Source organism: Empidonax traillii, unplaced genomic scaffold (assembly GCF_003031625.1).
Source record: "Empidonax traillii isolate 1590-97213 ecotype Southwest subspecies unplaced genomic scaffold, ASM303162v1 scaffold730:size536693, whole genome shotgun sequence".
Lineage (NCBI taxonomy): Eukaryota > Metazoa > Chordata > Aves > Passeriformes > Tyrannidae > Empidonax > Empidonax traillii.
In genome coordinates, this window is record NW_020955923.1 from 83176 (window position 1) to 227354 (window position 144179).

The following is a 144179-nucleotide window of genomic DNA, read 5'->3' on the forward strand; positions in this document are numbered from 1 at the left end:
TCTCTATTTACTTCCAAGAAGCTTCCAACCCAACATTGCATAACATTTTCTTCACATAAAACAATGAGAGCGTATGTTGGCCTGTAAAAGACTGTATGGCCTCAAGAAATAAATACCTCTTACAGATACCCAGCACAAAACCTCTTTGTTGGAGCAGTTTTGCCAGAGAAGTTGCACGGAGGCTCAGTCCAATAAGGAGTAGCTCTCTTGATGATGAAAGATTTAAATTGTCTCTGAAAGATTTAAATTGTCTCAGGAAGATTTCGAAAGAATTCACATATCAGGCCAGTGAGGCAAGATAGACATGGGCAGTTTCTGTGGTTTGAGAGTACAAGTGCAGTGCTGGCTGTGCAGTGAAAGCGCAGAAATGGGGTTGGGATTGCAATCTTGCTAACAAAATCAAACTATCCCAAGGGAAATGCTCTTTGCTCACTCTGCACAGACTAGCTTCGAAGCTGGTGTGCCAATGTAATCATCCTATCTTTCCTCCTGAATAACACGACACAAAATTCATTGCCAAAGTGGTTGTAATGTGTTTTTCTTAAACCATGAAAAATGGAAGAAATTGTGGTATGTAGGTGAAAAGAAGGAAAAAAAAAAAAAAAGAAGCAGCATTTTGATTTCTTACAGAATTTTCACTTATCAATTAACATTTGAAGGCGAAAACCTCATTTGACTTTCCAGGAATTCATACAGTCTTGATTTTTTTTTTTTTTTTTGGTATGCGTAGGGACTTGTGACCAGTGTCAGCACACATCACTGTGTCCAAAAAACAGCCTGTTGCTGTTGCAGTCTCTGTAAAGAATTTTTTACTATTGTTAGTAGCTTAACATCTGAAATTAGATTCCTTCTGGACAATGCATAGAAATAAAGACAGCCAGATGGGCTCCATCTGGCCAAATATAGATGTTTACATCTAAATTGGTCTTTATAAACTCTCTCTGTATCCAATGGAAAGAAAAAAGGACACTTCTAGAGTTTGATTTATCTCAGGTTAAATGTGATATCTAGAACTAGTCAGATGAATAGCCATCCTCATTGTTCCTATTTCTCCCCTTATTTCAAAGGGAGTTTAGTAAAACATCCACACTGTAGACACCAAAGTAGAAATTTCAAGGAGGTGAGTCCTACCTGTCTTACAACAACAAAAAAAATGTATTGTCTTTAGCAGTTGTTACAGTTCCAGAATATATCTGTCTATAACTCTTAAATAGACTAGAATCAAAAACGTAAAAGGAAGGAGAAAAGAGGTTGTTTCAATACTTATGTGTTGAACTGGTTTACATTTGGCTGTGTATGAAAACTAACACACTTAAATTCATTGTACCTTCAGGTAGCAAAAATCAAGCATGAAGCTACATTTTGTCATATGATTGCTATTGATGCAACCCTGTTGATATCCCAAAGGGTGAAAAGGAGTAAAAATCAGTACAGAAGTACCCTTGAAAGTGTCATAGTAAAGGATATACTTCATAATGCATGTCTCCCCTCCCTCTCTTTCTGTTAATGATTATTGGCGTAGCATGCTTTGTATGGGAAAAACAGTTGGTGGTGATTCTTCTTTCCTCCAGATTTAGATACAGGCCTCTTACTGATTGTTGTTGACCAAGGCCAGTAATTCTCTGTCAACAATTTTAATGAGGAGCAGGAAAAAGGAAGATTTTTTGGATCCTTTTTTTTCCCAAATGGATGACCCCAAAATAATACAATGTAACTTTGTTCAAAATCTTTCATTAGACCAAGTTGCTCAAAGCCTCATTCAACCTGGCCTTAAGCACTTCCAGGGATGGGCTACCCACAGCTTTTCTGGGCAACCTGTTCCATGGCCTCACCACCCTCTGAGTAAGAAATTGTTTCCTAACATCTGATCTAAATCTCTCCTTCTGATTTAAAATCATTCACCCTTGCCCATTCCCTATCTGTACATGTAAAGAGTCAGTCTCCCTTTTTCTTATAAGCCCTCTTTAAGTACTGAAAAGCCCCCAAGATAGGAGATTCTAAGAAGTTTATTTATAAAGTCTATGGTCTCCTTGCTTTAGCAGTCACAGCCTGTCCACAGAATTAATATGTAAAGTGATAACAAGGATGGAAGTCTGGAAATCTTATGCCCATGTTTCCAAGATACTCAAACAGTAGTAGGAGATGTAGCAGCAAAAGGAAGCATAAGAACACCATGGTCTGTGTTGTGTGTGCTTTGGGTGAAATCTCTTTTCTCTCCCACAAACCCTGGCTGTGGTCCAGCTAATCATTTCTCTCCTGTTGATCACAAGTTTTTCTCATGAAACCATACTTCCTAAAAATGAAGAAGAGACCAAGGATTTGGTACTTTTGAAGCCAGAAAGAGAGATGAGGGCTGACCTGAAATTAGGTTGTCTTTGAGAAAGAGAGGATCCAGAGACTGAGATAGGCTCAACAGTTTGATGATCATCCAACTATCAAATCTCTAAAATACTGTGGCACCTGGGATTATCTGGGGACAATCTTCACCAGATACACACTTCCTCATCTCTGGGGTATCATGAGATATATTCAGGTCACTGAACATAACTCCTTAACTAGGGGAATGACCTACTGACCCTCCTATAGCCTCTGCAGATCATTGCCTCCTTGAGGAAAAGATCTGGGATTTAGTGTGAGAAGGGTGAAAAAGCATTAAGATTTCCTACAAAATAGAAATACAAGTGAATTAAGTTTTTTCACAGAGAAATCAGATAGGACTTTTCTTATATATATAAAAAAAGAAGAGCCTGTGGTCTGTTATTTCTAATTTATTCTTTTGTTGTATAAAAGACAGACTTCATATGATTTAAAGAAAGGGGATGATCACAGATGTCTTGTTAGAGAGGTTCAGAAGCATTATTGGAAGAGCACACCACAAAAGAATGGCCATGTGACATCAGAGGACACGACAAAGTTCTTTTTGTACTTGGAATTCTCCACAGTAGCACACTGAAAAATGTTAATAGAGTGATCTTGTGGGAAGTCATTACTATTGCTGGTTATATTACTACTACTTGCCCAGGGTTGCCTCATAACATGTTCATAACACATTTTATTTTGGATGGTCAGAAAACCTGGGAGCTGTCTCAAATATTATATATATATATATATATATATATATATATATATATATATATATATATATATATATATATATACAACAATCTTGACTCCTGACAGTTCACAGTTTCAGAGTAGTAACATATAAAGAACAGGGAGAGGGATGAAAATCATACCACAAACATACAGGATAAAATTATTTATTTTTATCATTGCACTGAAGTAATTCTTGACTCCTGAAGCAGACTAACAGGCTGGATGAGCTGCTGGTATTTTTTGTTTCCAAACAGTCTAAGAAGATGAAGCATAAAAGGCGAGGAACTCAAACATTATTTAAGAAAATGACAGGAATATTTTTTGAAGTCTTCCAATTCCCTTTTCATATCTGATTTGAAGGTAAGAAAAAAGATAGTCTCAACAGAAAATTATATTCTATAAGGTGAGACACCATATTTACAGCATTATGTTGTGAACACCTTACACTTATAACTATAGAGAAAATAAATGTTTAGTTAGCAGCTGGAAGCCAGCAATTACCATAGCACCTGCCCACACTGTAATTGGAAACTGAGTTCAATGCTCTTGACTTCTGGTCCTACCATGAGCCATCCCACTTGAGCTGCTCCCTAATTGCTGCATGAGTGCTTGTCAAGTGTCCTGCAGGTCACTGGCATCCATGGAGATCTAACCTACACAGGAAAAAAGTGATGACAATTTGTATGTAACAATTTCATCCCAGCATGGCCTCATCATTCAAAATTGTTTTAATGTGAAGCAACTTCATTTAAGGGACTTGGATTTGAAGTTTAGATTTACTCCACTCTAAAGATTTTTTCTAGTTACATGATTCAGAGGCAGATGGATAGCCTGATTGCAAACTTCTTACTTAGACTTTTCTCCTGGGATTTGGTTCAGGCTCATTTCTCATTTTCATATAAGTTTGACTGTCAGTTTTTTATTTTTATTAAACTGGACTGATATAACCAAGACAAAATAATGAAAACATTATTCATTGTAAATTAAATTTATAATGCAAAAGTGTCTGTGCTAATTAAAAAAAAAATTTTTTTCAAAGATGGACTGCAGACACAAATTTCAAACCCCATTTTATTGCTGGAAATATTTTCTTTTCAATGGAAGTGATGACATAACTTAAGATGGCAACATCCTGAATTAAACATTGTAATAAATACCTAAAAATGGCTATTAAGGAAGGAAAAGGACTTGGTGTTCATATTACACCATGTAGTCTTTTGTCCCTTAATCTCAGCTCTATCCAATCTTGAAAGATTTATATTTTGTTAAATCTATAAGGAAAAAGGACATTCTTCTCCCAAGCAAGGTCAGTCAAATCCACTCCAGTTAGTGATCAGTGGATTAAAAAATGTCACTGAACTCCGCATAACTTTACTGCTGCCAGGACATTTCAGTTACAGACCTCAACACTGTGAATATTGGAGTGGACAGTTGGTCTTCTCTTCTGCTTGATGAAGGCATATCCCTTTTTAACAGGGAGCCTGCTTTCAGAAACCTGATAAAGAAATATAAATACTACTATGTATAGAAATACAAATGCACACATATGTAGTTGGATATTTCCAAAGCACTAGAATATTATCTCCTCAAAATGTTAGCAAATAGCTAGGTTAGAAACAGATAAAGAGCCTTGATCCAGCTCCATTCAAACGAAAGTTTTTCCTCTGACTTCTAGGGGAATAAATCACACTACTGGAGTGGGTGGTCCCTCAGTTTTGCACAGTGGACTGAATCATCCCCAGATCCTAATTCACCATGTGCTGTGGTTTGAATTCACTACCGCTTTCGAATTTCAGGTTTGGCTGAGCTGTGCAGAGGAGGAGAGCAACAAAGGATGGGTTCTTTACTGACTGATGCTTTTATCTTCACAAGTTGGCTCCTGGCACAATTTAGAATGTCCTAAGATGCTAGAATATAAAAATTATGAGCAGAAGGAAACACTCTTCAAGGGCAACACAGGCAGCTGGAAATCACTGAAATGATGTAGTAGTTACCCACACCCATTGCTTGGCCATTTAGTCATCTTTGATGGCTTTTTAACAGCTCAAGACAACCCCAAGCATCTCCTTAGCTGGCCTCTAGACTCACTAGAAAATTACAAGGGGACTGGAAAACTGAGCTGAGTTGTCTGCCTACTGTAATGGTGCTTGATTTTTTATTCATATCTCTGCTCAAGACCAATAATATTTTGAGGAACTGTTTATCACTGATGGTCCAAAAGAAAAACTATAGGAAGTGACAGTATCCTTCAGGTGCACATAGAAATTTCTTTTCCTTTTGGTGTTTCAGCACAGGTTAACATCTGTCCTTTGCAGGCCAAGCTGGCTAAGGTGTGCTGAAATCAAGGAGCTATAAAAATTTACATAAGTTGAAAACTGAATCCAGTCTTTATTACCTGTTTGCTGTAGAGTAACTGTATAACTTGTGTGTGAAAATATATTAAAGGAGTAAGATCTTTGTCCAGATCCAAAAGGGTAATAAACTGCCAAGACACCTCTGAATTCCTGGAGCAATATTGGTTTGCACCTGTTTCAGACCCTCATATATATATTACTTCAAAAATTGTGTCCAAACATCTGCATACAGTTAGGCTCCACAGAAGAAATTTCAAGGTAAGATTAAACACACTGCACATTTAGAAATATTACCTGTCAACAAATTATCCTAATTCTTATGCCTAAACATGACACTTGTTTCTCTGCCTTTCCCAACAGTAAATTCCAGGATTTGATTGGTAGTATTATATTTTACAAATAAATTAAAAAAAAAATATATTGCTCTGAATTTACTTCCCTTTCATTGAGTGCCTTTTTCTTGCATGATATGTTTGTCCAAAATGCAATGTATAGTTGCATCAAACAATTTTGCTATATCCCTCATAATTCTTCTCCCATGCATTCTGTTCTCTCTCACCTTTTGCAATCTGGTTTACACAAGCCCTGCACAGTTGCAGCTGTGTCCAGGTTTGCTGCACTCAGGAACTGGGCTGGTTTGCTGCACAGCAGGACTTGGCTGCCCCATGTGCACAGGATGGACCAAGTGCATGAAAGGTTTCCCGATCTTTCATGAGCTGCCAAACACTACCTTGTCTGACACACCCCAATCTTTCCAAGGCTGGAAGACAGCCTAGATTTATTCTAAGGTGGGTATTTGAGGTATAAACAGCTGTTGGCATCTGTAGCTTGAGCTTTTCATGCAAGAGACATAGACTTCCTTTTACTATGATTTGGCAGACATTTATTTGATGCAACGTCCTTGCAACTAGCATCTTGTAGGGGGGGGGAAAAATAAAGCACATGGAAAATTACATCATTAGTTAACATTTGGAACACGTCATGCCAGGCTTACTTTTTTGGTCCATACTCCTCCCTCTTTCTTTTTTTTTTTTTTTTTCACTTTTGACCCTACATTTGAACTCCACACCCACTCCATCCCTAAGAACCAGCTACTTCATATTGCTTGGTGTTCCTGACATTTCTTTTACAGCAATGGGAATTTGAGCTCTCTGTATTTCTCACTATTAAGAGTGTTTTGCCAAAGCTGGTAAATAATTATTGACATGGTGAATATATTCAAGCAATGATGTTTTTATTACTTCTTTGTCTTCCTTGGTGTTTCATAATCATTAGAAAATTGCTGTGAAGTCTGGGACATCAAACTCTGGAAGTACAATGTCATTTTGATTAATTATTATTTTATTTTTCAATGGTTTATGATTATATTCCACATTAAAATCTAACAAAAGCTCCAATATTGTGAATCACAGTAATGTCTCACACTTCTGCAAACCATTTGAAATCTGGTCTGATATTTGAAAATCTTTCTTTTTTCATTATACCAGCTCTCAGTGTACCATAGGAAAGAATTTGGTAGCCCTAGTACTTTCTACAAATAAGAAGCACCAGAGCTGTTGTCATAATTCTTCCTCTACAAATAATGCCAGAAGTCACCATGATGAGCTTAATCGCTGTCTCTTGTAGAGCCCAAAGAATGCTCTGTGGAGAAATGTGTCAATTAGGAATTTTTCAAAAAAAACCCCCAACAACAAAACCAAACCAAACCAAACCAAAGCCAACACCAAAAACCAAATCAAACCAAACCAAACCAAACCAAAACAAACTTGCAGGGCTTTTCATCTACTTCAGGTCCAGAAGTTATCACTGGGTCCCAGTCAGTGGATATGTCCATGTTTCAGGTGGAAATGCATGTAAAGAAGAATCCACTTAAACACCAAAACTTGGAAAATCTTGCCATTTTTATCTCATCAGAAGAAACTCAGATTCAGGATATGAGTGTTCTCACAATTTCAACTCAGGCAGCCTTTGTGTCATGCAGAAATGTGACAAGTCCTAGGTATTAAACTGTGTTTGCATATTTTGCTTACAGTGGAAACTCAAAATGGGAAAATATTTTTATGATGTATTTATACAGTGTGCAGTGGATGTGTGGAAAATAACAGTTTTGTAGTGCTAATTAAAATGTGAACACTTCTGAATTAAACTGAGGTTTTCTGGTTTGGTTTTCTTGAGAAACAGCTCTGGTCTCTGCAAGTTTTGTCCTCTGTAATTTAAAACACAGTTCAGAACATCATCATAACAGAAGATGGCAAACCCTACTCTAACATTAGTTATTGAGAAGTTGACATCTATCAGTTTGACACTGAGATCTCTCTTAAGGGTGTGGAGACGAATGGCATCTCCCCAGCCAATTCAGCACACCTCTCCTAAGCACATCTGAGGATAGGGTGAATTTCTTGCTGAAAGACCTCTCTCCCTGTTAGGTTGTGCTTGCAGGCTACCCAGAGAGCTTCAGTTGACACCTCCCTACCAATCATCTCCTCCACTGACAAACTTAGTGCTCACATCAATTTCTAAGGTGCTACTTTACTGTTTTTGACAGTCTAAAATCCCAGTTAGAGCTGTAGCAGTGTGTACTGTACCTCAGCAAATCAAAGTAAGTAGCAGAGTTTCTCCTTGACAATGTTTTGGAAATCTCTATCGAGTTTAAGATTTTGTTTGTTTATTTTTTCTTTTGTGTTCCTCTTTTCCACATCCCCTCCCCCACTCTACCAAAAACCACCTTCTCTCCTCTTTCTCCTGGGGGGTAGAGAGGAAACAAAAGAAATCCCTTATCTTCAATTTCTTTTCTTTCTCCTTGGAAAATATGAACAAAATAGTAGTAGTTCAGTTAACAATGAAGTCATTACACTGGGCTTTATTATTATTTAAAATCCTTAAAAAGCTAACATTTTTTTTCCATAAAATTAAAAACAAGCAAACAAACAAACAAAAAAAACCAAAAACAAAACCAACAAAAACCAACCAAAACAAAACCAAAAAACTTAAGAACTTTTGGAGACTTTTTTTTTGTTTGTTTTTCACTATCAGCTATTCAGTCCCTAGTAGCGATAAATTTTTACCAGAAAAATTTTTTTCCAAAATCCATGCTGAAAGGTCTTGGGTAGGACCAGATTTTTTTATGAAATAGTCATGCTTCAGTTCAAATTCCACTTGGTCCTAGTTATCCTGAGGATGTTGCAGAAATTTTCCAGTGTTATGACGAATCTGACTTGAATGGTGTGACAACATTTTCCCCCGAGAAACCAAACCAATATCCTATTCTCTTTTAAAACCAGTAACTTACATGACAGACAAACTCTATTGTGTCTATTGAGCTATATTATATGTTTAAAAGAAGAAAAAATGATGAAAAGTGAATAAACTGACCCTGAAAAGTAGATAAGTGACCACTGCAGAAGGACAAGAGATGATATTTTGCCCAAGAATGATCTTCTGGTTTGATTTCAAAAAAATTCATGAAGCTCAAGTATGTTTGCTTTCTCTGAACATAATAAAGTTCTTTCTTACAATATTTATTATGAGATTTATACAGAGTCCAGACTCCTTTTCTGAACCATATTAAGCTTTCAGTAACAGTGCCTTTGAAAAAATAATAAACTATTATGTACAAGTTTCGGTCAGTTTTAAATTGTTTTCTATAACTCTGAGTTATTGTCTGTCAGCCGCTAACACAAACTACCTTTTAAACTGATTTTTTCCTATTTCCTTTCTTTCAATCACCTTGACCCAAAATGAATTAATTTCTAACTTCTTCCTTATAATTCTAGTAGTTTGGATTATCTTTAACAAGAGGTAAACTCTAAAGATGTAAAGAACAAAACACACATAGTGGAAGATTGTTATTACTTTTAGTGTTGACAAAATGAATGGCACGAATGTTACTTAATGTCTCAGTCCTCTGTGGAGCTAAATGCTCTAAACTCCCATTCAGTTTAATAGTTATGGTAGATTAAAGCATGAGGAGTTTTAACTTTAGTGAGTAATAAGCAGGTGGATGTTGTGGTCAGTGGAGACTTTCCCTTCTTCTCCTGAGTGAGTCCTTAGTTACACATCTGCTTCCCCTTCCTCTAATCTCCAATTCACTTTAAGGGTAGCTGAGGATTTTCATCACAAAGCTGAAAATGTTTATGTCATGAAATCTTAGCTCTAGCTTCTGAGTTACCAGTCACTGGGGACTGAAGCTTATGGCTGTTATTTTATTGACCTTAGGAGAAAACAGTGGGATTGTAATGACAAGACCAGATTAGTAGGAGGTAGCTAAAATTCTGTCTTTTGCAGATGAAAGCCGATGATGACAACCATAATCTGTGCATCTCAAGCTACCACTACCTCTGCAGCTGATGCAGAATTTCACAGAGATTTTAATCTGGTGTGTTTACCATCTTTAGTTTGAAACTTTCTATGGAGAAAGATCACTTCCAATAAATTTTTAATACTTGGACAACAATGGGAATTTTAAAAGTACTTTTGAAACTATTGTATTTAAATATTTCAAAATGGAAAATATCAATTTTTTTCAGTTTCACAAAACTTTTGTTTCATAATTTCAGCTGCTATTACATCATAATTACAATGAACTCTTTAGAGATTACTGGAACAATAAAATCTTTCCACAGATCGGATAGTACATTCTGAATATTGTTTTCAGTTGTGCTTTTTCACCCTAATTCCCCAAAGGACAGTTTTCAATATCTGTGGTTTCCTGATTAGTTGTATCCTTTTTCAAGTTGGTTTCTAAAAGGTGGTTAGATTCTAAGATTCAGATTTGGTTTTGGTTATTCAGCTTGGAAAATTTCTAGTAGAAAACAATTCTTTCCTGTTGTTTTGCCTGTCATCAGGTTTTTTTGAGAGCTCCATTCTTGGACAAAAAGCTAATTATTTCTATAAAACCATGTCTTACTTCTTGACATCTAGGATTCTTCCTGGATATTAAGAACACAGCCATGGTTTTGAATTAAATGCCACTGGCTTTCATTAACTTGAACTCCCCATGTCAGGATGAAGATGCAGAGTAAAGAAACCATTCTACTCAGACAGGCAGTGGTTTGCTCTGAATTCTCTAAGACTTCCTCAATATGAGACTTGTTCAATCCTTGCTCTTGGGTAAGATATTTTCCTCTTTTTTGTGTCTGGGGAAATTAGTCTGGCTGAAAAATGATTTTAAGCAAAGATTTGGTAGAATTTCTGAAATTCTTCCAGACAGTATAGCTGATATTTTTCCATGTTATGCCACTTTTCCTTCCTCACCAAGCTGCACTCCCATAATACAGTGCTCTCAGCACTAAGCACCCCAAACAGCCCTGGCCCAAGCAACTTCATCACAGCAGAAATGAATGAGAGAAAACAGCCTCAAATTGCACCAAGGGAGGTTTAGTTTGGATACTAGGAAAAATTTCTTCATGGAAAGGGTTGTCAGGCATTGGAACAGGCTCCCTAGAGAAGTGATTGAGTCACCATCCCTGGAGGTGTTTAAAAGATGTGTAGTTGGTTTAGTGGGGAACTTGACAGTGTTAGTTTTACAGTTGAGTTGGTGGTCTTAAGGGTCCTTTTGAACCTAAATGATTCTGTGTTTCTATGTGGTCAGGCAGGTTACTGTTGTGGTACCTTCCAACTGAAATTATTCTACTCTTTTCAATTCAATTCAGTTCAATTCTTAGCCAATATCCTATAAACCTTTGATGTTCAATGCAGAAATGAGAGTACACTTGGTCTCCCTTTTCCTCTGCTCCTGGCTTATGACAAGTAGATTCCGTCCCTCCTAGTAGATAAAGACCTTGGTCTGACTTTATACAAGTTTTTCTCATCTCCCATCCAGAATTCAGTAATGTGGTATACTTGGGCCCTAAGCCATCTGTCTTAGGAATCTACAACTAAATGTAGCAGCAAAACCCAACAACACAAGCTTTGTAGCTATCCCAGAATGTCCTTCTTCTCCACTGGCTTTCTCTAAGAAGTTAAAAAAAAAAAAAAAGTTGAAGGTCTTTCTCCTTTCCTGTAAGATGATTGATGGCATCGACTCAGGATAGCTAAGGGAAAAATAGACCATGGTCCAGAGATCCAAATTAATGAGTCCATGCAAGTGCAGAGGAGGACTTTGTGGACTCACCAGTTTTCATCTGGAAGCAGTATAGCTGCATGTACTTGGCGCCATGCCCAAGCTAATATACCCTGCCCTTTGTGTGTGAACGTGACTATTCTGCTTCCAGGCCTGATTTGGCAGTTTATCCAGAACCACCCTTCTGGTTCTGGGGTTAACGCAGGAGGAGCGGATCTGTCTGCAGCTGGCAGTGTGGACAGGCTTTCAAAGAATCTCTCTGGCACCACGGTGGGAACCTGGGAAGCAAAATCCCCTCCCCAGGCGCAGCAAGGCTTTCTACCCAGAAGGTAACACTTGTCGGTGCAGAGGAGAAAACATTCCTTTCAAGAGGTTGGTCCAAGTTTCTGGAATTAATTCTCACAGGAAAAGAAACATTAAAAAAAAAACCCCAACAACTTGTGTTGTCCTGCCTATCACATGCAGTTCATCCGACCCACTTTTCTGCTAGATACATTTATCACTCAGCTCTCCCACTCCTCCCCAAAACTGTTACCCAAATGCAATGATATGTATAGAGTATCTTCTCACACTGCAGGAAGATAAACTGCATATGACAGCTATTAGTTGCATGACATCATGCTCTTTAGAAAGGCACTGGGATATTAAGAGGTATAAGATTCTCCCTAGAACTGAATGGAATAGAAAGTGCCTGTATTTTTGTGTGATACTTTAGGACACATAAAAATTGAATTTGCTAGGTCTGTTCCCTGCCAGACCAATCTGAACACACTAATTCTTCAGCTAAAACTGTTGATGCATTAGTCCATACTCTGACTTAGTGGTTAGAGATTACATTTACTTATGCCTTATACCTTGCTGAGCAGGCCATGATAAACAAACAATAAACAACAACTGCAAACAAATACTGATTTTTGCTTGGGAAGCATCTTTTTCACAGTTTCAACATTGTTAATGCATTTTACAGCAGGCTGCTGACTACATAGGAGTAGCATTCTGGTGTTAAAAATACTTGAGGCTGCCCTACTATTTCTTACTCATTATCGGTCCTCTTAGCCAGATCAAGCTTCCCTGGAGGAATACAGAAATGGGAGCTTTGCCTGAGGTGAGGTCTTCAGAGCTATTCTTGTTGATCACATTTTTGGCAGACGGAGGAAACCTGGGTGAAAGTTCAAGGAGAAGGAAAAGTTTTATTTCAAATTTGGAGCCTGAATAAGCTGAGCCAGTAGAGAACAAAATTGAATTAAAAAGCAAAAACTAAAGAGGTTCCTTTGACTTCATATGCACTGTGAGGTTTGGGTAACTTAAATACAGAACTATACCTCAGCCAGGTGTATTTGACAGATTTGTTAAGTTCGTAAAATATTTGATGAAACTGGGCTGAATTTCATATCCATAATGAAACATGGAAGCAGGTGAGTTCCATGTGTTTTGGAGATCTTCTCGTAAATAGTTTGCATTACTCTAATAGTGACAAATTTAGCAAACTACCTTACCAGATGTTTGCAGAAAAAAAAGATGTAATATGAGGACCAGATAGAAAGTCTGAACCCAGAGCTGACTGCCGTGCATTTCTGATCTGAACTGAAAGAGTTGCACAAGGCTGTGCCTAAGCTGAACTCACAGAATATGGTGGATGATTCTCTCAGTAAAGAAGTCCAGTTTCAGAAAGAAAGAAAGAAAGAAAGAAAAGAAAGAGAAAGAAAGAAAGAAAGAAAGAAAGAAAGAAAGAAAGAAAGAAAGAAAGAAAGAAAGAAAGAAAGAAAGAAAGAAAGAAAGAAAGAAAGAAAGAAAGAAAGAAAGAAAGAAAGAAAGAAAGAAAGAAAGAAAAAAGAAAAGAAAGAAAGAAAGAAAAGAAAGAGAATGTGAGGTTCTAAGTATTTTTGCAGAATTAACAACTAGAGTCATAAAGGGTCACAGTGAAAGCAGTTATAAAGCAGGTACCTTTCCTGAGACTGTTTAAATATCTGAGTCTCAAATGGCTCACAGCAGCTGACTATCTGAGCCATGACTTTGATATTTTAATTAACAGCATTTTGTGTTGCAACTAGTTTTACCAGAAGAGAATTGGTGATTCAAAAAGACACAGTAAGATGCTTTATACTTCACAAACCTTAGAGTTCATGGTTAGTATTGGGTATGTCGTCCTCATTATGATTAATAGGTTTTAATGTGTGATATGGGTAAAAGCCAAATCTCCTATTTATGTATTTATAGAGATATTGGAAAAAATATTCCTAGAAGGAATTTTTGATTAATGTCTTTTGAATTTTCACTGCAAATAGGAATGCAAAAAAAACCCTCGCTGAAACAAAACAAAACAAAACAAAACAAAAGCACCTTTGGGTGAAAAGTGAGCGTTTCTATCCAAAAACTCCTTCATGCTTCTGAGACCTAAGTCATATTATTTGCATGACTCTCAGTTTCCTAACCAGATAATATCTCATGTGACAAACCATAATGCTTTATTTTGATGAACTGACAAAGTAAATTATGGAAATATCTAGGTGTGATTTAAAAAGATGATGACACTTCTCTGAAGTGGTGGTTTTGTATGTCTATAAATATCAATATCCATAAGCATAGGCATTTCCAGTATAAATAAAATTTGGTTTCAGACACTATGGTTGCAGTTCATTTCAGCAAATTTAAGTACTTACTATGGTACAAATGAAATCATTCTGATCCCCTTCTATAGTCAATGGAGAGACTGGACATCTCCAGGGGTCAGTTCCAGTAATATACTGACTTTGAAGTGTTATTCTTCTGTCACTGAGGCATAACATTGGATGAGGTAAGTCAGTAAGTCATGATCTTTCAGTATGATTGCAAAATCAAACTACCTCTATAGAAGCCTTCCCCCCCCCAACTCAGTATTTAGGGTTTCAGTACTAAAAATTTTGAAGCTAGACACTGACAGCTACTTTACAGATGAAAAATATACATATTTTTTCAAAATCTGTCATTGGACCATCAGTAAACAGAATAGGAAATAAATTTATTTATTACATTATTTAACACAAAGAATTTACCAAGAACTACTTCAACATTGCTGCTAGCTCAGAACAAGGACCTAATCCAGTTCAAGGTTAATGTAGAAACTACACACAAATGCTGTATATTCAAAACAGAGTCTTTGGGAAGAATAGGCTCCTATGACAAAATATACTGTGTTTTTATTGTGACAAACTCACACTCCCCTTGCCTACATTTATTTTATAAGCAAAGTAACTTGCAGGAGCAGATAAAAATTGAGATGAATTCATGATTTCCAGGAAGAAAAGCAGCAAAGTCATCTCAAACAGAATGTAGTTAACTTCAATTGCCTGAAGTAGCACATCCTCTTTACTACTAGTCGTAGCTCTGTATTATCTGATGGAAGAAGCAGTGTTCCATGGTGGAAATGCTTTGTATACTAGTTGGCACACTTATTACTGGGCATCAACTGCTGTTCTTCTGCTGCTGGGCAACAACATCTTGCCATAAAAAATGCTGGTCTATGTCAATAATTTTCCCATGAAATGTTTCTTGAATTCACTATAAGAAACTTTCCATAACTCATGGACAAGGTATAGAGTAAGACATAATTCATGACTACCCTTTATGGACAACAAAAATATATCTGCCCTTTTATGAAATCACTATTCAATGCAGATTTCATCTTTTTTTTAGGTATTGTTCACTGGAATTCTGATATTCTTGTGATTCACTTCACATTGAATCCATAACCCTGAGTCACAACTAAAATATTTGCAAAAAGAATGTGAACAGCCTGCAGCAGCATATTTTGAATAAATAGCAACCTTATGCAAAGAGCCAGATTCTTCTACTCTTATTTGCACTTGTGACTTTCCAGAAAAAATCCTACTGGTAGCCATACAGTTACTCCAGATTTACCCCAACCCTACCCAGCAGAGTTTAGCCCATTAGTATAAATTAATGGCTAAATTATACTTATTTAGAGTGAAAATGGGCCAAGACCTACCTGACCAACTCCTATAAAAATTTCTAGTAACCTTAAAAGTAACTTTGCCTGATTAAGGCAGGATTTGATTTTATATCCATTTTCTGGAGAGTAGTTTTTTCTGAGCTGGTCACCTTTTTGTTGCATTAGCAATTTTGAAATTATAGTTATGAGAAAAACCTTCTAATTTTGTAGGAAATGCATTTACATGGCAACAAAATTGCTGATGCATTATAATTTTGCAGAATATTAACCACAAAAGAATTGTGTTCTGGTATTAAAAATAATTTGAAACTGTTCGTCCTATTTGTTGGTCATTATCAGTATTCATTGCCAGTTCCTCATTCCTCAAAAAATTTAAATCCTACCTTGGGAAAATGAGGTAGGGAATATGTGCAATGGCTGATGACATCATCTGTAAGTAATGACTGTAAATCTTGAGTGAATTTGTAAGTACAAATGTGCAGCCTGGAAGGTGCCAGATTTCACGCCTGCACACTTAGAGCTTGCAAATTCATCACAAGAAGAACTTGGGAACATCATTTTCAGCCAATATGTGCTCAACTACACCTTGATGAAGCCAGAATGGAAAAAAATGTAATCTCTACTAGAAAAAAAAAAGAAAAAAAAGGTAACATTTCATAGAATAATAATTTATATTTTATTTCAGATTATTTAGTTACTTCAGATGCATAATATATGCCTTCATCTAAGTGACAGGTTATCATTTTGGAGACATTTTAGAAATTAGCCTTATGATATAGCAGCAAGGTTTCTTGCACGCCGAATGCCGTGTGAGTGTTAACAAAGCACTAATGCCATTTGGATGGGATAAGATCAGCTAGTGTGTCCAAACCTCTTAAAAGTACATTCTAAACTATTAGATTGCCAATTAACATCGAGGTGGAAAATTCTTGTCTTTCTGTTGGCATAGAAAGGGTCTAAGCTGCTTTTTCTTTTTTTTTCCTTATAACTTTCAAAAAAGTAAGAGAAAATTTGAACTTCACCTTAAAAAGTTTGTATTTCTTAGGTATGTATTTAAAGAGATGCTCCTTAAATAACTTGAACATTGTGTCAAAACAACGTCATCTGGGAGAAAATTGGTGGAAAACTTGGTTTAAAGGGGTTGGATGGTTCAAGGAATTGGTAATGAAATCCTTAGATTTTACTAATATATTTTCTTCTGATTCTTGTCCAACTTTGCTCACAGACACTAAGTGTTTCTACTGGAGACCAGCCCAAACAGCAAAGGCTCAGGTCCATTTCTGAGTCCCTCACTAAGCACAGTGAAGTTTTGGATTTAGGAAGAAAGGGGACATTTATCTCAGATTACTGTTCTCTGAAACCTCTCAAGTTTCATATATGGAAAGAGTCGCTGACATCAGTGACAGTGCTGTTCCCAGTGAACAGGTGCTCATCTCCCCACCACTGTTCAACAAATAAACTACAATTTCAATGCTTTCTGAATGCTCAGTTTTCACAAAGTACTTCAAAGGGCATGGAGGTTTCTAAATTTCTACTGACCCTTTAGTCCCTGACTTGCTTGTGGACCAATGAGGTTGTATATAAACTCTTGTGGAGTTGTAACCAGTCTGTATTACTGTAGCACTCTTTCCCTGCTTTGTGGCATCACCAAGAGGTTTCCATATTTACATGAGAAACTCTCACTGTTTGAGATCAGACTTGGGCTGTAAAACGCAAGTCAAGTTCTCTGTCTCAACTAAGATTTTGTTCAGAGCTCAGACTCAGCAACCAGTACTTAGGTTCTGGAAGCCCAGGCCTTGCTACATCAAGAGTCACTAGGTTTTGAAAAAAAAAATCTCTTTGGAGGAAGTTACAGATTCACAGTCTCTTCCTGAACCTGCTACTCAAGGGCATTAAAATTTTTTTCTTGCCTTTTCCCTCTTTCTGCTCCTGAAGGGAGGTGAAAGAATCACCATATGTGAGTTGTCCTTGTGTCCAAGTTGCTGCTCAGCTGAATAGCAGACCCCCAAACAGACCAAGAAAACATCTGGCTTTTCTCTTAATGAGTTATCTGATCTGACACAACACCAAAGCACTTGTGCCCTCACAAGAGAACTGTAAGTGGACTGCCATTTTCTGACCATAATTTGGTTTTGGATATTTATATTAAACTGAATATAATTATCCACTTCAACCAGACAGAGGGAGTGTGGAAATAATTTCTCTGTATTTGCCTGCTGTTATCACCAGAGCTTGTTCTTGCATGTCCATGAAGGTTCTCAGGATGAAGGAATACATTTCCAACTAAATCCATCTCTCTTTTTCCCACTCCTGTTTTTTATGTTATAAATGAAGGATACAGAATATAGTCTTAGAATTTAAAGGAAATATTATTTTAAAAAGGAGTTCAGACATGTTTCCCCAGTTACAATCACATAATCTTTCTATGTGATTTCTAAGTGGACTGCAATAAACACTGATAGGAAGTTAATGGAGTGGACAAATATGTACTTTGTGACTAATAATTATATTATTTTCTGTTGAAAAGAATACACAAGATATACATTCCTTGACATATTGAATTGTACAGCCACATTACCACCACCTTTAAACTTCAGGGACTGCAAATGAACAATTCCCTGTTGTCATGGCTTGTGAGGAACAAAGTGACAACTACTCCAGGCTCTTGGTGGAAGTAGGTCTGACTTTGTTTAACGTGACTCACCTCATATATGGGGAGGATAGAACTTGTTAGAACAAGGGGTTTAACATTCCACTAAAGGAGAGTAAAGGAGGGGACAATCTATATTAGAAAAAGCATGGGAGGGGTTATAGAATATGTAACGTAAAGAGGGGTGGAACGCAACCAAATAAGGTAACTCTACACTGTGACAGGAACTGACCAATAAGAAAGAGGGAATAAAACATGAGGGGAATCAATAGGTAAAATAACTACAAATATGGGGGAACAAGATAGGGAACATATATTATAGTTAAAACATTAAAAATTCTGAGGTAATGGTAAGAGTCCAATGAATCCATGTCACACGAAGCTTTCTTCCATCCTACTTTCATTTAATTCTCTTGCAGTTTCTTTCTTCAGCATTCAAACTTCGTCTTGTCATTCACAACTCCCACACTCTGTCAAAGTATAACTCATATTTTAAGGAGTTTATTTTTTACTGTATGTGCACAAATAATAGCACAGAGAATACAGCAGCATTGTGAATGAGTGATTTTAGGTTGATGAAATAAAAATGTTCTACAGAAACTCAAACTAAATTATTCAGCTCAATTAGACAACTGATCTGCTCCAATTTCTATCTACTCAAACTTATAAAGTATCAAGTATTCCACTATACATATATATATATATATAATGCATATTTAATTTTAATGTGCAATTTTATTTTCTAGAACATAATTGCTCAGAGCTATGGTCTGTCCAATGCTGTGCTGGTCTGTGTTATAGAAGGTCCTGGTTTTGGTACAGAACTTTGAAAATCTACTCTTGGAACAAGTAGAAGAGAGCACATACACAAATAAATTAATTCTGACAATGGATGTCAGGAACAAACCAAAAAGGAATAAACACATTTATTTTGAAATTTAAATGAATATTTTCAACAATTATAAATAAAGTAATTAACTTCTTATACCACATCTTGTGCAACAAACAGTCAAACTCCATGAATACTGGGTTATGGAAATTCATCCTAAGAACTATGCCACATTGTTTTAGTCATTCCATTATATTTTATGTCTTTGTGTTGGCCTTCCTCCCACTGTTAGTAATCTGGATCCAGTGTATAATCTCCAGGGAACTATGAGTTTGTTTGGAGGGAACTAGTTTTTCCTCACATGTGGACTCTAACTGTTAAAACTCCAAACAATCCCTCACAGCACTTGTGAGTCTGAGCTAAAAAAGAGCAGTAATGTCTCTTCTCAAGGGAAGAAGGTATTTCAGCTGAATGAACAGAAACTGATACTGCACAAGCAGCTTGAGGTAAGAGCATTCCAGTTCTGCCTCGTTCCAGAAGAATATTATCACGAAAATGAAGAGGCAGAAAGCTGAGTTACATCACCTCATCAGCACTATCATTCACTGACTAATTTTTCCAAAGTGTAGAACACTATTTTTAGCTGTTTTCAGAAATATGTGACAGCTGCCATGTTTCCTATTATCCTTGCTATTGACCTCATAGACCATCAATAATATTTTCCTTAGGGATAACCCTGAGTCCTGCACAGCGAGGAACCCTCTCTATCAATTGCTATAAATTATTAAATAAGGATAAACCCATGATCAACAGTTGTACAGCACAGGAAATGAGACAGAAGTAATTAGGAAAAAATAAATACTAATGTGAAGCCTTGGGTTAATTGTCATCCAAATTTAGGTGTGGGAAGTCCCACCAGCGTACCTGGGGAAGAGTCTCACTGGGCTCATAGAACTCAGTTTCCTTAGGTTATTTTTTACCAAATAATTTTGCAATGATATTCTTTTTTAAAGTGTTGCCAAAAGTACTATTTTTATTTTATTACTTTTTTTAACTGAAAGTTCATGCAGACCTGTTTAATTGACCCTTAAATCTGCTGTCTCACATAATTATTTCCACTAAAGCAGAAGTTACACTTAAATATGTTCTTTGCTAAAATATTTTAATTTTCACATATGATGGGTTTAAGAGAAATTGAAACATTTCTATTTCTCACAAAATTGAAATATGTTTTGCCTGAAAATTTTAATTATGAGAAAAATACTGTTTTTCTCCACCATATGAATGTCTATGCAAGCATGTAGCTGTGAGAGAAATTACTACCTTCTGTTTATGTAACTAAACCCCTACCTTCTATTTATGTAACTAAACCTCTATTTTCATTGACTTACACTGAAGAAGAATTGAACTACATCTTCTCTGTACTAACACCATTTAGTAACTCAGATTATAAAATAAAAATAAAAAAATAATAAAATATTTTAACTGATGCATTTAAATGTAATTTTCTGCACTCACATTTAAGTACTTCTGCAGGTTTGTGCATTCGGAACATTATGCTGGAAAGAGTTTGCATAGATTTTCCACTGCTCACTTGCAGCCACCAGCAGCCTGCACACACAGAATAAAAAAACATTTTAGGTTGGAAAGGACAATATCATATTTCAGAATTCCTTGTTGTATTTGCCACTTATTCCACTGAGAATACATATGTGGTCTACCAAGGTAAAAGATGCTAAATTGCTACACATTACTACAATTCCAATGTAAAATATTCTAAATACAATTCCAGAGGGAAGAAAGAATAGTTCTCATCTCTCTTTTACATGGATTAATATATCCAATAAACCTTTTCCCCCCCTCATATTTCATTGAGCAGATTTACAGCACAGAGTGGTTCTAGCTAGCTGTTGGGCATTGCTGGCTGATGGTCGCATCACGGGACTCTCTAACCATAGAGTTTGGTTTGCATGTTAGTGAGGTAGGGATTCAGCCAGCCAAGCTTTGAGATCACTGGAGCTATAGAAGGACTGAATTATTTACCCTCAGTCTCACTTGGAGGGATTTCAGTCAACCTGACAGTTTTGGACGATGTATCTGGGCTCAGACTGTGGTGCTGAGCTCCCACAAACATGCAATGCCTAACCCCTCTGAGAATTGGATCTTTAGACTGTAATGGTACAAAATCAATCACAGCAAAAAATTAATCAGTTATCAAAATGTATGGGAAGGGATTTTCATAAGAACTTTTGTGGGGCACCCAACTTCTGTTGCTTACAGGACCACAGCATGCATGTCAGTATGCTAGCTCACCCGTATGACTTGCTGGTCAAACAGACGTGTCATCTGAAATTTTTGACAAATGTTAATTTTGTCCATCTATACTGTTTTATACAAAGCAAATTACTTAGTAGAGATCTATTAATTGTAATGAAATTATAATGCCAGAGAGTGCCTGTCTTAAGACATTGACTTGAGATGGGTGGAGAAAGGACTTGTATGTAAATTCAACCTAGTATTTTAACCACCATGGTTCCATAGCTGTGACTAACTCAGGCAAAGAAGGCAAGCCTTAGAACAGTATGACCACCTCAGGAACTCAGATTACTTGGAAAGAACTTATGAAAACAAGATGTCTTATTGTGAGGAAATCTATTGATTCAGGGTACTCCTGGACAGCATAAGCTCTTGTAAAGGTACCATAAATGTACAAGAAAAAGGAGATCAGCACACTCCCACACTCCTGCCATTGAAAGATGTTCCAACAAAATAGGATGCTGATCTAGAACCATTCTGTTTTCCCTCTGAAAAGTCAAAGTTTTATCTTATTTCCATACCAGAATGACTTGCATTTAAGACTTAAAAAATGCAGTATCAGTAACAAGATTCAGATGACACATTACAAAATAAAGTTTGGAATCTCAAGTGAGAGTTGCCTAATGAAAATTAAATGCCTTCTGGCTGTATCTTAGCCCAAGCTCCTGCAGATTCAATGGAGCAAAATAGATGTTTTAGTACAATTCGTCTTAGACATTTTAGGCACTGACTTTAGGATAAACTGAGTTGCACTTTAGCAGGGTCTATTTCTCCCCGCTGACTATAAAGGGCCTAAAGTGATAAGCTCAGATGTACATGTCTAGACTGGAGATGTTTATAGTTAGGTGATTGAATCCCATTTGTTCAATCTACTACAGTTAGCAAAGTACAAAATTTATTTACCCCACATGTCATTGTTTTAGTGAGACTGGATAAAGCCAAGCCTTGTATTATTTTTTGATCTATCTGCTTATGGACATTGTAGGAGACAAATGCTTCAGGAGATGGACCCTAGGTCTGAACCAAAAAGGGTTGATATTGTGTTTCTCTGGTACTAATCTCAACATTGCAAACATTATAAAATGTGAAAGGAAGGAAAAAAATAACTTAAACTTTGAAATGTTACAAAGTGATCATCAAAAGAAAGGATTCTAGACTTAGAGTTAGAGAAAAGACAGGCTTATGAGATAAGGAAAAGCTAAACAATTTAGACTGAGCTTCTTTTGACACAGTTCAAATATTTCTGGTAGGTTACACAAAGCTGACCTACTGTGTACTACATAAAGCATGAAGTTTAAAAGGTATGAGGAAAATGCAGTTAAAGAAGCTCATAAATGAGATTGACCCTACCAAAGATTTGCAAAACACACTAGAACTATAAAAAAGTAGCTTTTAGAAATGTAGTATTTCTAGTTATTATCTTCAGTTGCCTGCCATAGCAGAAGGGATTATGATGTCCTTAATGAGGGGGTGTACCAAGTGTTTATGAAATTTAATTTGAATTTGGATCAAGTCCAACACTTAGGTGACTGAATTTTTATATTATTGTAAGCTACAATGAAAGAGGAAACAACGACAAATAGAATCATTTTATATGATATTATAAGTAGTTTATAGCACATTAAGTGATCATGTAAATGTCACAGGTAGCTCATATTGTCATAAGAAGGTATAACCTATCTTTTAGTGTGTCTGAGGCAAGAAGGATGGAAAAGTTTATATTTTGTTCACGAACTGGGCAGAGTCTTTATTGAAACACTGACAACTCTTGTGCACTGACATCTCTGGATCTGTGCTATGAAATTTTGTGTGACCCAGTAAGCCACATTAGGTTCTGTAGCAAGGCCTGGGAAATACGAAAGGACTGTTGTTTCTGAAAACAGAAAAATGCTGTAAATTTTTTTTGTTCTGTTAAACAGAACAAACACATTTTTAAACCTTCCTGTAAAATGTTACTGCACAAATATTTTCACAAGTAACCCACATGCCAGTTTTACATGGCTCACTCTTTCTTTTGAAGACAGGAAAACAGACAAAGCTCTATCTTAGAATCCATTTAAGGGCTTTGGAGTGAAGAAAAAGTCTGTATCCCCATGTGGAATAATTTCCATTTAGAAAAAAAAGCAAGAGCATAGACAGAGGCTGTAGCATGCCCATTAGCACAAATCTCACTGGCAAAAATCTCTCCTGGAATTAAAATCAAGATCATCCATCCTTTTTGGGTGTTGTAGTCCATCTCATTTCTGCCTGCCACATTTGGAAAGCAATTTGAAGCAAAAGTTCTTCCACTACTACAATATTCTTTTCTCTAATGAGCTGTCTCTGTTTTGTGCCAGTAACAGCTCTGCTCTGTGGTCAGCTAACATACTATTCATAGCTACTATATGTCCCTCCTGGGATCCATTTCTATATTCCCAGTCCTTCTACTGCCAAAGAGTTTTAGATGGACAAGGAACACTAGATATGTCCCTGTTCCTAAAAGTACCCTGATAGTCAGCCTAAGCGGTGCATCTGGGCTTTATGAACAAATATAAAATATAGATTGAGGAACCTGTAAGTAAAAAGGAGATAAAATCCAGTACAGAGCTTTTTAAAATACTAACTATTCCTCCACAGCATAGATATCCAAATGCTTTAACTTACTTTATGGTGGAGGCAGAAATATTCAGTGTACCAGCTGAGTGAAACATAAAAGCAAAAAAAGTGGTAAAAACATGAGTTTTACTCAATGTAGACTTACTTTTACTTAAATAAAAATATTCTAAGGATTTATATTTATAATTTTAAATTATAATTAGAAAACTGTATAAAAATCATATCACAGTATAATTTAGACACTTACCAAATCAAAGTAGTAAAATGGCAGCCTGATGATTTCCCATGTCTCTCCCAATCTTTCATAACATGGTCTAAGGTTCACCCAATCCTGTCAGGCAAACAGCTTCTGCAGCATGAAACTAGAAAGTCATAAATTAAGCCCATTTTATACAAACCAATGCTTTTTAGCCCTATATCTGTTTATTGTTTTGACTGCTATTCTTAAAACTATGAAATTTTTTTGCAAGAAATAATTTATTAAAGTTAATTTGTCAATGATATCTAAAGCATTGAAGTTGTCAAAGCCACTACTGGCTGCATTGTGTAGTCTGCATACAAACATCTGCACTTTATTGAGAGGTAAACTGAGCACTTGAGTTTGCAGAAAATTTAACATTTATGTTCCATTTGCAAACAGAATGGGGTCACCTTTGACTGACGCATGGGTTTGGTTTTCTCTAAAGCAGTCTTGTTACTTGAAGCTCAAACAGACCAAACTGGTGAGTGGTGAGAGACAAGGATATTTTGGCATTCAAATATACATAAATTGAAATAAAGATAAGAACCCTGTTCCTTCAGCTTCTGAAACAAAACCCAAAGTAAAGGAGAGGTACCAGTGAGTAAGGTATATCCAGGAAATAAAAGTGAACCCTTATTTTTAGTAATTCAAAGGCTGGCTATGCTTTCTATTGGGAAGCTTTGCAGATTTCTAATCCTCTCTACAGGCTCAGTTCTTTAGATATTTCTCCAAGTTAGGCAGCATTAACTGTTCGCCTTTCCCCCATTTGGATCTGATAGCTGAGTGTTAATCTGTAACAAATTCCTATATTGTAGAAAGTTGACATGATTATTTCATAAATCATAGAGATAGAGCTAAAAAAGGCAACAAACCCCACGAACTATCTCCTAGAGATTTAGAAGTAGGTGACCCCTTTTCTCTGCAGATCAGTTGGGTGGGTGCCAGCACACACTGTAGGTCATGGATCTGCTCTGTCTCCTGAGGTAAGAACAGTGCTCGGGAAAAAAAAATAAGTTTTATGGAAAAAAAAAAGGTAGCAAGCAGAAGAGCAGCTTGCAGTCTGCTCATGACTGAGGATGGTATCAGTACTGAACATTATACCAATAATTCATTAAAAGCAAGGAAGTTAAACACCATTCTGTGTCTGAATTAATCAGCCAAAATAGAAAACAAAACTGGCAGGACACTGGAAGTTTGTGTGCCAGTTTATGGGGCCTCCCTAAACCAACACCAAGAGAACACAGCTAACAATTTTGCTGATTAAAACAGTAATAACTGTTCGGATTTTACATATTTAGCAGCTGAAGCTACTAGTGTGGGATCTGGCCTGCAAAACCAAATATGAAGTTAATTAAATATCTAACAAATGTTTGTGAAGCTACAGAAAGAGAAGCATTCAGTTTTTAATTTCCTTTATTATGTCCCCACCCCATGAATCCCCCCCAGGCCCATTTCCTTTTCTTGTTCAAGTTGCACAGCAACTTTCCCAAGAAACTTAAGAGTTGAGTTTTCAATGGAACTTAAGAGATTTGATCGCTCACTTGAAGCTCAGTTTCAGTGAGATTTGAACAATTCACTTAACACATTTCTTCTTACCTAAACCAATGACTGATTAAAGATATGAAGTAGCTGATAACACAAAAAATGCACAGAAACTATAACTATTAAAGAAAAATAAAAGGAAGAAGAAGAAAATATTTACTATCACACTTCAGATCTTTCTTTCCTTCTCACAAAACAAAAGCCAAAACTGGTTGCAGTTTTTGTCCAATCTTGACCAGACCTCTGAATGCACTTGTCCCAGGGACATAGAGCAGCCTGTTTTCATTAATGAAGCCACTCTTGAGATACCCCTGGGTAATCAGATGAATGCCTGGTTATAATTATGGGCTTGAAGCTGGGATGATTTCTTTATGTAGCAAGAAAGGGTAACCGTGGCAATGAAATCACTGACTGTGACAAGGGTTACGAGTGCAGGTAGTTTTTGAGAGTCTCCACCAGGTTCATACTAACTAGGTTAAAGCTGTCAGGGATATGTCAGCTCCAGCCTCTGCTATGCAGCTCATAGTATGCTTTAATATTAGCAGATGATGCTGTAGAAACATGGAGAATGACCCCTTAATGTATTTCTCAAGGTTGTTCTTAAGGACAATGAAACAGGAAAAAATTACAGCCTTGAAGCATTGTGGTACTATTAGCATCTTCTAATTCAGTCTCCTGTGCAATACAGGAATCCAAACACTCATTGTTTTCTGGATCTGTTCTTTTAAAATGTTCTTTTAAACTCACGAGTGTCTCCCTAGGAAAGAAGAGTCATTTTCCATGTATACTTTATAGACATCTTATCTACTATACCATTTTAAAGTAGTGAGTACATGTATATTTCAATCTCGTTTCCCTCTATTTCTGGTTTCACAGGACGTCTCTTGGTTTTTTAAACACGTGTCGACTCTTTTCAGAACAAATAAGGAGAATAAAACCTGGAGTCAAGTTGTAGCATCAAATGAATATCAACAGAGCTGATGTGAAAAGGAGTTTGTGATTCTCAGACCTGAATTGTAGTGGCAGTAGTGCCACTATAAAATGGTCTGATGAAATGATTAAATGAAGTACATTTTGAAGAGTTCTTTTCTTAACTACAGTGATTTGATAGCCTAAATTGTTTCATTTCATTTAACTAATTTAAAGGATTTTTGCAAGCACTGAGTGCTGGTATCTGAATTAGTTTTCTGGAAACTAGTGATCTTGGGGAATATTCCTGGAAATCATATCCTTCAATCCCAGCTTGCACTAGACTACATTTTAAAGAGAGATGGAAAAGTAAAATCTATAAATGGAAGAACAAAGTTCAAACTCAAAATGGGAGACTGGTTCATTACTTTGATGGTGAAAAACAGGTGTATAACTTTATCCATCAGTGGCCATTCTATAATAGACACATAAACAACTGCATAACACAGGAGGATGGGAATTCTTAGATAGAATGATTAACTCTGACAACACATCATAAAGTATTCTGAAGAATTAGTCAGCTCAAAAAATATACCTTGTAAAAAGCAGCATTTTAAAAAACTTTTTTGGAAATAAAACAAACCGAAACAAAACAGCCAGTTAGGAACAAAGGAGTATGCTGGAAAATCCTCTTATTTCTGAAGGTGGCTTGAGTCTGTTTCAAAGCTGCAGAGACATATGTAAAGGGTCAGTCATGTCCCTTTTTTCTTTCCTTAGTACATAATGTCTCCCTCACCAAAAAGTACTTTATCACCCAGATCAAAAGCTAAACTGCAAGGAGACAGTGCTGCTTTCTGTACCACAGATCCTTACTCCATGTTTAGATTAGAATGAAAAATCCAGAGAGGTCTATCTGATTCCTTTACTATAGTGTCCTTTCAAGTGCAGTAAAATTCAATGAACAAGAAGGGAAGATAGGACATGATATTTGGTTTCCCGTATTTCATTGTTATTTGAAGAAAGATCCCACCTTCCAGGGACACAAAGGCAGCAAGGTTTCCCTGAGTTGCCCTCCAGGAGTTAATAAACACTTTGGCCACAATCAGGACCCTTCTGCAGGAGACCCTGTGCAGGCATGTAGTAAAGACAGCAAATCCCAAAACCATAACTCAGAGGAATCATATTCTAAATAGACCAGAAAATGTGTTGGAGGCCTCAAAAAAGAACAGGTCAGCAAAAAAACCCACAAATAAAATCTGGGTTTGTTGGCTCCCAGGACCCTCTGTGCTGCTATTAGCACCAAGTGCATTGCTTTGGTCTATCCCTTCCCAAATGAGTCAGCCAGCTGAAAAAAGCATGAAGGACAGGAAGAAAATAGCCTAGAAACAGGTCTGGTACAAATTAACTCTTTATATAAAACTATTTCATTTACTACTTCATTGAAGTGAACAGGCTAGAGACTACGTAGTGGTTCTGGAGCTAAACAGAGTGGCACTAACTAAAACAACACTTATTTAAAGCAAACAGACATCAAATTCTTGCCTGCCGTAGGTCCTGAGTGCTCATGAGTTGCCCCTGCCTGAATGAGGCACCAATGGCTTTCAGCAGAGCCTGGTGACGTCCGTCCCTCCATAGGGTTGGACACGTGCCGTCCTGTTGGATGTACACTGTGTTCTGTGGACACACTAACTCTGTGTTCTCAGTGCTTACATGTGACTCAGAAGGAAAGTATTGATAGTGGATATGGCAGCAGATTGCACATGGCATTGAACTTTACACGTTAGGCTCGCTGGGACATATTGCCACCTATTGTTTTTGGTCTTGATTGCATTGCTTTCTTAAAAAACTCATTGGGCTTGCTTGCATTTTAACAGTATTCCAGATAGAAAGTTTACCAGATGAAAATCTGCTTTTTTTTTATTGCAGTTAAATAATCAGATGATTTTCAAGAAGTTATGTGTCTTCATCTTCGATGTTTCTTTAGAAATGTGACTGTAATATTCAAATTTTGCACAGACCTGTAGAGATAAGCTTCTGTCAAATTTCATAGTATCTTCCCTCTTTAAGTTCTAGACTGTTTTGTATGTTTTATCTTTCATATGTAAAGCCTCCCAGTTAGTTAGGAAACTATATGAAAATATATGTTTGTATTTCTTTTAGAAATAATCAGAATCTGTCATATTAAACTGTTGGGTACTTTTTTGCTCTAGAGAAAAAATTAAAAATGTCTTTCTAGTAGGTATAAGCATTTGTTTTTCTTTTGGGCATTTTACTGCAATACAGATCCCCAGCAGCCAAAACTGTCATGACTTTATCTTGATTTTTCTGAATTTCTTTAGTCAGAAATAAGCTGACAATATGTTTGACTATCTAAATTATTTAGTTTAAAAATTTGCCAATATTAAATGAAAGCCATTCAAAAAGGAAATTAACTAAAAATTTCCTGGAATTTAAATGACCTTTTATGAATATGAAATACAAAAATCTAACAATTTTATTCTCAAACAAGATCAAAAAAGCACTTTTTCACAGCATTTTTCTCTGTTATTGAAAAACTTAGTTATATTTTCTGACTTAATGATCTACTTTCACTGATCCTTGTTGCATGACTAGTTGTAGTTATTCAGCTGCATCTGTCTTAAAGTGCCTTGAAGACTCAAATACAGCTACTGATACAGCAATATCAGGGTATGAAAAATCCAAATTAAAAATCCTTAGATACAACCTGGAAGCTTCTGGATAAACAGGAATGTTACCCCCAGGGTATTTCCTATCAGTTATTCAAACCACTGTCCCAGTCTTTATGAGTGGCATTTTGCTTTGTACAGTTCCCAAAGAAGGGGATATGATATCAGGACTTCATCAAGACATGGAACAGAGGCTATCAGAGGAAAATGTGGCAGCTAGTTGCACATGCCTTTCCAGCAGAGCAGCCTGTTTTGTGTCACCATGAAGCCAAGCTGTGGTACACTGATACTGAGAAAGACTGGAAGTCCTGAGGGTCACCACAGAACATATGCTCTGTGAAATGGCCCACATTTCTTCTGGGAAGATTTAAAAAAAAAAAATCCCAAAACAACAACAACAACAAAACTCTATGTGGAGAAAGAGACAGAAAAAGACCAAACAACTGTCCACTGTGTTCTTGACAAAAGCACCAAGTGCAGTTACAGCCATAGCCAAGCACAACAGAGCTAGGACACATAAGTTCAGGAATATACAGGGCTTTGTCAGAGATGACTGAACAAATTAGATCCGAGCACTAGGCAGAGGCCAAATGGTATTTATCATCTCAGCATTTAATTTCATCTTGACGTTACTCAAAATCCTGTTCAAGCTCATTTATTCTCATTACTGGCATTGTAGTTCATCATCTAATAGATTCATTATTTCAACCTGTAGTAATTTTCTTTCAAAGGCAGTTGTTCCTGAGCTCTGTTCATTACCAGGTTGAAGAAAACTGTTATGTGATTTTAGAATTATTTACAAATGAATTTCAGAAACTTACATTAAATTAATAGAGAAGTCAAGATTTTAAGCTTTATATAGAAGAAAGATGTTAAACAATGGAATTATACTGCTTGAGGAAAACAAATGGGAAAGAAATTTAGCTTAAAATAATGCCAGTCACCAATCAACTTTTTGTAGATCCAGAGAATCAGTGAGTGCTTTAGCTCCTAGGCTTTTCAGATCATGTCTTTCTGGAAAGAGTGCATTAGTTAAACTAAAAAACTTAAAGTTATAATTTAGTTATATAGCAAGGTTAGAATAGCTACTTGAATGGTTTCTCTGCCCTAAACTTTTCAAAACAGAAATAGCATCCCATAAAAGGATGGTTTTCTTCATTTTTTTCATATTTATCTCAGAACACTTTGAAAGAGTAACATTATAGTGGCTGAAGTCAGAGGCAATAAACTTGTATGACTTCATATCACCTGGGAATGGCATTCAGCCATTTTCCTACAGCCTTCCATGATAAATATTCTAAGTTTTTTGATTTTTTTTTTTTAAAGTTGCAAATGGGTGGATACTTTGGTGATTTTTTTATATAAAAATATAAATAAATATAGACTTAAATTTAATTCAAATGAAACTTAAACCTCATTAGACTTGTGATTTCATGTTTATAGGAACACTATGTGGAAAATTTATAGTTTACCAGGCTTTACAGAGAATAATATCGATTTTACTGGTTTTTTTTGGTCAAAGATCAGCAGTTGGTAGGAAATTTCCTTGATATTCTCTGATGCTGATTATTTAGTTTGTATCATGCCAACACTGATCAGTTCTGCTATAGAACATGGATCTTTATTCCCCATCATCCAACGTAATCTACATGGAAAAAAGTCAATCATTAAGTAAGTAAATAAATGGAAACAAATAAATTTCCTACTAGCTGCTGAATTGTCTTAGAGAAGACTAAATTTCAATGAAGTATATATTTGAATGTGTAAAGTTTTTTTTTTTTCTTCTTCTTTGACTGCCTAATAGGATAATGTAACCTGGAAAGTACCTTGGGACGTCATGGCACTTGCTCACACCAGGGTCAGCTATGAGATAAGACCAGGTTGCTCAGGGCTTTATCCAGCCAGCTCTTGAAACCCTCCAGTGATGGAGCCTACACTACCTCTCTGGGCAACCTGTTTCTGACCTAACTAAGATTAAAGGAAATGTGACTGGTTTTACATATCTTGACTTATTGAGAAAATAAAATAAAAATAAGTTGATTTATTGTGGTGGGTTTTACGTGAAATAAATCAGTTTCCATTTCCAACTGATAAAAAAAGTCAGGGCTAAATTGGTCAAACTCCATAGAAGGACTAGGACTAATTTTCTCCTACCCAGTAGCAGAAGTTTACAGAATACAACCAAGATTTCTGGAGCTGCCTCAATTCTCTAATTTTCTTCAGGACATCAGAAGCCATCTCTTACTTTTTCCAGAAAAATACCTTATCTTATACAGCTACAGGCCATGGGTGGGAGGAAGACATGTTGTTCTGAGGCTGGAAGTGGGTGGGTTTGAACCAAAGTCATCAGCAAGCAGCTGGGTGTATTAATTCCTAAATAAACATCACTGAGGCTGAAATCACTCATAATAGAGCTAGACCACTTTGTGCATTCAAATGAACATTAAGAGAGAGAACAGGAGTGAGAAAGTGACGTTTTCGTCCAGCAATTAGCCATAACCCAGGAAGTGTTGATCTGTGCTCTGGGACACGTGTTATTATTCTCCGTGAGATAGAACTATCTTATCACCACTGGACATCTCATAATGTCCAACAGATTGCCATTTTGGCAGTGTTTTAGATGGTATTATAGTATTATTAAAATTTCCAGGTGAAGGGAATTGAAACAAGGTATTTTGTGACCAGGCCAAAATGTTTTGTCTCTAAGATTCTGGATAAAAAAGTGACATCTTATTCTCCACTGACACCTTTACACTTAAGCACACATATGTATGATAGAATTTACAGCTTTCGATGAGGTCGTAACAAACTTTTAACTAGAAATTCTGCATTTGTCTGGTCTGAACCATTTCCCACTCTCTTCACAAACACTTGGCCTTGGCTTATCCTTGGTATACTCCCTATCAAATCTACTGTCGGATTTTTTCAGTCAACTTCCACCATCACTTCACTAATGGTGCCAGTTCTTATCATCATCTCACAGGCGCCTCTGCACCCTCTCCCACTTCCCCTTGTGCTTGGGAAGAAATTCTGATCTATATTTTCAGTCAGACTACTGTTGTTTTCCTACTCTTAAAACCTGCTTCTGGTGAGATACCAGCATTTTGGGTATTAATGTCTACCAAGATTATACATTATTTAATTGTACCTTGTACATCAGGACTCTAATGCTGTTTAGGATTTACTATACGTTCCTGAATGGAATTAATAATTAGTACTATATATTAAGATTGAGAAAGGTGGATCCCTGTTTATCCCTGGAATTATATATCACAGCTAAGCTAAAGGACTATTTAAGACCAAAACTCTCCAGAAGTTGCTTGCCCAGGGAAGAATAACTTATGGAAACATCACAAAATTTTGAAATATTGATCTAATTTAAATGAAAGTGAAGCACTGAAAAATTATATTTTTCTACAGGCCTGACTTTCTAATTCTTTAAGGTTAGAGCTATTGGGACTGAAGGGTTTGGGAATAGGATGTGGAAGCAAAGCCAGAAAACCCTTAGATCCTGTTCCACAACAGATAAATCCAATTGATATTAAAAAGGAGGTTCTTGCAGGATCAAAACTGTGCTTGTTAATCTAGATTGAAAAGTGCAGTGCAAATGGAAGAATGAATTGCAGAGAAGCAATACAGCAAGCGAGCCTGGCCTCAATCATTTAGGAACCTCGAGTCATGCAAAACTCAATATTTTTTGTCAAAAAAACCCCAAAACCAAACCAAACAAACAAATAAAAAACAAACAAACAAACAAAAACAACCAAAACCACTAAGCCATCTGTTTTCTTAGCCATTAAGTTAGACTGGTGTCACATTTTACCATTTCTTCACAATCTTGACATGTCTTTCCTTCCCTCTCCCTCTTAAATTGAAACACCTTCTCACAACTCCAGGAGCTGGACCTCAAAGAGGAAAATGAAAAATAACAAACAATCAAGATCCAGGAAATCTTATGGAAACAAAACAGTCATCTCCTCAACAAGTGAGAATGACACCTAACAAGATGATCACATGCTTGCTCTTTTTCAGGGTAGGATTTTCTGCCTTATTCATCTCCAGTTCTCAGCTGCTTTAGAGGTGATGTCTTTTGCTCTGAAACAATGAACATTAATAAGGAAGGCCAGCAGGGAAAGCTCAGATTTTCTTGGGCCTTCTTTACCCCCTCTTGCTTTTATCACTACTAAGCAACTGGAGATTTGGCAAAAGCTGAGGTTTACTGTATGAATGGCTCAAATGACCTCTGGTGATAGAAAATGCTTAAGATTTAGTTTCTCTATGTCAGATCAAAGAATAAACAACAGTGGTTATGCAAAGACTAAAGTCAGTTTAAAGTAAGTTTTAAAATATGTCTTCAATATGGTTTTGTTCTTTAGCAAATATTTTAAAATATTTATACAAAATACTGGTATCTGGTCTGCAAGAAAACTGCTAAACATCGTAGATTGAGGCAGTCTATGGCACAAACATGCTAATCGTAGTATGACAAACTTCTTGAGAAAGTTGTTTCTACTACTTTTATAATTATTTTAATTTGAGACAGGATTTTACCAAACAGTGAAAGTAAATGATTCTTATTTACTCCATTTTAGCGTTTCTGATTTTATGAAACACAAAAAGTGACTTGTTTCTGAGGCATAAATCCCCTTACTTCTAACTGAATGAAAGTTTTGGTTGTTTTCCAAGGGAGGAAAAAAGACAGGTGCCTTTCTTTTTAGAGATTTGTGGAAACATTGATAGACTTCAATAGAAAACACAGTATTGTATAGTATCCTCTCAATAGTGTCTTTATCAGAGCAATCATCACATAAAACCCCTCTGGAACATGATTAAGCTATATTTTAAATATCTGATTGTTCAGATATTTCAAGCAATTTTGAAACAGAAACTTAACATATTTCTGTAGAAAACTTGATTCCAGTTCTTTAAAAGCTACAGAGTCATTTCATCAGGCAACTATTCATCTTATAGAGTATAAAATGTCTTCACTTACAAATATATTGTAGGAAAGTAGATTAAAACTATCTGTGCCTCTTTTCCCTCAAAGCCACGAAGAACATTGAAGATTCAATTCATTCTGCCTTTTAACCAGTCTTGGTCCTTTGACATACAAAAACAGGCAACTTCTGTCATAACATAGTGGCATGTTAAAATAAAAGAGCCCACCAGCTGCCTGGCTGTGAAACAGTCCCACAGGTTGCTCCAGACCTGGCCCAGAAATTACTTTATTAGAACCATCCAAGCAAATGTGCCAGCTCATTTTCTAACTGCTGGAAAATTTAATTCCAGAACTTGTATGTGGGTGTTGCAGCTGTCCAGCTTGCCTTTAGAGTGGCCAGATTTAGAGTCATCAGAGGAATAAAACAAGAGACATCACATGTATTCCACACCACACTGAACCCTCTAGAGGCAACCAAGATGATACTGTTATGTTTAGTTATCAATGATTTCATACATGTTTATTTCAACACTTTGTGTCATCAGACATGGATTTCAGTACTCGTTCCTGAAGAGACCATAATAATGGAACTTACCAGAATATTAATGCTTCATCTCCGCAGAGTGCACACAGCTGAAAAGTAGTGGAGGTTTTCTGACACCACCTCTGGTAGCCACGTATCACAGAATTAACTGCAGTGAGGACCAGAGCTCAAAAGTTGAGATGTGGATCCAGACCTAACAACGTTCTTTGATCCAGCCTGTCTAAATTGCAAGTTCCCCAATAACATTGCATTGTCAGCAGCATTTCTCCAAAGCTCAGAGCAGCTCCAATGTCAGGACTGAGTTCTGTCCCGTTTCCCTTCAGTCACAGTTTATGGATCATTGTTTTAAACCTTGGTGTACATTTATGATACTATATAAATAATAACAGTGACACAATAAACTGCAAAAATATGTTGTTAATAACGTTATTGTGAGTCAAGGATAAAATATAAAAACTGGGCTAAAACTGCAGTATTCTTATCCAGATTGATATTCTGCACTTTTTCAGTGGTTTTCATTGTCCACATGGACAAAACAAATGGACAAATTAACTATTGGCTTGCTATCTCATCCAAGCATGTGTCATCTTGAAAAATGCAAGAAAAAATACAAAGAGGAGAAAATTGTCTACAATATTTAGCATTTGCAAGTCAGCATGCACTGTTTGAAATCTGTGATTTGTGGCCAAACACTTTAACAGTAATGACCACAGTCATCAGATATAGACATTATCCCCCCAGAAAAGTTTCAAATGTTTGTAATTTGTTTTTCAAGATTACATAACTGTTATAAAATATGCAAGAGAAGGATCAGTGTCTAGATATTTTGTCCTTGCAAGTACATGTGTTTAATCAGTTCTCAGGAAATTGTTTCATTACATAATATCAGTAATTTTTTTAAAAAGGTGTTATCATAAATTACAGATAGCTGTTTTAATTTCTCAGGACAACTTGAATCATATCAAATCCCTCTTAAACCTGATTTTACTTAATTTTAGTAAATAGTTTCTGTTTCTGTTTGGTAAGGTTCCAATGTTGACACCTGGTGCAGCTTTGGCTTCCAGTCCTTTCCAGATTTGCTGAGATGCTGTTGTGTGGTGTTTGTGTGGTTTTGTTTAGCTGTTTTTCACTGGCATAACTCATTTGTGCCACTTATCCCAAGCAGTATGTCTGCATTCAGGTGGGAGGGCAGTGCCCTTAGCAAAATCAATTAATTAAATTGGAGGTGTCTGCAATGAGATCCACATGAGGTTTTTCTGCCAAAACCAAGTCTCCCTGACAGAACTTGCAGAGGTGTATGGAGCTGTGATTTCCAAAGCTAAGTAATGAGTATGTGTTATTCCAATTTTCTGTAAGAAAGTAGATATCTCCAAAGATGGATAAATATTGAATTTATGATAACATGAGCCAAAATTACACTCACTTTTCCCTATTTGTGCCATGGTATCAAATACAGAATATAACTTAAGAGTTCTCTGAATAACGTGCAGAGAAATCCTTGATAAATGAGTTTCTACACATTTAGAATAGTTGCAATATATTAAATATTGAACAATTTAAAATTATTACTTTCAATTTAATTTTATTCAGCACGCTCTGGATGTTATTAAAGTACATATGACACATTGTGTTATATTAACATTTCATAACTGTGATCTAATATGCATAGCAACCCCAGGTTTGAGAAATGAGCTACACGGAAAGAAGGGATAATTCACATGTTATTGCCTACTGGTGGCTATTTTTTCACCGCTGGGGACAACATTGCAAACTACAAACTCCAAACACTCTCTGCCAAACACTTTTCCCATCATTCAGTTTACTTTCCGTTCCCTCTCAGGAAATACCTCCTGAAATGATGGAAGGATGTTGCTATTTGATTCTATATGGTACTCATGGAAATTTTTTCAGGAGTGAATCAAATTCCTCCTTCTTGTCCTTGTGTTTCCTACATCCTCTGTCCTTGGCCTTTTTCTAACCAATACAGTTGCTGCTGTTGAAGAACTGAAATATTTCTTCTTAATTAACAATGTTTGCTGGTGGTGATCAAGCTGTCCTTCCTTTGGATGGGCACCCAGACAGAATTAGCTGCCCTCTCTCCTCAATTTTTAGGACTTCTAGTATTTTTATATTTTCTCTGAGGAACTTTTTTCTCTCTATACCTTTGAACTACTCATTAGGATCTCTAGAATAGCTCTCAAGACCATGCAAACCTCTCAGCCAGATGAAGAGCTGGCAGTCAATTTAGATAAATTAAATTTTTAATTGTATTTTCATTTCCATCCTTCACATTCACACCTTAACACTCAGGCACTTTTGGGCACAGATCCTGATGTACTTAAACAAGTATGTGTTTAAGTTATTTTGCATTTATTTTTATTCTTGCACTACCTCTCTGCTTCATTTTTTCCACTATCTTAGTGGCTAAAAATGTTTCATTCTCCATACCATATGTATCACCGGCTAAATGTTTTTGTATTATTTGTATTTGAACCTGATGTTACACAGAAAACAGACACAAAGTACCTCAGGACATATGCTAGGAAACAGGTATAACATCCTTTGATGTGGCATGAAGCACAAAAAGGAGATATTCACTTTAGTGTTAGGAACACTAGGTTGAAATCGTCCTCACAGACATAAGCCTATTTCTATGTGGCCTATTTCTATGTCACTTAAAGCATTTTTGTTCCATTGTGTAGCCATGCACTTCAGTTACTTCTCAATTTACATTGATGGAAGACAAAAGACATTTGGGCTTTCATAGAATCATAGAATCATAGAATAGATTGGGTTGGAAAAGACCTCCAAGATCATCAAGTCCAACCCCTGATCCAACTCCAGTTAGTATATCATGGCACTAAGGGTCACATCCAATCTCTTTTTAAAAACCTCCAGGGATAGTGAATCCACCACCTCTCTGGGTAGGCCATTCCAATGCCTGAAAAACTTTAAAACTGTATTTGATCCCATTTTTTTATGAAATGAAACCAGAGATTTCTTTGCTGTTTAATTTTGTAGAATAATAAAATCATTCACGTTGGAAAGGACCTCCTGAGGTTCCCAGTTCAGTGTCCTACTCAAAGCAGGGTTGGATGTGAGGTCAGGTGTCTCAGAACTTTTCACAGATGTATCTAGAAAACCTACAAGAATGGAACCTGCACAGCTTCTCTGGGTTCTGACTCCAATGCCGGACCATCCTCATATTGGAAATGCTGGGGTTTTTTAATACTAATCAAAAACTAACAAGTTTCAGTTTATGGCCATTATCTTTCATCCTCCCACCACACACTTTAGTGAGGTGCCTGATCCTTGTGTAGGTCTGGGTAGGCTGCTCTTTTGGATCCTCAAAGTAATTTCTTCTCCAAAAGGAGCAGCCCCAGTTCCCTCAGCTTCTCTCCTAAGTCATGTACTCCAGCCCTGACCACCTTGGTGGCTCTCCTCTGTACTCTCACAAATTTATTGATATCTTTTAAGCTGGGGAGGCACAAAACTGGATGCGGTATTCCAGATGTGGTCTAATGAGTGCCAAATAAGAGAATAATCGTTTCCCTCAACCTTTTGGCTATGCTGCTGTTGATACAGCCCAGTATGCTGCTAGCCTTCATCACTGCCAGGGTGCATTAAGCAAGTTCCACTAAGAAGCTTTATGGATTTACATCCCACTGAGTTGCATACACAAAATTGCTCTATAGAGGGGTCTAGCTCTCCTCATTCATTACATGGGGAGCCTAAAGGTATTAGCACTTTTTGTCTAAAGCTAGCTCATATGAATTAGTCTTACAGGCTTGATATAATAAGTATACTGTGAAACTTTTTCAGATATGATTTATAAAGTTTAAGAACCACCTTTAAATTGTTGTATACTACAAAATAGTCACTAAAGCAACAAAACAATATGCTAGCTGGGAATAAAATTTGAATAAGTGTAATTTCAGAACAAACCAAGGAAGAAGAAAACCCCAGCTCAAGCTGAAAAAATGGAAAAAGGACACATATAGTAAATAAGTCTTCATAGTTAAACTGAATTCTTACTAAATAAAAGGTCATAAAAAAATACTCTGGTGAAAGAGAAGACGAAGAAGGAAGCAAAGACACTGTCTTTATGAAGGGAAACAAACTCAGACAATGAAGCAGCTAGGTTATTTTAAAATTACTCCGAGATGAGGCTTTTTATTTCTATGCTTCTGTAGATGTTTCAAAGTCTGCTATGAAGAACAGAACCTTTTTTTTTTTGGTTAAAAAAAAATATCCATTTGTTTCTATTATAAACTTGCCTTGGATGTAAAATTATTTGGGGATAATTTCGAAAGCATGAAGAATAAAACTTTAGGACACCAGTTCAGACAAAACGGATGTTTCAGGCAAGCCCATTTTGATGTCCACAGCACAAGGAAAGCTTGAGGAATCTTAACTTTCACCTCATGTACCCTACAAATGTGACAGAACAATCAGTAAAAGGGTCCTCTTTGGAAGTATTGTCCCATGTTCTTGGAAGAGCAGAAATTATTGAGACAATTCACAATTTGAGGAAACCCCTTTCTTGTTACTTGTTTATTCTGCAGAATGCTAAACATTTATTTTGAATTCTCCTTCATGTCTCCCCTCTCTGTAGGTCTAAACAGAAGCCTACTGATGCCAGAAATATTCCTGTTGTTTTCAGTGGATTGAGAACAAACTTTTCCTAATTGTATTAGGGGCCTGGTTTGTTAGAGAAATTATTTATTAGTCTGCTAATAAATAGAATATTGCATGCACCTTTTTGTCGCAAACATAAATGAGTTGGGAGAATTATTTTGATTTGGCTTGATTTGGAACAGAAAATATTTCAAGGCAGAGTGCTCTTTCTCTTTGAAGTTATTCTCCATTTTTCTTGCAACGAGCCAGTTTGCCTAACGATTACCTAAGTACATTTGATGGCTGGGTTCTGTTATTTTCATAAATGTTTTGAAGAAACGTGATGTTATGTAGTAGTGATGTGCTGTCCAGTTCAAGCCGATTGTGACAGGAGAAACTCCATATGGATTTTCTTCTTTAACAACTACTAGAAATGAATTTTCTATGTAATTCTTTCTCCAGTTTAAAGTTTCAGAACTCTGATGATGATAGGTAGCAGCAGTGATGTTAATTCAAATGCTTTCTTAAGAAAAATAGCACTGCAGATGAGACTGAAGAGAGAAGGAGGAGCTGGGTTTTCATCTTTCATGTCTATATTTGGTTGGCTGGCTTTAATTAACACGTTAAACTTTGTAATGCCTTTATGTCTTCATTTTTAAAATAAGGATAATAATGAGCTCTTCGTCATATCTACAAAGATCTCGGAAGATCTGCTAATGAGAGAACGTCTTATCAGTGTAAGGTATTATTGCAACACAGCTGATTAATGGATCTATGCCTGCAGGGGAGGGGGTAGAGGAGGAAGAGGGTGAAAATAGAAACCATACTTTTGTCAGATTCAAGGAGCTAGTGAAGAATGAGGACAAAATGCTACATCGCTTTGTAGAAAATTAAGGATCACAGCTACATCTATCACCATAAATGGCTTGCTTGAATTGCTTGCATTCTCTGTCTGAGCTGCAATATTTCATTCAACTAACCATTCGTTAAACACACATCCTGAAAGCAAATAACTTCAATGTAAATAATTTGTGAAGCATTGTTCCATCTGTTGAAAATGTGCAGTAGTAGTTTCGACCCTTGTCTAAACCAGGCAAGCTACTTTCAGGCAAGTTTGGGAGGTAAATGAACTGTCTGGCTGCTTTTCTTGGCAACATCTCTTATTAGTGGGAGGTGGCAGTAAAGAGAACATGAGGAAGACTGAAAGTGTTTACTTAAAACTTTAGCCAAATGGCTAGGGAGAGTTAAGATAAATCATAACTGTCAATGATGACAACTTTAGACTGCTACTAGTTCACTCCTGTTTATGCAGTTTTAAATGTTACACTTAGAAATGTTTTGGAGCAGACTGAATTTTTATTGACAGATGCCATAAGTTGTTTAGACGTAAATATTTTGGACTTGCTTCTTACAGTGACATAGAAGATTTGCAGGAAGAAGTCTGTAAAGCTTCACACAACACTTGGGAGATAATATTTTTAAGAGTGTCTCCAAAGTATGCATCTGTGACTCATATTTCCCAAAAGAATAAGGTCCATAGATCAGTGCAGGCTTATTACACTTTCTCACACACGCACACACACACAAAGCCAAAATAAAATGTTACAGCTAATGACCATGCGGGATTATTGAACTGAGTCACTTTTCTTTCTTTTCTTCCCATTCTTGTCTTGAGCACCTTCCCCCACCCTTTTATTTTTTTCCTTTTGAATGGTAGCTTGGATGATAACATTTAAATAGCACTTTAGACATCACAGTAAGCTAGCAAAACGCCAGAAGTTTAGCCAGGAAGCTCAAGATTTTTTCTTAAAAGAAGACTGTAATGCTGAACAACACCATGAAATACAGTACTACAGGAAAGATCAGGGTGAATTGATCAGGGATTTAGATTAACTTATATTTTCCTTTAAAGGGTTGCAGCTACTGCTTCTTTGAATACACTTAAAGTAAGCAGCACGTCTAGATACTCTATTGTTTATACAGTTCTTTAAGATTTGCTTTGTAGACTGTAATATTGCAGTACAAGTTCCAGGAGGAAAAACAGCCCAAGAATTAGTATAGTCTAACCATGGGTTTGAATCCATTTTCTGTTTAGAAATGGAATAATCACTAAGACATTTGTCCCCCAGATATCTTCACTATGGACAGTAATTTTTAATACAAAAAAGGGTTTAGCACAGTGGTACTTCCCCATGTGCACCTATTTTGATGGACCAAAGTGGACCTCCTCAGTGGAGTTCAGTACCTTGGATGAGAAATGTGTGAACACAAATAGATTGTTTCCCAACTCTGCTGCTACATAAGAAGCCTCTATTCAAAAGCATATTCTGTTGCTTGACTTGAAGCGGGGCACCCATCAGCTCTCTGGAGCAAAGGGGCTTCAGTCCCAGCTCAGATGGTGTGGATGTGACTGCCAGAGGGACTTCTGGATGACCACACAGGAAAGTTCATTAACAGGAATCTAGAGAACTTTCATATTCCTGCTAAACAGCTACACTGTGTCTTATGTGCTGCATTTACTGCCTTGATGATAGATTCAGGTATTATATGACAGATTTCTTCTCAGTGGTTAAGCTGTATGCTAGAAGACTCTATTTCTCAGTAGACCACAGAAAAAAATCTAAGGTGACTAGACCAGACAAAACATCTTCAGTAAGTTCATCTACAGATAGGAGTCTTTAGAACTTTATTTTGAATTCAGTTAGCTCATGCCAGTTTTGATATAACAGATCTCCTAAGACTTCTGCAAAGGTTTAGTAGGCATAGCTAAAAGAGACATATATCCTTCTGAACGGGATTTTTTCTGGAGGTCATCTAGGGCATCCTGAACCTTCTCAGATGGAAACCTACATGTTTCAACTGAACTGAGCCTTCTAAGCAAAACCAATGTCCTTTATTTAATAAAGGACCCTCTGCTGGCTTCTGAGAGTTACAGGAATGTAGCTTCAGGCAATAGTTTGAATTGACACATTAATGTCACTGATAATACTGACTTAAGGAAAGTTTATTCTGACCATTATGTCTGCAGTTGGTTTATAAAAAGAGGAAATGTGCTAAATCTGCAAGTACTGCCAATGATTCAAAAAGCCAGAGATGTAATTGAACTATTAATCAAAACCTTAGAAATTGCCTGTCTTTGATGTAAAAAGCAAGCCTAAAGAAATTGACAGTTTCAAAGTTAAAACATGAAAAATCCATAAGTATTTTAAAAATTAAGTCCATGAAGGGATTTATGAGAACAGAAGTTTTTTTTCCTCCTATATACATTTAGAAAACTCAACTGTTCCAATGTTTTTCAAAAATTGGCTTCCTGTTAAGTCACTGAGATTCACAAAATAACCAGTTTTAAGTATTATAAAAATAATTTTTATCCCAGTGAGAACTCCCTTTATAAATTATGGCCAATCAAAAATCATTACAAAATTTAGAAATCCAAGTTGGAATGGAAACTGATTTCACTCACGGCATGGAGGTCCTCTGACAGCAAAACAATAGCCTACAATATTTCAACTATCTTTCAAAAGTTTTATACATTGCTGAACACATTTTGAAATTTCTGCAGTTAAAACTTTATTGGCATCACAATATTCAGTATAAACGTACAAAGATGAATCTGTACAAACTTTATGGAGCAGCAGTGGAAACATTTGAGGAACTGTAGAACATTAAAAAGAAATTGGAGGGAGAAAAAAAGGCACCAGGATTCATGAAACACTTGGGGTTGCCTTGCAGTAGAGTACTGGAAGGTTTGTTTTATTCAGTTAACATACCACAAATGAAATGAATGGATAATACAGCACAGCTCTGCACAAAGTTGAAAAGGGCATTCTCAAGGAACTGCAGTCCCATCACTATGGTATTTAATACAAAGTATAGTAAAGGGCATGTTATAAAAGTAAATACATAGTGCTAAACTAACAGAGATAACAAGAATGATTTAGAAAGAAAAGGTCTTGGCTAACTTGATGCTTCAGAAGGCTGCAGACAAAGCTGATAAAACTTAGCATAATTTATTTGGATCTTCAGAACATTTTGACAAAGTTCCATACTACTGGTCTCTGTTTAAGCTAAAAGTTGCCAGGATCTAGGGAAGTACATGGGAGTGGATAAAGTGCTGATGGAAAAACAGAAAACAGAGAAACTATGTTAGATTGTGGAAAACTAGATTTACTGGGGCCCGACAGGGTCAAAATTTAGGCCTCTACTGTTCATGATCTATAAAAATGATATAGGCTAGTAAAATACGCTGACAGCACAATGTGGAAGGAGCCGTGAACCTACAACGTAAAGCTAGAAAAATTCAAGAGTGGTTTTAACTTAGCTTGCTTGTTTTCATTGCTCAAAAAGCACTAATAATCTCCTTTGCGCTAGCTCGTCAACACAAATGCATTTTAAGAATGCCTACGCTATAAGGTAAATAAAGACAGGCCAGAGACAAAAAAAAAAAAAAAAAAGTCTTTTGGCTCATATGCAAATACTACATTAGCGTGCCTAAAAGTCCTGCATTGCTTGGGATGATGCCAAAAATCGGAGATATAGCCCCAGGTATGATATGAGTGAATTCCGTGGTTTTACGTCCTTGTTTTTAAAGAGTTCATGACTCAGTGGCATTAATATAGGGGTGGCAAACATATCTTCACAGTTATAGAGATAACAATGGTAAAACCAAAAATCAAATCTGAATTACTCTTAAAAATCTTAAGACTCATTGTAACCTGAAGTTTGATTTCAGTGGGAGACAATTATTTCTGCAGAAGGTGAGTTCATTGCTACTACTGGTTGATTGATCCCCATCACTCATAGTAAGATGAGACAGACTTAGATGGAGTTAATGACACAGACTTCTCTGTCCTCATAAGCACAGAAATGTGTTTTGTGAAACTTTAATGACAATGCTTCCTTTTTCCAACCCATACATTGTTTAGATTTTTGTGACTTTGGGAGTGTGTCATCTCTTCCGGGATCTATATTTTTGTTTAAGTAGAGATCCTTACACTTGTAGTCCATTAAGTTTGGTTCAGGATTCTGGTTCTTCTAGCTCATAAGTGGAAATTCTTTAAAGAAAGAACTTGGAAAGAGTGCTGACATTGGTGGTTTCTGCATTTTTCTAGGTATAGCACTATCATCTGAGGCTGAGTGTTACCCAGTAATAAACAAATTGCATTTAATCATAAAGTATTCATAGCAAGTTGGGAATCCATCAAGCAAGTAGATTGGAAATTGAAATATATCTGGGGCTGTACACAAGTTTTTCTTTCAAATGTCCTTATATGAACAATCTAGATTTTTCCCTGTAGCCATTTTGTTTTATTTTTTGAAAAGCAGATGTTTTCCTAAGTAGCAATCGCTGAAAAGCATTTTCAATACTGTGATACCGTAGTGTGTTTTTCACAAGCTTCCACTCTCTGTGTGGCTTCTCAAGCTGTCAAGTGCAGCAAAATCACACAGTTGTGAGTGGTCCCATTGAATAGAACAGTATTTGCCAACCAGGGAGGGAACCCAACCTATACACAAAAAGAGAAATGTATGGCAATGGTTTAACATTTTAGCACTGAAGTATTTAAAATTGAAACCAAAATATTCTGGGCTTGCTTTTAATTAAGTGTTCTCATTGGAAAAACATATTTCCTTACTTATTCTGTACCTAAGTCTTTGCTGAGATTCATCTGACTGTTAATGTTCCTAGGTAAACATCAGGGAGCAGCATCTTCCACACTCAAATTAAGAAACCTATCTACACCCCAAAGCAAAGAGAGTTTTCTTAGGCTAATGTGATGAAGATCAATAAAATATAATATGACAATATATAAATAAAAATGTGAAAAAATCTAAATACTATATTTGATAAGATAGAACACAGCTGCATTGCTATTAGACTTATTAGTATGGGTCAGGCCTATTGGTTGGACCTGCATAGCTTTTGTCTTCATACTCTTGTTTTACACTCACATTATAGTTTTCCAGTGCTCAAGCCAGAATTCTCCTACTGAGGTAACTCACTGGAACAAAATTTTCCCAAGTACTCGTGGTCAGTAATATCTTGGTTAAGTATTCCCAAGACAGTGGAAACATCAGTGAGGAGAAGTCTACTATTTTGCTCACAGTGAGTAGAAATCCATGAAACTGCTTCTGCATAAACACAGTATTAAAATATTTATTTAAAGAATGCACTTCACATGAGAATTATTAATTTCCCCAGCCCAGCTATGGTTCTCTCTGAAATACCATGCTAAAGTGATGTGTATAATATTTTCAAATGAGAAGCATGCATTTTAGATTGTGAAATACCACAACAAAGAGCTATCTAATAATATTTTTACTGGATATGGAGAACAGAAAAAGATTCAGACCATGATTAGCAGAGCCAGATCCAGAAAGAGAATCAAATAAGGTTCTAATTAAATATAAAAGACTCAATAGTATCTTGTAAAAGCTCGTGATGAAGGGAAAAGTCCACAATCAGAATAGACAGCAAGTCCATCAGGTGCCATAGATGCCAAATCTTTCCATATCTTAATGGTATCCAAAATAAATCCATTTTTAATAGAAATTTTTATTCCTCATATACTTGCCAATATTTTAGAGGCACCTTCTTCTCTGAACTGAACAAAGATGAAAGAAGGATAGCTGAGGTGTATGGCAACTATATGACCCTGTTTGGATGAAAAAGAGCTAATATTGGTGAAAGGGTCAGCCAGTTGGATCCATTAGCTCTACAATACTGGATAGTTTCTTGTGTTCTTTAAGTGGCATGATGGTCCAAATCAATACTTCCGAAACCTTTTCTACTACAAGCTAAGAACCCTAATTTTTTAATTCCACAAATCAATATAAGTTTTCAGACTCCAGTCTGGGAACTGCTAACCTAACGTAGTCTCAGGAAAGCCTGATATTTTTTATTTCATGAACAGAATAATTTAACTAGGACCTCTGGAAAAAATAGGGCAACAAATCAGGAAAAAAAGACAAATTTTTTGGGCATAGAAAGTCTTGTTCATGCCTGAAACTGAGGCTTTACATCTTAGACCTAGTCTGGGACCAGTGTGTCAAAAGGTTTGTGTGGTTTTACAGTTTTGTCAATGGTCTAAGGAAAGGTAGTCTATAAATGTCACCTTGCTTATATCCTGTGATGCATTTTGATACTAATTATTTATCCCATTAACCCATTCAAGTCTGGTTGTTATCACTGTCATTGTCACTCATGTCTATCAAGGATGACATACTTGCAAAAGGAATCGAGGTGTGTAAGTGCAGAATCTTCCTCTTATGACATATCTCTTCTCCATTGCGTTGTGACCTCAATCTTCTATGAGTAAGCTCAAAACCTTGTAGTGAGAGGAATTATGTAATATTTATTACATAATTTGAATTTTTGAAGGACTGGATGAGCCAAGGATACTCAGATTCTCACAGCAGATTCTCAAATCTGCTTCATGTTTCAATTCGTAGTTTCCTTTCGACATATTAAGAATGCAGAAGAAAACCTGTGTAACTGTTTAAAGGAGAACAATAAAAAAGGGAATAAAGTATTTGAGCCCCTCTTCCCATGTTAAGCAATGTTTTCTTTTCCTTGGCATGAAATAGCTTCATATTTCAATGTAATTTCTTCTGTTGCACAGGGGAATTCATTCTACTGGTGGGACCCTTTCCTGAAGGAACACTGCTAGCCGTAGTTTTGATGATGACAATATGATAGAACAAATGTATCAATTTAACCTTGGAGGAAATGGACCAGAAAATCTTGAATTTTTAACTCATAATCACAGTTCTTAGTTTAGAAGAGCTTAGATGGTATGTCCATTTCTTCCAGCAGTGAAAAAAAAATTATACCCAGTGAAAGCAAGAACATGGAAAAAATTTGCCCACCAAGCTGAAAACCTTACCCAGATGCTGTAATTGTTTCTTTTCCCTTGATTCATATGTGATTCTTTCATCTAAGTATCAATGTTAGGCAGAAAAAGAGAAGAATGTTATATTTTGTTTGAAAACACTTTCAAATATTCAAACAGAAGTGGTAGTTAGTTGAAATCTAAGATCATAAAACAATAATATTCAGTGAATGTCTTAAAGATAAAATTTATGCATTTACACCAGTACAAAAGTTAAATAATAGTATCTTTTTCATTGTCCACTTTGTGTCTTCCATCTGAGCAGAGAATTTTCTCAAGTGAGATGTATCTCTGCCTTTATGCATTCATAGAGTATTCACTGGAGTGAATACTTCGGTATACAATTAGATGAAAAATGTATGCATAAAGATAGCAACCATACACCATTCCCTTTAAAGAAAAAAAAAAAAACACAAAACAAAAAACCAGTAAATTTTATACCACCAGATCCCATCCAAAATTAAAATTTGGCATTAAGTACCCTTAATTAACTCCCTCAGGTGAACCACTGGACCTATCTTCAGCCTAAGGAACCTCTCATAGCTGCTAGAGTCTGGAGGTTGAAACTAAAATTAACTGAGAATCCAGTCCTGGGACAGCTGAGCTGTTTATTCAAGTCTACAGCATGGCTGTGGAAAATGCACAAGAAAAGCAGTCCCTGTTCTCCACAAAGAGAGCCCTTCAGCTGTCTGTTGAGACTAGTCTCAATCTCATGAGATTGGAGATGATCATATTTATCTAACATATAAACAGACATATTGAGGCCAACCTAGTTTTATCAATATCATGACAGAGGTAATAGTTTTGTGATGTTAATAACTTAAAGATTAAAATAACATCTTACAAATGTGTTAGATTTAGGAATCTAACCTGAGTTCAGTAGCCAAAATTTATGAGCGTAAATTCGGTGTCTGGTCAAAAGAAAAAGTAGGGTACACCCCCAGGAGAATGCACGGTAATAACTTAGGTGGACAAGGTTGAGGTAGAGTGAATGTTTCTCCTTGAAGTAAAATACAGTCCTTTATGGACTATTTAAGATATTTAATCCTTTCTAAAGAATAGTAAAACAGAAATATAAGCTCTTGAAGAAGTGGTTTATTTATTTGAGTCTAACAATAGCTTTTTCAAGTGCATGCATTTATTAGGATGTGACACTTGGCGCTTGAGTCAGGTTTTTATGGCATAGCAGAAATCACAAGTCTTCCTTTCCGAGAAAAATACCTGTATGCTCTGACTACTTAAAATAGCCACAGTGATGCTGATATTCATGAGTAATCATCTATTATTTCTTATTGTTGAGCATACAAACTTGCTAGGAATATATTAGAGTGATATAGCTTTAAAATCAGTGGCATGAGATAAATGTCACACCATTTTCCATTGTATAGTTATATGGGTTGGTGTAATATTCAGCAGCAAATGTTTTTATTTACTCTATAATGCACTGAACCACTAGAGTCTTTTCAGATATCTTTGGATAATATGAAATGGTTCTATTGTAAAATTTTATCTCAGTGTTACCCATCTTCAAAGTACTGAGCATTTCTCACAGCTTTCATGACCATGCAGAATCTACTGAAGTACTTGTGTGATCTTAGGATCCAATAAGAGTCAATTCAGAGATTCAGCAGTTAACAGGTAATAGCTGTTAATTGATCTGCTGGTCTTGACTTGCAAAGGAGTAGAAAAGTGTACCTTTAAGACAATATTTACATAAGAGTAGTTGCAGCTTCCATTAGCAGAATGTAAAGAATGTCATTACCAACACTAAATTTTTGTATCAATTGATTGTATTTAATCAACTGAAAACAAACATCCTCAATATATGCTACTTTGGCAAGATTATAGCAATTTTATTTTCTTACTAACATAAACTAAAATAAATACATACTGGCATTGACGGAAGGTTCATAGTTGTTAAGATCTCTTAGCTTCTCTTTCCAGCCTAAAACCCAGACTTTTTTCTTGGACTTGGCTTCATAATATAAGCTGAGAGGTGGCTTTTGTGCTTTATGTTGTAAGTATTTCTGGTGAAGATAAAATACTGTGAATATCTGCAGAAGCACCATGTGTTCACCCTTCTTGGAAAACATTCTGGAATCTGTGCGTGAATATTTCACTCTTGTCCAACTGCACTGCAATCAGTGTGCTGTTTATTCTGAATAAGTGTATATTATTTGTCATCTATTTAGCACTCCTAAAGTTCCTCACAGTGCTTTGTTTTAATTTTACAAAGGTCAAAACTCATTAAATATTGATCATATAACGGGGTTTTTTTGTTTGATTTTTTTTGCATTTTTGAGACTCATGTTGTTAACCAGTCTGTTGACACCTGTGGTGTAGATAATGACCCCCACAAAAGAAACAAGAAAGGACAATTCTTCTCCCTAGTAAACACATATTGTCGAATCATTATTAGATAGGGTTTGCGTTTGTCAAAACTTGAAGCCCAGAACACACTCAGGACCCATTTCAATTTTTCTCCACTGCTCCCTTGGTCAGCCAGGACTCACATCTGATACCACATTGCAGAGTGCAATAGCAGATATTTGCACTTTTGCAAAGGTCACTGAGCTGTCATGTAAGTCTACAACAATAGAATATAGAGCAGAAATGGTTGGGCCATGCATAATGTAAGGAACCAGCCATTCTGAAAATAAGCATGATTTATGGTGAGCCTTGAAGTGCAGAGAGACTTGAGGTTTTCTCTTCATGATGCTGGCTGGGTTACCTCAAAGATTTCTTTGATAGTACTCCAATGTGTGCAGCCAGTGAATTTTGCCTCAAGCTGCCTTTGAAGGCTTCTTCCTACTTGGATCAAGATGTCAAAATGTCTTCAGTTCCTTTGACTCAGCTCCTGATTTAAGCAGTGCTTGGCGTATCTCCAGAATGAGATTAAATCCTGCTTCTTTTTTTGACTGCATTTTGCACTGTGAATTTCCAGTACCTGGGCCGCTCTCTCTCCTATTAAAGAGCAGCTTGCACCTATAGCAAGCAATGAAAGCATCAGGAAGTCAGCTTCACAGGCAGCTGGCTTTTACTGGGTTCTATGGATATTGAGATCAAATTTAAAAAACTAATTTTCTCTTCTTGAGCTTAATCAAAGTTTACATTATGCCTGCTGTTTAGAGAAATTTCCAGACATGAAATGAGTCAAAGATGTCTTTGTGACCTATCCTGTCAAGGTAACTTCTCTGTGGCAATCTGCTTAATTGTCTCATACAGCTGGAGCCTCTGGTCCAGAGGACGCTCTCATTCTCTTCCTGAAGCCTTGTCTGGTGAATGAAGCTTCATCCTGATCCCATCTCAAGTACAAAAGTACTTCTTCTCATGTGACAAGCACAGAATATAACACAAAAGTAACCTCCTGGATCAGCAGATGGTGGTCAGGCACCATAACGTACAGCTCTACTAAGCTTACCAAGCTTTTTATGAACATAGCTGAATTTGGTGTCTCCCTGGACTCCTACTGGAACGTAATGCCTGAGGAGGTGAGGGAAGAATGTCTTAAGTAGACCTGAAGTTCACTAAAACTCTGCATATCTTCCTCTCTGGACAAATCCCCTAGGACTGACCAAAGCCTCAAATTTATAGGAAAGATTGTAAAAACAGGGTTTTTCAAAACCTCAGGGTTACTCACTAAAGGAATCTCTCTTTCTTCCAGTGATCCAGCACTGCACTGTAATGCTATAATATGCTACTGTAAGTGCTGTTTTCCAGATGAGATACAAAATCAGATTTTACCAGCTATGGTCATTAAGACAGCCTTGTCACTGCTTGAAGATAATTCCAGTTTGGACAGTTACATTCTTTTTGGGTATGGGGTAAATTAAACTGGTCTCAAACTAGGATTATTCTGTGCTATGTTTATTTTATGTTTCATGTCACAAATCAAGCAAGATAAAATGTAGCCTTAAATAGTGTTTGGAACATGATACCACCCATAGGTCTCTTGGGAAGTCCTCTGGGGAATATCTCTTTAGACAAAGCCTTGCTGGGGACAAAGCTTACAAAGAAATTTATTCTATAGAAAAAAGTTTTGTGATCTCTGTCTTTCTGAGATACAAGGAATTTTTCTAACTGTAAATACATGGATGAAATGACATCTTTTTCTGGATTGTGATAAGCACATCCCTTTAAGAAACTCAGTCTTTATGTTTTCCCCATTGCTCTGAGTCTGCTTTGCTTTCCTAAAATATTTCTTATCATGTGCAGGCAAAGTTTGCTTGCACAAAACATCTTGCAGTCCTCCCAGAATGCATTTCAATAGTGAATGAGGGCTCTCTGTATGTTTAAAGCCAGATTCCCTCAGCTACATTTGGAATTTCCTCCCAAACCACAAAAAGAGAAACAACTAACAAATGACATTTATGGCACAATGTATAACACACACCAGATATATATGACATTTTTTATTTGGACTTTTCTAGCTAAACAGAAGCAAACAAATGTTTTATGAAATTCTCTATGGTTGCCATGGTTATTTCTATCCTAATATCCATTGCCAAAAGGATTATCTCGGGTCAAGACCTTAGCCCAGTGAATGCCCTTATTTAAACAGTAAGGTCATTCAGGAAAAAAAAAAAGACTAAAAGACACAATAATATTTAATAATAATTGCTATATTCTTGGCTGAATTGCTCTGCAGCTGAACACCATGCTTCTGCTCCCAGTGCTATTTTCCTCCAACCTTTCAGAATGCTGAGTGTACCAGTTCCAGATACTGTCTTTGTGTGTAAATTTGCACTCCAGCTATCCTAGCTTTCAGAAAATTGTGCCCCAGGTTCTACCTAGAACTTCATTGCCCTTTCTCTGTCTGAATATTTGCAGGCATTTGGGACAACAGAAACTACCTTGTACAGGCAGCACAAAATGGGGACTGACTCCACTGTGAAAGAGTCAGAAAAGGAAACCAGGAGAAAAAGGATACATATAAATATATACAGGCAGATTTCTATACAGTCAAGGTACTTGTGTCACAATCTGTATTATGATTTGGAGCTGGCATCAAAATCCCCTTTCTATATTCTAATACAATAATATGTTATTGCTTGAAAGGACATATGAGCTAAAATTTTTGGATTGGCTTAAAATCAGTTAAAATTCTGGTGGGGATTTCAGTAAGCACTAATTTTAAGTTTTGCTAATTAGATAAACCCTAATTCAAAATTAAACTTCTCAAAACCAAGCAAGAATGTGTTTCTAAATTTCCTCATAGGGTCCTTTTATTGTTTTGCACCCAAAACTACTCCTGAAAAGTCTTTATTTGTATAATAAAAAAATAATCATAATCCAGCTGCCACTTGTACCAAAAGCAATTATTTTAGTTGGAAATGTAAAGGAATGGACCTGAAACCAAAATCCAGTTAAATAAACTTCTTAATGTTGGGAAATTCCCTTCCTGCCACTTTGATATTGGCCATATGTTTGATGGCGTCTTGTACCTGAAAAAGAAAAATATCTGGAAAAACAAGAGGAGTTTGAAACTAGCTGATATAGAAGTCCTAAAAGGCTACTGGGGAATGGAAAGGGGTTTTTATTGATTTTTTTTTTAAAGGAAAGAGGCAAATGAGGAACAGATAGCGCAAAACAATTTAGCTTCCTACACAGTGTAATCTCTCAGCGAGTTCATCTTCTTTCTGTATCACTTGAGTGAGGCAGAGCCTTTGTGTGAAAGAATTTTCAAGGCGAGAAGCAGTGGGACAAGGAGGAGTAACACTTGTGTTCCAACTAAATCCAGTGGCATTTCAGGGGAAAAAAAAAACCCATAGAGCACAGTTGTGGCAGTGATTAGGAAAATAATAACCCCCGCCCCAAGTCACAACACATGCTTCCCATATGTTTGCCCTGGGTATTTGCCAGATATGGCAGGATCTGGTGACATCGCTGTAGAGCGATTCAAGGCCTGAAGAAGCCATCCTGCCCTTGATAGGGTTGGGGTGGGGTAGGGTATTGAAATGGATGCCTGCTTCTTGTTTGATTTCCCACTGAAAGGAGAAGCACTAAATTAAGCTGGCAAAAAGAACTCCCAACAGCATTCTGTCAGAAAGAGTGTTTCTGTTAGGGTTGAAAAGCTCGTGGAAAAAATGTCTTCTTCTCTGAAATTTGGCCTCAAAAAGACAGAAAAAGGGAGAGCCTGCTTCAGCATGTTCATTCGGCTCTTGAGTGCACTTTTGAAACGAATCCCCCGTTTGTTCCCACTTACCACACTCCGGTTCACATCACGGAGCGGTCTCTGAGTGAGTGAACTAGATTCCTTTCAGATTAAATTCAACTGGAAGATGTGCTCCAGAAGCACAGCTAATGTACTCCAGTTACAAATGTTTAAACCATGGGAACAGACCGAAGCTAGTGTGAAGCAAAACCCCCGAAAGCGTGTCTAGTACAGATGTCAGGTCCTCAACAACAACAGCTTCTCACTGCAGACCCACTCCTGGGTTGCACGACTTGCTCATGTGGACACAGCCAAAGCCTCCCCTTACAGCTTTCCAGAACAAGCTGTTTTAATTTTAGACTGACTCTTTGCTTGATTTGTTTTTAATATATAGTATATTATATAATACAAAACTCAAAACTGTAATACAATGCTTTGACTGACCTCAAACCATTCTCATTGTCTTTCATGGAGTCCTTTGAAATAACTAGGTTTCTTTCCAAATGTGAATGAGGACAAATTGTAAAATCTGAAAATCTTTTGCTGTTCTAAATTCCTCTGTTTCATACAGCTGCTCAAGAGACCTGGATTTCCTTGTAAGTGAATACCTTTGTACTTTAAACCTCTGAATCATTCTGGCCCTATTCAATCTGATGGCCAGACTGTCATGTGCAATTATAAATGATGGGAAGAAGCTGCTCCTTCCTCTGGTATTCCTTATAGGACAGATCATACTTTACAGATTTCCCTTCCTCCCCAGCCCCCAGACTGTCCTGTTCTCATAGAGCGAGCAGGTCTTGCACAGTTAAACTCTGCAGGTTACTGCCTTTAAGCTGGCAATTTGAGCTGAGTATTTATGAAGGGAAATGCTTGCCTCACACCTATAAGAGATGACTACTTCAGCCATTAACCCAGCTTTTCACTTGGCAGCATGTTCCCAAAACTGACTTAATTAAAAAAAAAAAAAAAGGTTTCTTACAATGGCAAAACAATGCTTTAAAGATTTGAGAGTGCTCTAATTGCCTACATTGCTGTCTCTTTAAGCCAAGGAATGGACCCATGCTCACATCTGGTAGTCAAAACTAAATAGAACCAGCTGAGAGAATACCCTCTAGAAATTAAATTGTACAGAAGATGGTTAAGCCAAAAGGACTTAAGTGAAAGGCCCTTTTTAATAACTCCCTTGCTTTGCACTCATGCCTTTTGTTTACTTTGTTTATTTTTGTAATAAGCAAAAACAAATTAAAATGTCCCAGTTGTTAGCATTTAGCAAAATGTGTCCACTGTGCATTTAGAAGTGCATTTTCCATCCCATTTCACAATCAGGACGTCATTCATGGCCAGCAGTACTTCTGTGGAATGTTGGCCTGCAGCTTTATGAATTGATTTTAAAATGTAATGGAAATATACTGCATGTGCACAGTAGCCAACTCTTCCAATGTTAATAACTGGGACATTTTCATTTGGTTTTTGCGTATTAAAAAAGGCCTAGTCCTAGGAATAGCCATTTGACTCCTTGTGTTGAAACCACCCATAACTGCCTGCTTATAGAGCTTTCTTTAGCATGGCTTGGGCCACACGCAGCTTCCTTTGGTTTGTTTCATAAACTGCCAAACCATGAGGAGAGATTGGATGATGTCTTGCTTTCATTTTGCTAACAAACACATTCTGTACCCAAAGCATTTTGTCAAGTTGGTAGTTTTTCCCCTTTTTGTCAGAATTTATAAACAAGATTTTTTTACTAGATTGGAAGTTGCAAGCAACAGCCCAGTTCAGCCCCTCTTCAACTCTAGAACAATTCTAAGCAAAGTCCATAGAAGCTATAAAACTGAATGTTCAAAGATACAACCTTGATGTGCAAATACATTAGAAAATCTTGTTAACAAGACCCCTGTAAGATCTTAGCATTCATTGATAATTCAAGTTCATTATCACACACAATATTAAAGCGGGAAAAATAACATATTTTGAGCACCTATCACCAATAACAGACAGGTATATAATCAGAAATAGCAAACGAACCCTTTAAGATTGCCTCATGTAAAGGAAATATAAAGAAAGAAATTTACTACTTATTACCCATTACCACAATTACCAAATACTACTTTTGGAAAGGGAACTGATTCTATGTGATATATAATAGTGCGATGCCACAGTATTCACAGTCTACAATAGAGCTGAATTTTATTTCAGAGAAAAGATACAAGAACTACAGGGATGTGGAAACCCTAAATATTCCTGTTGTGAGTTTGATATGAGCTCATCCTTTTCTGAATAGGAACCGCACCATACAGGGAACCAATGATTTTTAATGCAATCTTTACACTGTTCAGGTATTTGTACCTCATACTGACTCATAACTTTTCTAAAACTTCAAACCAGCTGACAAACATATCCTGATTAGCTAATATTCACTATTGTTCATTTTTTCATATGTGGTAACTAGTAACATTGAGAGAAGATGCTTGCTTATAATTTCTCCTTGTCACTGTGGGAAAAATCCCTGTCTGTTGAATTTATGGTGATGAAAAAGAATCCACAGAACAAATAAAATAACTATATAAGTAGGAAAATTTAATAACAACACGTGCTGGGTGCTCAGGTCCCAGAATTCCCTAGAGTACACTTTTCAATTCAAAATCCCTGCCTTTTAAACATCCTTTAAACATGCTTAAACAATCCTGTTTACGTCATGGGGGGATGTTCCTCTTCTTCGGATTGGCTCTTCGGTGTCCCCCCTTATGCCAGGGGTGGAGTTTCCAGCAACATGGCATTCTCCATGTGCCTGCATGGCCACCCACATGGCATAAGACTGAATCAGCTTTATTTTCAGTTAATATGTAATTTCCTTATTTCTGTGCAGTCAGTCCTTGGCATACATTCCGAGACTGAACTGTATGCCTTACAACTTTCACGGTACACCTAAAGCTTAGCAATAAGAAGAAAACAAAAATAACTTTGTTAGTAATTTTGTCTATTTTATCTGCTTATAATAAAACTGGTCCTTTATTTGTCACATCACTGTTGTTTATTTTTAACTCTACTGTTCCTCTGAGACATGATAGATATAGATCATGACCAGTTTGCATTATGCCACTGTATGGACCAGAAGCACATTGCAATCCTGTCCTCGGCTCAGTTTGGCTTTTAAAGAAGTAGAAAAAGTGTTTTGAAACAAGAAGTTACTGAGTAACATGCATTTGACATACGAGATTTATTGCATTGGAAATTCTATCCAGTTTTCACTGAATCATAGAATGGTTTGGGTTGGAAGAACCTAAAAGGTCATTTAGTTCCAGCCCCCCTGACATGGGCAGAAACAGGTTTCACTAGACCAGGTTGCTGAAAGACCCATCCAACATGGCCTGGAACTCTTCCAAGGATGGGGCATCCACAGCTTCTCCGGGAAACCAGTTACAGGCTTCATCACACTCTGAGTAAAGAATTTCTTCCTAATATCCAATCTAAACCTACCATCTCTCAGTTTAAAGCCATTTCCACTTGTCTTATTACCTATGCCCTTTAAGTTTCTCAAGGGTCCCAGTGCAAAATCTTAACTCTTTAAAACTAATTTTAATTGGGTTATACCTAGGACAAGCTAGTGGGTGGTATGATAATACAAGTAATTATTCTTATTGGTGAATTTTAACTGGTGGAAAACTTTCTGCACTGCAGAAAAAAAGTGTTGAACAAGTGTTAAAAAAGTAGACCATAATAAATAAGGACATCAGGCTGCAAGGGACCTCTTAGTGACCCTCTGAATGTCACAGGGACCTGAACATATAATCCTTTCCCTTTATAACATACTGGTAGTTGCTCTGAGAGTACGCAGGGAACCATACTCACGTCCTTTGGAGAAAGTTCAGCTCTGCTTCTTAGAAAAAAATCCAAACAAACAAAACGCCATGTTTCAATCTGGTGGAATGACTTCATAGGAAATCCCAGCTGTGGAACAGCAGCTCTCAACCTCTGGAGAGTTTGCAAAAGTTCACTTTGAGCTACCTCACCTCAGACCTTGCAGTATTGAGACCAATGTAAAGCAAAACCTCTGATGAGGAGGATACGAGTTCAAATCCCTCAATCACAAGAACTCTGCTTTCCCAATGGTGCTGTGCAGCACGAAGCAAAAGAGAAAATAACACCAGCTACCGGTCCAAGAAGAGGCAGAGCTATAAAACACAACTCTAAAACCTTGCTTGCAACAATATTTGAAACATATAGCATTGCATGCATAGATGGGGGACAAAAATCTCTTTGCCCCAGAGGCAAAAGCTTGCAGGAGCTAGGACACGCTGCTCCAGCAGTGCTGAGGGAAGACAGCTCATTTTGCTGGTGATGTTTGCTTGTTTTTAAAGCAGAATACTTGCCCTAGTGACCTTGCAGTCCTAATGAGGGTAATTCCCTTGGGCTGAAAGAGGGGGATTTGCAACATTTAGGCATTGTTCTATTCTTTTCTTCTTTGAAAAGACTACAGATATCTCAGAGCACTCCTCTATCCTATTCCTTACTATTGCTGTGGCTCTGTGCCAGCAAAACAGAGCGCTTCAGCCTCTCATTGTGATCCTGAGCCAAGTACAGCAATATGAAGGAAGCATCAACATAATCAGCACAATGTAGCGTCTCTGAGCCAGCAGGGATATGTCACAGCTTTATGTAGCATCCCCTATCTTTTTATTTTATTATAGAGACCACAGACTGGGATATTATGGGTCACTCAAAGGTCACATTACAAAAAGCAGCTTCTTTTTGGAAAGATGAGCCCCTTTTTAGTATGCCATTAGATTATTTTCCTTCTCTCAGTTGACTGCATGAAGGTGCAGAATGAATTTTTGTTTTCTGAATTCCTTAAAAATCTTTTCTTCTTCCTGTACTTTTTCCCTTTGTCTTTCACCTGTTTGGAAAGAGTAACTTCTGCAGTTTAGACAAAAATTTTTCTTCCCAGCCCCACCAACGTAACAGTCTTAGGCTGCCCTGTCAACTGACAACCCCAGTGAAAACAGTAAGACTTGGACTCCAATGTGCCTAAATGACACGCATATATCAGATTTGTGCTTCCAAGTCATGCTTGTACATGTGAATCTTTTATTCTTACTGTGACATTTGAATTCCATTTAAAATGATTTCTTATCTCAATAGCTCTCTTTTGCTTGTCTCTCAAGGGCATTCATGTTCTAATACTGCATGAAATGGTAAGCACATAATGTCTTGTCCTCACTAAAAGCCAGTAGAATTTAGTTACTGTCATTTCTTGTATTCATAGGATTCTTTGTGCAAGACCTGGAGCTGCAGTCACCAGGGTCTGAGTCAATGACCAGGATTTCTATCTTAGCTACGCAGTTTACAATGAAGGTCAGAGGTACCAAGATGTTCTGTGTTTCTGAGCTAATGATGGGCAACACAGTCACACCACTGCAGTGCTATGGTTCTAATTTTACACTACATGAAGAGATAATGCAGCTACTTGTGTCTAGAGAACCAGTTTGTGATGAGAGACTAAGGGATCTAGGATTGTTAAGTCTGGAGAAAAGAGGTCTCCAGGGAGACCTCACTGCTTTCTACAAGTCCCTGAAAGGAGATTGTAGTGGGGTGGGGATTGGCCTCCTCTCCCAAGTAACAAGTGGTAGGACTCAACTTGCATGACGGAAGGTTTAGTTTGGATATTAGGAAAAATTTCTTCACTGGAATGATTACCAAGCATTGGAACATGCTGCCTAGGGAAGTGGTGGAGTCACCAAAGCTGGAGGTATTTGAAAGACATTTAGATGTGATGCTTAGGAACATGGTTTTGAGGTGGACTTGGCAGTTTCAGGTTTACAATTGGATTCAATGATCTTAAGGGTCATTTCACTGATCTGTGAATCTGCATGTTGCTCACTTTTGCTTATCTTGATACTGCATTTTTACATTGTTGTGCTCTTCCTAGCTCAGTCTCCCCCTCTCTTTTCTGCCTGGACATGTAGCTCCAGCACTCTCCTTCATTCCTATTTCACTCTCTAGAGCTGGGGCAATGCTGTCTGGTGATATTTTTGTTCCAACAACACAGAAGAACAGCAATAGTGGGAATGTATCAAGGGTGAAATTATACCCGACAGCTTTAATTTCTTTCAGTGGCTTGGTGGACAAGACAGAAAAATGGATGTTGTTTAGCTTGAATACAGGAGTGACTTTGACACAGACTTCCAGAGCATCACAATAACCAAAGTTGTGAAATATGGACTGTATAAATGGATGGTCACGCAGGTGAAGGTTTGGTTGTACCACTGCTCAAGGGGTTGTGGTTAATGGAATGAAATCCAGCTGGTAGTGGTTACTAATGGTGTCCCACAAGGATTGATATTGGGCCCAGAAACATTTAATATCTTCATTATTGAGCTGATCAATGTGATGGGGTACATCCTCAGGTAATTTGCAGTCTATATCTAATTTGGAGGAGCAACCAATGTAGTGGTGGGCAGAGTTGCTGGTCAAAAGGACTTCAACAGAGAATATTCTAACTACATCCTCAAAAAGTTTAAAAAAGGCAAATGAAAATCCTTTGGGATGAGTTCACCCCATGCAACAGTGCAGGGTGGAGGCCAACTGGAGAAAAATCTGCTTTGCAGGAAAGGACTTGGGGGTCCTGATGGACAACAGGTTGAATGTGAGCCAGCAGTGCTCATGTGCTTATTCCCTTCTGGGAAAGGTCTCTGGATCACGCTAACTTCTGAACCGTGTTTGGGCATTGTTTTTGAGAATACTAGTTGGCAAGTACACAAAACATTCCAAGGGCACTTCACAGTTTAAAAGTACAGATTATTATGTGCCAGTGCCTGGGAGTGATCCATGTCTGCATTTAGTTTATTAGTGTGCAACTAACCTGTAAGTCTGCAAGTTGAGAGAGAGAAAGAGTGTCAACATGAAATTCCCATCCCATAAGTCAAAACACAAGATAGCAGCATATTGCAAGAATATTTCACCCTTGTCCAAAAGGTTTAATAGTAACGTTCACACCAGGAGATACAGTGATAGCTTATTTGTCATTGGCATCATGGAGGAGTCAGATAGTACCCACCAGCACCAGTTTGAACCTTGGGCAGGCCAACACTTCCTCAAGGTTTCATTTTTATATCTGCCTCTCTGCTGATCATAAACATCAAATGCTCTCTTAGCTCTACTCTGTTCCTGTTCCAGCACATTTAGTGTCACTTTTTTTTTAAGTTCAATCTACAAATCATATGTGGGTGGTTTTTGAAAAACTGCTTGGTTTGCCCAGCATTTCCAGAATGCAACATACCTTTTATTAATGAAAGCTTCTGGAACTACTGTACGAGTATTTACATGTAGGTCATGAACGGCAACAGTATTGAAGGACTGTTCATCAAGGATCAATGCACTCGTGGAAGTCTTGGATTTGCACCATGAAACTCACTCATGGGACAGTCAAGGTATTCCAAGCAGCCTCAGGCTTCACACGTTTTCATAATGTAAACCTAATGTTTTTGGAATTCATTGCACTTAGCCTATATATGGCAAAATGTGCTGTCATCTGTGAAATCCCCTCCTTCTTCTGCCCACAGAGGCTGCTGGGGCAAGCTATCCCTCTTGCTCCTCCGCTGGTGGCCCTCACTGCTTTCCCGTCTGGTTTTGGGAGTAAGGTTGTTCTGTTCTGAAACATATGACTAATGATTTGCAAGTGCCCCTAGACTATTACAATATATATTAATTTTAACAGGAATGAGATTAGGTTTACAAGCTATCCCTTCCCCCATTACATATTTGTTACAATTTCCTGCTATTGTTGTAGATTTCTTTTATGAAGCAATAGAAAACTTTGATGTAGAATTAACTGAACCTGTTTTACATATTCAGTTTTTGTTGGCAGTGGTTTTATGCTCCTGGCCATGATCTCAATGCACTACGTACACCGAATGGGAATTTCCAAACATTAATACATACATTTTAAATAAGGAAGAAAATATAAACTTTAAGCCCACCAACTGCTTGTATGGCAATATTTAATAGGGTGATTTCTTAGCATGCAGGAGCATGGACCTAATTATAAAAGTACTGTAAATCCACTAGTACTCCACAGTTGGTTTTACACGTACACACATGCACACACATTTATGTATGTACAGAAGCTTTTACAGCGAGTGACAAAAAACCAAACTTAGGCCAGATGTTTGCTCTCAGAAAAAAAGATAAGAAAAATCTGTATAGGTGTCTAAAATTGAGACATCTAGAAAGATGTTTTATCTTTTAGAAAAGTCTGAAATATTGACATTTCTAAATTCTTAAGCTTAAAAAAAATCAAACCTTTTCCTTTCTTCATAGCTTTCTGTTTTCCTACGTTCCTTCTTACCTATGCACCTTCCTAGCTCCCCACCTTCCAGTGGTATAATTAGAGAAATAAAGTAAGAACCATGGGAAATAGTAAAAAAAATTACAATCCACTGTTTCTGTTTCTTTTTTTTTTTTTTTTTTTTTTTTTTTTTTTTTTTTTTTTTTTTTTTTTTTTTTTTTTTTTTTTTTTTTTTTTTGACAAAATGCATGAAAAGGTTTGTTTATATATTAAGGTATTAGGATTAAAAAAATTCTTCACGTTTTCAGACCAAAAAGTATAGACATTCATTCAAAGGTCTGCAGTTTTTCAACTGAACAAAGGAAAAATTGGGATAGAAAAAAACATCAGTTTCCAAAGAGAAAAAATAAACTCCCAACAGTGAAGTTTCTTTACCCTCCTTCCCTTTTGTTGATGGTTTATTGATGTTCTTCTTGTGCTTCCTTCAGAAATGAAAACCACAAAAAAATATAGAAAAGAGATTTATAACTTTACTTTAAATTTTTTTGCAGTTTAAAACATCCATCACAACAACATCTTTGTGAAAAAACTAATTCTAAATATGGTTAGACTGACATATAATAATGTTTTAGCTCAATTCACCCTAACTTTAATCACTTATTTGAAATTTCTGCATTAGGATTTTAGCTTTCCTAAACTACCTTTGTAGTAATAAATAGAGACAGATGAGCTCCAACATAAGACGATACAGATCTCAGATTAACTGTGCTTTTCTGTCCTAGTAATTAATAGATTTATTAGAACTTTTATTTATCATTTTTGCAACAAAAAACCTCCAACAAAACAAAACAACAAAAAAAACCCCAAACAATCAAACCACTCAAAAGCTTAGTAAAATTGCATTTCTTTTAAAAAAGAAGAGCTAAAAGAATGTGAAGTTAGTTGAAAATAAATAAGTTATTTAAAATAATTGTGTGGCAGATACTGATGATCACCTAACTGTACAACCCTAACTTTGCTTGTGCTACATCACGCTCTAGACAAGATGGTAGTAGCAGCTTTGAAGAAAGGGATATTGAAGTTCGTTCTGCCAAAACCCACTTTTACCTCAGTAGAACTTAAAAAATGCATTTCTCAGAGAAAAATTTTTAGAAATTATCTAAGAATAAAAGAGAAAAAAGTGATAGCCTAAAATCATATTCCCACATCTTGGTATTAGCATGCTATTCTGATCTAAGATAGAGAAGACAAAGTCTGGAGTATACACAGACAAGGAGAACCCAACTGACCTGGGTTCAATATTTTGGTACAAATTCAGTTCTTCAAAACAGCTTAAGGTAAAGTGATTGGAAGATATATTACAGCTGCTTTTGTTTTTCTTTTCAAACATTCCCCAAATAAATAATTAACACAACTCTTGGAATGGGTTTTTCCCCACCTTTTGCTTTTTTGTGGTGTAACGTACTAAAATTGCATTAAGAAGGGGACATTAGGGAACGGGATAGTTTTCCTTTTTTATGCTATCAAAAAACCTTCTTAAAAATTAGAAGTTTTAAAATATTTGACTTCAAAATACTTTATTCTTTTAAAAATGATGTAATGTTCCTTACATAACACAAAAAAGGTTTTCGTCTATTTGTTTTAGGCTCTCACATCTCTGTATATTGCATTGTTAAAGATGGGTAACACTGAAGTAAAATTTCACATAAAAGTTTATTCATAATATTCTTTTCTTGTGTTTTGTTATTTTTTCTGTTGATGGGGGCAGTGGTTGTTGAATGGTTTTGTGGGAGAGGGGAAAAAAAGCAGGTATTTCCACAGAACAGTGCACCTAATCCCAAAACTGGCATTGAGAATAGCATAGAGGGTCAGTAGTGGCCACTCCTCTCTGTTGGCTAAAAAGGAACCTGGATGATTAGTCCAGAGATATACATCTGAGCCACTGATGTCTAAAAGCGAGCTGAGTCCTACTCAGTGGTCTTGTGAACAAGAGGGAGCCCAGGCCTTCTGTGGTTAAGAATGACATAAAAAAACTCTGCAGAGCACTGATCTAACTGTCTCCATAAAAGTTAATAAATCATAGAATCATAGAATGGTTTGGATTGGAAGGGACCTGAAAGGTCGGCTTGTTCCAAATCCCCTGCCATGGGCAGGGACACCTTTCACTAGACCAGGTTGCTCAAAGTCCCATCTGACCTGGCCTTGAACACTTCCAGGGATGGGACAGCCAAAATTTTGCCAGGCACAAGTCATATTTCAAATGGAGAAGTTCTGCTATGCAGGTGTAGGATTCTCACAATGATGATGAAACATGGGTGTGGACCCACCTGTTCTTTGCTCAGAGGAAAGTCAGGGGAGCACTGCAGTGCAGATGGAACCCAGAGCCCAGCACAGGTCAGCTCTGCCTGTTACTGCTCTGCTTGGGACCTGGGATCAGTAATTGTGAGGTAGTTGAGCTGGATTGTGTCTCTGTAAAACTATGGAAATGTCACTTTATGGGCCTCTTGTTCCCTGAATAAGCATGCAGCTGACATGCCTTTGAAGTACATGCAGCTGCACATATTTGTCCCTTTTCTGCCTGATATGCAACAGGAGATTTATATTTCTCTGCTAACTCTGTGCTTTTCTTCTTCCACAGCATTCATCTCTAATTGTTTGGCTATTAATTAATAATATACTACATAGGATTAGGTAATCAGGAAAATTGGCATAATTTACAACAGTATTTACTACATTTATCTTTGTTTTTAGACTTAAATTTCATGTTTCATTCCAAGGTTTTACAGCCACATTTTTATTTCCATGCCTTTGCTAATGAAGACTGTTTGTGGCCAAAATACAGGATAAAATAAAACTTTATGATCTTAGCTCCAAGTTGGTGTAAGGTCATTAGATTTGGCAGTCAAACTATACTTACTTGGAGTTTGATACCCAGTGATTGTTTCCAGTTTGATCCACTTGGACATTTGCAACAATAAATGTTAAGCTTTCCTATTTTACAGTATTGTAAGTTCCAGGGAAGCATTAAGACTAAGTATAGGTCCAGTTTTACCTCTATTGAATTAATTTTGGTTTGTTTTTCTGTTTTCCCCTTACTGCTAGTGAATCTGCCCTCCTGGGGGATAAGGAAGGAAACTTTGATTTCATGGAACAACACCATTTTGAGCTCCACAGCTAAACAGAGCTAAATCAGATTGGCATGAACATAGTACCTGTATGAGAGAACTTGAGCACTTCAAAACTAGGTCTAATAATTAAAAAAGTAGCATTACTTTCCTCAAATAAGCACTGACTCACTACTTCAACATGGCATTAGGAAATGCAGAATGGTACATTCTCTCAGAGCAGTAAGAATCTCATCACTTGTGTTTTCTACCAGAAATATTTGGCCTTTTTTCCTGATGTAAGGGAGGTTTTTTGGCTTCTTAGCTTCTATAATTTTCTACCAGTATCTGTACTGCTGACCTTTTCCTTCCACTATTGACTAGGAAGTCTCTCCTCATTTAGAATTAAAACCTTGACATTTTCTTTTGATTATTAGTATCTTCCCGAAACAGGATTCATAGTGATAATCTGCTAACTTAATATCTGTAAGATCTGATGAATCTGTTTCTTGTCTATTGTATCATTGTTGAGAACTTCACTATCTTGTTCTCTATCAGTCCACATAAACCACTCATTAAAACAGCTGTCAATATTTAGGTGTCTGTCTAAATACAGATGCCAGCTCAATGCATGTCAATCATTAGAGACTTTAAACACAGAATGAGTTTTTGTGTGTGTAGGTGCAACTGTTTTTATACTGCTACTCTTTTCAAACAAAATGTTTCAAAATTAAGTCAGTAACTCCTGGGTTCAGATAAATTAGAGCTAGAGCTCAACAACTCCTAGCCCAATCCTTTCAACAACAGAACAACTTCTTCAAAGCCCAGCTCAGTTGTCATTGGTGAGTGCTAGTAGAACCAAAATATTGTTTTCCCTTTGTGTTACTCCAATACTTGTTATTTGTGTGTGTGGAAATTTAGAAGAATTACTAGAAGAAAGTATGTGGATTTACTAATAAGCTGGGCCTTTTTATTCTGTAGATATGCCATACTATTCATGTATGAGCTATTCTTGCAGGCACTGTCTTGTCACCAATAATAGTTGCTATGGCCTGCATATTTTAAAAGTAGTCCATTAATGGGTAGTCTGACAATAAGCTTCTAAAACTTACTCTATGGTAAAATTAAAAAGAATAAATTGGACCTTCAGATTCAGGAAGAGAGACATAAGTGAAACAGAACAGAGCATGTTTGCCACAGTGTGTATGAAAGTCCCAATTTGGCTGTAAACTCATGTTCAAATTTTCAAGTGTGATCTTGTCAGACAAATGATCATGCAAGCCTGAAAATATGGGTCAGTTATTTCAATCTGTTTTCATTAACTGTCTTTTTGAATTGAATTCAGTATTCAATACCCATATTTATTTAAGGAGCAAGTCCTACCTATGTTTAGGCAAGAAAAATTCCTATAGAAGAGTTGGGCAAGTTCTAAAAAAAAAAAAATAAAATAAAAAATTCTTGCTTTGATGCAAAAGTGAGGCTGTCCTGCAGTGATCAGATCAGCTTGCCAACTGACCACAGCTTTGAAGGCCAGCAGCATGCTTTGCACACACTGTGAGTCACTGACTTCATCAGATAAAAGTTTAGTAGTTCTGAATAAACTTAAAAATTGAATCATGAGCTGTGTTGACACGAGCTGCTTTCTCTAAACAACTTTTAAAGTTCCTAACCAAGCTTTTGCTTTTGACAAAATTTTTGGGAATTACAGAAGTTCCTCAGTCATTATTCTCCACCCTCCCTAGTTTAAAATATTTCTGATACTCTGAGATAGTTCAAGGTTTAGTAGGGATGACAAAGCATAAATAAGACTTTAAGTGTAGTGATAAGGGATTTCATAGTGTTAAGGGGAGATCTCAAAGTAAACCCCCACTTTAAAGAATTGTGTAAAATATAGACACATCCTTGGCATGAATTCAGGAAATGAGGTGGGCCCTCAAACCATTAAATTTTGTGATTGCATATCAGCCTGTAATATCCTTTTGTCCAAAGAAAAACCTGAAGAGTAAAAAATGAGAGAATTCCCTTGACCCACAGATTTCCATTCTTTTCAGCCTCCTTATTTTGAGTTTTCTGGTGGGAGACAAGAGCCACGAGTTCAGATGTCTAAAAGACTAGAGAAGGAGCTGAAATGGCATCTCTTACAACCTAGACGAATGCTGAGGTCACTGTGCATGATCAAGAAAAGACTCATATAATCAGTGTCAAGAACAAAGGTCATGGATGTTTCTGCTTTCCTTGAAAAGCTTGGTAAATTCCCTCTCTGTGACTGAAATGTACTTCCTATAAAACCTCCAAGGTTTAAAGGGTTAAAAAAAACCCAGAAAAAGTGTGAGTTGTGAGTTGGCTATATCCTCATTATTTTTATGTCCTCAATGAAGGCCAGGAGAATTGAAGGAGCAAGGCTGTTGGGTCTTTAACCCACTATGATACCTCAAGACACTGTGAGCCTTTAAGGGCAAGTGAACAGCCTGTCAGCAGATAGTGGTGGCCACCAACAGCAAGCTTCGACACCTCTTTGACACCTCAAACTCCTCTGAGTCAGAGGGACTCTGACCTCTCTGTTGTCAGGCGTAAAATACTTCTTGACTTTAGCTGGGCCAGGACTCTGCACATATTTGAACTGCCAAAAGCCAGAGCTGTACATGGCCTTTGTCTCTGTGTACATAACACTGCAGTGAAGGCTCTAGGCTAAAACTCAAGGGATGTGGGGTCAGTTCCCAGCTCTGTGGAAGTTTTCACCCTCAAAATGGTTTCCCCTGAAGTTCCTGGCAAGGCACTTAGTCTATGATGTGTTTTCACCCATTTTTTCATCGTTTATCTGTTCTCATAAATTCTTTAGAGTGAGTCTCTCTCTGTATATATTCACGTATTTGTCTCTTGTTTTGCTTGACATTTTTATTTGTAATACAAATAATGTTTATCTAAAATTCAACTTTACTAAGCCAGCCATGCCAATACTATAATACTTTAATAGCTTCTATTTTCAGGTCACCAGAGCATCTTATGTTGCCTAACTTTTGACATTTAGTCTGACCAGTTAGGCCTGAGAAAGCCAAAAAAGTGAGCAACTGCCTCTGTTCTTGACTCATGTGAAGCCACTTATGTGTCTCTTAACCTTGCTCCCCTTGTGTTTTTGCTACCATCATGTAAAGATACTCATGGAACTCCTGTTTCACTTAAGATGTCTCTATGTTTTGTGAAGAAAAAGTAAAAATTAAATATACATACGTTTATGTATATTAATATTCATGTTTTATGAATCTGCATCTCAAACAGAGCTATTTGTGGGGTAAGGAGGTCAAGGCTCACACAGCATCAGTTTTGCAGACACCAATAAGCCAGTTTCAGGGTTTGTAGGTATGGCAAGATTTGTCTACAGATTGGAGGGAAAAAACCACCACCGGTTACAGATAAGCAAGTCAGCCATACCTATCCTAGGGCACAGTGAGAGTCTCATATACACATCTCAAGGTAGACTTTTCACCTACTGAATACAGATAAAATTTGACCTATTTTCCTACCTGAGAAGTCAAAGGAAGACTACCCGTTGCTGCCTATCTGATGATATTTTGTGTATGTGCTTGCTTTCCTCTATTAGTCTAAGTGCTCCCATTAGGTTCAGCACAAAGGGCAATCCTGAAGACAACAGTGAAATCTGAGCTACATAGACAGTGGGAAATATTTGCAAGCTGTGCGAGGTCCAGCAGTGATACTTAAACAAAACATCACATTTTGCAAGAGAACGCTGCATGCTGATCTCTTATGAACAAGTCCCCCTCCCCTTCCTCTCAGAGAGGAGACAGTGCTCTTCTTGAAGTACACTGAGAAATAAACTACAGAAAAAAAAGCAAAGAAAAAAAAAAGGCACTGTGAGAAGCTTCCCTGTGCTAAAAGGGCAGATTGAGGCATCTTGAGAAAGAATGAGAGGGAGGAGGGAGGCAGAGATAGAGAACGTGATTCACACTACCTGACTTCAGGCATTCGTTCGAGGCTTCCTATAGACCACTGAAACAGCTAGGCTCCTTTAGAGGTCCTTCTGGGGTCTCTGTTTGGTTAATTTAGAGGAATTAGCTTCCTAGTTTAGGATAGTTAGGCTATGTGAACCTTTCCAAACTATTACCTTTTAACAACATCACTAGGAAGTTATATTGCCTCAGATCTTTACTTGCATCACAAACCCAAATAATAACAGTGGGTTTAAGAAAATGGGAATAAAAAGGGAATAGTGTGCCACTTAATAATGGCCTAGGTACTTCAGTGTAACTTTAAACATATTGATGATCCTTCTTTTATATTGACTTCTGTAAGATAATAGAAGTCATTTTGCACTTTTACAGGTTGGTACCTAAGAAATAAAAGCCAAGCTGAGACACTGAAAGGTGAGGAGTAGTCTCTGAGCATTATTTGTCCAATCCTTTGGCTGTTTCTTCAGCTTCAGCCTGAGCTGAAATGTTTGAGCTGCTTGAAGAAAGGTGAGCTGACCAAAGGGGATGGGGAGCCACCAGCAGGTACTGTATGTGCTTGAGCACTCAGCTCAGGCTTGAGTCCTAGGTGGCTGGTGTTCACATGGTGAAGGCTCGAAGGTTAGCAGCCTTTTTGTGTGTTAACAGCTTTTTGCTGTGTAGGTCTGGTCCTGAGAAAGGGCTGAAATCCTCCATGAACAGACATTGCAGATATAACCATGGAATCTTACATGCTGTCCTCACCTGTGCAGCTCTCCCTTTGGTGCCCCCCAACATGGGGACTTGGAGTGGGAGCATGTCCCAAAAAGTATGGATTTTGCCTGGGGTGTTTTGTGAAAGCTTTGCTCCACTGCTAGTTGCACAGTATTAAATTACAGTCTCAGATCTTCACTTTCTCTTTGCCCTACTCTTCCTGCCAGCAGTTATTCCACACTCAGACCAAGTCTAATTTTTCAAAGTCAACTTGCTAGTGGATATTCCTGAAATCCTTCAGGCTCAAGGAGGGTATTTGATATATGCCCTTTGCTTTCTCCTTGGTTCATCACATTTTTTAACACTACTTCCTACTGAACAAACTGTTCAAACGTCATTGCCTCTGGGACAACAGAGAGGTCCTTGCTGTCTTGTTACTGTCAGTAAGGCCCCAGATTTGACCTCTGTGTCAGTGACAGGGTTAAAAAACAGATCATATTAGAAATAGATAAGTGTATCACAGATTTATATCAACCAGGAGATGACCACTTCTTTTTTTAAAATACAAAAATTTTGTGTGGGAGTTTACTGGACCAACATGAAATCAAAAGAAGCATTTACAAGAGCAATTTACTACTTCAAGTATGTTGCAAAAATGTGTCATTAAAGATAAAAAAAAGAGACTAATCCAAGATGGTGCAATAGCTTTCATCATTCAGTCTCATAAATGGCTAATCCCACTCTCAGTGGATAATCACACTCTCAGAGAAAATAAACAGACTATATTTATTTTCATATAAAATCATTTAAATTGTAGTGTTGTTCTTTTCTTATACATGACTAATTGTTTTACACTACCCTGAGTCCAGTTTTCATCATATCATGTTTTCATACCATGTTACCTAGTTATATGACTTCTTTATCCAGTAAAGAAATTGTAAAGGTATTGTAATACATTTCTAAGGCATGTTTCCATCAGATATCCATTTCTCATGTTTCCCAAATTTTCTTAGTACAGGAGTACATTTTTCATTTGGCTTCACTTTCTGAGGGTCACATTTTCTGCTGAATGCATACCAGAGGTTTGGCTATTTGAGCAAGAGGAAATAATGCAATGGACAGCAATCATGGTCTTGGCCTTCAGTCTGGACATCTGATGTTTCACATAGTTTAAAAGTGAGCAGAACAGTTTCATGCCAATTGCAAGTAAATTTCTAAGATTTTTTGTGATAAAATCATTCTCAACCCAAACGATATAACAGGATGTAGCTGTGGTTTTCCAGACCCAGCCCAGGAGGTTAAGTGGGTTTGCAGGTAATCATTTTCTCCCCTAGTAATCTCTTAATTTAGAAAGCCAGCCATGACCTGCACGTGGTTTGGATACATCACTGGAAATTCTTCATCTCATCCTGCTTCACAACCTTTTTTTCAGGTATGATGCTGGAATTGCAAATCTCTACTCCTCTCACTTGTCCTAACCTGCACAAATAATGCCATTATAAGTTTAAAAAGAAAAAAAAAAAAAAGAAAAAGTTATTTTAACTTTAATTTCGATGGTAAAACTCAAAATCTTTCTAAATATGCTCCCATTATATCATAAATGTGATAAACTAAAAGAAAACAGTCTTGCATTCCTCTCAGGTCCTCTCACTTCTTAACTGTGGTTGCATTTAAGCATGGCTTTACACAGAATAAGTCAGCAAGATAACTTCTGTTCCTAAAGCTGTGTGGATATACATGGGCTTAGGGAAGGAAGCAGGAGACTGATCTCTTGGCAGAGTTCTCCATAATTCCAAAGAGCATGTTTCTAATTCATGCATATATATACATATATTTGTGTGTAGCCATGTGCGTATGTATAAAACTATATGTAACTATGTATAAATGTTAGGCAAAACATAGTAACTTAGGTAATAAAATCACGCACACCACAATGGGATGAACATTAAGCTGTGTGTTATCTTATCAGAAACCAGCAGTAAGTACATTTTAATCACATTTTTTTCCCCAGGGCTGCATATTTCCCATATAACATTCAAAGGATATCAGAAGATTTTAGTCAGAAATTTCAATGTTTTTATTACATTCATATGGAAAGCATAACTTCACATTCTTACATGTTTACTGCACTTACATAATACCTCAGTTGTCAGAAAAAACCGGAAAATACTAAAGAAAAACAGTTTAGATTAAAAGACTGAGCCCCCCATGGATATTCTCAGATCCACGAAATTCTTTTTTCTGGGGATTTCTCTGATGGATGTGGAGGCTCATTGCCTGCCCACAGCACTAGCAAGAAACCCCTCACCTTGAACAGGATGACCTCAAAGAAACTGCTGAATTTTCAGACCCCTTTTCAGACCTTTTCTCCTGGGGCCAGCAATGCACTCTGTGAACATTAAATATTTCATAGTGCTCTTCAAAAAGGAACCAGCCCTGCACTCTTTAACAGCAGTTGTCTTTGCCTCAGGAATTAAAGACAGTAGGAATCGACCTCAAAACAGAACTTCTCCCCAGAGCTGATGAGAATTTTCTTTCCCCTGTCCCAGTCATTTTACATGCCATGTACTAGCTGGTTCTCCCTCTCCCCTATGACCCCAAAGGCGTTTCAATTTTTTCTGTGTTTTACGCTTGTAATTTTTTGCATTTTGGGGTCATTTATAGTCACCTCATAATAATTACACTGGGTTTGATAATAAGTTAAATTAAATTAAGGTCTATTTACATTCAGTTTATAAGAACACTTTACACTGCTGGATAATGTAAGTGGACCTCAGTGTAAGCAAAAATCATCCTTTTTTTTTTTTTTTTTTCCCATTTTCCTTCAAAGTGCTGTGTTTGTTACTCTACACAAAATGAAACAGAACAGCCATGACAAAAAACGCGATCCGTCTGTCTCCTCCCTTAGGAAGGAATGCCTTGAGAACTTGAGCTACCAAAGTTTTATTATTGCTCACAAAACAGATCTTAGAAGCATTTACTGGATGCAATAGAGCATCATTAAAAAATTAAACTAAACTACAGTTGTCCAAATAAATACGCAAAGTACATTTTGTGATCCATTACCTCATTTTTATTACATTTATCCACTTTATTGCTGATTTGCAGTTCAGTAATTTATCATGGGTTTTCCAGTCACTAGTGACAATTAACAACATTGCACAATAAAAATGATAAAACCACAATAAAATGGGAAATCTGTTTTAAACTGTTTTATCCTAAAGAGTGCTCAGTGTTTCTGGTCAAGGTATTAGGTCTATTACTGACAATCCATGCTTTTGGACTAATTATGTCCACCAAATGTGATAAAAATACTGTGCTTGTCCAACAATGTCCACAAAAGAGAGAAGGCGGGTAGATGTGACACAGTTACTCAGCTTTGCAGTGGGAAAATCTTTCTGTTAGGAAGATTTTTAGATTTTTCTGTGGAAAATTGAGTGGGTTTTTTTCTAAGGCATCCTTTGCTTCCTAAGATTTTTTCTTTCTGTGTTTTTGTTTTTTTTTTTTTTTAAAGAGGATACCAAAAATCCTAAAATCTTCTTTCAAAAACTAAACCACTATTTCAAGTCAACTCTTGTGTCTTTTGCAACTGGAGTTCCCAGAGGTCTGATGCTGCCCTTGTTCAGTGGGGCTTTCTTCCAGAAACTCATGTCCAGGTGAGATAGCAACACACCTTTGTCTTTAACAATGTGGAGATAACTGCCTTGGTTTAGACGGTCCAAATGATCTGAAACTGTGAGGGAAAAAAGAAGCTTCTTCTACACTAGATATATTTTCCATAGTATTTCCATAATACTCATTTCCTATAAGAGTATTTAACTGAAAGTGGCTTTTTGTTTGTTTGTTTTTAATTAAAAATAATAATAATTATGTAGATTTTTAAATGTGTAGACTGGTTTCCATTTTAAGGACTTGAACATATTTTCCAACCATCCTGCTTCATGGTTACTACTTCTAAACAGGAAATGAATAGTGACTCTCAGTGAGGAATTACTTGAGAGAAAGAACAAGTGGCTAAAGGATTAGTATTTAAAGGAAAGAGTTGGAAATTCATTTTGAGTTTTGTGAAAAACAGCAAGTACTTTTCAAACTCTTTGCTTGCTTCTGGTTTTACTACTTTGAAAAACAAAACAAAACAAAACAAAACAAAAACCAAAACAAAACACATCAAAAACCCAGACTACTTATCTTCACAGTTTTAAATAAGGTGTAAATTCTAGATCCATCCTTTCATCCTGCTTCAGGTACACAGTTTTATCATTTAAGTAAGAACCAAGGCTTGTTTTGTGTCTAAACGCAAGGGAAGGACTTATCTAGAACAGTGTTCCATTTCATATGATTTGATTTAGACTTTGCAGATCCTTCTATCTTTCTATTGATATCTAATTTAGTAAATTCTACAAGTGCCTACAGTTAAGTGTGCAAAAGATACAAATCTGTGAGTATTATAGCAGGAATGCAGTTTCTAAAAATACACATATATAAAAACTGAATCATTCTATTACTTTTCCAAAGCAGAATGTTCCATGCTTGATTTTTCATGATTAATGCATTCTTTGCTTTAGGGTGACAAGAAAAATCAGAGTCTTTGTACCACTAAATTCATCCCTTTAGAAACCAAAAAAATCCACTCTGAACACGTAGCTGTTGCTTATGACTCAGTTGTGTACAAGCAACAGATCTAATGAGCACAGGATGTGTTGGAACAGATGTGATCAGCCTAGTAGGAAATGGTAGCTTTGTCAACCACTCATCTCTCATTTGAAGTATCTTCAGAGAGGTACAACTCAACCATGTCTAGTCTTAAAAATGGCATTATAAGCCTTCGTGATGATGATTTGGAAAACTCATTGAAAGAATATGCATTACTTAGTTGTGGTACATATGGTTTTGCAAGATTACAGATTATGCTGTCAATTGTGACACTGCCTATGTTTTTTATTGTTCTATTTTCATCTTTTCAATTATCTTTCAATTATAGTATAGTATCCCCTTCGAGTTTAAAAAAAAGATTTTAAATTAACTTCTGAAAAAAAAGTGAAGGGCTGGAAAACAAGAGATCAATGTAATTGTCCTCAGCTCTGACACAATCCTTCATGAGGTTTTAAAAGATTCCTTTCCTTATCTTTGGAGCTTATATTCTTTATCTGTGAAACTAAAGCAGTACATCTCGCTGTGTATATTCTCCCATCACAGAAAGGACAAGAAAAAGAATTAGTAATTCATGGCATTTTTTTGTTTTTACTGTCTATATCACTGGAGTGCATTCTGATAAACTAAATATATTTGATCCTAATCATTAAACTATATTAATAAACTAAACAATGTCAAAGCTCATTGTCCCAGGAACCAACTGGTGAAATCTGCCCATAACTCAAATTATTTTGGATAGGATAGGATAGGGTAGGATAGGATAGGATAGGATAGGATAGGATAGGATAGGATAGGATAGGATAGGATAGGATAGGATAGGATAGGATAGGATAGGATAGGATAGGATAGGATAGGATAGGGTAGGGTAGGGTAGGGTAGTGTTGGATTGGATTGGATTGGATTGGATTGGAGCCTGGTGGACAACCTGCTGTTTACCATCATTGCTGGAGGATACAAATCTCTGCAGAGTTCCTTAGGACTTCAGCAAATCCAACTTACTGTTAAGTAAAAAAAGGTGTATGGTGTATAAAACAAGGTTTTTTTCTGCTGCTACTGAGAAAACAAAGTTTCTGTTCAGAGATTACTGTGCTCAGATGAAAATTCAGACACAGGTGCCTTAATACTTGAGCTGGGGTAAGTTTTACATAGCTGTAAAATGAGCTTCAACTTTTAAGTTACTGTCTTTTTCTTTACAATAATAATCTCCTCACTTTTACAAGCTCTATATTATTTTTAGGTAAGAAAACACTATAAAGTTCATGTTTTATTGTTCCTTGCAGTTATATAAATTACATTTGGCCAAAATAAATGTAATTCCTACTGTGCGAACTGAGAACCCAGAATGTTGATTTTCCTCAAGTTATAAACAATGTGAAGATATGTTATACTGGGTCACAATTTTCCACTGTACAGCAAAATATATAACTCACTTTTAATAACAAAACTGCATATATCATTAAAGTTTCCTACTCCATGGAGCACATATTATGTTTCCCTGCACAGCAAGGGATATCCTTTCGATGTACCACAATTTCTAAAATATTTTTAGCTGAATGAAAAATATTTTAGTGATTCATTAGTAAAACAGCTGTCATTTTGAAAAATTATTCAAATTAGTCCATATTTTTATCAATAGTAAAAATTCTTTTTGCTGGTCTTTTTCTNTTGATTGAATATGTTTCTAATTTTGGGGTTTCCAAGCCGTAGACTTTCTCAAATAACTACTGACAGGATTTTGTAAAGTATCAGGCTTTGCCTTAACACTGTCGCCATTCACATCCATGGTAAAATATCCTGTGATGTCAGTGGAACTACTTAGGCAATACTGACTGCTTTTGAATATCCTCTCTTAGAAGTAATACCTGATGGTGTCATAAACCTTAATCTAGACCCTTCTTCAAACCACAGCACCTCTGCCTACTAATCCCTGAGGTCATTAAAAGTCTGTGAGAAGAAATGGTTATTGCAGCATGCCTGGAAGGTTTGTAAACCCACACTATGAGAGGACAAGAAAGATAATTCAAGAATCCTGTCCTCTTCCTAAAAACATGCTTGCAGCAACTAAATGCTATAAAGAAGATGGCATAGAAAAATTTGGGTGGGAATGGATCTCTAAAGGCCACGAATCTAACTTCCTGCTCAAAAGCATGATGACTTCTAAGAAGGGCCTTATCATATTAGGCTTTGAAAGTCTCTAAGGATGGAGATTCTACTCCCTCTCTGGTCAGCCTCTTCCAACCCTTAACTCCTCCTGTAGATTTTTTTCCCCATCAAACAGAGTTTTCATTTTGTCCCTTTTAATTACTGCCTCTTGCCCTTTAACTGAGTAGCCCTCATCTTGAATGCATAGAGAAGAATAAGGAAATTGCAGAGTTCCTCAAATAAACTCCAAAACATTTAGGGCATAGTATCTTAGCAACAACATTTTGACTCCTGTAAGAGTCTAGATGCCACATTTGGCACGGATCAAGTGTTGACAGTAAACTGACTGCACAATGTAGCAGTCCACAATGCATTTGGCACTCGTGTGACCATCTGTGTGCAAAGCAACAAAATTGGAGCTGTTGAATTAGTATGGGATTCTTCTCTCTTCAGTCAGTAAAAGCTGAATGTCTTATCTAAATGGGACACTGAGGATCTACCCTAGATGGGAAGGGAGAGACAGAAAGAAAAATAGAACATCACAGAATTTTGGGACAAAACCAAACCTTTTTGTTAAGTCTCCTATCAAAATACCACATCTGGACCTGGTGAATGCGTGAGTATACTGGTTCAGCTCTGCAGTGAGAATCCTTCAGCTCAGGGGGAAAAACAGAACAAGAATCAAGTAAGAAGGTGAAAAGAATGACCTGAGACACTTATTTTTGTATCAAATATCTACTACAGTGTCTCCAAATTCATCCTGGGTTATGGGATGAGTTTTTGTCACTCCATTCTACTGTGTAAAGAAAATGGAGGTCTTTGTGAAGACACCCCTTTACTGCTGTTGTACACTGACATACAGTACAGCAGCAAATGCGTTTTGGAGCTGGTGCCTTCTTAGCAGAGCCCTGTTCACCCTTCTGTCCAAGTCCCTTCCTGTGCACAGACCCACTGCTCTTCTCCATGCCTGTTATGACAGCTTTTCATCCATAAAGTCTCCAGGAGTTTTGAACAGGAAAGGAGTAGCTGGGCAAGTTGGGTATATAAGAACAATGTCACTCATGCAGATGTAGGGAAAAACCTATTTGTCTGAGTTACTTTAAGGGAAGATAAAAATTTTAGTTAAAAGAAAAGAAAAAGAGTTGTAGATAGTTGGTTTTTGGTTTTGTTTTTGTTTTGGGGGGGTGGTTAGATTCTCTGAACTGTGGGTAAAAGATCTCATTTCGGTCAGTTTGGTTGTGTTTGCAAAGGTTAGTGTTCTGGTTTAAGAATGTCTACCACTCCAAAGGTAAAAGTGCAGTGGCTGGAATTCATAACGCTTAGAGATGACCCACTCTAACATGGACTGGCAACACGCCTGCTACAGAACACATCACTGTGCTCTGTGTGAAACCTCTTTAGCCCTGAGGCATTCTTATTGTTTATTTGTGTCTAATCCATGGGGGGTGGGGGAGAGGGGGGACACTTTCACAGCAAAAAGAACAAACCTTAGATGCACACATCGTTTTGGTCTCCAGTGGAATTTTAGTGGGAATTGAGGTAGCAGGATGAGGAGATAAAATTATTCAGTTATATCTAATTCTGTGTGTATCTCTCACACATAATCACATAAAAGTAGGCTAGAACTGGAAGCGAAGGTCTCATAAAGATGGACAAAATTATTATTATGTAAGAAAATATTGTGATGTATATTATTCATCTGTGGGTGCAGTTCTTACAGAGATGAGAGAAGAAACAGCATATGTAGGTCAGAAAATTTCACTTTGAGATAGCTTAGTATTTGATAGCAAAGCTAATTCAAAACATGGAAAAATGCAGGGATCAATCCTTCAGGATCCTGCTTGCAGGAATGAGGTAGTGGGGGAATCCATTCATTAGTTGAACTATGAAGTAAATAGAACCAAATAAAAATTGGGGAGTTGGGAAAATAATCACTTCATTATTAAATGTTTTTCTTGTATGAAATTGAAAAAAACTAATACATATTGACCTAATTCCCTACTGCCCCTCAGCACTCGTCTGTATTTAAATTAGAAAAGTTGAATTTTATTCTTTGTTGGCACAGGTGAGAACCACATTTGAGGAAACAGAGAGAAGAGAATCCCTTAAAAGTGATCCTTTTCCTTGTTTGTCTATTCAGACTTGATGTCTACATGGTAGAATTATTTATTCTTCAATTTAGTATTATGAGAGCTTGAGAAATGTGTAATGTGGGGACAGTTTGTTATAGTCCTTCTCCAAAGCTCAGCTGAGCTTCATTTCCCCTCCCTAGGAAGTCTCTTCCCCGCTGAGGACAAAAAATTGAAGGAAATGCTTGTGTTTCGTGAATTACTTTGGGTTACAATAATTTGCCGCTTTCTAAAAAAGAAAGATTTTCCTCTGCATGTTGGGATTTTATTACCTCTATTTATCATAATCACAAAGCTATTATAAAAGGAAACATTTTCCTTTTTTAGCACTGTGGTTTTCAGGAGGAAAGATAATTTCCTATTTAGTAAATTATAATTTTTTTTTTGGCACAACATTTCTTCAGTCTTGTTACTCTGCTAGTCCCCAAACATGGCAGGATTGATGCAACTTGAGTGAGATCATGGCTTACTGAAAAACATTTCAATGCTCACAAAGCTGGAGTGGAAGGACTGAGGTGGAAAACCTGCTCTTCCTCTCTGATCCAAAGCAGGATCCGCTTCACTTTAACAGGCTCTCAAGGAACATATTAAACCATTTGTGTATCTTTTGATTAATTACTGTTATCATACATCTTCCTTGTGCATTCAGTAAACACATGCAATCTCTGCACAGCTTTTGTTGCTATTCAGGGAGTGACTTGCAGCTGGATAGAGGAACCTCTGAAGAATAATCCTGAGCTCCAGGGGATCTACCAAGACAAGACCAGTCTGAAAAACTTCAGATGGAAACTTTTCGGGGTGTTCAAATCTCGTAGTAGGTACAATAAGTAGTTAATGCATGTAGAACCATCATACAGTATGATATTATAAGGAATGATGTTAAGTGCTAAACTAGATGCATTTCACACATAAATATACTTTAACACAACGTGATATTTTTGTAATTTTTTTCTCTGCAATAAGGCTGTAGTAAAGTCTGGTCATAGCCAGGTCCTTCCTATGACACAATTTTTTCCAAGCTCTCCAGCTAAAAGATGGGTTTTTGCTCCTACTATGGTTCTTGAGAGGCTATCCACTAACTCTTGTAATGTTTAGAAAGGATCAGCCTGAATTCTTTGCCAATTTTAATCTATTTTTTTTATCTCCATATCATTGTTTATGGTTTTTCCATTCATACATGTTTATAGGCAACTATAATTTCTATTTTCAGCCTTCGAATCATCTAGCTGCATGAGTAATATGTAATACATTCTGTTAGAATGGGCTCAACCAGTCCTCTGGTACCATAGTACAATTTGGCTTCAGGGATGGCACTTCTACAGAACTATAGACAGAGATAGGAACTGAGAACCGCTTACTTTAAATTTATTGTCTCTGTTGTATAATCTGGTATAGTTTGAGCCAAATTCACACAAGGTAAGGTTCACATGAGGCCTTTGCCAAAAAATCAGTGGTACTGGAACTGCAAAAAAAAGCTGATAGAATCAACACATCTCCATAGTGAGATCTTAAGCAAAGATATCATGCCAGCGGTGAGCTGACCAGTCCTCAATGCAAACTGGCTATTGCTAGTGGAACGAGGGAACTTCAAGAAACAACTGTTCCACCCTTGTCTGTAGTAAAACTCCTAGTAGAAACAAAAAGGAGATGCTGATACTAATGTAAGGATACTTGTTTTGGCACCCAGTTCAAAGACAGCTCTAGATCACAGGTTGAAAATGATATAAATTCATACTATCTATTTCCGCTCTGGAAAAGCTTTTGTGCCTTTCACAAAGACATTTTACACCCTCACTGTGTAGCATCACTCTGTCCAGACATTTTTTTGATAGAGATTTTGGAGAGAGATGATTGTAGGCTTCCCACAATGATAAAGGGGTGGGAAGGAGTTTCAGAAGGCAGCTGGCTGACTCAGTGCATGTGGAAACGATTACTTTAATGGTGCTTTTATTTTATAGAATTATTAACAATGTTGGGGGGGGGGAGGCTGGGTGCCTTGGAAAGGCATCCTTTTAAATTATCGTAAATGTAAATGCAGAAATTAAACGAATCCATATATTTGTCATCTCCCTTACCAGATCAGATAAGTAGACAAAGTAGACACCACAGTAGACAAAGCCACACCAATTACAGCTTAGATACACGATCAAGTTGCTGCTACTTAACTACTATCATGCGTCAACTGAGCTGTGATATAAGCTGTAACCACAGCTCCACCCCTAGTAACTCGTACCTTCATCTCATCCATGGTGTGAGCCTGCAAGCAGCAGGACGAAGGTCCACCCTGACTGCAGAATGATGGCTTTTCCCTGAAACCTCTTCCTGCTGCAGCTCTGCCTGAACATCCTGTACCTGCGTCTCTCCTGGTTCTGTTACCTGCTCGTGTACTAGCTCAGCAATAACCACTGAGTTGCTGCAGTTCTGACAAGACAAGAAGCAGGTTAAGCTCACATATTTCTTAAGCTGTGTCCTGCTGCCTCAAATGCAGTGTCGGTGCTGTCCATGATTTTTGGATATCTGGGTATATTCACCAGGTAACAGGACAAGAGAGTAAGGAGTATCCTGAACTGGTAATATTTCAGCTTGGACTTCCACATGCTCTAAAATTCTCTCCTTTCCAGCTCTGTCCTATACTTCTGAGCCTAGCAAGGGATGTTATGTTTGAGAAAGCTCTGTAGGCCAAGTTTCTGTGCCACAGTCTTTGGACAAGAATAGGTCTTGTCAAACAGAAGCAGAAAATGGTCTTCAATGTACTATCAAAGTGCATTTTTATGCCTAAACTAGTATGTGACTTCAAGTTTTAGTGCTATAAATCAAAAGGAAAATAAAAAGAATAAGAGACATTTAGGTTTAAGGTAAAGCATTCATTAATTCAACAATCACTGAAGTAAAAAAAAAATTATATGCTAGTCAAAATCAATTTTTGTTGCTGAAACAAGACCAGATAATAAATCCCCCAAAAATATTCACCCCAAATATACTTGAACTGGGATTACATCACCACCAGACACTGTTTGAAAGAATGTTCTTTTAAAAAAAATTATACCAATGTACATTCACTGACCAACAGTTTTAACCCAGAAAGAAACTCCTTCGATTTACACAGATACAATTTTTTTTTATAAAGTGGAGAACAGATATGAAAAAAGATAAAGAATTTTTCTTAGTCACAGAATAATCAAATGGAAAAAAAAAAAAAAAGGCATTTTCTTTCTGACTTTCTTTTCTGTTTTCTGACCTGTGGCTCTTTTTCTGTTCAGGCATAAGTTTTTTTCACAGCACGTACACCTCCCCTAATCTATATTCATCCTGCAGAGATGAAGATGATCTCAGCTATTAGAAGACAATAAGAAAATTTCCTTCAAGATAGGTTAATTCATTCTTCACTTGGTAGGATTTCTTTGACTCTTTTGCATTTTGACTCTGAAGCACAAAGCCATAGTCAGCAGCAGTCCCCTTTCCTTGGTACAGGAGCATCTAGTTTTTCATTTCAACCCTTGGCAGATCTGCTTTAGAACTGCAGAACTGTCAGTGGGAAATAAGCAGATCTGACCACGTGGAAACATCTCAAAATCATTTCTATCCCTCAAACTTTGCAAATGACAATCAAATCTCATTGTCTAAACCCAACAAAGCAGCAAAACTGTTGTTGAGCAGAAAGAGAGATGTGAAGGGGACTTCATTTGTCCATCTGGGCTAAAGGACTTTCCATAGCGGAACCAAAAATTTATCTTCTTTTATTGTCAGGATTTGATCAAGCTTGATTCTAGGAGAATGAAGAACTGCCCACCTTAGAAGATGATCATGTTCAAGACCATTTAAGTCACAAGACCATGGGACCTGATGAGGTAGAATCATAGAATCAACCAGGTTGGAAAAGTCCTCCGAGATCATCATGGTTACAAGACCACAGCACTAAGTGCCACTCCAGTCTCATCTTAAAAACCTCCAGGGAAGGTTGATCCACCACATCCCTGGACAGCCCATTCCAATGTCTGATTACCTTCTCTGTAAAGAATTTCTTCCTAATATCCAACCTAAACCCCTCTGTCAGAGCTTGAGACCATTCCCTCTTGTTGTACCACTGGTTGCCTGGGAGAAGAGACTGATGCCCACCCAGCTACAACCTTCTTTCAGGGAAGTGTAGAGAGTGATGATGTCTCCCTGAGCCTCCTCTTCTCCAGGCTAAACAACCCCAGCTCCCTCAGCCTCTCCTCATAGGACTTGTGCTCAAGTCCCTTCACCAGCCTCGTTACTCTTATCTGGACCCACTCCAGCACCTCAATATCCTTCCTGAACTGAGGGACCCAGAGCTGAACACAGTATGGCCTCAGCAGGTATGGCCTCACCAGTGCTGAGTACAGGGGAAGAATCACTTTCCTGCTCCTGCTGGCTACACCATTCCTAATACAGGCCAGGATGCCTTTGGCCTTCTTGGCCACCTGGGCACACTGCTGGCTCATGTTCAGCCTCCTGTCGATCAGCACCCCCAGATCCCTTTCCACCTGGCTGCTCTCCAGCCACTCTGTGCCCAGCCTGTAGCGCTGCAGGGGGTTGTTGTGGCCAAAGTGAAGGACCCGGCACTTGGCCTTGTTGAACTTCATCCCACTGGAGTCAGCCCATCTCTCCAGTCTATCCAGATCCCTCTGCAGAGCCCTCCAGTCTTCCAACTGATCGACAGTCCTCCCTAGCTTGGTGTCATCTGCAAATTTTCTTATGGTGGACTCAATCCCCTCATCTAAATCATCGATAAAGATGTTTAAAAGGACTGGGCCCAGCAATGACCCCTGGGGAACACCACTGGTGACCGGCTGCCAACTGGATGCAGCCCCGTTCACCAGCACTCTCTGGGCCCGGCCCTCGAGCCAGTTCCTGACCCAGCACAGAGTGCCCCTGTCCAAGCCATGGGCAGCCAGCTTTTCCAGGAGTATATTATGGGAGACAGTGTCAAAGGCTTTGCTGAAGTCCAGATAGACACATCCACAGCCTTTCCCGCATCCACCAGGTGGGTCACCTGATCATAAAAGGAGATCAGGTTGGTCAAACAGGATCTGTCCCTCCTAAACCCATGTTGGCTGGGTCTGATCCCTTGTCCATCCTGTAGCTGCTGTGTGATTGCACTCAGGATGATCTGCTCCGTAACCTTGCCAGGCACTGAGATCAGGCTGACAGGCCTGTAGTTTCCCAGGTCCTCCTTCCAGCCCTTTTTCTGGATTGTCATGACATTCACCAATAGTCTGGGATCTCCCCAGTGAGCCAGAACTATTGGTAAATGATGGAGAGAGGCTTGGCAAGCTATTCCACTGCTGCCTCATCACCCTAGAATGGATACCATCTGGTCCCATAGAATTGTGAGGATCCTAGTGGCTCAGCAGGTTTCCTCCTGGATTACAGGGGGATATTCAGCTTCCTGTCTCTGTCTACCAGTTCCAGAAGCCAGTTGTCCTGAGGACAACCTGTCTTACATTGAAAACTGAGGTAAAGAGAGATGCATCCATAGGTCCTGAGGGAACTATCATATTTGAGAAGTTGTGGAAGTTTAATAAAGTTCCCACTACCTGGGAAAGGCAAACATACCTGACCTTTTACAAAGAGAAAAAGACTTGAGTAACTACAGGGCTACCCACTACTTGGGTACTCAATGGCTGGCAAGATCATGGATCAGATCTTCCTGGAAACTGTGGTCAGATACATGGAAGATAAGGAGGTGATTAGTGACAGCCAGCATGGCTTCAGTAAGGGCAAATTGTGCCTGACAGATTTGGTGGCCTTCTATGAAGGGTTATAGAATTGTTGTATAAAGGAAAAGCAACAAATGTCATCTACCAGGACTTTTGCAAAGCATTTGACACTGTTCTGCACAGCATCCTTGTCTCTAATATGGAGACATACATTTGACAGATGGAGCACCTGGTGAATAAGGAATTAGCTGCATGGTTACACTCAAAGAGTTGTGGTCAACATCTCAATGTCCAAATGGATACTAGTGACGAGTGCTGTTCCACAGGACAGGTGCTGTTTAACATCTTTGTTGGCAACATGAACAGTGGAATTGAGTGTACCCCCAGCGAGTTTGCTGGCAACACTAGGATGTGTGGTGGAGTCAACACACTGGAGGGAAGGGATGTCTTCCAGAGAGACGTGGACAGGCTTAAGAGGTGTGTCTGTGTAAAGCTCATGAAGTCCAATAAGACCAAGTGAAGTACTGCACTTGGGTTGGGGCACTCCGAAGCACAAGTACAGGCTGAGCAGAGAATGAACTGAGAGTAACCCTGAGGAGAAGGATTTTGGAGTGTTGCTTGGCCAGAAGCTCAACATGACTTGGCAATGTGTACTCGCAGCCCAGAAAACCAACTGTGTCCTGGGCTGCATCAACAGAAGTGTATCTTGAAGGCTGAGGGAGGTGATTCTCTCCCTCTAATCTACTCTTGTGAGACTCCACCGACTACTGTGTCCAGTTCTGGGGTGTCCAGCATAGGAAGGACATGGACCTGCTGGAGCAAGTTCAGAGGAAGCTACAAAGATGATCAGAAAGCTGGAGCATCTCTCCTATGAATACAGAATAAGAGAGTTGGGGCTGTTCAGCCTGGAAACAGAAGGCCCAAGGAAGAGCTTCTATCACCTCCCACACACATGAGTCTGGTGAAACACTGAAATATGCTGCTCAGAGAAGTGATAGATGCCCCATCCTTGGAAGTGTTCAAGGCTGGTTTGGATGGTGCTTTGAGCAACCTGGTCTACTGGAAGGTGTCCCCTGCAGGGAGTTTGGAACTAGATGAACTTTAAAGTCCCTTCCAACCTAGAGCATTCCATGATATTTATGGCACAGAAAAACAAAGCAAAATAACACAGAATACATTAATTTATGTTTGCCTATATTTTATTTTTCTACATCTCTCAGTTTCTATGGGGCTTTCTCAGGTTATCCTGATATGTTTGTCTGGCCATACTGTTTTTAGTTTTTTATCATCATGGCAGTGAAGGAAAAGCTTCTGTAATTATTAGACTTTTATTAGTATGAAGTGCAATAAAGTATTTCACTTGAATAAGAATATCAATCAAAAGACAATTCCTGATCCACTTTTGCTGCTAAAATACCAGATATTTCAGAAATAATTTCTGAGATAAATTAAATTATGTACTTGATTAAAAGTTAAGTTAATTGGAAATTTAGTGAGAATAGCAATTCCAGTTGTACCAGAATACTTTTAAAAGTTACTTAATTTTCGCCATGAAAGAAAGCTATTCTGTAAAAGCTTCAGCTGATCATTCACCAGTTTCCAGTTACTTGCTATAGCATCTTAAATTGAGAGATGTCATGTCTCATGAGAGGAAGGGAGGAAAAGGAAGAAACAAAAAAAAAAAAAAAGAAAAAAGAAAGGAATGGTGAGAATGGTGAGAAGATTTATTAAATTGCCTCAAGAGCTGCAGTTTGCCCCTCCGAGCCTTTGTTATGTGGGTTCTTAGCAAAACTGGTGAGGTAGAAAGTAAGATAATATACGGTAGAGCTTCAGTGGACAAACTCATCAAGCTTCCACAACTGATTTATCTTATTTTTATCTCTTCCTTAGAAAGATCTGTTTTAAACATCAAGGATGTCTCTTGTCTTTTTGCTTGGCAAAATTTCCACTTTAAACCCTGAAAATATCTTGAAGTGCCATTATAACTTTGAATCATATTGTGCATTTTCATTATATTACAGATCTCTGTTGTTTGTACTTAATTATGTGCTTTAAAATGTTGTCAACTGCCTGAAGGAACTTGCAAAGACTGGTCTAGAAAAGTCACTGTTAAATATGTTTCTTCATTATATTTGATACTGAGACCATGAATAATGGCTTAGTCTAGATTTCGGTAACCAATTACCATAATATTTACTGGCAATGACTCCATGAAACTTGTTGCTATAGTGACTTAATCTTGGGCTTAGTCCAGGTCCCACAGGAGGTGTCCATTATCACAAAAGCCACTGCTGGAGCAAGCATCTGTAGCTGCAGTCTTGGAAGAGAGGGACCAGGGACTGCACAGGCTGAGTTTCTAAAACTACTGTCTCACCCATTCAGGCCACTTGAGACTGGTAGTAAGGTTGCATCTCCTCGTAATCAGCCTGTGTTAGAAATCTTTCAATTTCTCTGTGCTCTCTACAGACGGTAAAAATTTCTCGCTTCTCCCATTGGTGAACAGAACCTCCAAGAGGGAAGGAACCCATCTGCAAAGCCTGAGCTGGAGAGAAATATCACAGCCAACGTGTTTTTTTGCCTGTCTTTTCTTGAATCAATCTGAGATCTATCATTTGGCATTGCTTTATTGATTCTTTCATAGTGAATAGATAGAAATATTTGGGTTTTTTTCTTCCTCACAAAATTTCCAGTGAGCTCCTCCTAAAAGTAGAACTGGAGCAGTATTTTTTCCCCCTATATGACAGACCTGGAGAAAGACTGACAAGTGTACTTGGGGATCTGACAAAGATCTTCCACAAATGTGAGGAACCACTTGCTCCATATCTGGCCCAAGCCGGGTCCTGCAGGAGGATCTAGATGGAGGCACAGCATGGGGAATGCTGAAGCTGACTCCTCCAGCCCTGAACCTTCATTCCAGCAGCCTGCCTGAGCTTGCTCGTCAGCTGAACTGTCCTGTGCAGGCATCCTGAGATGGGGAATAAGGCATACATTGTTTCAGTTTTTCCATATAAAAATAAATCACCTATTATTTTACCAAAATGCCATTTTCCCTGAGAGACATGTTGATTTTATGATGTGGGACTTTCCAACAGAAAAGTTGACTGACTGTCTCCCAGATTTACAAGTCTGCATGAGGAAAAGGCCACTACATTCTATCTGTAATGCATGCCAAATAGGCTGTGTGTATGAGGGACCTAATTCCCAAATTTCACCCAAATAAAGTTGGTTTAACACCATCATTTCCTTCTTGCTACGAGCCTGTGGGTGTGTGAAGGAAGATGTAGCATTCAATTCAGGTTGAGAAGTCCTGAGAGGCTGGCACCAAGGATGATTGCAGGAGCAAGCAGTCTGGACTACATGAGAAAACTGGCCAGTCAAAGATCCTTTCCCTCGTATTTTTCCTTATGTAGGACTTCCCTCCTCTAAAATTTCCTGAGCAAGCACTTCAGGTCATCTTGATGTTTAAATAGTATTGTCCTACAAGTGTAACATGATGTAATATAAGTGTTAGCTTGATCCCAGATTTTTTACTTGACGTTGTCTAATCTGGAAGATTTGGAATGTGCTAGAAATATTCCTTCTCATCAGGAGTGTTTGCTCTGGTTCCCTAGCTATAACCTAAACTTGGCTTCAAAGGAAGAAAGCTGACCTGCGTAGCTCTGAACAGAGATTTCCAATTTACCCTGAAGACACTAAAAACAACTTGCAGTTGGCTTAAAGTGACAAGTTTAACTTTCACTTATCAAGTGCAGCAATTTATTTTTACAGTGTTGCAAAATGGCTTGCGCCCAGCTAATTTCACTTGGAGGAACAAATACTGCCACAGCCAGAAGGCACAAAATGTGCAACAATAATCCTTAAGGCAACACACTGTAATTTGCCTTCTTCTGTTTAATGCCATGTCAAACAGAAGGATTTCTACACATTTCAGATGGTGGCTATGTTGCCTTCCCTTGGTTTGAGCTTAAAAGAAAAAAAAAATTGATTTACTTCAGAGAGCAGTGATAGATGAAGGATATGACATGCACTGAGCGTGCCTAGTTTCTTGCTCATGCCAAAAAAATCCCAGAAGGATAAATCTCGTTTCCTGCCTTACTTCACAGAATTTAACTTTTTAAACAAGTCATGTTCTGTGGTTTGGATTCTGTGTTTATATCAGGGTTTGTTTCCAGCTCATGGACAATAATAGTACATAGGTCTAAAAAATCTGAACATTTTCATGTGGAGAGAACTCTTGGTGATTTAATCTCACTTTCACTCTTGTTATTTGCATTAATTCTTATAAACAACCCTTACAGATAAGTTCAATAAAAGTTGATATTTTCCAGGTATAAGCTGGAAAATATGTGAACTTGAGCTTTCATTTAAGTCAAACTTATTTCCATGATTTCAGGCTATACTTATATATTCATACTGTAGAATTTATTTATTTTAGTAAATATGGAGCTGGAAATTAAAACTTAATTTTAAAAATATGTTCTGTGTTTAAACTGACTTGTGCCTTTTATACATACATAGACACACATACATATATAAAACCATTGTGATCCAAGTTGAATTGGAAGCAGACAATGATTTCTATTGAACCTGTTTGCCCAAAAGTATTTCGAAGATTGTAATAATATATATTTCTTTCTGAATTTTCATTAATAGCAAAAACCTTCAAAAAAGAAAAAAGATATTTTCATGTGATTTGATTATATCTTTCAAGGACATGCAGTGTTATCCAAACATCTAGCATGCAGAAATTTGAAAGGGCATGTGAGTAGAATTTATACATGTAAGAGGACACATAAACACACACACAGACAAAGGGAAGTCAAGGTAGGATCAAACTTAAGAGTTAACATGACTTGCTAGGTTTAAAATTTTAATAATGCTCCAAATTGTCTCCATAACAAGTACCCAAAAATTTATTCGTATACACAGGAGCAGTTCAGTGCTTCCTAATAGGCTATAGATATTCTGAACATGACCAGTTACATTGTAAAGGAGAGAAAAAAAAAAATCACCAAAAAACAACAAAACAAAACAAAGACAAATGAAAAAGTTGGTGCCACAGAATCACTTCTAAGATTACTGGCAACCTGACAAATTAACTAGCTTCTAGTGCATTTGAGTTTGTCTGTAGCACTTTTTGTCTAACCCACATCTTTTTCAAACCTCAGCTAATTCTAAACTGTACTTTTGCCTACTCACATTCTGGGTTTTAGTGTGTTGTAAAAATAAGTAATTTCTACCTACTGAACACATACCTCAATAAGCTCAATATGCACAGTAGTAATTCCTAGTTAGACGAAAATATATGTGTCTGTGCGTGTGTGTTGAAATATTTATATGTATAAATGTATATGTATATGCATTTATGCAAGTTTATGTATGTTCATGAAAAGTATGTAGAAGTGGTTATATTTTAGATTCTGTGAAAAGAAATAGCTTCATGAGCAATAGGGGGAAGAATTTCCCTTGGTGCTTGATTAAAGCAGAACAGCTGGTATTTATCCAAAGTGAGGGTTCTATGTGTCCCTGTTTGCTTCTACTGAATCGTCTTCTTATCACTAACTATTCTTTAAGAGGTGTGGGGTTTGGGTTTTTTTTTGTGTGGGTTTTTTTGTAGGTTTGTTTTGTTTGTTTGGTTTTGGTTTTTTTGTTTTGTTTTTTTTTTTGTTTTGGTTTGGTTTGGGTTTTTTTTTTGCTGTTGTTTTTTGTTGTTGTTGTTTTTTCATGGCAGTATGATGTTTTACTCCTTCTTCTGAATGTAGGACTAAACTTGAAAATTTTAGGATATAGTAGTAAAGTAAAGGGTACATGATGAATTTGTTCAATAAGACTCCTTTTTGTTTCTCTTTAACCAATCCATAGGAAACTAGTTTCCAGAGCTCCAGCATTATTTCTTGACACTCAAAACAAACAGTAAATATCAATCTCTGCTTTAATGTTAATACTCTGATATACATCCATAAACTTTAGTTCTTCTGCTTTCTGTGCAAGGATGAATGACCTTTATGTAGGATCTCAAAAAGCAGTTCAAAGAGAAATTCCTTCAAAGAGAGATTCCTTCAAACTAATGCAGACATCATTCATTCTTTGGCCAAAGAAGGAGTAATATAAACAGCTGCTTCCACAGTAGTGCTGAGGAGGAGGGGTGAAAGAAAAGGGAAAGAAGGAGACTAACATGCTATTCTCTTGCTTCATGTGGTGCCATGTGGCCCCTGTTACACAAGACCAAGATATGTGCACCTTGGACATGATCCATGTATGAATCAGGATGCTATTCAGCTGCTGCTCCAGCACACAAGATCATAATAGGCATTACTGTCAGCAACACTGGCTGTAAGGGATACCTAAAAAGTAGCAAAAGCAACCCTAAATACTCTCTCAAATTCCAACTATTTTTAGGGGATTTCTTGTATTTGACATGATTTATTGAGTCAATAATCCTCAGTGTATTTCTTTTCCACATTCTTGTCCAGTCTTCCCTTGAGCCCATGTGAGTTTTTGCATCTACATCATCCTTTGGGGACACATTTTATATGTCTGCTGACTTGTGCATATGAAAAAAAGCGCTTTTTTTGAAGTTTCTGCTTCTCTTTACTTGAGAATTTCATGGCACAACCTTTCAAGAGGTATTATCTAGCTCAAAGCATCAGTAACGAATTTCCAACATGTGTATTGGCCATGGTTTTTTTTTAAATACCGATATGCTTTTAGTGTCTTGTGTTCTTACGGATAAGAAAGTGTATATTTGAGTTAAAGATGTTGCTATCTTGAGGCTAAGGTAAGCTCAGGTTCATGAACCTCTGCAGTTTTAGGATGTTTCCTATCATGCTGAGATCACTTTTCCAGCTGAACCTAAACCCCATTTGAATGGTCTGTTTGCTGCTCGGGGTGTGAACAGCCTCATGTGCACTTAGTGCCAAGAACACAGAGACCAAAACTTGGCTGGGTAACCATGGCACTTGTAAATAAACAAAATGTGTATCAATCATTAGTACCATACAATTCCCTCTAAAACAAAACAGTCTCTATAAATGGGTAATTCTCTGTAATTTCTTTCCTGAGGCCTTCTCTCCCTCACAGGTTTCCTGGGAACATTGCCTACACAATCATAACACCAAGTTCTCAACCTGGTACCTCTTGCTGTCATTATATCTTGTTGCCTTAGCTGCTTTTGGAGCCAAATACAAATAATCCAATTTGTTTTACTTTCTCCCCATTGTCCTTAAATTCTCTTTCTACCATAAATGAACCCTCAGATATCCTTCTCTTTGTTTCTGTGCCAAAAGTATTTGATAAATAAATATTTTTCTAGTATCTTAAATTTACTAAATAATAGCCCTAAATATTTAATGGAGTTCTTGGAATAGTTTTACATTTAATTACTCTTGCTGTATCAGTGTCCTAGATGCTTTTCTTTTGACTCATCTCCTAATGTTATGAGTCTCTTTGTAATGTTTACCTGAGAAGCAGGTATCTCCTGAAGGTCTGCCTGGTTTTATGTGAATTCTTTTATTTGCACACCCTGTTGATGTACTGAAGAAGATTTTGGAAGTACATTTTTCATTTAAATTTAGGGATTATGCCCCAGGAATTCACCATGGCACAGATAATCTATCGTGAGGAAAGGAATGCTTCAGGTGTTTGTGCAATTTTAACTGGACACTTTTTTTTTTTTTTTTAATAACTGGAACAAGATTATCTTTCTAGCTGCATCTGCAGGAATTTATAAGTCTCTTTAGAATGTTCCTCCCTATGTACTCAACTGCCTTTTGCAAAGCCGCATCACTTATCACTGAGTGCTCTCTTCTTCAACTGCAGGCTTATGAGTCTCTTCTTGAAAGATATAAGGAATATCTTCAGTTCACCAAAACACTGAATCTTGCCCAAAAATATGAAGCTACAGGAAGCAGTGAGAGAAAAGGGAGTTTTCCTATCTGAACCCCGCTTGGATTACTGTGTCTGTCTCTGGGGCCCACAACACAATCAAGACTTGGACCTGTTGGAGTGAGTCCAGAGGAGAGCCCCTAAACTGATCACAAGGTTGGAGCACTTCTCCTGCAAAGATAGGCTGAGAACTGGGACTGTTTTATCTGGACAAGAGAAGGCTCCTGGAAGACTTTATAGCTCCTTCTAGTACCTAAAGGGGCTATGAGAGAGCTGGTGAGGGTCTTTTTTCAAGGCCGTGAGCTGATAGGAGGAGTGGCCTTAAGCTGAAGGAGGCTAGGTTTAGATAGGATATTGGGAGGAAGTTCTTTACTAAAAGGGTGGGGAGGAAGTTCTTTACTAAAAGGGTGGTGAGGCACTGGAAGAGCTTGCACAGAGAGATTGTAGACCCTCTTTCCCTGGAAGTGTTCAAGGCCAGGCTAGATGGGTCTCTGAGTAACGTGGTCTAGTGGAAGGTATCCGTGACTACGGCAGGGGTTTCTAACCTAGATGATCTTTAAGGTTTCTTCCAACCCAAACCATTCTGTGATTCTACGACTCTATATTAAAAATGTGCTCTCATTCTCTGTGTACTTAACACACTTTATGGTGGAATTCAATCTAACTTTATCTATACAACTTTTGCCAAATTTTTAACCGTCATGTGACCTCTAAACTAGTTACTTAAATATAATTAGTGAATACTCCTAGCCACTAAAATTTCAGCAGCTACACTGTTAACTTTCTGGGTTGATTTTTCAACAAGGTCAACCAGCACATTTCAGAATAATTTCTAGTACAACTCAGGACTTAGAAGGAACTCTTCCAAAAGGTATTCTGTAGGGTAAAGTAATTTAATAGTGTAGATGAAGGTGGCCTTGACATTTGACTTGAAGGCAAGAGAGTAAACCTTGGTGTATTTGTTTTACTAAGACTCTTCAAGATTAGGGAAACACTGCTTCTGAAATAAGAAGTTCCCTACCTTGCCAGAGGAAACAGTCTCTTGATAAGTGCTTTAGAAAGCCTCTAGAGGAAGAGACAATATTCCTAACTGAAGTATTTGGGTTAAGATACCATCTTCACTGACTGCTTTGGAATAGAAGTCTGTCAATAGGAGAGAACAGTAATGACATAATACTTCTGCAATGGTTTCCATCTGGAGAATCACAATCATTAGTACTATGACATAATTATACTCCTTAGAAAGAAAGAAAATGAATAAGAATCTGTAGCTCTCCGAAAAACCCTGTTCCTGTCAGATACACTCCTGTATCCTACGATTCAGTCTCTCTTCTGCCACTCTGGCACTGTGAGATGAAATCAGGCAAATTCAGGTTTAGGTTACATAGAAAACAGCTAATATTTCTTTTGGATGATGGCTCTTTCCCCTTTAGCTTCTACTTATCATGTAATGTGACAGGGCACAGATTAACAGCTTGTTGAATCCAATCATGCAGTCACAGAAAATGGAACTGAAACAGGATTTTGAGAGGTCATGTGGTACTTTGCATAGCCTCAAGGTATAACCAGCTCTGCTAAGGACATTGTGGACAGTTGTTAAAAAATCAGCTGTTTTAAAAACTCGTAAGGATGGTGATTCCACACTCTCAAGCAAAGTGTTCCAGTCCTTCGCTATCTGTACCAATGGAGTGTTTCTCCTAGCATTTAACTTTAAACAACTTTGCAGCAAAGCAAACCCATTAATTTTTGTCCTATCCCCTTCTAGCACAGAGACAAGGATCCTTCTTCTCTGCAGAACCCTGTACTAGGTCTGAATACAATTAGTATGCTTCTTTCTCAAATCTTTTTTCTGGGTTAGGCATGTCCAGTGCTCAGAAACGGTCATGTTTTCTTGCTTTTCTGTATGTGTGGCAACTCATGGGATTACACAGACTGTTGGATGAGCTCCCTAAACCAAGGGACTGCAAACTGCCAAGAACAAGGAAGAGAACATGGCTTCATAAATGGGGAAAAGGTAAAGGAGAGCAGTCAAGCCTTTTATAATAGCATAGACTAAAATTTACTTAACCAGTCTTGAAACTTAAATGAGAAAAGCAAGTGATAGCACCAGCAACAGGGAAAAGTTGCTATGAATTAAAAAGGAAAAAAAGTTGAGGTTTTATACGCTTTCTTCAACATGACAACATATTAATTAGTGTGACTAGGTAGAATGTCTTATTACAGGTGAAAACTTACTGCTTTTGTCAGCTTTTCCTTGCACTTTACTCTGCATTCACAGTGTTACTCCAAACACTGATAGAAATGGAGTCATCTAGGTAATCCCCACAATCCCAAAGAGCTCAGCACTGGAAGACCACCCAAATTCACACATTAGATATTCCTTCAGCTTACTTCCTTGCAAACTGGATAAATTTTAGGATATCTGCTTAAAGTCTTGGTTAAAATTCCTTGTTTTTTTGGCTTGGGGACCAGACTTTATGAGGACTCCTTGGAGAAGAAGAGAGAACAGATTCCTTATACAATTGTTACTTACTTGGAAGTAATTAGGTAAGTTTTTGGGGTACCTCTAACTGCATAATAAAATATAGGACTGCTTATGACTCTAATGTTGTCTGTTATACACTCACAAAATTATAGGTAGTGATTCTGAGGTTTTCCATTTTGAAAATAGGTATGTAAAACAGCTTGGACTAAGAATTGTATTAGTGAAGTGGACAGAATCAGGGCAGTGGCCCAAAAACTGTTATCCATATGGTTAAATTGTTAATCTATTCCCTGGTGCCCTTTTGGCTCATGTCAAATAGCACTATCTGTCTGGGAACTAGCACATGCCAAGGACCATTCCCAGGGGGAGGTTTGGATGCAGCCACCCTGTTCTGTAATGTAGAAGAATTTATTAGTGTGGCTGAGGCCAGGTCATGTAATTTGGCTCCCAGGCCAACAAATGGGCCTAGACACTGTTTTTCCTTGTTACCCTTTGCTCAAATAGCCTCCATGTAACAGTTTGAGGGGAATAGGTAGTTCTTTAAATTCTTTTGTCTAATGTTTTTCATTTTTATAATTCTTAAAATACTTCCTATGGATTAAGCTTCATAACTGTGAAGTTTAAACACAAATATTTCTGGTAAGTAAAGTTTTTGACAGAGTTAAATAAAATCAAGACCTTTATCCAAAAATGAATTCTCATTGGAAACACCTTGTTAACACAGATTATTAAACTTTAACTTTCTATTAAAACCAAATTTTAATTTGGATTACAATGTAAACCACCATCAAGTATGTAAGGTAGGACTTGTGCTGAATCTCAGGGGTTTTGGGCTTTATTCCCTTCGGGCGTTCAACTTCCTTTTTATCATACTACACTTTCTGGTAACTACAGGTAGAATGAAAGAGTTAACTAAAGAAGAAATTTCTGTAAAAACGGTTTGTTTATATCATTTTCAGTCCTGGCCCCCAAATACAAACCAGTATTAGCAGTTTATAATTACAGCGTTAACATTTTCTGTTTCTAAAGTAAGCTAAACATTTAGGAAAGCTGTATTGCGACATATCTTGGTTGTCTTAAATGAACCAGAATTTTTTGTCTAGCTATGATACACTGAGTTTCTAAATTTTTATGTTCTTGCAAGTATAACATTCATGTAATTTTTCATTTTCATTCCCTCTCACTTTTCGTTAAAAGAAATAAAACCAAAAAACACCACAAGCAAACAAAAAACCCAACCCAAAAACTAACAAAAAAATAAAACCAAAAGAAAAACAACCACACAGATCTGGGAGGTGTGGGGTTTTTTGTTTGCTTGTTTGTTTTGTTGTTAAATGTTGCATAAACAAATTAGTATATTCTGATTACTGCAACATTCACAAAATGAAAAGCCATTGGATATACCAGGATTTAATTTTTTAAAAGTCTATTTCAGACACCCAGAGGTAGTTAAACAAAAGTATTTTTTGCCTTCTATTTGAAAACATTTTCATCCATGGCAGTTAGCCTTATCCTTACTGGGAAAACAGAGACCCAATTTTGTCTTGCTTAATACAAACAGAATTCCCAGTGACTTCACTGGGAGTTTTGCCTGAACTAGGAGCACAGAAGGGGGCCTATAAACTTTCAAGAATATCCCTCTGCTTTCCTGTGGCCTAATCTAATCTCTGTAGTTTACCAAGTACTTATATTTTAGTTCTGTATCAAAGTGATTTACAAATTATCACAACCTTATGCAGAATGTTTTGACCTTTGATAGAGATCAAAACTTCGGAGAAAGAGAACATAATTAAAAATTTCACATGAACTATGAGGTTCTACACTCTTCTCTATTGAGTTGACAGTTCTGAACATTAGTTCTATATCAATGAAAATACCCTCTCCTTTCCCATGACTTTACTACTAACAAATTCACTGAGTAACCAAAAATGAATATCTTGGATTCAGTGAACAGTAAATATAGCATAGAAAAACAAACTATTTCCAAGAATGTATTTTCTCTGAGGTTAAGATACATTATACTATTCTAAATTATTGAGCTAGTTAGTGCTTGGAGAGAAAAAAATAGAGGAGAAATCTGAATGGGAAAGCCAATTTTGGCAGGAACACTGCTGCTGGTTTTAAGGAATGAAAAACAGAAGTTAAAAAAAGAGAGACAAGAAAGAGATCAGAAAAATTGTTTTTCAAATATGTATCAGATGAAGGGTAGATTATAGTAGAGAAGTTTAAAAACAGAAGTTAAAAAAGAAAGGGGTAAAAAAATGGGCGCTGTCTTTTCTTTAAAGATGGAGTGCAACTGGAAACATCATGCAGCCAAAGGTCAGGGTCAAGAGTAATAGAAACCTGGCACTATGTGCTAGTTTATCTTCTACACGATGAACTCCTGCCAAACCATATACACAATGTCATACAGCAGGGAAAAGTGTCTGATGCATCTCCAGAGTATTTATGAGGGCTTCTGTTTTGAAGATAGTTTCTTAGGTAACCAAATAATAACATAATGGGACTATTTCTCATTTATCAGGGACTTTCTTTTTTTTTTTTTTTTTTTTGCTTATTTTGCAAATTAAAGCACGATAACTGTTTCCCATTTTCTGGACTCTCTCTCCCATTATTAAGAGAATTGGGGGGATTTCTTTTATTTTTCAGATTTCTGTTAAGAGAAGGATTTAGATGATGGTGGTATACGAGCTGCTTCAAATAAGACTGTGTCTTGCTCAGCACCTTGGGAAATAAATAGTTCAGTTGGAATGATATGTATTTGCAACATTTAAAGAAGATGAAAGAAGGTCTTGAACAAGTTTTTGCTTCTTGGACTGTGTGCCTTCCTGTCTCTCATACAGTACTGTGTGTTATGCTTTGTTTCTTTTAGTCCTGGTAGTATATTTATATTCTGCTTGCAAATCCTTCCCCCTTCAGCCTACAGTCAGAGCACAATCTAGTAGTTTGTTTTCCTACAGTTAACATTATTTCACAAATGTATAAATACTCCAAAATTAGTTTTAGAAAACAGTTTATGTAAAGTATATCACATATTTTTAACAAAAAACCTTGCAGGTGTATAGCATAAAATACAAGAAAATGATATGTCAGATTCTGATACAGCATTAGGAGCAAAATGTCTTCATTAATGGAACATGGATTAAACTTACAGCAGCTGCTCTGTAATATTTATATTCCAACCTCTCATGAACTTTTATTAGGGGACAAGTGAGATCACATTAACTGCAGCAAGAAAAAAAAATCCACATATTCACTTACCTCAGAGTAGCCTATGCCTAATTTTCTAGCTTTCCTCTGGCTTCCCTCCAAGTAAATTATTCATGTGGCTGTGAACGTTGCTGAACAAGTAAGGTAGCACACAAGATGAGATGCTGCCTATTTCAAAGCTCTGACTTCAACAGAAGCATCAACTGTGTTTAATTTTTTATAAGCATTTGTAAGAAAAATATAGTTACAAGCCTGGTTCACTCTGGTAAATGATTTCACTGTTTCAGTGAAATCAGTTGCCTCACATGGAGCATAAACTGGGTTGGAAAAGACCTCTGAGATCATGATGTCCAACCCTTGATCCAACACTGCCATGGTTCCCAGACCATGGTACCAAGTGCCACATTTAGTTTCATCTTAAAAACCTACTCAGGTGGTGAATCCACCACTTCCCCGGACAACCCATTCCAATGTCTGATTACTTACTCTCTTTGTAAAAAATTTCTTCCTAATATCCAACCTAAACCTCCTGGTACAGCTTAAGACTATACCCTCTTGTCCTATTGCTGATTGCCTGGGAGAAGAGACTGACACCACCTGGCTACCTCCTCTCAGGGAGCTGTAGAGAGTGATAAGATCTCCCCTGAGCCTCCTCTTCTCCAGGCTAAACAACCTCAGATCCCTCAGCCTCTCCTCACAGGACCTGTGCTCAAGTCCCTTCACCAGTCTATTACTCTTCTCTGGACCTGCTCCTGAACTGAACTGAGGGACCCAGAACTAGTGAAGTAGCTTTGTAGTACAGTAGAGTCACAGCACAAAGCAACAGAGTTGAATCCTATAACAGAAGAAACCGTGCTGTTGTTATAAAGGAGTTACTGTGGTTGAACAAGTTTGGCTCCTCTCCCTTACTAAATCAGACTCCAGAATAGTGCTCTGACTACTAAAAGTGGCATCAGAGAACTGACTCTAAATATGTAACACTATTCTAAGAGTACAGCTTAAGACCCTAAGAGTTTGTCTTGAGCTCCTGGAGATAGCGGCTTTTGGCACTAAGCTAACCCAGGAGGGACTGTGACTCCCAGTGCTGCTCAAGGCTTTATCAAACTCCATCAAACAATACATGAGTTATTAATTCCAGAGAACCACTCAGAGGTTATAATTTAAACAATAGGTCAGATCCTGCAAAACCACCTGCAGCTACATAATCCCCAGGACTACTCTTCTAGAGCTTTGGGCTGTTTATAGTTTAGACTGTTAGAAAGCAGCATTGAATTCTAAGGGGTGTTACTGGTATCTGAGCACACAGCACCCAAAAGGGTAAGCAAAGGGTGTTACACAGATCGAATACCAGGCAGTAGTGCTGCCTGCACCAACATAAATTATAATTTTATTCTCGTTTGTCCCTCTTCAAGTTAAACATCAGGTATAACAGAGTTTTTAGCAGCACTGATTGAGAGGCTGCAGAGGACAGCGTTTCTGTTAAGTGAGGTTCAAATACTTACATTTAGACCTCTTTTGAAAGAAGATATTTTCAGATGCATATTCTTCTTGCTAATATCCTTTTTCCCTATTTCTGACCTTTAGAAGTGTTCTGCTAAATAATCTCTCTCTTAAATGTAAATAATCTTCTTTCAGAAGAAAGGTAAAACTCTTTCTTTCCAGCACATGATTTTCTAGGTGAAAGGCTACATTGGAAAAGCAATGATTTTTACTTTAATAAAATCTTGCTCAGTTTCTAGGCTTGTAAACAGAGGTACTGAACTCCTATATCTTCTTACATATCCAAACCCATCACTTGAGAGTCTCAGACAGAACTCAGGGCCCACACTGAGTTCTTCTCAGAGTCTCAAACCCATTATTTTTTGACTTTACAAATGCCCTACATTTGACTTTAAAATGTAGGAAATTCAATTTTCTTTGCTTGAAAGTGAAGTTGAATTGTATTGCTGATGGAATACGAAGCAAAATTAAAATGAAATGTTACTGGCTTTGTATGCAACCCAAAATATAGTGTTTCTTTGGCCAGGAAAAGCCAGTGCTGAGTAGCAGTAAGGGTTAATCTTGCTAGCTGTTGCAAAAGTCTGTGTCCAAAATGTGCACAGAGTAATGCTGGCTCTAATTATTACACTGTATGGAGAGATCAGTCAAATTTATTCCTAGCAATTCACTAACTTTTCTTTTGTGTAAACTTGGCGCAGAAAGGCTTTTGCTATTGAACTAAATAAAACCCTCAGCACATGGCCATGGCCCAAGGGGACACTTTATCATTTGTATATAGAGAGACATTTGATTATGGCTTAATTATACAATATGCTGCTATTTATTTTCAATCAGTCTGCAAACTCCATAATTGTGGATTATTTACTGATGAGCTACTTACAATCCATTATTCTATTATGTTAATATATTCAAATCCAAAAACATACGAATGTTTAATAAGGTAGTTTAAATCTGTTGGTCTTTTATTGGTCTTCAAGAAGAAAGATATGTGGAAACTGACAATTTGGTAAATCAGAGTTACACAACACTGAAAACAAGCTTTGTTTTGTTTTATTTTTTCAGTTTCTAGAAAATGTATAATTTATCATAGCATTATTATTTGCTACTGTCATCTTCTCTGGATGATATTTAATCAATTGTAGAAATCAAACAAATAAGATAGTGGACAACATTTCCCGAAGTTTCAAACAGTGGGATTTTTCAATCATAAAAATTCTTCATAACTACACCTTTGGACTCCTGATTTTAAAATTATAAATCACAGCTTTCCCTTTCTTTCATTTCTCTACCCAGCTTTTCCTCAGCCCTAGAGGGAACTACTTAGAATGTTTGGATTTGAGCCAAAATCAGAGATTTTCTTGAGTTCTAGTAGGACTTAAATGGCATTTTTCTCCATCTCCTGTGGAGGTACCTTAGCCAAGGCATTATAGACACTTCTGAAGTGGCATTTTACTTCTATGCAAAGATTTTAATCAATCTTTAGGTCACAGGGAAAAGGCTAGAGTGATTCAATACTCTGAGGTTAAAGGGCTTCATGAAGAGGCTGAAGTTGTAGCCCCTTCATGAAAAAGGTTATGGACCTACTGCAAAACATCTCAGAGGAAAGCTGAATTAGTTTATATCCCAGATAATTCTATAACCTTCAGTTTTGCTACGGAAAAGGGAGACAGAGAAGTAAGAAATAGGTGATCTAATTTTGAATTGTTTTGTCAGAAAGGACTGATTTGTTTCACTATGAAATGTTAGCAAAGGCACCAGACTCCAGTGCAAAAGGAAGAGCCAAAGATGTGAAACAAGATGGGTGCTGAACATGCATATAGAAGCATATTTTGACTTCCATGTCATGGACAAAATTTCCTACTTATGCACCCTCTTTCTTGAGCCCCATTTGAGATCTTTGACTAATACACTAAGGATATAACAATGTTTTTGAACTTGTCAGACTGTTTCCCTTGTATTTTTTTTTAATCAGTTTCACTTGATTTTCCAAGTTTCTGTGTCTGTAGACATTCAAGTCTCCTCAAATCTCAAAAGGTCACCTTCTCTTCAGAAATACCCACCAGGCAATTACTTATTATTGACTTGACGGTAGTTCATACTGGCAGTGACACAAAATCAGGACTTCAGGTTCTCCAGTGTGCAAGGACAACATTGCTTTCATTCATGTTTCTGAAGGGCAATTGGTAACTTTCAGGGTAGTTTCCTACAAAATGTCTTTAAAATATCAGTCTGTTGAAAAAGATAGAAATTACAGGTGAAACTTTTCAGGTAAGAAAAGAGGAGACCCAACCCAAAAATTGCCTCTCTCAGCAGCTTCTGCTTTATGGCTCCTCAGAGGATTCCTCTACAATGTCGACTGTAGGATCAAATGCAAGATTTATGTAGCAAATTAACCACATAAGTATGACAGAATAAATCATTACTTTAGTACAGTAATAAAACATTATATTAAGGCTTCAATATAAGTGGTTTGTACAGAGATTAGTAATCGAATACTAGATATTAGAAACATATTATATACTTCAGTAATATTTGTTATGGATGATTACAAGCATATTAGTAGGTGTTATTGATTTGTCCATTCTATAATAACCTCTAATAAATGATTTACCCTTTACTAAAAGGTTGTTACTCAAGTATCAACTCTTCAGACATTATTTATAGATATTCCATAATGTTAAGCATGATGACTATGTCCGATTTAATAAACTATTGCTGTAGTTTTTCTGCCATTAAGTTTACTGAAATGATTTCATCAACATCTGTACAACCTTTTAAGATATTTTTAGTCATGGATGAAATTATACTATGCATATGAAAAAAAAATAGTTACAATAATGATACCAATATTCAAAGACATTGAAATCCAGAAGTGCAGAATTAAAGTATCCGTTGCATTTAAACTGTTTCTCTCAAGCTAAAAATCTGGGTCAGAGTCTCACATTACCAATTTGGTTTGCAAGGGAAACAAGCAGTTGATTTTGCATTTTCTACACTAGTTTTGTTCTCATCAGGATGTGCATAGCAGACCTAACTGGTCATGATGAGTGTGAGCATCAGGTAATATAAGTGTCCAGTGTGCTTCAAGAGCACCGAGGCACATCACTCCTGTTCTGTCTGCAGTATGTTCATAGGGAACAGAAGTTCTGAAAGCAAAAGTAACTGATGGTTTGGAGACCAGAAAGCATGAGAAAACGTAATAGGATTTCTGCCTGGAGTGGTGTGTTAACTTTATGTGTCAATTTGCTTCCTACATATGGAGAAAACATACACACACATAATTTTCATATTTTAATATTTTCTGATAAATTCTAATGTTTTTGATATTACAATGAAAAAACAGAATATTTTTTTAGCCTTTAAAATTAATGTTTGTATTAAGGAAAAGCAAAGATGTCAACTGTCTTAAACAAGGATCTATTTGGTTACTGAAACATGACCAGGACCCTCATTTACATATTAATACTTTCAGGATCTTAATATTAACCTAATACTATTCAGTTACTTTATGCCTTTTACTCTGTATTTTCCAAACACGTAATTTCCATTTCAATCACATACTTTGGTTCTTGTGACTATTTCAAGACTGAATTTTACACTTAAATACCCCCTTTATACCTCACTTCACTGATGTCCTGCATGTAATAGATCTCAATGTGGCCCTCTGCATTTTTGGGTTATATCTTGGCCATTAATCTTTCTTTATTGTGGTATATTTAACAAACTGTTAAAAATAATGGTAGCTGGCAATGAAAAAGTGTGGTACCCTTTAAAAGGCATTGTTTGAACTGATATTTAAAGATTTCTAATTCTCTAGGGTCAGGAAAGTAACGTTTTCATGTTTTTACAAGTCATTCTGCAGCAAGTCTTATATTGTCCAGAAATGATGTTTAAAATTTCAATAGCTTCTGGTTCTCTGTGCCACATCACCTTGCAATTGCCCCTAAATTGTTTCTGAATCACGTTTCCTCTGGCAAGGAGTGGTAACCCTCATTTTGTATTACATTGTACAATGTACAGTGCTCTCACCCCACTCATAACAGTGTTGATGTCAGAATGAAAAATGATAAAGCATAAATAAATAGCAACCACATGTTTTCTGTAATATATCTTCTTTTGTTTTTTGACCCACACAGACTATTTCCTTATATCTCCTGTTCAGATCTACATTTTCTTCCTCCCAATTTGCCTCATGAACATCAGATTGCAAGCATCTTGCCTGTGTCCAGACAGCTGAGCTTGAACTTCATTTAATACAAAGTGATAGTGCTCATTACTGCTAAACAAGCTTCTTATTTTAACCAGTGAGCTTGTTAGATAATGTATCTTCCATCAGACTAAGGTCATTTTGATGCTTTACAAACAAACTTAAGTTTCCAGTCAATGTTATAACAAAGAGCAGTGAATCTTTCCACGGGATTATTCTAGTAAACCCTTGGTAAATTATCCGAACAAATAAATGTTACAAAATTCTACTGTTGGGCTCCCCACACTCCTCCTCCCCAGCCTTTTCCAGCAAGCAGAAGGCGCTCTGGGTATATCACATTCTCTACATAAGAGGCCATCCAAAAGCTACAGAAATCATTACAATAAAATACAAGCCACTAGTTTCCTCTGGTACAGAAGGGAAACTACATATGGGCCAAGGACCTCTCCATGTGTGGATCTTTGGTACATAACAGCCCAGCCCAGCTGACATGTCAATTATTAAAAAGTTTCCAGAATACATTTCTACTGTTTTCCTTGAGAGGTGGTTTCTGAACTGCAGAGACCCGTCTCTTATGTGTCCAGGGACTATTACTGCAATGGGTCACTGGCAGCAGAGGCAGAGAGGAGAACCAACACGTGCATGGAGCAGAAGGTGACGTTCTCCATGCAGCTTTAACAGCAGCAGTGAGCACTGTACAGGGCTCTGAGTGCTCTTAGGGTACTCTGCACATTTTAGGTTGTGCATATTCTCACCTCCACGCCGATGGAGCATCCCTGGTAGATGCTCTGTCCTGGTCTCACTTGGCTTCCAAAACCCACCCTTCCAGCACACCCTGCGGGATCCATCCTGCCTATTTCACATTGACATTTAATCAAGTTTCCAAGAAAAACCAAAAAACTTACGAAATCTTGTGCCTAGCTTGTAATACTTTCCCCCCCTCTGTTCTGTGTATCATTTTCAGTGCCTGTTTTGCTCACCTGGTCAGGGCACGTTCTCCTGCCATCTTCTCAATGTGACAAGGTTTTTTTTCTGGACTGTGGTGATGGATGGAAAAATACAACCAGACTTATTGTCACCAATGGTGTCACTGCACAACTGAAATGCGTGCAGTGGCAATTTCCTGAGAAGCAGGACATACTTCCAAGCGGAAAACTGTGCTGGATCATTTATCTTGGCTCTGGTGAGCTAGCTGTTCTAGTTCTATTCTGTTGTCTCTGGTGCACAGGCTTGTCCAGTTAGATGACAAAAGAGGATGACATTCATACAAAACATGGTTAATCATTTTGTCTGTCGATCCTGAAGAATGAGAAGTAGAGTCAGACAGGGAGAACATTTTAAGCAAAATGTCTTCTAGAGGTGTTTAATTTTTACTTTTGATGAAAGGTAGAATTTAGAGAAATAACCTGATCTTTATGCTTGACTTTCAGATGCCTAAAGGAATCCATTCTGTTTGCTGAGTGGCAGCCTGTGACATGTAGCAGATATTATTATTACTTTTTCCCCATATAATTTTCCAATAGTTGCAACTGCATAGCCCAGAAGTGATGCTAAACTTCCAGTCTAACCATTTTACTGTTAATGTATATTTTTCAGAACTATAGTGGATCAGATATTTTTTATCTGTATATGGGTTTCTGAATACACTGAACAATAATCTGCATGGCTTTCCTGTTAATTATGTATCAGTGGTTAAGACTGCAAGAAAAACTAAAACACTTGACTGACTAATGACTAAAGTCAACATTCTTTGCTTTTGGCTGTGGATGCCAGGTAAGAGGTCTTAATTCTTCAACAATTATATAAGAAATAATAGGCACGATAATGCAAGAATAATGAAGAGAAAGAGTTGCAAAACAATCCTATATTAAATGTCATGTACTCAGCAGGTTAGGTCGATTAGATCTACTGACAATATTTGGAAGACTTGCATAGAAAAGCAAAACCTTTCATAGGAAAGTAAAACCTTTCATACATTCTTTTTCTGATTTTTTTTTCTTTTCTTTCCCTCCCTCCCTTTCCCCCAAGGAGAAAATCTTTGACTCAAGTCTGGAAATATATTTCAAAGACCTGCACATATGATAGTAAAGACATATAACACTGTTCTGATGTATGTACTTCAAATTCCAATCTACATTTGAAAGGCCATTTGGACATCAAGGTATAATTCTACCTATAAGGACACAAATTTCAGGGAGAGTGTTATTCAATTTGGCTGCAAATATGAAAGCGACATGGAAAAACAACAGGTACCAAGTTCCCTCTGGTTTTACTGAGTAACTCTGCAAAGTTCTTGGAAAGTTCTGTCCTCTCTAACCTGGAACTGGAATTTGGCAAGGCAAAGTTTGGCACGTTGGAAGATCTTTTAATTTTTAAAACAGATTGAGATAGATATTTCCTTGATGCAGCCCTGCCTGTTTGCAAATAAAGTGTAGCCTGCTACGTGCTGAGCTAGGGAATATTCAATAAGAAGATGGGATTTGATTTAATGTCATTTTTTCTTCCCCTTTCTGGGAATCCTTCAGTCAGCTCTCCAAACAGAAAGAGATCTTCTTTTCATGCACACACTCCTACTCCTTCTGGGACTCCCTCAGTTTACTGTTCCCTTCCAAATACTTTGGATTTTTTATCTCCTTGAATTTCACAAAAGAAAAATTAAAAAACCTTCAAGATCAACATAAGTGAATCCCAAGTCTGAATTTGGAAAATCAACTCCCTTTGGGTGATATATGCAGTTTCTACTTCACACTTACACATAGCCTCTTCTGCATGGAGGTACTCAGTGCCTCAGCAACCCCTTCCAAAAAGCAACTCCAAGCTTTACCATCTCAGTGAATGCAAAACAACTCTTGCACACACCAGTGAGGTTTAAATCAACTTCTCAAGTTAAGAAGGGAAATTCCTGGCCCTTGCTTTCTGTTTCATCTTACCAGAAGACATCCCTCACTTTGGTCATAAGACCATTTGCATGAAATTCAGTCAGAAATAGCTTTACTCCATGTGACGTGTCTGCTCCTCAGACAGGTAAGCACCTGAGGCCTTTCTGAGCCACCCTTCTGTGATCAATACACCACCATGGCCCAGAACTGAATTAGATAGAACTTGAATCCTGGGAAAGGTATAAGTGATTGAACACAACTGTGCCTCAGTTTATAACCAGGCCTCATTCTCCAGGCGCAGCCACCGACTGTAGAAAGCTGGTCACTGGACTTTGGTCTGTGTCAGATAAAGAATCTTTGAAGTCCTCTTCACAGCATGTTATAAAATGGCATAGAATACACCATACACTACAAGACGTGGTATCTGTCCTCATCTTCCTGCAGACTAACTCTAAAAATCACATACTTCAATAGTCCAAAAGCTTCCAGCTTGTCCTTCTACTTCTTATGTGAACTCTGAGGTTTTTGTTACTTGAACCTATTTTTGTAATAATATTTACGGAGACTCACTCTCTGTTCAAAGATAACCAAGAAACAGAGTTTTGAGACTGTGGCTTAAACATTCAGGCAAAGGCTAGACGAAAGCACAGGGGAACCCATTACCTTTTTTTCCAGTCTTTGGATGCCCTCTGTGTCTTTGTCTTGTTGGAAGATGAAGCTGTGAGGCCTGTCTAGTGCTGCCAGGATGAGATTATTCCATGCCTTAAGTTAAACACGTAAGCGTTTGAAGGATGGAGGTCATCATTCCTAAAACTTTAATAAACTTTACAGTAGAAATAAGTTTCCCTTAACCCCATTTATTTAAACAATCCATATTGTTTTATATAGAGGAAACTATCCAATGCAAATACAACTAAATATTTTAATGGTTTACACATTCATTTTAGAAAGTTTTCTTTTAATTTGTTAACTTTTGTTCCTTTGAACCAGCTCAACCTACTTATTTAATCCCTTGAGCTTTCAAGGGACAGCTTGCAGAAAGTTATATACACAAATATAACAAACATTTCAAATAAAGCACAATGCATAAAGCAGAGAAAGGGAAAAATTTGACAACAGCTGCTAGATTTAACACTAATAGTTTTGAAAGATTTTGGCTTAAAGGTTAAGAGTATCTTATGACAATAAGCAGACTTTGTATATAATGTCAACAGCCCTGTTGCAGCATGTCCAGTTTTAATTTATTCTTGTTCACTTGCATAAGACAAATAATATAATTATGTATGTCTGGTTCATGACATTCAAGCTGGAAAAAAATCAAATAAATCATGCTTTTTTAAGAATAGCAACTTCTAAAGCCTTTGGCCTAGGTCCCTTATTAACACTAGAGAAATTTTTGCCTGAAAGTGATAACCTGAAAGCTTGCAACTATTTATTTATTTTGATCGGATTTCATCTTTTTTGAGCCTTTTTGCTTCCGAATATGCTAGTGGTAACTAGTATCCTCCTTAGTCTTTCTTTTCTTTTTCATTTTATGTCCAAAGAATATTGCAAATGATATCAATTACCTCACTAGCAAAAAAATTAAGGCTCTAAGGGCTGCACTCATCAGACTTTGAGGCTCAGTTTGGACCAGTTAGGTATGCTGACAATTTGGAAATATTTTTATTCCCTGCATATATTGTTCTTATAATGGAAAAATAACACAAGGGATATTAAAACTATATATTAATCACACGTTATAGTATATACCACATTTCAGTGTGTTTCCTAAGATCAGTCATCAACTAGTAAAACTGTTTGTTTGCGTATATGTATTTAAAAAAGAAGAAAAATACTTTTTTAGTATCATAACTTAGTTGGTAATGAACAGCATCGCATTAATCCTCTCTGTAAGCTCTTTACATGAGACATGAAATTCACATCACATCATTTTAGATATCTGGTGCAACACAGATGATTAGTATAAACTAATTATATAAGCTTCTATTAATCCTATATTATGGACAATTTTGCACTTCTAGAGGATGCTACACACATCTGTCTTCAGGAAAGCTGGAAGAGCCTATATCTTTCATTTAACTCTGAAGGAAATCCAGCGTGTGGTTTACTTTAGATGTATAATGTCTAGGATGTTTTAAGTAGGTGAAGTGAAGCCCTCTCCAGGTGGAGATTTGTACTTTTAATGTATATTCCCATATCTACTTTGAATAAAAATAGCAATACATTTTAATGGTTTCAAATAATGCTTTTCAGATTTTAATAGGGTGAATTAGTGTTGAGGTTTTTTCATATGCATTTGTTTTATGCAGAGGGACTAGTCTGGCTTCAGTGAAAAATTTCCTGAGTTAGAGTAGATTAAATGAAATCAAAATCTTAGTAAGGGAAAGATGAGATAGTACTAAGATGGATGGTAAAAATAACATCTAATGTAGAATGCACAGGCTTAGCATGAAATGTGCATGGAGATCTTGGAAAGTACACTAGTGACATGTATCTGTGTAATGGTTCCAAAGCATTTTCTTTTGGATGATATTAAGACTTTATAAAACAAACATATGCTCATGCTAATACTGTTTTGAAGTAAATGTATTAATGCAAAAATGTCGGAACAAATGTGCCAGATTTCCTCAGGGTTTAACTCCCACAGCAGCAAAAGAAGTGGTCCAAAATGTTTGAACCACTTTCCATGGGAGTATTTTTACCATAACAAAATCAAAGCACACTGTGATCTTGTTGCAGAGCAGAAGCCTCCACAACACACACATTGCTGCAGCATCCCAGAGGGGGAGGAGTCCAGGTGCCCTTCTTCTTGGGTGTAAGATGCAAGAGAACCATCATGGGTTTGTTGGGAAGGGAGTTGCAATAAATGTGTAAGAGGGGCAGAGACCATGCAAACCTTCTAATTAGTGAGAAGAAAGCAAGAGAGAGGTTAATTCATGCCTTTATTAGGCAGAACATATGTGTTTACAGGCGCATCAGTGGTCACTGTGTTGAATAGAAAGACATCAGCCTCAGTAGAGGGGGTAAGGCAGAACCCTCCAATCACATTTACCAGAATGGACACAGGAGCTACAGGCTCTCCAAACCCCAGGGACCTGCATTGTATCAGGTAAAACTAACCACATCTTTATTCTCAGATATTGGAAGACCTATGACCAGACACAAAGTGATAATATCACTGTGGCTGATTTTGTTTCTTCGTATATTTCACAACAGTTATGCAAATGCCGTTTTGTGAAGTAAAATGTTTTTAATAAGTAGACTTCTTTCTCTGTTTGTTACCGGTTCGGTCATCAAAATTTCCCACAAGATCCAAATTTATCACTAGGAAAAATGCTGGTAAACCTGGACTGGCCAGCCCAGGCAGGCAGCATAACAGCCCCTGAGGATGATCCTTTGATGTTTAGAAGGTTAAGCCAGAGTTTTGTAGGCAGAGGACTGAATCAAGCACTTATTAACCAGATGATCTTGTTACTCCTATAAAATGCCTTGGATAAAATTGTACATTTAAAACTATTTATCTACAATATATGCCAGACTTGGATTTACTAGAGGGGAGAGAGAAGAAATAGAAGAGGAAATGCTGAGGGAACTTTAGCCGCTCCCATTACTACTCATTAGTTCAGCACATAAAATTGCAGTCCTTCCTGCAACCCCCAGTTCACTGCCTCTCCTTCCATATTGGGCCTTTGTTCACTACCCAAATAATTCCAATACTATCCAAAAAACGTTTGCAGATATATATTAGGTGGAGTTCATGGTGTGTGTGAGTGTATATACATACATACATATACACACACATATGCATAAATATGTGTTCCTACATAAACCCACACAGACCACATTATTTTTTCCTAAAAAATAATTTGTATTTCTTACTATTTTTTCAGCTTTTTCTTAGGTAAAATGCTATATTACTGTTTTTCTTCTTTACTTTCTTTCGAGGGGTCATTGCATTGTTCAATCCTTTTAAATCCTGAGTCAGGAACATGTCATGGAGTTATAAAACAGTACCGTTGATGGAGCAGCCTACCTCTCATAGGAGAGCTATTGATTGCAGATCTGCTTTTAGATTGGATTTGTGCTCTGCAGTCCTTTTACCTGGTCATAAAATATAAGTGGGGTTTACAAAAAAATAGCAGTCCACTTAGGAAGTCTCTTAACAGGTTTTTTGAGCTTAAATGTACATTCCTTTAAGTACCTGTTAATTACTTTACTGTGATGATGCGCACCTGTGCAATGTCAGACTGCCCACAGAGCCCATTGTTAACCTGCCCATCAGCCATTTACTGCCGGTGATTCACAGTCAAGGGGTCTAGGATTATTGTCTACCGGGAATTATGTTTTACAAGTACAACAGTGTGCTGGAGATGTCTTAATGGCTGCTCAAGTGAGATTATTATAATGCCCACATTGTTGTTCTAGCCAGCACACAGCCCAATTGCTTTTTAAGTTATGGCATCAGCAAACTCCAGATCATTGGCACTTAAATCACATGCACGTACCTCAAATGTTGATGTGGTAACTGGTAGCAGTGTATACAATACTTTTAACCTCCAATTTGATGGGTGTTTAGGATCGTATTATATGAAGTGTGTATGCATGCTTCAGCCTTTAGGGCTACAGCAAGCTTTGCTGATTTTAAATGTCACCATAAATTTTGCCTTGAACAACTCATCTCAGCTCATGTGTCGCTTTCTACTTGATAAGCCAGAGAATAAAGAGTATATGTGGGTTGCATTAAAACTCATGTACACCACCTGTATGGCACTGCTCATGAGTTTGCTAAAAAAGTGTTTAGATGTGTAGAGATGGACGGTACAGATACCACTCCTGAAACTTCTCTTACTTTTAGTCAACTACTCCTGCACTGCTGTGCACGCTTACACACACACAGACAGATAAATGTACATATAGTCACATAGGCATGCTGTACCACAGGAAAATAGCATAGGGAGACTGTTAACTCCAGTTGTTAACATTTTTCTGCTGCTGCCTTCCCCTTCCACCACCCTGCTTGAGCTCATTGGCTGAGTTCTCCTGGGAACAGCTGGAGCAAATACATACTTGTCTCCCAATTCACTGCCAATGTGTCTGTGGCACTTAGATGAGGCCTTGAGCAGCATTATTTCTTTTCAAAGTCACAACCATCTTAATTTCTTTTTCTTCTTTTGTTTTCATTCATTGTTTTGTTGTTTGGTTTTTTTTTTTTTGGAGGGGGTTGTGATTTTTATTTTTGTTGTTGTTTTTTTTGATGGTGTGCAGGCATTGACATATTCAAGTAGATATAGAAAGTACCTAAAGAATTTCTAATGGGTTTGGAGTCTATAAAGTTTCCTGGCAACACTTGTAACTTAAGCTGATTGGAAATATTGGATATTTCCCACAGAAGAAGCAAAATAAGCTTCCCAAAACATAACAGAAACAAAAACACATACACCACCCCCCTATCTCAAATTTTCCACTGACAAAGTGAAAAATGTAAAAACTTTGATTAATCATTCCAGTAAACTTCTCAACAACAACAAAAAAATCAATTTATCTGCAGATCATTTTCTAGTCAAATAAAAACCCCGTCAAAAACTCCTCCCTCCTCCCCCACCTCGACCATCCCCTGTTTTCAGTTCTAAGCAAATTTGAAGGAAAATGTTTTAGTTAATTCCATTGCAATGTCAAGAGCTTGACAGGAGGAAAACTTTGAGTACTTCAAGGAATATGATCTAACCTGGTGTTTTATACATAGTACTCTTCTACATTAAATAAATTTGTATTCCAGTAGTATTGATGCAAATATTACCTCCTTCGGCTAGCATACCGTCACTGTAATGGCGCCCTTCGCAGCTTTCCCTTTTATCAAAAAACACAGAACTGGAATTTTTAACAGATGGTATTTTCACTGCTTTGAAATTTTTACAGAGAATGAACTAAACACATTGAATTGGGCAGAGGGAGAGAGAAGTGGTGCAGGGAAACAAGGAGGGAAGTCGGGAAAAAGAGATTTTCATAAGTGCTCAATGCAGACTTTTCCCCCACGTTGAAAACAAAAAATTTAGCCTAGTTTTCAGTGGGATCAGAATAAGAGCAACTCTCAGCACTTTGGAAAAAAAATCACACTCCCCAATGTTATTAATATGAGTCATAATTAGAGATGGAACATTTGATCCAAACCCCAATTAACTTCAGGGGAAATTTGGATCCAAACTTTATGGCTTGAATTTATTTGCATGCTGAGCCAAGACAGAACTCCTGACCCAGTACTGTCCAATCCCTCCCCCACTAACAAATCCTTTGGGGAATTAAAGATGCATATCTGGTTCAAGATCTGACATTTGTGGTTTGGAGCTGATTTGACAGTATATCTTACACATAAAGAGCACTTTCCACCTCAAAATGCCATTTGTGCTTTAAAATATGCATTTGTACAGGAGGTTGATTCTTAGGAAGAATCAGTAAAGCCAAATGATCTACTTTCTTCAGCATGTTTGTAATGAAGATGAAAATGCTCACAAATTACCAAAGTTCTCAAACTTTGTCTTTCAAGTCAGAAAATTCTTTATGGAGCACTGGGTGCATTTTCCAGCTAGCAAAATGATCCTGAGGATCTGACTCTCTTTCTCGCTCCTGTGGAATCACACGGTTTCAGAATGATTATTCATTAAGCAAATCATTTCCTAGCCTGAAGGTGTGTGGGCAAATTAGGTTTTTAGTGTCACACAGAGACATGGGAAATGTACCTGCTAATCCAAGACTTTAGAAGACCATGTGCTGTTTTGTTGATGGCATCTGACAGTGAGATCTCCAAGGAGGTTTAAAAGGAGACTCTGGTGGTCTTATACTGAAAGCTTTATTCTTAGATCTGTAAAAATGAACTTTTAACACTGCAAGGACTGTGGAATGCACTAAAAAACATTTTTTTCCACAAGCTAAATTAGCTAAAACAAACAAAAACTGTGACTTTAAACATAATTGAATGTTACCCAGTTTTATGTAGCTCTAGGTCAGACATACTATGACCTGATACCATTTTTTTCTCACCCTACCTAATAATCTTTTTCAAAATTACTGCAAAATATTGTCTTTAGGAAGGCAATCATTAATTATTTATAAGTATTATTTTACTGAAAGAGTTTAAGCTCTTTGCTTGAGTTATAAATTCCATGGAGAGCTATGTAAATCTTTTTTCCCACCTTTATAGTCAGTGAATGATTCATTAATCCCAGAGCATATACTAATATTTAAGAGGCAGCATCACCCACAAGATAAAACATTTCCCTCTAGAATTTCTTTTTTTCTTAGTCCAGCTGTGCAATTTGGGGTGAGTCACTTCTCACTCTGCATGCCTCAGTTTCCCATGTTGCAACTTATGTGTCTTTCTTATGGAGACTCATGTCCTCTGTGGGTAGGTATTTACACACAGGAGCTGTGCTTTCAAGTATGTGAAAGCAAACTTGGAGTCTAGGATAGAATATGAAAGCGATGGTAGGACCTGCCCTTGGTACCATCAGAGGAAACACTTTAATTTTTATCTACAGCAGGACTACAGGCTGAAAAAAACAGTTATATTCCAGAGGACTGATCTGATGATGACATTACTAAAGCAATGTAAAGGAGGACTATGGGTCAATATTCAGAATAACGCATGGCATCTGCTCTTGGTCCATAACTAAATGAATTGTACATTGCACTGTTATAGTGCACAAGGGCAAACAGGAGTCCTCCAGCTGAGTTGTAGGACAACCAGATAATTCAGGCAGAGCAGTACAGGCACAGGGGTGTGCTGAAATTGTCCTGTATAATCCAGCTTGGAACTACTTCAGCACACAGGCAATTAGTCTGGGTCTGCCTGCAGTGAAAGATGTGGGCATAGCCTCAGCTCCCTGAAGCCAGATTTCCACCAGTAACATTTCAGGACCTAAAAATTCATATTCATTTCCCATTTTTCCAAAGATTGGCAAATATTTTGAGTTAAGTGTCCAGCTCTTCTTACTTTCACAACTCATCTGTCTAGTTTACGTTATGATGCAAAAAAGCAATCTGAACATTGGTCCCTCTGAGTCTCTCCAGAGCTCACAGGCTGTACCTGGTTTACTACATAAGAACAGGACTAATTCACTGATAGTAAAAAGGTTTCTTATAGATTTTGGCTTAATTTGGGAATCTAGGCACAGATACTTGTTATAATTGCAACACACTGATTTACTGCTTTCCGGGAAACTACAGTATTACAGCAGTAACAGAGTTACTTTGTGTGTGCATAGATATATATGTATGGGTGTGTACATATATATATATACATTTATGTACACATGTGTGTGTATATATATGCATGTATATATATATATGAGAAAGTTAAATATTCCAGATTGACAACATTGTGACAGAAAAAAAATTTGGCTTCATGTACAGTATAGGATTTTTCCTTTTCCTTTTTTTTTTTTTTCCAAAAAATGCATTTTATCATGGGTGATAGAATTTTTTGCATCATGAATATTTTAAACCAGGCTTTAGCCAAAGCCATGATATATCCCAGAAATTAACTTAGGGAAATCTGGTTCTCATTATTCTCTGATGTTCATTGATTTATTTGCTTTCTCAAACAAAGAATTTTAGTCCCCAAACTTGGTATCTACTTAGCTTATTCCTAACCCTTCTGGGAGGTGTGTGGGGGGGAATTTTTTTCTTGGGAAAGTGTAGAGTGGAATAATTCTTTTTTCATGCTATTCAACTAACTTCTATTATTTGCATCAGCCTAAATTAAAATATTTTCCATTCATGTAAGTAGAATTTAGGCCATCTTGTCTACTCATATTTGTAGTTAAAAGTCTTAAGGGTCTGATGAGAAGAAAAAAAGGAAAAAAGAAAAAAAAATGTATTATTCTGAAATAGAACTGTGTTGTATATTCTTTAGCTACATACAACTAACTGCAACTCATTCTCTTCCCTCCTCCCATTTCAATCCCGACCTAGCAATCTGAGTAACTCTGAAAACATCTGAACTCATCAAGCACGACACATTTGGACCTGGATGGTCTCTAAGCACCTGCAGTTCTGCATTGTATGCATGCCTAGATCTACCCAAACCTTAATGGGATCCAGAAAGTCAGCTGCATGGTGCCAAGTTTCCCTAAAGGACTTAATCCCATAAACATGACTAAAGCCCAGTTCATATGTTGTAGGACCAGGCCTCTCACAAGCTGCAATCTTTTCTGTTATCCTTTAAAACAGCTTTCTGGAGAAGAAGGTGGTGTTCACTGGCTTTTGCAAAGTGGTCAGCTTTACAGCAAATTTACCTGTGAGGTATTTAAAACAGATTACAATTTCTCTACACTTGAAGAGGAGGGGAAGCTTGAGGGGAACTTAACCCCAGCTCCTAATGTCCTGAAAAGGTCTCAATTCAGCTCGTAATAGTGTGTTATAAAACACTGTCCTGCTTACTACTGCACCAGAAGCTGTGTACAGAACCATAAAGACAGAAAAGTTAATGGGCCAAGCAAGGAGCAACTGATGCCCCCCGATTATTTATATATTTAGCATAAATTTTGGTCATGGTAATGACCAAATATTCAGAAGTCATATGCTTTCTTGTCAATCCCTTCCAGTCTCTATTTGTATCAAGAATAGTATGAGCTCAGTTTCAAAAGAAAATCTACTTTATAGATTAAAAAGTAGTTAAAAAACTACTTTATAATTCAATGGTAATAAAAATTACCTGTTTTCCTATAGTCCAAAAAGAAAGACTCAAACCTTAGTCTCAAAATTTTTACGATTTTACCTTTCTCTGGATGGCAGAGCTTCATCTTTTTCTACTACCCTTAGAAAAAATCATATATGTACATGGCCACAGGAAGCAATCAGCCTACTGATAGGGATAAGCATCTTCCCAACATTGTAATTTAGGTGTTTAAACTATGAGAAGCAGAGGAGGTGTAGACAGTGTCATGAATCAAGAAACAGCCCACTGAAACTTATAAATGAAGCAAGAGAAGCAGCTGCCATGCAGTGACTTGAATTTGACTCTGCTGGCAGGGTTCACTACAATGACTAACATGGTGCTGGACAGGGATGCCTTTTGAAATGCCAGGTATGCACAGCTCCTCCCAACTTCCCTAAAAACAACAAAAAAAGAAGGCCATAAAATTGCAGGATCTGTTTTTCTTTAGGTTCAGCATGTCTTGAGCTGTTTAAATTCATTGTAAGATCTTTAAAATTAAACAAAGTTAAAATAACCATTTAAATTGGACTTTTGCAGGATTTTATCTAACTCAGAGGGCTAGTATTATGACCCAGGGCTCACGAGCATGATTTTAAATCAAATAAAGGACTACATTGAAAGAAACTTTAATTTGGTATGAATTCAGTAGCTTGTGTGAAACTAGACAGCTATGCTAGGTAACAATGCCCATTAATTTCAGCAGTTAGCAGCATTTAACCACGTCAGTGTTATGTTTCTGCTTACAAACATGACTACACATTTCATCACCGGCCCATTAATGTCTTAGTTTTACATCTTGCCCTAGATAAAGAGATCTTTTTGCAAGAAGAAAGCACTAAAGTAGGCCAATGAGCTCCTCTGTCTACAGCCAACTGGCAAAATGAAGCTGATCTGAACTTTGCTCTGTCCCCAGCTCCACCAGCAGACATCTCACACTGCAACTCTCTCCAGCCTTCTGGTTTGTATCATGCAGTCCTTCATTTTAGCACATTACATCATAAGTGTCACCAATATTAAAAAAGAGATTTTATTACATGTATTTCAAATAATGTTCTTCTCTGGAAAAAAATGCTCCATGAAATTCACCTGAGAATATAGATAAGATGTTGCCTTAGGTTACCCATTTTAAAAAAAATTAACCATTTTATGTTTAAAATTGTCTTCATTTTCATAATTTATTGTGTTAAAATATATATATATATTAAATAAATATATGTCTAGAATCATAGACATATAATAGAATAATTTATATGTCTAGAATCATAGAAACTTAGTTTGGAAAACACCTCCAAGATCATCAAATTCAACAATTAACACAATAGAACTCAAGTCCACTGCTAAACCACGTCCCTAAGTGCCACATCTACAAATCTTTAAATGCCTTCAGGGATGGCGACTACACCACTTCTCTGGGCAGCTTATTCCAGTGCTTAACAACCCTTTCCATGAAGAAATTTTTCCTAATATCCAATCTAAATCTCCCCTGACACAACTTTCCTCTGGTCCTATCACTTAACACGTAGAAGAAGAGACCAAAACCCTTCTTGCTACAACCTCCTTTCCAGGAGTTATAAGAGACTGAGAGGGTCCCCCCTGAGCTTCCTTTTCTCTACACTAAACAACCCCAGCTCCCCCAATTGCTCCTGGTAGGAACTGCACTCCAAGTCCTTCACCAGCTCCATTACCCTTCTCTGGACACACTCCAGAATCTCAACATATTTCTTGTCGTGAGGGTCCCAAAATTGAACACAGGGTTTCAGGTGCAGCCTCACCAGTGCCGAATACAGAGGGATGATCACTGCCTTGGTCCTGCTGGCCACACTATTGTGGAGACAGGACAGGATGCCATTGGCCTTCATGTCATTGCCATCTGGCCTGGGCACATCGCTGGCTCACGTTTACCTGCTGTTGACCAACACCCCCAGGTCCTTCTCCACCAAGCAGCTTTCCAGCCACATAGTCACCAACCTGTAGTACCACATGTGGTTGTTGTGGCTGAAGTGCAGGACCTGGCATTTGGCTTTGTTGAACCTCATACAATTTTCCTTGGCCCATCGATCCAGACTGTCCAGATCCCTCTGCAGAGCCTTCCTGCCCTTCAGCAGATCATCACGCATGCCCAGCTTGGTGTCACAGCTGATTCATCTATCAAATACCTGTGAGCTGGTAGACTCAAAACTCTCTAAAATTTAGCTATGTCACTCTGTCCTATATTATAATACCCAAAAAACCAGCATGACTTCACCATAGCCAGTTTAATCAGGTAAACTGAACAGATATTTGGGGTTGCCTGTACCAGTAAAACTTTGTGGTGTCAGTGCATTTGTTATTTTACTATATGGACTAAAAATTGTGTATCACTGTAACTCCTGTGATACATTTAAAATAATTTAGTCTTACTGAAAATATCCTGACTTTTCAGCTTATTTTATTTTGTGAATTTTTCATAAACAGTTAAAAATTGAAATATTTGTTATTAACTTTTTCCTTTTTTTTTTCAGAAAAAACCTTTACACAAACCTGAAGAAATGTGTCTTCTGAAACCAGCAGACAATGCTTAAAAAAAAAACAAAAACAAACAAAAAACCCCAAAACAAACAGAAAAACCACACAAAAAAACCCAAACCCAAAAACCAACCCAAAGTTCTCAGTTTTGTTCTTACAGTTGCTGCTAAACTTCTTATATTTGAAATAAAATTAAAAAATAGATACAAAAGGTTACCTAATTTCTTCCACACAAGGTTAAAAGTTCACTCTATAATCACTGTTGAGTGAGCAAATAAATAGCAAAATCATTGTTTCCTATAGCATGCTAGCTACCTGCTTATTGTTGAAATGGCTTGTGTCACTATTACTTTTTTAAATTCCTGAAAATAAAGTCTTACCAGTAACACAAAAAGCCCACAGTGTTAGTGTTATTCTTATACACTGTCTGCCAATCTTTTAAAATCCACTGAATGCATAACAAAAGGACATGAGGGTTATTAAAAATAAACTCATATCTTGTTGCTTAAACATTTTCTCTCTCTTTTCTTAAGAAGTGATCACTACAGTATAATTTTTTGGGGGAAAAAGAAAAGCAAAAGCAAACTAGATGAAATTCTTACGTGAAAGAATCCATTAAAGATGCTCTTTGGCTGTCTGTTTGTGCCCTTGAGTCTCATGAGTGCAGTTGGCAAGAACAGAAAATCACTTATGGATTTAAAAAGTGATATAGTACATTTCCTACCCTTTTAAATCCTTTAATGTGTCCCCAGCATCCTATGCAATTTAAGGAGGAACATCAGAAAGTTTGGATGCTTTCCTGAACCTTGTTCAAAGAATTCCAAACACTTTATGTTATAAAAATAGGGTGGAAATCCTGTAAGAAAAGCCCTTCTTTCAGATTTTCATACCGTTTACATGGAATTAGTTTAGATCTCTGCAGAAATGAAAAAGCATGGAGCAATTGCAGAGATTAATCATATCTTTCCAATTTCAGTAATCTGATGATCTGCATTTCAGTTGACTCTTACCCAGTAGCTGCCACTCCTTTTGGGGACAATGGCAAGGCCTGGTGAACAGGTTTAACTAATTTGTTTAATTTAAGTGGGAGGTACTTTAGGGATTAATAAGGAACAGCAATTGATGCCTTTCCACGTTCTTCCTGGACTGTGATTTCTTTGCTCTTCCTAGCTGTTTCACAGGCTTTCTCAAGCCTAGAAAACAATCATAAATCATACTAAATATTTATATAGCTTTTTGACATTTTTCATGCGTGAGTGAAAATGACGATGGGTAAGTTGGTCATAAAAATTCCAAGGAAAAATACTTTATGGAAATTTGCCTATTTGTCAAAATACAAATGCTTTACAGAGGTTGTTTGATTCTGTTGGGGTGGCTGTAAAGAGGATCTATCATGCTTGAAAATATACTGCCCTGAGTGTTCTGAATAAAGCCCATGAACAGAACCATCAAATTCATCAGTGGAAATGCTCCAGATTTTCACTTGTGGAATACAAAATAGGATTTGGTCTCAAATTTTGGCTCTGAGAATGTTGAAATCTAAAACACAGTTAGGAGAACCTTTAGATTGGAGTAACTTAAGTTACAAGGGTAGTTAGTGAGCAAATATATGGGGCAAGATTACTACGACCTAACCCAAATGACCAAAATAGCACCAAGGCTCCAGAAACCAATAATGGAGAGTGTTTATTTTCTCCAAAGACAAGTTTTTGAGTTAAATATGAACAATGGTCAAAATAGAACAAGGAGGCTAAATCTGGCCAGTTGGAAAGGTTGGGCACATCATTTATCTGAGGTCTCTCATTCCTCAGGAAATATTTATATAAGACACAAATCCCTTAATTCAAGTTCCCAAATACAGTGGAAACTCTACATACTAAATGTAACAGGGATAATTTGATTTTAGATAAGACTTTGAACCAGGATCTTCTGCTTTCTTAGTTGCCTAATGTGGATATTTAGAGGTCAAACCAAGAAGCACAAGTTTATCTCTTCTAGTAGGAACTATGACAATGTGCAACCTGTGGGCTGAAGGAAATATGATGTCTGTTTCCCCTAGCCATGGATTTTTGTGTTCTGTATTCTAAGATATAAAGAGTGTGTTTATTTTAGCAAATTAAGGTGGATTTTGGGACTGGGTGTGAGAACTGGCACTTGGTCAACTAAGATGTTAAACTGATAGCATGGATGTTAAAACAGTTTTCTTGGGCCCAGATAGCATTTTCCAAAATAGCTCCCAAACACAGCTCAGGATCTACCATATGCCCTCTCTGTTCTGGGAAGATCACAGTGTGAATGTGGTCAGATCATTCCAGTTGGCCCCAAGACCAGAAAATGGCTCCTTTTACTCTAGTTTATGGGTACCAGTAAAATCAGATTCACAATTAAAGCAGAGAAAGTAGTCCAGGTTTGCCTTGCTCCTGCTACTTACCCTCAAGATGGTTATTCAGATTATATTCTGCCTACTTTTGTCAGCTAGCCACAATCTCATAGACAGAACATTCTCATAAGCAATAAGAATGTCTGTAACACTATTCATGCTCTTCCCAGCTTCTTATGGTAAATCTGTGGGACTTGGGCCCCCAGCTAAAGCCATAGCCTGATCAAGACGATCCATACTGGAATGCAAATGACTAAATTACTTTGGCTATTTTTAAGTGAAAGCAGTATGGACCTTATACAGGACTTCTGTCCTCTTCAGTCCATGATGTCTACATTCTGGTTTTGAAAAATTGATATATCCAGTGTAAAAAGGAAATCAGGTATACAGTACTGTGAGCTACAATTTAGCATCATAACAGCCAGAACAGTCTCATAATGTCTTCCCCAGGAAAAAAAAAAAAAAAAAACAAAAAAAAAACCCACCAGCCCACCTTTAGACATAGAATCGCAGAATTAAAGAATCAAAATATGGTAGAGGTTAGAAGGGACCTCTGGAGGTCATCTAGTCCAATTCCCCCAATCAAGCATATGCAGATAGCTTTTGAAAACTCCAGAAAAGGAGATACAACTTCTCTGGACAACCTGAGACAGTGCTGGGTCACTCACACTGGGAAAAAGTATTCCCTGATGCTCAAAAGAGCCTATTCTTTTCAGTTTGTGCCACTGAAAAAAGCCTCTCTCCTTTACACCCTTTCTTCAGGCATTTATATACATTGATAAGATCTTCCCCTCCAACTCTTCTGCTCTACAGGCTGAACAGTCCCTGTTATGTCAGCCTTTCCTTATATGACATCCTCCAGTCTCTTAATTATGTCAATTGGAGTCTCTTCAGTATGTCCATGTCTTGTATGGGGGAGCCCAGAACTGGACATGGTAAAATAAATCAAACTCAAAAACAGTGGTAAAATATAAAGTAGGGTTTGAAGTCAAGTATACAAAAAACAGAAAGTGAGGAAAGTCTAGTCTTCCTCGGGCAACATAAATTGTGCCTGCATGCATATGAGCAGTACGATAAAATCTTGAATTAAATGTTTGCCTCATACATTCGCAATTAAAAAAACAAAATAAAATTGGAAATCCCCAAAAGAACGAAAAAATCTAATTTAAGTTACCAACAACTTGATATCAGAATCCTATGTTAGAAACTGAAGTAAAAATCACCATAAACAACTCCAGTGGGTTTTTGTGTGATACGTAGAGAAGTCAAGTGTGAGAATTATGAACTACTTCTAGGGCTATGTAGTGTGTATCAGATCTCAGGTACTGAAACTTGTGAAGGATCTCAATCTAACTTTGTCAGACAACTTACAGATGAATACTAGTTGCCTCCTGAAGCTTTTTGCCCACGTTAAAAGCTTAAATTTCTGTAAAGTGAACAGATGGAGATTTCTGAAGTTGTAAAGGAGTTGTTCTTAGCCTCATTTTATGCACTTGGAATTCCTTCATGCTTTTGCCCTTACCTGTTTTCTTTATTTAGAACAAATTTAGATTACTTAAACGCTTCTGGAATGATTAATTCAGATACATGAAGGAAACATATCTGACTTAGACTGCTTGGATTTTATCCATAACTTTTAGCTTTCCAAAGTCATTGGGTTAAAATTCAGTGGATCTATTGTTCAGGAGATAGGGAGACTTATTATTTCCTAAAGTCAACAGCCTCCAAGTTGTCATAATTGGCCATAAGTCTAGGAAGAAATTAATCAGGACCCCAAAATATAACTCAGAGGAGCTCATTTAGTTAAATTGCATTATGTCTCTGAATATCTCAAACAGGCCACAGAGTTTGAAACAGAAGTTGTGGTTGTGGTACTGTGAATCTTTACATTTTTGGAAAGTTAAATACTGCACAGACACTTTGTCTTTCATTCCTGGGGACTCAAAGAGACCTTTATCTCTGTCAGAGGATTATGGTTTTATGCCTACTGATGATTTTTGTGTAATTTTATCCCAGATGTGTAATCATATCTATTCATACATCTATATACACTCATACACCCACACAAACACATATGTGGTCACAGAAATATATATGTATACATATGTATACATATCTATGTATGTGTGTGTATGGATGTATATAGATGTATATAGATGCATGAAAAAATATATATAAATAACTATACAAATAGTATTTTATTCAAATTTGTTGATAGCTTGAGTTAATGAGTGGTTGGAACTTTGGCAAGTCCCACTGGAGTTTGAATCCAGTGCTCATAAAAATAAGAAAAATCCTGGAATCTCATCTAAAAATGGACCTTTTGTGGCACGTCTCATATAATTGTTACATATGATCCATAAGGTCTGCTGAAAAAAATCATAAAAAACTGGAAAACAGGATTATTAATGAAAATCAGGTTCTATTTAAAGTTGGTGGTTTGGCACTATTGAAAAACTATGTGATTTCAGACTATAACAATTTTTACTTACCCATTCCGTGACAATTTATTTTGATTATATTTAGTCAGAAGCAATTCCCATTTTAATTTTCCGACAATTTTTCTCTTTTTTTTCTTTTTTTTCTTTTTTTTTTTTTTTTTTTTTTTTTTTTTTTTTTTTTTTTTTTTTTTTTTTTTTTTTTTTTTTTTTTTTTTTTTTTTTTTTTTTTTTTTTTTTTTTTTTTTTTTTTTTTTTTTTTTTTTTTTTTTTTTTTTTTAGCAATGATGTAGTTTGTTGGAATGAGTAATGGCCAAGAGTAGGATTTCTCTAAGTAGTCTGTTAGCACTTTTCTGTGCTGCTACATTCAGTGGTTTAGAATGTTCTCTGAGCAACACCATGTATAAGTAACTTGCTCTCCTATGCTCTCTATATTTAGTAAAGAAGCTTGTTTGGAATCCCACTGTGCCCATGTGGTTTCTATATATAATTTGGTTGTATAATAAGAGAAAAAGACAAAGCAATCCATAACGTGCCCAATATTGTACAGGACACAAATGAAGATGCTCTCTGTGCCAGTGGTTTACTGTCCAACATCTCCAACTTGAACATTTCTCTGTTGGATGGACCCCCACCTCCATACAGAGCTCTACAGCTGCCAGTGGGCTCCTTCATATACACTGGTCCCTGCATATGCAGCTCATTATGGGACTGTGGCCCAAAAGACATACATGAGAAAGAAAACAGAGAGAGAGAGAATACACACATTTCAGTTGGCATATTCACAGATTTCTCAAAGCCACGTGATTTCCAGTAAAACACAATTTAATGCCACTTTTAGAAGGCCATTTTGGCAGGTGGCATACAAAAGGAACATTCCACCTGAAACAGATGTTGATAATTGTCTTTATTATTATTTCTGTAAGGATCATCTGTGCATTGCGACCAATGCAGTTTGCAAAGAAATGCATTAATAACAGGAAAAATGTGACTCTTTGAAGTCTTCCTACTGAGAACTACTGAGGAATTTTTACCTGTGTATTCAAATTGTTTCCAAGATCAGTTACATGGTAGCTTGGATAATGCCAATAATTACTTGCAATTGTACTTTAGATGTAGTCCAAGTTACAGCTATGGAAACAGCTTCTGCAAGGGACAACAGAAAAAATGTTAACATGCATGAGCAAAATCAGTGGCTAAGAAACACGTAGTTTGAATGGGAAATACTCTTTAGTAAGTAACCCTCTAGGACTGGAATTCCTAGGGATTCTGTTTCCAAGGACAAGACATGGAGAAACTGCCTCCATGAGAACTACTCCCAAATCTTCCATCCACAGAGAGTGTTGGCAGAAGTACAGTTAATCTCTCTATATGAAAGTTCAAGCCAAATTACAGTAGCATTCTTTCTGCCCTTAATACCTTTGATTCTGCAGGATTGTTATACTACTAATAGAAAAAAATTGATCCTGCTTTATTCAAAGATGAGTTTGTGTTGCCAGTGCAAATCAGTACATCTAAAATAAATCATCACATTTGTTCTTAGTCACCCTCTTTTCCATAATAGAGCTGAAGGAAAGTCTGGGTAAAAAACACCCAAAATAGCCAACTCTTGATAAACATTAGTATCAAAGGAGGGAAAAAAAAGGCAAAACCATAGAATTGTGTTCATAAAATAAAAATAAAAACATTGACATCAAAATATCCTTTTAAAATATTGTACCAATTTTACCTTTCTTCATGCTGACTCAGTAGTGTAAATAGTTTAAGTTCCAAAACTATGGGAAATAAAAAAAAGGAAAACCTAACTTGATGCTTAATCAGGACACTGTCTTTCACCTTCCTGGTTTTACCACACTTTAAGGCACTGAGGCATACAGATGGTACAAGTGAATTGTCCACAGTATAACATGTAGTAGCAAAAAAATCATGGGAAGGCTATGACCCACCTCTGGTCTAACAGGAAGTGCTGTTGACTCCCTGGAGGGCAGAGAGGCCCTGCAGGGAGACCTCTACAAATTAAGGAGATGGGCAATTACCACCAACACGAATTTCAACAAGGACAGGTGCCAGATTCCCTACCTGGGATGGGGCTACCCTGGCTGTGTTAACAGACTGGGGAAAAAAAGGCTGGAGAGCAGCACTGCAGAAAGGGACCTGAAAGTCCTGGTCAGTGGCAAGTTAAATATGAGTCAGCAGTGCCCTGGCAGCCAGAAGGGCCAACTGTGTCCTGGGGGAGATCAGGTAAAGCATCACCAGGTGGTCAAGGGAGGGGATTGTCCTGCTCTGCTCTGCTCTGCTCTGCTCTGCTCTGCTCTGGGGCAGCCTCACCTTGAATAATGTGAGCACTTTTGGGCACCACAATATAAAAAAGATATTAAGCTCTTAGAGAGTGTCCAGAGGAGGGCAATGAAGATGGTGAAGGCTCTGAAGGGGAAGCCGTACGAGTGGCTGTATTCACTTGTTTTGCTCAGCTAGAGGAGGCTGAGGGGAGACCTACTCTCAGTCTTCAATATCCTTATGAGGGGGAGCTGAGGGGCAGGCACTGGTCCCTTCACTCTCCTGACCAGTGACAGGATTTAAGGAAATGGCATGAAGTTGAGTCAGAGGAGGTTTATGCTGGATATCAGGAAAAAGGTTTCTCACCCAGATGGTGGTTGAGCACTGTAACAGGCTCCCCAGGGAAGTGGTCGCAGCACCAAGCCTGTCTGAGTTCAAGAAGCTTTTGGACAATGCTCTCAGGTACAAGGTGTTATTCTTGTGGTGTCCTATGAAGGACCAGGAATAGGACGATTATCCTGATGAGTCCCTTCTAACTCAGCGTATTCTGTTATTCTATGCTGTTAGAGCTCACTTCCTTTGGAGCGTGTGTGCAACTCCTGGCATATTTCTGTTCATCAGGATAGCTTGCTTTGAATTCAGAGTGACACATCCTTAGAAGTGCATTTGCTCTGCTGAGCAAACATGGACATGCATGAAATAGAAAGGGGAAAAAAAGGGAAAGAAAAAAATTAAACATCATTTAGTGGTTGGAAGTTATTTTCAGATTGCAACCACTGGAAGGGTCTCCTGGAGAAAACTTTTCCCTCTGTTATTACAGAATAATAGCTTGTGGATGCTGAAAAGCAAACACAAGTTGTGGTTTTCTTTTAAGTCACACTGCAGGGCTATCTCCCGCTTAGCATTTTAGCATCATGTTGTTTGGGAAAGGTCACGTTTTTACTTTCAAGACACCATTTGTCTTCAGCCCCCTCTTCTAATCTGCAAATAGTTACACAAGAGTTTTGGGCAGGAAGCCAAGTACTTGGTTACAAAAACTCCTTCAAGTGGCATTTTACTAATAATAGAGGTCTGTATTGTGTTAAATAAATACAGGTAACCTTTGTCAAACTATGCTTTTGCCTCTACTGAAAGCTGAAAATATCAGCCACGGTACGTATAGGAACATGGCAGTCAGTGCAGTTTCAGGCCACAAATTCCTGTTTAGATGATAGTGAGTTAAATCTTAGTTACCTAAAACTTATTGTCACTGTTTTGAGATTTTTTGGTAGCTCTGAATATCTCCTGTTACAGTACTCTGGAGTAAATTGTTTCAGCTAGAGCCAAATTCTGCATGTTTCTTTCAGTAACTGGAAAGATTGCACATCACTGAGAACAGGATTCCATTTAATATCAAGGTTGTAGAGTTACTTATTATTAAATCAGTGAAGATTCTATATTGCAATTAAATTACTGTGTTTTTACATGGGTGTGATGGATAGCATCTTAACTACTCAGTTAAGGTCTATTTATCCATACAAAAGTCATGGAACTAGATCTTTCAGTCCCTTCTCTTAGATGTTTTTACTATTGTATGAGATTATCATGCATTCTCTTTACCTTTTAATATAGTGTTCTTTCTGTGCTGCCCCTAAAAATGTAATTAATTTTTTTCATGTAGAAGTTGAAGACAGTTGTTGAATACTGCAATGAGAGATCTCTATGTAAAGAGCAGGAATTGTAGTCTCGGATAAACAAAACTCTTTACGACAGAATTAAAGAAAATAAAATCTTGTTTCTTCTGATCCATATTAAATCAGACTAGAAATACAATCAAACTTAAATATTATTTATGTTCTCTGTGGTGATATACAAGGTCTTTTATTTACTTTTTTTTAGTGAATATTAACTATCAATGAGTGCAGAAGTGCTCTATGAAGGATAAAATCAGACCTTGAATGCTATAAGGAGGCTATATCTTTCCAGGTAATTGATCATAGAAGGTCTAAACTAGTCTTTGAAAGCCAAGTACTGAACCAAACAGGGTAGAAGAAAGCGATCAGAAATTCCACACTGATTGCAAAAGTAATGGGGCAACAGGTCTATTGACTTTGCCCTGAAAGACAGAAGTGAACTCTGCCACAAGGCCACATCCCACCCAGATACAGTCAACCACAAAGACAGATGACTTGGAAGGCTGTGTGAGCCCAGGCATGTGTTGCACTGCCATAGCCTCTCCACTCCCCAGACACACAGCAAGCAGGTAATATCTTGTGTTTGGCTTCGGAAGACCATTTCAACATATCCACTGCTAACACTGCCTATTAGTATTTCAAACATGCTGGGAGACCTGTTGAGATAAAAAACACCATAAATATCATGGGCCATTTGTTTATACCAATAAAAGAATTATCAACTTTGATCAAAACTGGTGTTGGTTAAGACTGCAAATCCTATCCCACCATTAGACTGTTTTTTTTCTTTGTGAAAAAATAAAAGTAATCTTCCCTCCTATTTGTTCGTCCAAACTGCCTTGAGGCGTGTCAGTGTGACACACTGACTTTCCAAAAGTGGTGTTTTTTCCACTGAACAAATCAACATCTAGAAGAAAGCTGTGGAACAACTGAAGGATCTAAACTTTAAAGTTTTTTTTCACCCAGCATCAATTTGGTCAACTGTTTCAGTAAAGAAAAAAAAAAAAAAACAAACAACCACAATAAAAATTGACTTTGATAGTTTCTAAAATATTTCAAATCAAAAGTATAACTAATTTTGAAGAATTTTAGGGTCAGTATCAATAATAGTAATAGTAATAGCAGTATTAATAATAATAAGAGTAAACAACCACACCTCTCAAGAACAACACTGTACATTTTGAAACATTATATTTGATCTAAATTTTAATTCTACTCAAGTTTTTTAAAACTGTTTTGTAAAGAGCCACCAAACAAATCAATATGTTATTCCTTGACCCTGGGAAAAGAATCCCCTCCACAAATGATGGCTTCACAGGATTTCTGTGCAAGTCAGCTGCTTGAGAGACCTGCCAGGTGCAAAACATCATTGCAGTGGTCAATGTGCTGTAAAACTCCTGCTCTGTTACAGGAAAATCTCTTCACCTTCTCAGCTGTAGAGGACTGAATTCTGCCCCCTTCCAGCAACAAAGGGTAACCACATACTGGTCTTCACCATGGCTAGTAGAACAAAGGAAATTATTACTTTCCTTTGATTCAGCATTCATGAGGCTACAGCTGGAACACTGTGTCCGGTTTGGGTCCCCGAAACAAAAAAGCATCAGGAGAAACCTCAGAGGAGAATCCAGGATGTATAGGGGTCCACAGAACATGGCATATGAGGAAAGACTGAGAGAGATGAATTTACTTAACCTTGAGAAGAGATGGCTAAAAAGGAATCTATTTGTTCTCCAAATATCAGGGAAATGTAGAGGAAATAGGTCTAGACATTTTTGGCAGGAACGCATTAAAAGAAAAGCAGACAGTGGACACTAAGTTGCAAAAATTGAGATCCTGGTTTGATATAAAAGAAAAAAAATCATAACTATGCCAATTAAACATTGAAAAAGATTTCATAAAACTGCTGTGGAATCTCCATCCTTGGAGATACTCAGAACTTGAGACAAAGACCTAAACTTCGAGCAACCTGACCCAGTTTGGACTCTAACCCTGCTTGAGCAGGTATTCAGAATTCCAAACTTACTGTCAACTTGAACTATCCTACATTACTACAGTTCAAGAGATGTATTTTATTTTCAGAGATCTACACTTTAAGGAATTATAGTTTGTTGTTTCATGTTTCAGCTTCAAAATTATCGTCTGCACACAGACCATTGACCACTCCTTTGTGAAACTGATTGAATGTAGGGACTTGTGGGAGATTATGGGGAGGGTTCCCAATAAAGCTTACATCTTATAAAGTCTTGCCTGAGAAGTGAGAATGGAAAAGTCATGACAAGAGGTTGAATCACTGATAACAGGAAACTGTTCTGTATAGCTGGAATTCATAATCTGGCAGGTCTACTAGAGTGAGAACTAAGGAAGAATACAAAATCCATTTAGAGTTTCTAATATTTCTGAATTTGAAGATCTGGTTGGAGTTGGGAACTAGTTGCTTATTCTGAAATAAGTGTCTTCACTATTCTTTATATGACACAGATGAAAAATGACTATGATAATTTATGGAAGACAGTGAAAAGAGGAAGTCCCTTCAATTCCTCAGGCAGAAAGAGTGAATGAGTGGTAAAAGAATGAAGGTCAACAAATATTTTGAGAATGACAGTCCTCAGGGAATTTTGTGATGTTTGCTTTCAGACTTTTATGGATTTACCTTTCTCAAAGTTAAGGAACTGTGTAAGACTGGTTATAAATATAGAATGAAATAAACAATAATTTAGTGATAATATAGAATGGCAAGTGGAGTTGGGGAGGAAGGGGAGGAACACCACCTTCTATTGGGACTGAAAAGAACTATTACATGAACTAATAACAGAATTTAGATGATGACATTTTTCAAATGATTGCACGACTCCCAGCTAAAGCACTTTGTGCCTCTGATAACCAGCACTCTTCTCTCTTAAGGGTTCCCTGAGACAAGGAAACTAAAAGAAAGGAAGAAACCAGGTTTTTGTAGAAGAGGATGATATAGAAACTATTCATGTATTCAGAGAGCATGAGCTAATTAAACTGATTTTAGAGCTGCATACAGAATCAAAGTAATGTTCCGAGTTTTTAAGAGACAAACTAAGACAGAAAGGGATCAAGAAAGGTTACTACACAGAGAAGATTAAGGATTTGAACATCATAAAAATCTTTATGTGAAATTGCTTTCCAGGTAAGGGGGAGACTAATAAAAAGAGTTACAGGGGTGGGAACAATTAATATCACTACAGAATGATATGGTCACCTTTAAAGACTATGATTCTGATAACTCATGTAAAAATAATTTAAATGGTAATAGGTTTAGGTAAGATTTGCCAAGTGAATAATATAATGAAGTATTTATGAAAACAGATTAAAAAAATCTTAGTTTGCTTTGATTCATAAAAAAACCCCTAGTTTATATAACTTTTTGTAAGGAAGACATCTGGATCATAAATATGAAAGACAAGGAATTGTTATTTCATTTATAAGTTGATATTGGTATAGGATCAGATGACAGATGAGCACAAAATGCTTATGAAAGAACTATGAGTAGAAATTTGATGTTTTCTAATCATCCACATTGTAATTTTTATGAGCAGCCTTCTAAAGAACGTGGATAGGGATGAGGAACCTAAATTGTTTCAAGATGAAACCTGAAACCTTGGATAAAGAAAAGGATTCCATAACTTACTGGAGTGATGTTATAACTAGAAATCAAAACAATACAATAAGAATCCTTTTTTTATATAAAAAAATTGGTGTCCCTTTTTTGTATATCCCTAAGGAACACCCTAAAGATATCTTGGTTACCATTTGCTGAGGCCTGTTTTCACACTGCATTTGTTCAGTGTTAAACCTGTGCTTTGAAGTTGCTTGATCCCTGCTGAGTCTAGGAAGAAATATATTTTTTTAATCTCCTTGTGTCATAACTTGATTATGTTAAGAAGTAGGAGAATGTTTTCCTTCCACAGCCTGTTGGAGATGGACCTGAAATGGATCTGCAACATTGGAAAGGATGTGCTGGTGTACCCAGAGACACTGTAAAATATGTCAGACTAGTGCAGCTCAGTCTTACAGTTGCCAGGTTTGGAGTCAGGAAGGGACTTTCTCCCAGCTCACTTCAGCCAAGGTCAGTGAGGACTGCCTGCAGTCTTCTGTGGCACAGGACACTGTTCATTCTTCAGGATTACTTGGGCATATTCACTCCTGAAATGTCATGCTGTTACTATTGGACAACAACCCTTGATTTCACGGATCTTTTGGCAATACTTGGTAGTTTTGCATGTGATACTTTGAAGTTTTGTGGCAAGCCAGGGAATATTTTGCAGCTTGCAATGGGCAGTAGAAAGGGTAGATGTAATGGTACCAATTCATTAAGCTTAAAATAGCATTCTTCAAGCCTAATTGTAGACACTTTTATGAACAATTAACCTTTGAGGGCAATTTGCTCTAGATTTCTCCTGCAGACACTGAAGGAAGATGGACATTACCAAGGTATTTTCACCCATGAGAGTTTGCAATTTTTATCTTTTGAGTAATCTTCTCTCTCTCCTTGCACTGTGAAAAACACAAGACATAAATTTCAGGAGGCTGAACATGAAGATCCATATGTTATATTTTTCCTTCCTATATTTGGTAGGGCAATGGTAATGGTCAGTAAAGATATTCTTCACACATCACAGAGAGACCAAATATCCAAGTCACTCTTTTAAAAACCGTAAGAGAAACAGTTAATCAAAAACCTCATGCAAAATTCTATTTTTTTTCTGAAATTATCAAAGTAGCTCAATTCAGTTAAGTTCACATGATGGCTAAAAAACTGCAAAATATTCTCAATTGAAAATAATCATATCTTGAAAATTTATATATATTTAAATTTAGCCTTCTTAATGAAACATGTTAGTGAAGTAATCCATTTCTTGTGGTATTTAAATACTGGGCAACCCCATATAAAGTGCTCAGTATAAAATTATGTACAGATATCTGTACATACTATGATGTCTCAAATGAAGTCCTTGCCAAACCATTCATTAAAATAAAAGCAGAGATGAAGCCAATAACTTTACAGCTGACACGGGAGACGTGCCTATATCCAAACACAAAGACGTTATGGACTAGATTTGAAAGTGTAGGCACATTCATTTGCGTGCATGCACTTGAGCATGCCTAATATGGCCACAAATATGTGACATATGCAGGGAAATGACATTTCTGGAAACATACATTGCTAGTTATCCAGAAAAATGCTCTATTACCCTCAGGACCCAAGACTGAGCTTCAGCAAGTTTTCCCAACACTTAGTTAGGAAGACAGAGCAGTATGTGAGACTCATAAGGCAGAGGATGCTCTTGGAGGGTTGTGTTCTCTTGCAGGCCCCAGTAGTAATAACGATTGTTCAAACTGAGAGCTTTCTATTTTCTTCTTTTCTTCCATTACCTGTCGTTGCTTGTGTGTTCATTAGGAACACTGTCTCATCAGTTCCTTCCTGTGGAATAGTTCTCTCTTTCTGTCTTCCTTGCTGTTAACCAAGTAACAATCCCTTGCTTAATGTGGATGTATCACGTACAAAGAAATTCATGAACTATATAGTGTCACTCTCCTTATCTGAGACACTTTCTTCAGCCATCTCTTACTATGGGCAAAAAGGCTGTGCAAGCAAGAAATACTCAGCTGAAAAGTATACAGCAGCTGTTAATTGGCTGACACACACAATAGGAGGAGGGTTAAGCCTCTTGAATTGGTCATGTATGTGGGTTAGCAAGGCATATTCCAGTGTATACATTTTAACTTCAAAAGCCAGTTCTGCATACTTATTGCATGAATGAAAAAAACACCAACTATAAACACTACTTTAAAAGCACTTTTTTGGTTGTTGAGTTTTTGTTTTGGTTTGGGGTTTTTTTTCCCCAAAAATTCACCTTTTAATGCTGTTGCTGTGCCACAAAGAACTGTCTTTGAGAGAAATGCCTTTCAAGCAGCCCATATTTGCATGCATATGACAGTGTCTTTGTAGCTAACCGATCTCCACTGTTCTTTTTCCTAGTAAAGAATGGTAAGACATCCAGGAACCTGATTGGTTGGCATGGATTTTGTTTGCTATAATAAAGTACAACAAGGGCTGTCAAGACTTATTGCTTCAAACGCAGAGCTGTGTACAGCATGGTTCCCCATAGCAGCCTGCATATGGAACCCTTTAAACATTCTTAAGAGACCCATTGGGGCTTCTAATTATTGTGAAACATCTCCTGGCAGAACCATTCCTACCCTTCCAAGAATGCGTTGTAAAAATAATTAGATGATGAGATTTAGATCGAAACCGCTAACTAGTGATTTAAGAGTTTTGCTCGTACCATATAGAAAATGAAGGAAATTAAACGCTAAAAATCTCTTCACATGAAAGGAAAACAGTCTTTTGTGGTTCACATTTTGGGGGAATACAGAGAACGAACTTCTTTTTTTCCCCACTCCTTCCCCCTCCTCAACTTTAATACTTTGTTTCCTGTGGTTACATGAGGGGGTGGAGATGTTTCTTCATTTTCTAAACATTAAACCACTTGAGAATCTCTCTCCGTTTCTGGGGAGCCTGCTATTAGAGAACAACTTGAGGAGCTTGCTTTAATCAAGCTTAAAAGCTATGAAGAATAGAATCACATTTTATGGCTTTAGAGGCTAAACCAACATGTAGTCAATTAGGTGACATCACTTCTACAAAAAAAACCAGAACATCTTTGTTTAATCAAAACAAACAAACAAGATTAGAAGTTAAGTGCTGTGATTTAGGAAAGACTCACATTTTGAATTAAATCCTGGAGGCCTATGGACGTGGCAGTGATAAATATTAATCACATGAAATCTGGTGGCCAGCTTAACAGTTGTGCTAGTTTTAAATGTGAAGATGTGTATTTTTACATTTTGCCAAGGAAAATTAATTCATAGTGTATGCAGGTGTCAGGGATATATTTGGTTCTTTTCCTTGTTTGTTATTTTCTTAATTAAGTCTTCAAATTGAGCTTTTCAACACCTAGATCCATAAAATTAATTTAAACAGAGCTGAGGGACCTATTTATATACTCTTATTTTCTATTAGCTCTTTGCCACGATGCAGGAGGGGACACATCCTGCTAAGAGTTATAGAAAATGCAGTGCCTTTCCTAAAAATATTACAATACTGACAAGTCAAAGAATACGAGTGTCACCACACTGCCATCAGTCCTGTCATTTAGGTTCACAATTTACATGCAATCTCTGAGCCATTTCTCTGTGGGTATTCCTATCCAGGCTCTATCTCAAATGCTTTCCCTCACCACAAAGTTTCTAAAATACGACCTCTGCCATCAACCCCCACGGCTGCTCCTCAAGGAAGCTCTCACTACATCATTGTTCGCTCAGTACTGCTGTGACCTTCCTTCGTAGCCTTGACAAATGCAGTCCTGCCAAGTGGCTTGATTCTATAAACCATCATCTTATCTACCCTGCTGTCTTGTTGCAACCCTTCTCCTCCTTCATATCACAGGACAGCCATGGATGAATCTTTACCATCAAGGCAGTTCCCAGCTGGTCTACAGGTTTCCTCCTCTCATGGGCTTTCTAAGCACTTTTGTTCTTTTACGTCCTGTCTCTCACCTTTTGAAGAAGATCCCTGTAGGCATCAAATTAGTAAGTTTTTTGTCCCCTCTTTAAGAAACTTTTCTAAGTATGATGGATACAGGAGACACTAACATGGCTGCTGACATGTTAAGGCCATTGCTTGTCATTCATTTCTTATTGTCTTCAGCTGTAAGTCTGTGTCTATCCCAGTTTCCTAACTGTACAGTCTCAGCTTTCTCCAGTGGGAGTTGTTCTCTGTTCTTTTTTAAAGCACCTGGCACAAAGGGCTCTGGCTCCTAGATATACAGCAATACAAATAATCATAAATGAAAATAAATGAGTTGAGAAATTGCCTGCAGTCACACAGCAGGGCAGTGGCTGATGTAAGATTAGAAATTTTGGGACAGCTGGTTGGAAAACATGAGCCTTAGTCATGTTTTTCTAATTGAAAAGTCATTTTTGGGATGAAAATTTAAGTCGTAGCTGTAAAACTCAGGGACCTATCTTGCAAGGACTAGTTTCTATGATTTTCTTATAAGCAGTAATGCAGACAAGTCCTACAGAGCTGATTTTAGGCACATGGCAAAAGCTGCACAGCAAAAGGTTTTTTTGCCTTCCTTTCTCTTGCTTTTTAATATTCAAGCTTTGTCAGCGTCACACCCCCTCATCTGCCTGAGGTAAAAAGTTTTGAGTCACAGTTCTGTCCCATGCACAAACAAAACTTTCTAGCAAAAGGCATCTCTTTTGACCTCCAGGTCATTTTCACACATCAATGGTTAACTGTTGGCAATAGCTGAGCCCTTGGGGACTGCGGGATAATCACTTTTGTCTTGAATACTGGGAATTTTTTATTTAAACTCTGTTAGCTTGTTACTGCATGAAATTAAACAGAAGTAAGTCTGACAATGTTATGAGAAGCAGAGGATTCAATGACATACCTTAAACCCAAAAAATTGTGCTATTCACTGGTCTGACTGACTTTACTGTGCAAAGGTTGAAGTATAGTCCAGAAGTTACTGTTTGCAGTTTTGCCAGCAGTACTATTTATAGTTTCAATCAGTTTGAAATGCTTCAGAGTTGGACAATGCTGCTGTGCATGTGTGCAGGTGGAGAACACATTTATATCCATCTACAGCCTGTACAGCCTCCATTCCACAAGTTTGTGAAAGCCAGGCCCTCTGGATAAACTTAACTAATATGTTTAAAGCCTCCTCATCCCCAGCAATCAAGAGAAATGTGACTGCTTCATGGATTAGGGATAGTGCTTGGAAATAACTTCCTGGTTGTTTGAGTGGCCTCATCTCCTTAGCTGATAAGAACAAATTTGCTGTCTTCATCTAAGGACAGAAAAAGAGAGATTTCAATTTAAAATGTAGCAAATTTCTCAATGAGTTGAAGCAATAGGTTTTATGACAACATTCCAGCTAAACTCTGAAGCACACTTTTTCTGAGAGAAAGAAATTACCTTCAGCAGAATGTGTATTAGACACGTCTTTAGCTAAAAAATAAAATAAAAAAAAGAGCATTTGCAGGTACTTGCTAGTTAAAGTGACAAGAGGAGGGTCATCTCATCCAACCCAGGTTGTCTACAGATGCAGCTATCCAAGATAAGATGATTATCCTAGACTGCTTAACAGCAAAGGAAGGAACAAAAATCAAGCACTTTTGAGGCATGATTCATGTGATCCATGTTAGAAAACTACATTAGGGTGACATGAATCACAGGGCAGAAGAGACTCTGTTCTTCATTCATTGTAAGGGAAGTGTAGGCAAGCAGCTCAGATAAAGACATCAAGATTGAACCTTAATAACCTCTTCCTCTGGACACCTCAGAGACATGACTGTAAGGGATCAGTCTCTGTAAATCATTTTGTCCAGATGAGGTCTGCAGAGGAGGCTGCTTAGATTTTTAGGCATCTATATTCATCTGTCTTTTACTAGGAAAGTCTTGCTATTGTTTTGCTAAAACTTTCTGCTTTACCCATTTTTCATGTTCTTACAAAATTTGAGAATATGTATCAAACTACAGTTCTTAAAACATCCTTTCACTAATTCAATTATTTATAAAGTGCAGGTTTTCAGTGAATTAAATAGCTCTTTGAAGATTTTGATAGATAACTAAGCACATCTGCAGTCACCCTCACTGTCAATGTCTGTAAGTCTTACAGGCCTTAATAAACTTTCAGACACCCTGACCTGAATTTATAAGTTCATAATGAAGTATTTTGAGCAGAGATGTTTGATAAAAGAAGATGGCAAATTGCTCACAGTCATCCTCAAAAAGGGAGCACAATGTGATGGAAGTGAAATCCAATTGAGGAAACTTAGGTTAAATGTTAGGAAAAACTAGATAAACCTGGGGGAAGTGGTGCACACTGCCATCAGGGGTCATAGAATCAACATTGCTTCAGTACTCAAGACTGGGCCACCCATCTCCTTGAGAATGGCTCGGAAGTAAAGCCATCAATCCTACTGTGATGCAGGGAGATAGGCTTCCTGACCTACCCGCAGTATCTTCCAGGTTAAATGAGCCCATTATTCATTGGGCTAATAAAAAGACAAAGGGGAAGCCTTCTGGTGGAAAAGAAAAATAAACAAACAATCAAACAAACAAAAAAAGACCCAAACAAACAACCAGCATTTAGAATGTTTTGCTTTTTCCTTTTATCTGGTATTTGAAGTAAGCCCAGTAAAAATAAAGAAAAAAAAATCAAAAGCATTGCATCTAATCTTGTTGGTTTGAAATTATGCTTCCAAAGCATTAGATTTGAGAGACAGTTTAGCACAGATTTAGATTTAAGTTTTACACCAGATTTTTCCCGTATGGAGGGATAAATCAAAACTTGATAGCAATAACTAATCTAGATTTATGCAATTTTTTTTTTTTTTGGTCTCAGACCTGTAATATGTAGGGAATATAATTTTCCGTCTTTTCCTCTATCCAAAAGCATGGATTTATTGTCTCCTGCTTGCATCAAAAATGTTCTGTTGCAAAATTCTTCAGTGAAATATAAAAATTATATTCTTAAATTGTTGAGTATCACTCAGTTCTCCAGCTGAGCAGTCAGAGTGGTGTTATAAAACACTCCCTCCTCTTTACAGACTACAAAAGATAAATTCAAAGAACAGATCCTTAATTGTTTTCAGACTCCAAAATCCTGTTCAGTATTTACCTGTGAGTGCCAGGGCTGAGAGGTGTTAGTATACTAAGTGCAATTTTATTAGGCAAGCAGAACACTCCTTTTGCCTGTAAATTCTGCTGAAATGAGATAAAAATGAATCCATTCAGTAGGTAAACTCTACTTTCTCTGCTATCTGAATTTCACAACAGATTTATACTTCAGCAATTAAATATTAGGTCAGTGTAATTTCAGTTCTTGACAACATCCTTCTAATTAAAGTGGGATATATTAGTAAGAATATTTTAAAAAGTCATTCATTACTATTTTATATAATTCTAAATGTACAGTGACAGGAATTATATGCCTTTATGCTTTCGATCCATTGCATGTAGGTAACATGTACTGGGGTGAGTATAACACTTTCGTGCATTTTCAGAACCCCAAAGAGCAGTTTTATTTCCTGGAAATTATTGCTACAGAACTGATGTGGATAGTGCAGTTCAAATGTATTGGTAATCAGAATTTTAATTTGATCTGTGACAATATTCTTTTAACTCAGTTCCCAAAAGTTCAGGTAGTCATTATTTCAATACAGCTTTTAATGTCTACTTAAAGAATAGAATAAATAAAAACTGCAACTATTGCATTTATACCATGTTAAAACTTGTTTTCCAGTAAAAAAGTTTTACAATTTTCTAAAACTTTTTAACCTCAGCAGCAATATTTCAAACTAACAGTTTATTCAATTAAAAAGGAACATTTAAAAATAGACAATATTTTTTAGGTATCTTAGCAACAGGTGATTGAATCCTTGCCTGGAACTATGAGACAAGTTTTGCCAAATGGGCTACATTCTAATGATAACTTTCATATAGCAAATGGAATAAATCTAATATTGTTTTGGACAAGTTACATAAATTACATCATAATACAAAATTCTTTATGTGTTTTCAACAACAATAGATGATGGACCTTTGAAAGAAGTGAGAAAAGAGTACATGATTTTGTCCTCTCCAACTGGGGTGGCTAAAAGCAGGTAGCAAGTTCAGATACTTGGCCCAAAAATCTTTACTTGAATACTTCTCCAACCTTTCACACATACAGACAGCACACCAACTCCTGCTCTGTCCCTGAGGTTGTTTCAAAGTTTAGAGAGAGTCCTTAAGGAAAGATCTGTTAAGATTGTTGATAAGGTACTTTGTCTCTCTGAGGGGGGGCTGAAGCAGGAGATGACACTAAACTTCTGTGAAATCAGCATAGGTCATACATAGCCTTTTTATTTTTGGTTATTGATCATCCAGTCTGTGTACCATACCATCATGTGATAAACTCTTAGCCCAAAGAAACAAAACAAACCCCAAAATGCTACCGCCAGAGATTGTTCTTCAGTTGGAGCTTACTGTTATAAATTTCTGAGACAGAAAAAATATTTCCTTGTGATATTAGTCCAATACCAGTGAATAGAAATTAATTTTCTGCTATCAGAACAATGAGAGTGGGATTGAGCAATGGGCTCAACTCACATTGCAGTAACAATAAAAACACCTCCCTTTGGTGTAACAAATGAAAAGTTTTTTCCACACTGCTCTCAGAGGGCAAACACATCTCTAGCCAGAAGGCATTTTGTCTCCCAGTCCAATATTATCCCCATCATAATCACAAACCTTTGCCTCCTTTGCCATGGGAATTCTTAGAGAAAGGCCAACAACATCATTTGTGACCAGGAAGTCCTATGTGAGGGAAACAAGAACTACTGCAGACATGAAGAGGTGACGTGTCCACTCTACAGCCATGCCCGATAAGTTGTCTCTAAGAGTACCCTTGACTCCCATACTCTCCCACTGAAAAAAATCCTCACAGGAGAAATAATAATTAGAATAGCATAGCACAGCATGGCATAGAATAGAAAGGCATTGTTCCAATGCCTCTTTAACATGTACAGGTTTGGGGCATTGATCACTTCCTTAAGAAGTCTGTTCTAGTGTTTGGCCACTCTCTCAGTAAAGAAATGCTTCTGAATGTCCCGTGTGAATCTCCCCAGATGCAGCTTTGAACCATGCCAGTTGTTCTATCACTGGGTACTGCAGAACCACAGAACATTTGAGTTGGAAGGGAGCCACAGGGATCACTGAGTCCAAGTCTTAAGTGAATGGTCTGTACAGGGATCAACCCTATCATCTTGGTGTTATTAGCACCGTGCTCCAAATAAATGAAGCTCAGCACCTCCCCTTCCACCTCCTCGGGAAACTTTAGACAGCAACGAGGTTTCGCCTCAGCCTCCTTTTCCCCAAACTAGACAAACCTGAAGTCCTTAGCCACTCCTCATAAGACATTCCTTCCTTCCCTTTCTGGAGCTTTGTTACTCTCATCACGACATAATACGTAAAAGTTTTTGTCCCATCTAGGGAAATTTCTCTAAGCCAAAAATGATGATAGTATGCAATGTCACTCCTGACTCATTTTTCTTCCACCCATTATGTCTCATACAACCACCACTGACAGAGTCCTGAACACATCTAGCAATCTTCCAGAAAAGTAGCAGATATTGTTATGCCTATGTCTTTGCTCTTCTTAGTTGTGAAATATAACGTGTTCTCCATCCACAGATCATAGAAATGGAATTTCTTTGCCGTCCAGCTTCCATCTTATAATGCTTCTCAGTGTTTCACTGTCTGCCACTACCATTAATCACTAACTAAAGGATGTGCATAAGACCAATGAAATCAACTGAAAAAAAAAGATCTTCAGTAATTAAATTATTTCTTTTTGTTATGAACAGTATAATAATAACAGTTCATAACAAATAATATTATATTATAATATTATTATAATAACTATAATAAAGAGGATATTAGACTGCAAGATTAAAAACACTGGATTGTATTTGTTGCTTGGCTTCTAGTTTGCAAAGGCATTTTGGCAAGTCACTTCTTTTCTTTGCACCCGTTTCCCCATACTTCTCATTTCCATAAAATTTAAAAATTATTATACCACAATCCTTCAATAAGTAGTGTGTTTTATAAAATTTCAGTTGTCAAATAATTTATTAAAAATTTTCAAGTATATTGTACTTCAAATTGGCTTTTTTTACTTCCTTTTTTTTTCTTTTATTGAACAAGGTTCAGCTTTAACTTGGAAAGGAAAATTAAGGATATATATACATTTACCTGGGTCATAATTTCTCAGGAGGTTCTAATATGAATGTATGTAGAATACTACATATTTTTTATGCTGCTTAAAAGAATATAAGTGCTAGTTAAAGTGAGTGAATATTTGGAGCAATAAGGTAATTCTATACACTTTAAAATTAAACCAATATTATATATTCTGTTACTGCCAGATTTCTGTCATCCTTTAACTCAGCTTTTAGTCATATGATATCTCTAATGGATATTTTCAGACTTTTAATGTTGCAAACAAGTTATAAACAGGATTCATACCAGCTGTATCATTGGGAGGTAAATGCATCAAGTATTTCAGTGCAATAAAAAGAAATAAAAAATGAGATATAGTTGAAGTAACATGGAGACAAAGTCATACTTTCCTTTCTTTCTATGTCTTCATCATGATTCAAAAAAGATTCATCACTTTAGGGGTCAGGAGATTTCCACAGACAGATAATCTCTTTGAGAAGAATGAAGTGTTTCCCACTTCACATAAGGGAAGAACATTGCGTCATGCTGAGTGATGAACCACTCTCCTTTGCCACTGACAGTGGCATTTAAAGCCTTCAAATGTACAGCAAGATGTGTTTATATGTCAAGTCACGCTTCCTTGGAACACCTCACTGGGTTCATAAACACAAGCTACTGCACATGCACAAGAGAGAAAATGTGAAGAGAATGAAGTAGTGTTAGGAGAAGAGACCAAACCAGTTCTGAAGGTGAGGGCAAAAAAAACCTGGAATGGAGACCTGTAGAGAATCATAAAAATATTTTTTCTATTCCAGAAGCTGTTGCCTGAAAGAACTTCACAGATAGTATACATCCAATAAAGCCACAGGGGATTGTGACAGGTCAGTGGCAAAGAACCTAAAACAGACCAGAGAAACTGTAGATTCTGTTTTTTTCTCATTCCAGGAAGCTAATGATGAGAAATTTTACTGGGGAAATAGAAGGAACATCTTATCTTGCTGAGTGTCTATGCCATTAGAAGAAAATTAAGCTCACAGCAATTACCAAGACAGCCTGTGAAGAAAAGGGTGAACTTATTCTGAGGATAGGTGTGGGAATAGATGCATAGGTCAATCATCATTCATTTATACAAGTTCATTTAAACATTTGGAAGACTTCAGGGAAGTTAAAAGTGCAATTAGAAATGACTGACCTGGACTTATATTAAAAATGGTCAGGATTGTGACAAATAAAATTCTCTGATGTAACATACTGCTTTAACTGCTTTATTAATGAACTAAAAAAAAAAAGTCTGTTTGTTTCAGTCCAAAAGCACTCTTACCTTGCACCCCACGTAAGTCGGAAAGAGTTTTCTTTTAAGAATTTTTCAGTAGTGCTCCCATCCCATCCCCTAAAACAGCTCATACATTCCTCCATGACTTTTGCTCAAGAAATTCTCACTGAGGACAGAATTATCACAGAGAAAACAACGTCTATCTGAGATCCAAGGTGGATGTCCCTCGAGCTGGATCTTTCAGAAGATATACAAACAACTCAAGTTTTCCTCTCCTCTCCTTCTTGTGTCCTGTGAAGGGAAGACTAGGATAACTAAGACATTATTTTTCCCAAGATGTAAACTTTTATTGGTTATTGTTCTGATTTGCTTTAATCTGCAAGTTTCCAACTAAATATGTGTTATGTTGTCACATAGTAAAAATGAACTCAGCAGCAATTTCCTGGGAAACAACAGTATTTTGGTTAGGACTGGAGCTAGCTAGTCCCTTGATTAAAAAAAAAATTCTAGGCCTACTGGTTTCAGAGAATTCCTCCTCCATTTTGCTCTCTGGTCTGGTTCCTTTAGTCAAACAGCATATTAAGGGTGTTCACCAAGAAGACATATGCAATAATCAATCTGACAGCAGACTTACACAGATGAGAGAGGGCCATAAAGGACCACTAGCTCTGGACAGTTTACTTATTCCTGGTTCCTTTCTTTTGATAAAGAAAATTGGTGTCTGCCCGTATGCTCTTTGTTCTGTTCCTATTGCTTTTTGCAACATTCAGTAAAATAGAGGAAAAAGGTATCTATTACTGCTTCCTTTTCATATCATAACCTAATAATATATTTTTCTTTGGAACATTATTACACTTCCTGTTCTTGACACAAGTAGAAAAACTTATTTTTGCTTTGACTCATGGTTTCATTCAGACACATATTGGTGGTCATTTAAGCAAATCGAACACAGTGCTTCAAAATTGCCTCATATGAAATGAAGGCAGTTTTCTTTAGCAAATTTTATAAAAGGACTTTTCAAACTACAGGTGGAAAACCACTAAGAATTTTTAGAGCATTAACAAGCAACTGTTGATATAAAGTTGATTATTGTAAATATTATAATGATGTCATTGGAACAAGTTGGAGAAGATCTATGAATAGGGTTCAATTAAGTTTTTTTTCCTATAATCTTATGAGATAATATTTCAGAAATCAGAAGCTTATATGCACATACCCATGTTTTAATAGTATTGTATTCTACTTTTAAATAAAGGAAAAATTAGAGAATCTTTCCCCTTCAGCAGTGGCAGTGGAATAGTCTGCTGGAAGTTCCATTCCATTAAGTGACATTTCTTTTCCAAAATGAAATGTCTGAATGTTCTGCCAATCACACAGTCCAGTTGGCCAAATATTCTCTATTACTTTGTGCAGGAATATGGACACGTGTTAGTGCTGGGCACTTCAGAGACATTCAGCTTAGAAAATATCACAGACCAGTACAACAAACCACCATTTGGAATTTGCAAAAGCAGTACTGTTCATTCCTTATGTCATTTGTATGCCAAGATAGTTCTTGATCCTAGCATGTGCATCTTTAAACTGAGGTGATTTTTCAGGAAAAAGTTCCTTTTCAATGCATTTGTATGCAAATGTATTTTCAAGTGCATGAAATAATTATCCTCTCTATGCTCTGGGCAAGTGTGTTTTTAGAAAGAACATCAGTACAATTTCTTCCCTCATTCTGATCCTCTGAGCAGACCAGGTAAATTACATGTAGCAGATGCTTACAGAAAACAGAACCTGTTCAACTCCTCTTCAATACAGCAAGGTGAAGAGGAACCCTCTCTTCTATTCATTGCTCAGTTGAGGAAACACCCAATCCCCACAATATTTTAAAAAGAATTCTTATTTATGTTATTTAAAGGAGAGATATAAAATATTTTTGAG